The sequence below is a fragment of the Marmota monax genome, unplaced genomic scaffold (assembly GCF_021218885.2).
Source record: "Marmota monax isolate L192 unplaced genomic scaffold, Marmota_monax_Labrador192_F-V1.1 WCK01_AAM20220418_F8-fsc00327, whole genome shotgun sequence".
In the NCBI taxonomy this organism is placed as follows: Eukaryota; Metazoa; Chordata; class Mammalia; order Rodentia; family Sciuridae; genus Marmota; species Marmota monax.
The window spans coordinates 858-128,819 of record NW_026692808.1 but is presented as its reverse complement, the minus strand read 5'-3'; the positions used below and the strand labels follow the sequence as shown (position 1 = coordinate 128,819).

The 127,962-nt window shown below is 56.3% G+C and overlaps 1 protein-coding gene across 2 annotated transcripts; it reads left to right on the top strand.

Moving 5' to 3' along the window:
• Positions 1 to 21,210: 21,210 nt before the first annotated feature.
• Obscn (obscurin, cytoskeletal calmodulin and titin-interacting RhoGEF) lies at positions 21,211 to 126,846 on the top strand (the record flags this gene model as incomplete). Of its 2 annotated transcripts, XM_058580626.1 has the most annotated exon segments (86): positions 21,211 to 21,374; positions 24,380 to 25,382; positions 26,016 to 26,285; positions 26,592 to 26,852; positions 27,155 to 27,463; positions 27,876 to 28,142; positions 28,468 to 28,749; positions 29,099 to 29,374; positions 30,492 to 30,767; positions 38,190 to 38,465; positions 39,710 to 39,985; positions 45,776 to 46,051; positions 47,082 to 47,357; positions 50,245 to 50,520; positions 51,766 to 52,041; positions 53,094 to 53,369; positions 57,068 to 57,343; positions 58,353 to 58,628; positions 63,011 to 63,286; positions 67,326 to 67,601; positions 68,842 to 69,117; positions 73,117 to 73,392; positions 74,585 to 74,869; positions 74,988 to 75,254; positions 75,405 to 75,674; positions 76,430 to 76,696; positions 76,925 to 77,191; positions 77,372 to 77,484; positions 77,577 to 77,730; positions 77,915 to 78,076; positions 78,165 to 78,269; positions 78,903 to 79,169; positions 79,450 to 79,719; positions 80,252 to 80,518; positions 80,605 to 80,871; positions 80,957 to 81,223; positions 82,198 to 82,470; positions 83,081 to 83,347; positions 83,520 to 83,786; positions 85,062 to 85,334; positions 85,779 to 86,045; positions 86,591 to 86,857; positions 86,954 to 87,217; positions 87,511 to 87,774; positions 89,641 to 89,904; positions 92,763 to 93,026; positions 93,478 to 93,741; positions 94,040 to 94,303; positions 95,263 to 95,529; positions 96,145 to 96,411; positions 96,538 to 96,810; positions 97,357 to 97,629; positions 98,126 to 98,322; positions 98,507 to 98,582; positions 101,840 to 102,112; positions 103,064 to 103,330; positions 103,905 to 104,177; positions 105,023 to 105,295; positions 106,164 to 106,451; positions 106,585 to 106,866; positions 107,227 to 107,600; positions 107,995 to 108,865; positions 109,666 to 109,944; positions 111,839 to 111,917; positions 112,167 to 112,285; positions 112,554 to 112,751; positions 113,380 to 113,412; positions 113,624 to 113,722; positions 113,932 to 114,150; positions 114,578 to 114,638; positions 114,866 to 114,936; positions 115,485 to 115,607; positions 115,775 to 115,914; positions 116,450 to 116,650; positions 116,801 to 116,880; positions 117,264 to 117,437; positions 118,298 to 118,454; positions 118,834 to 118,950; positions 119,041 to 119,205; positions 119,340 to 119,498; positions 119,686 to 119,863; positions 120,326 to 120,439; positions 125,003 to 125,170; positions 125,434 to 125,536; positions 125,831 to 125,960; positions 126,735 to 126,846. In XM_058580626.1, coding segments are annotated over 85 exon segments (20,470 nt in total), but the record flags the coding sequence as incomplete, so codon positions are not given.
• Positions 126,847 to 127,962: the final 1,116 nt, after the last annotated feature.

Here is a 127,962-nt window from a genome sequence, read left to right as displayed (position 1 = left end):
GCCTGCTCCAGCTGCACATAGCCCCTGACCTTTACGATGGCCACACCAGCCTTAGGAGTGCTGATCTGTACGAAAGCTGGTGCAGACACTTGGAAAACTCTTTGCTGGCTTTCAACTCTGCTTTTTATTTATTTATTTATTTATTTATTTATTTATTTTTTGAGAGAGAATTTTAATATTTATTTTTTAGTTATCGGCGGATACAACATCTTTGTTTTGTATGTGGTGCTGAGGATCGAACCCGGGCCGCACGCATGCCAGGCAAGCACACTACCGCTTGAGCCACATCCCCAGCCCTCAACTCTGCTTTTTAGTTTGTCTTATAAAAAGTACAAAATTCTGAAAAATGTACTGCCATAATTTAAGGCAGACACAAGTGAAAACCTTTTGGAGAAAACCGTTTCTACACCAGCCTCACAGATGGACTGCTGAGAGGAGTAGGAAGTCCTACTCATCCAACTGAGCTCTGCTGAGATGTCAGTCGGGAGCTGCTGCCAGGGACAGGAGGGCTTGGGAAAACCAGGGCAGTTAATGGGCAGGCTGCAGGTGATGACTGCAGGTTCCTGGGAAGGCAAGGCAGGCATACCCTGACCCTCACTGCAGAGGGCTCCCTGTCTGGAGCTGGGGGGTATTCCTAATCGCCCACTGCAGGGAAAAGGTGGAGAAACACTGCCTCCTGGGGGTGGTTAGTGTGCACAGTAGAGGCTCCCAGGGCCTTTCCTGTAGGAGTTGTCAGGGGAGAAGGGGGCTCTCCCAGCCAGAGGGGTCTTTAAGAGGTCTTTAAGATATAACATGCAGGGGAAAGCTACACACACACACACACACAGTGATACCATGAGCAAGAGCCAGCAGAACAACAGGCAGTGGAACCAATCTGCAAGAGTAGGGTGTTAGTGTAGCCAGACACGTACAATAAGTATATCAAATTCATTTAACGAAGTAAAATAAGGGATTTAAATTTGAGAAAGTTGAAGTCCAGAGCAGAATAGTGGTCACCAGAGGCCAGGACAGTAAGGGAGAGGCCTGGGAGTCACAACCTGGAGGAGCACTGTTGCACTGGAGGTGACCAGCGCAGGTAAAGTGTGTCAGAGGTCCTGCATGGTCAGTGAGTTAAATGGGCAGCCAGGTTACCTGCCTATCCCGAGGGATCATTGGGGGGCACAGACGTACAAAAACATCACACTACCCCTAAGGAGGCACGACTATGATCAGCCTACGGGAAATAAGTTGATGTAAGAAGCAAGATGCGGGCTGGGGTATGGTTCAGCAGTAGAGTGCACGTATGAGACCCTGGGCTCGATCCTCAGCCCCACATAAAAATGAATAAGTGAAATAAAGTTGTTGTGTCCAGCTATAGCTAAAAAATAAATATTAAACAGAAAAGAAGCAAGAGGCTGTTTAAATGGTCATGTGGATTTGGAAAAGCAAGAGAATCTCCAGTGATAAAAATAGAATATGCCAGCCAGGCATGGTGGCACTTGCTTGTAATGCCAGCAATCTGACCACTCGAACCAGCAAGGGGAGGATGGGTATCTATTTCTGACAAGAAACAAGCACCACTTTCCTGGGAAGCCAGAACTACAAGGTCCTAAAAGTAAAAAACCCTCAGGCTGGGCATGGTGGCATGGCCTGTAATCCTGTTGACTCAGAGGCTGAGGCAGGAGGATGCACATCTGAGGCCAGCCTCAACAATGTAGCCATCCCCATCTCATTTAAACAATAAAAAGGGCTGGGGATGTGGCTCCATGGTAGAGCGCCCAAGGGTTTAATCACCTGTACCAAGAAAAACAAGAGTCACAAAACCCACCAAACCCAGTCCCAAGTGTTTCTGGAAGAACTGGAGACTGCAGTGTCTGAGGATCGATGGGTGTGAAGCACAGAGAAGCTCCTGGAAGACAGTCACAGGTCCAGGGAAGAAATGAGAGCTGGGCTGAGAGGTCAGGAGAGAGGTGGCTACACGTGACCTTTGGTGGCTCAAAGGCAATTCCAGGGGACAGGAAGGAGCATCTCCAAAGAAATGCTGGCTGGGAACACAGCACTGGGGGAAGCCTGCAGACCCCAACTGCACGGCTGCCTGAGGAGGCGGAGGGGAGGAACCAGCCAGCCCCGTGGCTTTGTTTGTGGACATTCAGTCTCCACTCCTCACCTGGAGGCCGGGCCTGGCCTGGCTCATAAACAATGAGGCGTTGTGAGGTCATCCTGTCCTGGCCTGCGCCTCCTGAGAGTGGGTCACCTCTCTGGTCACTCAGGCCCTTGGCCTGGGAGCAGTCACTCAGACTGGCCTCGAGGCAGTCGCAAGAGAGAGGCTGGGAGCTGCTGCTCATGGCCTGAGCACTACTGGGGATGGCCAGCACTGTGGACCTGGCGGAGACGCATCTCCCAGGCACTTGGAGGAATGGACCAGTCTCGTCTCTCGTCCCTGTGCCTCGCTGGCTGACTTTCTGCCCTCTGTGCGAACCCCATGGAGCGTTGGAAAGCTTGTAGTTCTTATTAAAGTGGATTGGTAAACAGAGCTGAAGGGACCAGAGTGTGGTATAGTGAACATACAAACAAGTAACCCCCACCACTCGTGGTGACTGTGAGCCACTGTCCGTAACTGTGGGCCACCTCTCCCACAGCCCAGCTCCCTGGTTGGTTTGCACAGTGTCTCCACAAATGCAGAAGCAACCTGCTGTCCTCAGGACGGCTGCCTCGTCACGAGGCTCTGGGACTGTCTCTGCTGTTTAATGTGGCAGGACCAGCACTGCACGTGCTGCCTGTCGGGACGAGAAGTCCTCAGGCAGTGCGCCAGTACCCTGCAGGGCTGGGCATGCCAGGCAGTGCTCTGCACTGAGGTGCACCCACTCCGGGCAGTTTTTCTGTTCTGATCGAGGTGGGTGAAGGCCTGGCTTGGTGAATGCTGAAGGGGAAGGGTGGGCCAGGGGGCCCTGGAGGCCCAGGCTGTGTTCCCGAGGTGGAACCCTGGCCTGCTGCCGGCCGTCAGGGGTCTAGGCGCCTTACCACCTCTGCAGCCCCTGCCTGAATTCCCTGATGTGCTGTCAGCCTTAGGTTGGCCCTTGGTGTTGGGGAGAACTAGTGGTTACTGAGTGTGTTTTATGTCAGAGGAAAAGGAAGGGTGGGACTGTAGGTGACAGGCGTGGAGGAGGGGGGCAGGAGGAGCAGCAGACCTGGCTGAGAGTGGCTTGTGCATTTCAGAACCCAGGAGGGGCACAGTGAAGGCCCAGTGTACAGCCGCTGGGAACTGAAGGAGCTGGGGGCAGTGGATGTGCTGGTGTCACTACCCTGAGCATGCACTCAACGGCCCTGTCCCCCATGACTGAGTGCCACTGTTACGTGCCAATCAAAAGAGGAAGCTTCCTTAGGAATCCCAGTAGCAGCAAGCACCAGAACCTTAGTGAACACTACGCCTGGAGACTGATGGGCTCTGGGTGCCTCCCGCCTCGCTGTTACCCAACTCAGGAGCGGCTATCTAAGTGCAACACACAGTGTCCACTGCAATGCAATGGAGCCGCGGAAGTGTTGTCGGAATGCATGCGCGGGAGGGCCCTGTGGCTGGCAGACCTTGTGTGTGGGAGGACCCTATGCGTGGGAGGGCCCCTGTGCGTGGGAGGGCCCCTGTGCATGGGAGGGTCCTGTGAGGGGGAGGGCCCTGTGAGGGGGAGGGCCCTGTGAGGGGAGGTGGGCCTCATGGGGGGGCACGCCCGGTGAGTGGAAGGGCCCTGTGAGTGGGAGGGCCCTGTGAGTGGGAGGGCCCTGTGAGGGGGAGGGCCCTGTGAGTGGGAGGGCCCTGTGAGTGGGAGGGTCCTGTGAGGGGGAGGGCCCTGTGAGGGGGGGGGCCCTGTGAGGGGGAGGGTCCTGTGAGGGGGAGGGTCCTGTGAGGGGGAGGGTGCTGTGAGAAGGGGGCCCTGTGAGGGGGAGGGCCCTGTGAGGGGGAAGGCCCTGTGAGGGGGAGGGTCCTGTGAGGGGGAGGGCCCTGTGAGTGGGAGGGTCCTGTGAGAGGGGGGCCCTGTGAGGGGGAGGGCCCTGTGAGGGGGAGGGTCCTGTGAATGGAGAGGGCTCAGTGAGGGCGAGGGCCCTGTGAGTGGGAGAGCCCTGTGAGTGGGAGAGCCCTGTGAGTGGAGAGGGCCTTGTGCGTGGGAGGGCCCAGTGAGGGGGAGGGCCCTGTAAGTGGGAGGGCCCTATGAGGGGGTGGGCCTCGTGGCAGAGCATGACCTGTGAGTGGAAGAGCCCTGTGAGAGGGAAGGCCCTGTGAGTGGGAGGGCCTTGTGTGTGGGAGGACCCTATGAGGGAGAGGGCCCTATGAGGGGGAGGACCCTGTGAGTGGGAAGGTCCTGTGAGAGGGGGGACTTGTGAGGGGGAGGGCCCTGTGCATGGGAGGACCCCGTGAGGGGGAGGGGCCGTGAGTGGGAGGGCCCTGTGAGAGGGGGGCCCCTGTGAGGGGGAGGGCCCTGTGAGGGGGAGGGCTCTGTGAGGGGGAGGGCCCTGTGCGTGGGGAGGGCCCTGTGCATGGGAGGACCCTGTGAGGGGGAGGGCCCTGTGAGAGGGGGGCCTGAGAGTGGGAGGGCCCTATGAGAGAGGGGCCCCTGTGAGGGGGAGGGCCCTATGAGTGGGAGGACCATGTGAGTGGGAGGGCCCTGTGGGGGGGAGGGCCCTTTGAGTGAGAGGGCCCTGTGAGTGTAGGGCCCTGTGCGTGGGGGCGCCCTATGAGGGGGAGGGCCCTGTGAGGGGGACGGCCTTGTGCGGGAGGGCCCATGGTGGGGCGGGCCCTGCGTGTGTCAGGCAGGCCCTGTGCGTTGCCAGATGTGCTCTGTCGCCCTGGGCTGTGGGCGCCATGGTTTTGCACTCAGGTACCCTCAGATGTGGGCGGGAAGACACTTGGGAGAAGGCACCAAGAAGCAGGCTCTGAAGTAGGACCTCCTCTAGGGCCGCCTTGGGGGACGCCTGGTGCTGGATTTAACTGAAGTTTTTACTGCAGTGATAGTTGTAGGGAACGACAAGGGACCCCATTGTGCTGCTTTACCTAGTTTTCCTCAAGGGGGACTCTGCAAACCACTGGCAGCATCTGGTCAAGACGTGGGATTTGATGCAAACCATGCTCCTTATCAGACACCCCCATATTTATCTGTGTTTGTTTCTATGGAATTTTAAATTTATCATTACCAGTTTTAATTTTTAATGACCCAGGGCCTGCGCATGCTATGCATGTGCTGTATGGCTGAACTAGACCCCCAGCCGTGTGCATTTTTGAAAAGTACTTAAGGATTTGTTTGTGATTGATATGTGACTGTAGGGCATGGTTCTGGAGTGCAGTGTGTGTATGGTGCTTATGATCCAATCAGCGGATGGTGCCGTAGCCAGAGGAAGGAATTCTGGTGTATTGCTGCTGGGTGGGGTTACCTGTGAGGTAAGAAGACTTCAGGACAGCTGGAGGGGAGGAGAGAATGGTGGAGTTTCATGCACTGTGCCACAAGTGGAGGCAGGTGTGTCCCCCACCAAATGCAAACCGTCCATCACCACTGGATCCTCCCAGGGGCTTTCTGCAGCTTCGTTCTCCCCCAGTCTCCAACCCCAACAGCAACTCACTTGCCCTCCTTTTCTCAAATGTTGCCTCTTCAAAAACATTGTAGGAAAGGAACCGTGGGCAGCATGGACCTGGAGAAGGTCTGCCTTTGCAAGCCCAGCATCATTCCCTGGGATCCAGCAGGGCAAGGCCCCTGGGACAGTTCCTTCCTGTTTGCTGTGGAGTGGCGTCTCCTTCAGTGCATGTACCACAGTCTGTTTAGTGCACCCATTTGATGAGGGCTGACTTCTGCCCCTAAATTCCCACAATGAAGTCCTAGCCCCAGGACCTCAGAATGAGGCTGTGTTTGAGGTGGGGCCTCCTAGGAGGGTGTTAAGGTATGGTGAGGTCACTGGGGTGGGTCCTCATCCTACAGGACCAGTGCCTGGTGAGAGGACCAGGACGCAGACCGCAGGGCGGCTGTGAGAGGGTGGAGAGGGTGGTGTCTGCAAGCCTGTCCCTACCCTGACCTTGGATTTCCAGCCCCCCCCCCGCCCCCCGTGGTCAGAGAGCACAGTTCTGTGTTCAGGCTGCTGGGTCTGTGGTATTCTGATGTGCCAGCAGAGCAAATGGAGACACCCTTGAGCATTTGGGTTGTCTGCAGGTTGGGGCTATTCCACAGAAAACTGCTAGATATCCACGTGCAGATTTGGGTGTGAACATACATTTCCAACTCTGGGATAAATGCTGGGAGTGCAGTTGCTGGTGGTCTGACCCTCACTTGTTTTATTTTATAAAACATGGTCCGGTTGCTGCCTAGGGTGGCTATCCCCTTTCACACTCAGAGATTTGCTTCTGCGTGTGGATGCTGAGACCAGAGATGCACTTTAGCTTTGGGCAAATTAAAGGAGGTTGAGGCAGAAAGAGAAGGAGTATACACATTAGGGATCGAACCTGGCAGCTCCACCACTGAGTTACACCTCCAGCCCTTTTTGAGACAGGGTCTTGCTAAGTTTCTTAGGCTGGCCTCTAACTTGTGATACTCTTCCCTCGTTCTCCCAGAGGCTGGGTTACAGATGTAACCAGGGCACCTGGCTACACATAGATTCTTGAAACATAACAGGGTGGTCAGGCCACGCCCTGTGAAAGGAGGTTGAGAAGGCTGGGCCTCTGTCAGGTTGGTCCAGACACTGCCTGGCAGCAGAGCAAGGGCCCTTCCTTCCTTCACAGCCTCCAGCGTGAGTACCTTTTCTTTGTTTCCCAGGTCTTGACACACAGGGGTCTGGACCCACGCTGACACCTCTGACCCTCTGTGTGAGTGTGTGGCAGCTGTGGCTTCAGGCAAGGCTCTCTTTTCCCACGTGGGTGTCCAGCTGCTCATCCCTGTTTGGTGGAGGCAGATATCTTCCAATGAGTGCTTGGAGCTGTGCCACAGATCAGTCCTGCGTGCGGAGGGGGCGTTCTCCAGTTCTCCATGCTGTCCTCTGGATGCGTTCGTGTGTCCTTTATGGTACCATGCTGGCTTGTAAAACTGGGAGGAAGTATACATAAAACTCATGGCCGTGACCATCTTCAAGTGCACAGTTCGGTGTCCCTTCAGGGTCACTACCCCCATCTCTGGCACGGCTCACCTTCAGATAGAGGCTCTGTCCCTGCCCCAAGTGCAGACCTGGGCCCCAACCCCCTGCATTCCACTCCGACCTGGGGGAGTGGCTAGGCTCCCTGGGCTTCCTGTGAGTGCAGCCACGTGGCTGGCGTGTTTCAGGGTGATGCCATCAGTGTAGGAGCATGTGCCACTGTGCGTCTGTGAGCACTGCTGCTTGAGCTGGTGCAGACCATGCAGACCACCTTCTCTGCACCGGCCTGTGGCAACTCAGCGTGAGTGTGGAGAACCGTCCTCCTGTCTCCGTGGTGGGCACCTGCTTCTCTCTCCCTGCCTGTGCACAAGGTCCACACCTGTCCTCGCCAGCACTGGGCATCCTCTGCCTTGTGATGGTGGCTGTGCAGATGGGCAAGAGGAGCTGTCTCACTGGTCAGGCCTTCACTCCCAATGGTCACTTGCCTGTGGGCTGTTTGAGCCTCATATTTGAGAAAGTTCTGCTCAAATCCTTTGCCCAGTTTAGTCAGGTGGTGGGTGTCCAGGTTGGTTCCACCTCTTGGCTACTGTGAACAGTGCTGCTATAGCCATGACTGGAAATCATGATGATTGGGGCTTCTGACACAGTGACAGAGTATTTGAAAAGACCCTCCATACAGTGCTATGTCATGCTGGCAGCAGAGATGGTGCACCCAGCAGTCTTCCAGGTGGGGATTCAGTGTAGACGGTGGGCTCCCCCCAGCAGGCAGCTCCAGGTGTGGAGCTCCCACAGCCCACACAGATGGGGCTTGCTCCTGCAGGCTCTTGGGTGGGTGAGAGGGGATAGGAGAGAGAGGGAGGCAGAGGGAGGGAGAGGTGGAGGGAGGGAACATGGTGGGAGGGAGGAAGCTTCTCCAAAGAGCAGCATTCATGGGTGGTCAGTGGGAATTCAGGAACATGAGAAGCCATGGATGCACTCAACGAGAGTGAGACAAGGACAGTTTTCTTTTTTCAGTGTAAGATCATTTTTTATTGTTCTGGATAGTCTCTATGGAGGAAGTGAGATTCTACTTGATCATGTGATGTCAAGCCATGGGATGACATTGAGCCACTCAGGAGCAGGTTCTGGGTTCTGATGCTGTCCCACAGGTTTGTTGGTTCCTGAGCGTGATTCTCAGTAAAGGTGCGGTACTGTCAGACAGTGTCTTGGTTTCTTGGCCCTTGCTTCTCAGTGTGCTCTTTAGAGCCAGACTTTCCAAACCTGCCCCCATGTTCATGCTCATGTGCAGTCACGTTCCCACCAGCGTTGCCTCAAATGGTGGATCACACCAGGGAGAGCTGATGTGTTTGTGTTACTGACTCTTGAATTTCATGAACATTGCCCTTCTCTCCATTTATTTAGGCCTACTTTAATTTTAAAATATCCATATTGTTCTTCTACAGTTCTTGCTACATATTAAATTTAATCATTTAAAATAATTTTGGGCTGGATGCAATGTTGCAGGCCTGTAATCACAGCAACCAGGTAGCTGAGGTAGGAGGATAGCAAGTTGAAGGCCCGTCTCAGCAACTTAGAGAGGTCCCGAGCAACTTAGTGAGAGCCTGTATTAAAATAAAAAATAAAGCACTGGGGATGTGGCTCAGTGGTTAAGTGCCCCTGGGTTTAATCCCTGGTATCTAAATAATGATAATAATAACAACAAAATAATAATGATAATAGTTTTGGGTGCTCACTTCTGTAGCACAGATACTGAAATTGGAATGATACTGAGAAGATTAGACTAGCTTTTGATTTTAATATGCATAGTTTGTTAGGTTAGAAACAGTTGTCTTTGTATGAATATAGAACGTGATCTACACAAGGAAAGAATAATTTTGGTCCTGTGGCAAATGGCATACTTGTGAAATGGTTCTTATCTATTTTTTTTCTTACTTGATTTTTTTGATACCAATGCTTATAAATAAGTTTGGTGAATTTCCAGGGACTCCTGGTAACTCTCTTGTAGCTGGTGTGGGGCTCTGCGGTGCGGGCTATGTGCCCGAGGCTCAAGCAGGTGAGTCCTGGCACCCACTCCTCCGTCCTGCCTCTGATTGGTCCTGTCAGGGAGCCGCGTATAGACATATGCCTGCGAACCCTGGAGAGGGCAAGAGCAGGTTTCACCACACTCAGGCTAGGAATTATTACAACCCTTAAACAGTTGTGCACCCCAGAGCTATGGTTTCTGTGGGATAAAGTGTCAGTATCAAAACTGAAGAAATCTGTCATCGTTTACTAATGCATTCAACTTAAATTAGTACATTTTAGGTTGATGAAAGCATACTTCTATAGAAAAATCAATATTCCCTGAAAAAATGTAGGGGGAAAACGTGACAATGGTCCTCATGAGCAGAACTCCAACACCTGCTTCATGAAAATACTGGACCCTCTGCCTTGGAGTCCTGTGGCCTCGGGAGGACTCCACACTCATGGAGGGGACATGGAGGACTCTAGAATCATCGGAGGAGATAGATAGGTACATAGAGCTCTGGTGCCTCTTAACAGGTCCCCAGGTTCTCCTGCTATGCTGTGATGGTGCTGTGAGAGTCAAAGTTCCAGGCACTGCTGTTCCTGTCTGCCTTGTGGGTTTGGGCTCTGTTCAAGATTTCATTTCAGGAAATGTTTAGACTGGCACCCATTGTGTTTTTTTGGCCACTTCTGCTCTTAGTGTAGCTGGCACCTATTATTATTTTTTTAACTGAATAGAATTTAACTATATAGTTGAACATGAAGGAAAAACTTGTTCCCATTTCCATCCTCAAAAATGTCACCACAGTCAATGTCTGCTCATTTTGGGACATGTCTCAGCATTCAGACATACATCTATACAACTCTGTGACTATATCACCTGCCTATGACTCAGGGTCCCATCTGCCGAGGCTAGGTACCTGTCAGCATGTGCCATCTGCCCGTGCACCTTAGTGACTCATGGATGGTGTTGTATCTCTCTATGTGTCTTCACATCACCCATTCCTCAACGTATCTGCCATCTGCCTGGCAGTGGTTCCTTACCTGTGGTATCCTTCTTCCACCTATCTACCCACCTTCCCCCCCGAGCCTCTGTGCTTGCTGACCCACCTTGTCCCCTCTACATGTGTCCATCACCTTGTCTCAATTCCAGCGGTCTCCGCCTTTCACGGCCCATTCGCCAACCCCGAGGCACAAGCTTCAGCACGCAGACTCCCGAGCTTTTGGCAGGTTCAGGTGCCCCGCGTGAGCTGCCAGTGTTGGAACAGTGGCCTGTGTGTTCTCTGACAGAAGAAAAAGGCCAAGAGCCCAGGTGATGGAGGGATCTCACGCACAGGGCCTGAGAATCTGGCCCACACCTCATGCAGCAGCCTCACCAGCCGTGCACACACACAGCCTCCTGGAAGACAGGCGCCCAGCCACTGTGCTCCTGCTCAGGTGGACGCCACCCTTATGGTGAGCCTGTGGCCAAGGTTTATGGGATCAGAGTGTCAGTACCCAATGGCCTCATGTCACTCCCAGGCGCTCTCTTCTCGGGAGGACTCCACACTCACAGGGTTTGCCTTGTGCAGTCCCCTGTAGTGCCCTGCTAGTCCCACCATTGACTCCTCTCTGACCGTTATGCCAGCTGTCGGTGGCCGGCAGCAGCGGCTGTTGCTTGTGTGGACAGCTTTCTCTGCACACTGATCTTGCTTGGACCTGTCCTCTCAGCTCCCCAGGGAGCGGATCTGGTCCTGGTCCCTGGAGAGCCAGCAGTGGCCACCTGGAGGTCCTGAGAGTATGTCCCAGCACAGCCGTAACACAACACAGGGGCAGGAGGGTGACAGAGCTGATGTCCAGAATGTGACAGCCGAGAGAGCACGAGTCGGTTCCTAGGGAGACCTGGGTTGCTCTGAGCCACTCTGGCAGAGCTGTGGAAGGGGAGAGGGGCCCCTTTCCAGCCACAGTGGGACTGCATTTTCCAGTTAAGTCACCCTGTTAATTGTGGCCCTTACTTCTACTCTGAGAATCTGTGCAGTCCTAATCTTAGCATTTCAAGAAGAGATGGCAGCTGTTGGGTGGAGATGTCACTCCATTCCATGGTGGCCGTAGCCCCATCATGTCTAATTTTAAATCATGACAGGCAGAGGAAGGTTCACAGCCATGCTGCTGACGTCCACCCTGGGACACGTCGGGAGGGTTTCCACCAAGAACACCAGAACCCCACAGCAGGCTGTTTGAAGCATCCCTCAGGATTTTAAATGAGGCTTAGTGATGGTTACGGATCTGGATGACATTGACAATTTTAAGTGTGTTGCCTTTGTTTCAGTGTTCTGCTGAGCATTTTAAAGGATTCTGTTTCGGTGAGAGAGAGGGTGACTTCCCCAGGGAATGGGTTCCTTACTACCTGTGCGAGAGGACTGTGGTTTTCAGAAGACTCTCTTTGATTCTCCTTGATCCCTGGTGCTCTAGGGCATGAGTTGCTCTGGCATCTCTTAGCCGTGTGTTTTGACCCAGTCCTGAGGTTGGTTCTGATCCAGGAGGCTTTTCTCACCATCTTTCTATGGTCTCTGGTGACTCAGCTGCCTGTGGTTGAGCTTGTTGATCTGGACAAAAGGAGCTTATATTTGTTTATTACTATAATAAAATAGCTGAGGCTATGCAACTTGAAAAGGAAAGATGTTTATTATGACTTGTGGCTCAAGGTTGAGGGGCTGCGTCTGCTGAGGACCTTCTTGCTGGCGAGTCCTGAGGTGGTGCCTCGAATGCCAGGAGACAGGGAGCATGCGTATGGCTCCCAGTTCTCTTTGCTCTCTCTCCCATCTCCCAAGGCCACCGGGACTCTTCCTGGAGTACCACCTTGATGACTTTACCTAAACCTGTGGCCTCCCAAAGGCTCCTTCTCTGAATACCCTTGTCATCCAGTTTCCACCTGAACACCTAAGGGCGGGGCTTGAACATTGCATTTGTTGCAACATGCTCACGACCCTTGGGGGACACACGGGCCATGTCCCACCCACTACTGTTCTCAAGAACAATAATGGGTGTGCACCTTGCCACGTGGCTTCAGATGGGACTGCTTCCTCCGGGAGAGCTTTGGCGATCTCCTTGGTCAGGTGGATCTTGAGTAGAGTTGGGTAGGCCACAGCGCCTTGCTCTCACAGCCGATAGGGTGGCAGCGTGGAGGCAGGGCGGCTCGACCTCTCAGCACTGGCCAGGAATTCAGCCTCCTCCACCTGCTGGAGGGCAAGGAATATGTGCCCTCCTGGTGAGACACCTGGGCTCTTGGTAGGGGTGTGGGAGTGGCCCACCCTCTTGGCCAGACCCACCCCAGCCAGGAGCAGAGGAGCAGAGGAGCAGCCGGCTGACCATGGCTGACCAGAGATGTGGGGTGGGCTAGGGAGCCTCAGGGTGAGTCTGCTTTCTTGAGTGAGTGTTCCTTCCTCCTTTGCAGATGGGTAATAGCCCCATAGTGGTGCGGGTGTGCCCCGAGATCCCCAGGAGGCCTGGAGTAGCAGACCGTACCAAACCCTTCTTCCCACAGCTCTTAGGGATGGTGTGCCTCTGGAAGTGGGAGCTCAACAGCCTCTTGTTCCTTGTGAGGTCAGCCTGCGTCAGGTGCTTTGTGCCATGGTGGAGGGCTGACTGGCACGGTAGTGGAGCAGGGAGCACGGTGCCCACGCGCACACCTGTACTCTACAGACAGCAGCCCTTCGGGTCTCTTTACGCCAGCATCAGGGGCGTGGCACTGTGCTATGCTGTCACGGGACCTCCTGCCACCAGCTGACTCCCGGTTCCGGGACAGCCATTGTTTCTGCTCTTCCACTAACGGAGGTGCCCTGGCTGGTGGCTGTGTTTGCAGAAGACCTGACGGTGGCTCTAAGGAGTGCCTCTTCAGAATCTACCCTCCCCCTCTCCCCGGTGGCTTTCCTCTTTGTGTGGTACACCCCTGTGCCCTCCACCTCTGGGGTGCCTGTGGGTCACATGCACAGAGGGCAGGGAGGACCTCTATCTACAGCACCTCCTGTTTTGCTGGAACTCGTTTTTGTCCTTCCCTTTTTATTTTTTGTGCTCAGCTGGGCTCAGTGGTGCACATCTGTGGTCCCAGCAACTTGGAAGGCTGAAGCAAGAGGGTCGCAAGTGTTTTTTTTTTCTGTATGAAGGTTTGAACCCAGGGGTGATCAACCACTGAGCCACATCCCCAACCCTTCTTAAACTATTTTATTTAGAGACAGGGCCTCACTAAGTTGCTGAGGCTGGCTTTGAACTTGCAGTCCTCCTGCCTCAGCCTCCCTAACCTCTGGGATTACAGGTGTGTGCCACTGTGCCTGGCTGAGGGTTGCAAGGTTAAGGCTAGCCTAGCAACCTAGTGAGAACCTAGGTTCTCAAAATAAAAAATAAAATTAAAAAAGGGTTGGGGATGCAGCTCATTGATAAAGTGCCCCTGGGTTCAACCCCTGGTACTCTCCTCTGCAAAAAAAAAAAAGAGATATGTGCTCACCATTCAAAATTCCAATACAGACCAAGCGTCCCTAATATAAAAATTCAAAATCCCAAACTTTCTGTTTGTGGTGCTGGGAATGGAACTGGGCTGTGTGCAGCCCAGGCAGGCTCTTCATCCCTGAGCCAACCCAGCTCCAGGCCGAACCTCTCTGTGGCCAGCTTCATGCCAAAGTAGACCATGCCTCGCTGGCCCATGAGATGGACTGCAGCCAACACTGCACTCAAAACTGTCCAAGCCCCCTTCAGACGTGTGTGTAAGGTGTGTGTGTGAAGCAGAAGTGGGCTTGTGTCCAGACTCCATTCGTCTCAAGGACAGCTCACTATGGCTATGCAAAGATTCTACAATATGAGGAAAACTCTGGAATATTTCTGGTCCCCAGTATTTCCAACATTACCCAACTTGTAATATACAGATCTGTCAGATCAACCCCCCACCCCACTTCTAATGATGACCCTGCTCAGGAGTCTAGTGGGCGTGTTCTGGAATGACGCAGCCAAGTGTCTCCACAAAACTGTCAGCTCCCATACTCATCGTCATTGTGAACACACACCAGTCCACTCTCTAGCAAGGGTGTGGACAATGTTGACCTCAGTCACTGCACATCAGGCTGGGGAAGAGAAAGAGACACTAACCAGAGCTTCCTGTGTGCCTTTCCACCAGTCTGGGCTGGAGGGCAACGTGGCCAAAGTGAGTTACTGCCCTCCTGCCCACTCATCTCCTTGGACGTGCCCACCATGCTCTGGCTGTATCAGGCTCCACATTCCCCTGACACTCAGTGCAGGGCTGTGGTGCTGCCCTCCTAGGCCACTGTGAACAGGCGGCAGTCGCCATGGGCATTGGGGGGTCTCTTCTACATCAACTCCCCTCCTTTAGAGGTAGGTCTGCACGTGGTGGCAGACGTGCACAGAGCCCATAGCACTGGCTCTGGCTGTCTTCCTGAGCAGTGCGGTGGCAGCTGCTCACATTGCATCAGGCCTCAGGAGTCACCTAGGTGAGAGTCTAGGCATGTCCAGGGAGTGTGGGTGCAGTAGCACAGCACCCTGCTTCCCACGTGGGCCCGGAATGTGTCCAGGGAGTATGGGGTGCAGGAACACAGCACCCTGCTTCCCTTGTGGGCCTGGAGCATTGGTAGATCCTGGTATCCGGGGGTCCTGGAATGAGTCCCTGCAGGCAGGCAGAGGGGTGTGGAGGAGGCCTTACTTTCCATAGTCTGGCCACGTCTCCTGGGTCCTGCTGCTGGCCTGCCATGTTGTCAGGGATTGCTGCTTTCTGCCTTTTGGATGAGGGTCCCTGTGGGGACACATTGTGGTGATAGGAGTCTGAAGACTGGCAGTATCAGCTGGTCCTGAGCAGAGGCTGGAGCAGCTGCAAGTGCCCAGCTCCCCTTCTGGAGCTCAGTCCTGGCTCATGTCCTGCCCTTGTGTGAACCATGGGCTCACCTGGTGGTGCCCCGGCTCCCTGCTGTTTGGCCCAGGCTGCCCCTGCTGCACCCAGGCCTCCTGTCCTTCCATAGCAGTGGGCTCTGGCCCAATGCCCCCACACTGTACCTGGGCCCTGGTGGCACATGAACGCCCTCTGGCTACTGCCCCTGAACCTGAGATACTGTGTGCACATATTCTCTGGCTCCCTTTCCTCAGCTTGGTCTGTCTCTCCCCAGGACATCTGTGCCCTGGGCTCCCTCCTCATCCCTGTGAAAGGTCATGATCCAGGAGGAACGCTCTTTGACACCTTGGCAAAACCAGAGGTGGAAGTTTCCCCAGGGAAGGCTCCGCATGCCCATCTCAGATGGGCACATTCTCAACACCTCCCAGCTCCTGCACCTCACACCCAGCAGCTCAGGAGCAGAAGTCTCTCCTTTCTTTCAGACCACAGCACTGCAGACCAGACCTCTGACAGAACACCTGCGCAGCGGTGGCCTCCACCTACGCAGACGCCAGCACTTGCCTGGGGTCTCCAAGGCCCCCAACTCTGGACCTGGCTATCTTCCTGCTGTGCCCTAAAGCCTTCTCCTGGCTTCAGCCTCCCTGGCACATGCTTAGTTTATCAAGGCCCTGCAATACTCCGCTGTTCTGAGTGACATCGTTATTCTTTGGAGAATCACGCTCTGGTTGGTATTTATGCTGACATCTCTCCCTGAACCCGCGGGGCCCAGTTTCCACCTGCAAAGAGCTGGGGGCTCAGGGATGTGTTCTCTGAGGGCTAGCAACCCAGAGCTTTTGTCCTTTCTTCATGGTCTTTCAGCCTGGACAGTGTGGCTGTCCCCTGGTGGCCAGGGTGTTTGTGGGGCCCTGCTTTCCTCCTGTTCCTGGCCATGGTTGCCTTCTGTCCTGCTTCATATGAATGACATGGAACTATGGGAACTGTGAGTAGGAGGACCCATATACATCACAGAGGAGGAGGGGGATGTAGAGCAGGAGGTCTCATAAATGGAGGAGCACAAAGGAGGTCTCACACATGGAGGAGCACAGAGGAGCAGGTGAGTTGTGGAGCAGGAGTACTCACACACTGAGGAGCACAGAGGAGGAGGTGGGTCATGGAGCAGGAGGACTCACACATGGAGGAGCACAGAGGAGGAGGTGGGCTGTGGAGCAGGAGGACTCAGCACAGAGGAGGAGGTGGGCTGTGGAGCAGGAGGGCTCACACATGGAGGAGCACAGAGGAGGAGGTGGGCTGTGGAGCAGGAGGGCTCACACATGGAGGAGCACAGAGGAGGAGTTGGACAGTGGAGCAGGAGGGCTCACACATGGAGGAGCACAGAGGAGGAGGTGGACAGTGGAGCAGGAGGGCTCACACATGGAGGAGCCTAGAGGAGCAGGTGAGTTGTGGAGCAGGAGGACTCACACATGGAGAAGCACAGAGGAGGATGTGGGTCATGGAGGAAGACTGATACATGGAGGAGCACAGAGGAGCAGGTGGGCTGTGGAGCAGGAGGGCTCACACATGGAGGAGCACAGAGGAGCAGGTGGGTCATGGAGCAGAAGGACTCAGCTCAGAGGAGGAGGTGGGCTGTGGAGCAGGAGGACTTAGCACATGAGGGAGCATAGAGGAGCAGATGTTCATGGAGCAGGAGGTCTCAGCACAGAGGAGGACGTGGGCTGTGGAGCAGGAGGACTCACACATGGAGGAGCACAGAGGAGCAGGTGGGCTGTGAAAGAGTTGGACAGGTACCCACATTCATCCTGCACCCTCATGGTCTAGATGAGCTCTCAGCACAGCCCGGGCTGGCCTGCCCCTTCTCTCCTGCCTTCTGCCTTCTCTCTCATGGGTCAGGCGTTCGTGTCACTCTCTGTGGCCCCTGCAGCTCTGTGGAGCCAGGTCTGCCTCCTGGGCATGAGGAGCAAGTGCTGAGACCTGGCCCCGCAGACTCCTCTGTCCGGTGTAGCACCTTGTGGAGCACCATCTGCACTGAAGTACACCCCGTGTATCTAGCATGCCATGCTCAAAAGCCCCTCCTCATGCATGTTTGTGAGAAGTGGCATGTAAAGGGACAGACCCACCTGTCCCTGCTTACCAGATGCGGCTGTTGTCTGGTGAAGGGGTTCCCACAAGTGTGTGGCAGGACCCTGGGTCCAGCACTGAGTGTGAGCTGAACCACATACCAGGTGGCATGGCAAGTCACACAGCTCCAGAGCTTGGGGAACAGATACCCTTCCTCCAAGAAGTATGGGGCAGACATCCTTCAATATCTACAGTTACAATAACTTTTTTTCTAAAATTCTTCACATTTTCTGTTGACTTTAAAAACGTTTTTATTAGAACATTATGATCTATATAGTAGCTGGGTTCATTTTGACAGGATTATACATGCAAGGAATTTCATTTCAATCCCCATTCCTCCCTGCTTTCCTCCCTTCCTCTCTTACCCTAGTCTCTCTTCTACTGATCTTCCTTTCGCGCCTTTATTTATTTGTCATTGGTACTTTTTGTATATACATAAAGGTGAGGTTCCCTTTCATACATTTACATTTGCATATGGCAGGATTTTGTTAAACTCATTCCATGTTTCCTCCCCTTTCCATCCTTCCTCCCTCTTGTCTCCTACTCCACTGATCTTCCTGCATCTTCATGATATCCAATCCCCTCCCCAACCACCCTTCCTTTATTTTGCTCCAGTTGTCACACTTGAAAGAAAAGAGTTGACCCTTGATTTTTCTGATTCTGGCTTATTTCACTTGGTATGATTTTCTCATTTCCCCATTTACAGGTAAATGCCATTATTTCATTCTTCTTTATGGCTGAGTTCAACTCTGTTGTCTATATATAACACCTTTTCTTGATCATCTTCACCTATTGACAGATATCTGGGTTGCTTCCATAACTTGGATATTGTGAATTGTTCTGCTGTAAGCATTAAAGTGCCTATGTCACTATAGTAAGCTGATTTTGGTTCTTTGGGATAAATACAAAGGAGTGGATAGCTGGGTCATATGGTGGTTCCATTCCTAGCTTTTTGAGCAATCTCCATACTGCTTTCCAGAGTGGTTGCACTAATTTGCAGTTTAACCAACAATGTATGAGTGCACCCTTTCCCCAATATCCTCAACAGCATTTATTATTATTCATATTCTTGATAATTGCCATTCTGACTGGAATGGAGATGAAATCTTAGTGTAGTCTTTTTGTTGTTGCTGTTTTGTGGTACCAGGGATTGAACCCAGGGGCACTTAACCACTGAGCCACATCCCCAGCCCTTTCTATATTTTATTTAGAGACAGGGTCTCTCTAAGTTGCTTAGAGCCTCGCTAAGTTGCTGAGGCTGCTTTGAACTTGCAATCTTCCTGCCTCAGCCTCCCCAGCCACTGGGGTTATAGGTGTATAACCTATAACAGTGTATACCCCAGCTCAGTGTAGTTTTGATTTGCATTTCCCCAGTTGCTAGAGATATTGAACATTTTTCATGTATTTGTTGCCCATTTGTGTTTCTTCTTTTAAAAAATTTCTGTTTAGTTCCTTTGCCCATTAATTTATTGTATGTTTTTTTTAGCATTCAGTTTTTGAGTTCTTCATATATTCTGGATGTTAATTGCCTGTTTGAGGAGCAGGTGACAAAGGTCTCATATTCTGTAGGCTCTCTCTTCATTGCTCTTAATCATATCCTTGGCCGAACAGAGTCTTTTTAATTTGATGGCGAACCACTTGCTGATTCTTGGTTTTATTTCTTGAGCTGTAGGGTCTTGTGAAGGAAGTGGTGCCTGCACCTGTATTATGGAATGTCAACTGTTTTCTTCTAGCAGTTGCAGTTTCTGGTCTAACTCCTAAGTCTTTGATCCATTTTGATTTGACTTTTGTGCCAGGTGAAAAATGGGAATCCAAATTTCATTATGGAGTTCCAGTTTTCCCAGCATTGTTTGTTAAAAGGCTATCTTTTTTTCAACGTATTTTTTGGGCCCCTTTGTCAAGTATTGGATGGCTGTATGTTGGTTTGTCTCTTGTCTTCTATTCTATTGGTCTTTTTGTCTGTTTTGATGCCAATATAATAACAGTTTTTATGTATCAGTTAAAATAAGAGTTTAAGCAAAAATAATAGGAAATTCAGGGCAGGAAATATGAAACAAAAGGAGGGGGCCTCTACATTGGAAGGGTGGTGGGGGGCAGGGCAAAAAGCCACAGGGCTGGCAATACTCCAGTGAGAGAGCTAGGAAGATGGTCAGGAGCTGAGGGTAGTTTCTGGGACTGAGACAGTTCTTTTCCTTCAGCATGGACTTCCTCTCTGGCCTCCTGTGACCCTGTGCTAGGAAGGGTGAGGCATGCTTACATGCTTGCCTCCACACACAGGTATGCCCACACACATACCCACAGGCACACACACGCATATCCACAGGCAGCTACTCATGCATGCATTAACACACACACATTCACAAAGCTATCTCTAATGCATGCATGTGCACACATACAGGTACACAGGCATGCACAGAGCACAATGTACACAGACATTCAAGCAAGCGTGTGCATGCTCGTCAGAATATGCATGCATGCCTGCAGCCATGTGCAGGCACTCACACTTAGGCTCCAGCTGTGCTTCAAGTTCTTTCCTCCCTCATTGGTGCTGTGCCCTGAAAGTCGGTACACCCTCAGATTCCTGTGCTGAGTACCTCCCTGCCAGGGGATGGTGCTAGGAGCTGGCTTTGGGTGGTGCTTGGATCGAGAGGTGGAGCCTCTTCAGTGGGACTAACAGGACCCCAGGAAGCTCTTTCTTTCCTTTTTCCCTGTGAGGACATAAGAGGCTCCTCACCAGAAGCTGAGGATGAGGACATGGGACCTTGGCACCAGCTGGGGGTGGAGGATGAAGCCTGGAGGTGTGGAGCAGCCGCACCCTGGCTCTTGGTGGCCACCCTCTTCCCTACCCCCACTCCTGCTTTGCAGGCTTTGCTCAGGAGTTTTCCTCTAGCAGCCTGAGCAGCCCCCCATACCCAGCTCTAGACCCCTGACCACCCACCCCTTCTCTGGCTCCAGCAGCTCTGCAAAGGTGTAGTATGGGCCACATGGGACCTTCCTTGGCATCTGCCCTGGGTCCCCATGTCTTCAGGTGCAGCCTGCAGGAAGAGCCCAGTCACCTTCTTCAGAACCAGGTCGAGGGGGTTCTGCTCCTTGGGGAAGGGTCAGGACTCCCACCAGGTGACCCCTCTGGCTCCTGTTGGGTGCCTTGCTGCCAGGTAAAATTCATCCTCTCCCTGTGGGGTGGGGGTGAGGGCTGCACAGTGTCCATTCTACCTTTGTCTCTGAGTTTGGGGGAGGGTGGTGGGCAGGGTCCTCCTGGGCTACGAGGCAGGGAGTTCTGTTGGCATGCACCCTGCCTCTGGAAGAGGTCCTCAGCCCTGGGCAGACTGGGTTCTTATACCACCCTCACTCCCACTGAAACATTCAGTGGGAGTGAGGGTGGTAATCAACATTCATTCAGGGTTGACCACTACTGGGTCTACTTGAAACAGGCAACTTGACAGCCAGGTTGAACACAGTAGGGAAGGATGAAAGGTGGGCTGGGTCACAGGTGTGGTCAGGGCAGGGTAGATATGACCCAGGGACCTGTGCCTAGCTCCTGGCTGCCCTGTTCCACTGCCAGGACCCCAGAATTTCAGGTGGTGAGCAACCCAGTGGTCCTGGGCTCCTTGGGGTAGTGCTGGTCCACTTGAGGTGGTCCTGGGCCCCTTGAGATGTTTCTGGGTCCCATCGTGGCAGTCCTATGTACCCCGGGGGGTAATCCTGTGTCCCCTGGGGATGGTGCTAGGTCTACTTGTGGTGGTCTTGGTCCCCTAGGGGTGGTACTGGGTCTATGGAGTATCCTGGGTCCCCATCAAGGTGGTAATGGGTCTCTCTGGTGCTCAGTGCTAGGTTTCATTCAGGGTTGACCACTTGACTCCTGGAATTGTCCTGCTGCCCAGCTCCTTCCCCCCTGGACTCTAGACACTGCTCTGAGGAGGGACTAGGCCAGCTGTGCCAACCCCAAGTCCACATCATTGCTGGAGGACACAGGCATCTTCCTGCCCCTGGCTGTGCCCCTGGCCACCTGCCCTTTGCCTCCCAGGGGCCGAGGTGGAAACTGAATCGGGGACAGTGACACCAGGCCTATTTTGGAGCTGGGCTGGGCTGGCCTCTCCATGGTGGGGGCGGGGTGGGGCGGGCCCAGTCTGCTCCAGCTGACTGCGTTTGCCTGTCCTTTCGTCCCTGTCCAGTCTGAGGGCCAGCTGGAGTGTGGGCTGCTGGGTGGGAACCACGTCGGTCCTGGGCCCTAGGAAGGAGGCAAGACCCGGCAGCCCCTGACGCACCACCTGTACCCTCCGCCTGGTGCCACCCTGAGCTCCCGTAGAGACAGGTGAGGAGAGCTGTGGTGAGGGCAGCCGCCATCCTTGGCTCCTGAGTGGAGGTCGCAGTTCTGTGCAACTGCGACTCCAGGGGTCTAGCTGGGCCAAGTCCCTCCTGAGCAGGGAGCAGAGGATTCCAGTCCCCAGTCCTCTGGTAACTCAGTGCCAGGCCCTCACAGGGGGAGAAGCAGCCTGTCTCGCTGGAGCTGGGAGGTATGGGGTCGGCAGGGTGCACCCACTGCCCCTCTGTGCTGTCTGCCCCCCAGAGCTGCCTGGGGGTCCGGCTGGCCCTGCCCCCAGCTGTACCGAGATAGATGCCTGCTGACAGCTGGGGCTATTTTGGGCCTGTTGGCTCAGTGGAGGGGACAGCCAGAGGGGCACTGACACTTGATTCCGGGAAAGAATTTCCCCTGGAGTGGGGGCAGTCAGTAGGCCCAGGGTCTAAGGTGAGGCGCAGGCTCAGGAGCTGCCCTTGGAAATACATTCTGAAAGGACACAGAGGCCACAGGTCACTGGATCTGTTTCAGTGGAGGCAGAGGGCCTGTAAGCTGGGTTCCTGGGAATGGGATGAGGTACTCTGCAGGGTCCCTGAGCCACCTCCCACTCTAGGTTCACCTGGAAATACAGGCCCAGCCCTGCAAGGAGCAGAGAATAACAAAGTTCTGTGCGAGTTCGCTCGGAGGGGTTCCCTGGGGTGGGGTGGGGTGAGGAGCATGGGTGGGCTGGGGCCAGCTACAGCGGCTCCTGGGGATAGCCCAGGTGGGAGAGGGATCCAAGAGTCCTGCAGGCTGGAGAAGCCCTCTGCAGGCTGAGGAACCCAGTGTGGTCCATAGACATCGGAGAGGAAAAATTCTGACCTCAGTTTCCCCTGCTGAGAAGCTTCTGCTGTGTTTATGAGGAAGCACATTCCTAAGACCCCAGTTCAAACCAGGCAGGAGGAAGGTGCTTCTGCACGTGTCCCTGGGTGGGTTTCTTGGGACCTCAGTTTCCTCCTCTGTTGAATGAGTGCCTGGGAAGGTGAGCAGCTGCCCTTTCCTGGAGCATGTGCATGCAGCAGCCTCTCTCTGGCCTTAGTCCTGCTGACCAATGGGGATGTCTACCTGCAGGGTGGCTGAGGTCCCCTGAAGCTGATATATTTGGATGAACCCCTGGGCACCATGGTCATTACTGGGGTAAATCACCACTCGGAACATACTGGTGGCTGGAATGTAGGTCTTGAGCAGACCACAGGGCAAGACACTGTCCCCCAGAAGCCTACAAACACTTTGGGGTGTCCACCACTGTTGCTAGGCCAGAGTCAACCTGTGTACCTGCTGAGGGCTGTGGCCAGGTCCCCTTAAACCTGTGCAGTGACTGGCTGCCTGCACAAGCTTGTTCAATCTTCTCTGGGTGGGCAGCTCAGGCTCTGGGTGTGGTGGGGGGTTGGGAACCCACAGATTGACCATATAATTTCAGGAAGCACTGTTAAGACCTAGGTGCTTAGGGTCTTTGGATGCTGATGCCAAAGTAGTACTTTCATATAAAGGTGCCTCAGCAGCTTCTACACTGGGGTCCTGGTTTGTGCTGCATGGTGACCCCCACTCCCACCCAAATCCTACCGAGGCCCAGAGAGATGGGGCCTGGCCGAGGTGGTGGAGAAACAGAGGTGCTGACTGCACAGTGAGTCAGCAGACAGCAACTGCAGCCCAGCCCTGGTCCAGGCTCAGCCTCCTGGAAGGGTATTAGGGGAGATTAGGTACCTGAATCAGAGCACTGGGAGCTGGAGGGCTGCTGGGAACATGGATCCAACTACTCCATCCTGGGCAGCCCAGCCAAGAGACTGGGGGCTCTGCAGGGTACATGGTGACGACCTCTGGGTAGTGGGGTGCTTGTGTCTGCCCAGGTGGAGAGCGTCAGTGCTTCCTCCTGTCATTCTTAGGCAAGACCCTGTGCAGGCAGGCAGTCTCCTCTCTTGTACTGGGTGCTGGCTGGGGCTCAGCCTCAGGCTGACTGAGGCTTCTGACCCCTTCCAGGCCCAGAGCTGGCAGAGCTATGACAGATCTGTGGAGTGACCAGGCCACTCACAGCCCCAGACTAGCTGGAGACCCCAGGCTGTTCCAGGGGACATTGCTGACCTTGCCAGCCCCAGCTGGCCAGGATCCTTCAGCTGTCCTTTCCAGCCATGTCACTGACTGTACACTGTCCCACTCTCGAATCTCCCTGTTCCTACTTGGGCCAGAGACTTGTATGAGGAGGGCAGGCAGCAGATGAGCACTGTGAGCCAGGGTGTTGGGTCTGGAGCAGCTGAGTGGGCTTGGAGTGCTTGTTGGCTAAGAGGAGCCTGGCCAGCTGGGGGGTTCCTTTCCTTTTCTTCTGCTGCTGAAGAATGGGGTCAAGGGGATGTGTGGAACCCCACAGAAAAGGTAAGGGATAAAGGATGTGGGCACACCTGGAGTAGGCTCAGAGCAAAGCTGGTTGTGTAGAGAACTGCCACCTGTGGTACACAATGGCATCCACAGTGGGAGTAGACAGAAAACTGGTGCCCACTGGGGGCCTCTAAGGCCCAGCCTGTCTGGCCTCCCCCTCCTACTGCCAGGGAAACATAGCCAAATTGGAGTTTTAGACCCTGGTAGCAGCAGTGTGTGGCAGGGGATGGCAGGGGATGGCAGAGTGGCCCAGGTGCACTGGGTAGGTCTGTGGGGAGAGCTATCGGAAGGAAGGAGGCCAAGTGCCAAGCTGCTGGAGAAGCAGGGCTGCCTGGCTGCTGGAGGAACCTCAACTGGGGAGACTGGAGCTGGAGGGGGAGGAAGAGGAGATGCTTTTACAGTTAAAGTGCTCTGCACTGCTGGGCCATGGTGCCATCTGGCCAGGCTTGGTGGGTGGGGTAATACGCAGGACAAGAAGAGACTCCTGGGGAGGAAGCACCCCACCTTAAACTGGGTTCTGCAGGTGGCACTGAGGAAGGGAGGGGTGTAGGTGGGGCATGGCGAGGGGCTCATCCCAACACCACTGGGACCTTCTTTCCACTCCTTCACAGGTCCCCAACATTGCCACCACCATGGATCACTCCTTCAGCGGTGCACCGCGCTTCCTGACCCGGCCCAAGGCTTTCGTCGTGTCTGTGGGCAAGGACGCCACACTGAGCTGCCAGATCGTGGGCAACCCCACGCCACACGTAAGCTGGGAGAAGGACCAGCAGCCGGTGGAGGCAGGCGCACGCTTCCGTCTGGCCCAAGACGGCGACATATACCGCCTCACTATCCTGGACCTAGCGCTTGGCGATAGCGGGCAGTATGTGTGCCGCGCACGCAACGCGATTGGCGAAGCCTTTGCGGCCGTGGGCCTGCAGGTGGACGCTGAGGCCGCGTGTGCTGAGCAGGCACCACACTTTCTGCTACGGCCTACGTCCATCCGTGTGCGCGAGGGCGCTGAGGCCACATTTAGCTGCCGCGTGAGCGGCTCGCCACGACCGGCTGTGAGCTGGTCCAAGGACGGGCGGCGCTTGGGTGCACCTGACGCCCCCCGTGTGCGCGTGGAGGAGCAAGGCGAGGCGAGCAAGCTGCGCATCCGGGCGGCGCGACCGCGGGACGGTGGCACCTACGAGGTGCGGGCAGAGAACCCGCTGGGTGCAGCCAGTGCTGCTGCCTCGCTGGTGGTAGATTCAGACACGGAAGCTGCCAGCCCACCTGGGGCCTCCACGGCAGCGCTCCTGGCTCACCTGCAGCAGCGACGTGAAGCCATGCGCGCAGAGGGCGTCCCCGCCTCACCACCCGGCGCCGGCACCCGCACCTGCACGGTGACAGAGGGCAAACACGCGCGTCTCAGCTGCTACGTGACGGGTGAGCCCAAGCCTGAGATCGTGTGGAAGAAGGATGGGCAGCTGGTTACAGAGGGACGGCGACACGTGGTGTATGAGGACGCGCAAGAGAACTTCGTGTTGAAGATTCTGTTCTGCAAGCAGTCGGACCGAGGCCTCTACACCTGCACGGCGTCCAACCTCGTGGGCCAGACCTACAGCTCCGTGTTGGTGGTGGTGCGAGGTGAGGACCATGGCGCCAGGCGGCGGTCCCAGAGAGAAGCTGCCTGCGCGCAGGCAAGGGTCCTCCCTGGTCCCTGTGCCCACCTCCTTTGGCCCTAGCCGCCGCTGCCATAGGTAGCCCAATGGCGCAAGTCGGTCGTGGAATGTAGACCAGAGTTGGAAGTCTGGGTGGCTCTCGCCTTTTACAGGTTTTGTTTCTGGTTTGCACAATGCAGGGGCTAAGATCCTCTGTCTTTGCTGATTGTAGGGACCCGCTTCCCACCACAGCAGCGCAACCCGCCAAGTCCCTGCCCCTCTCCCAACGCACTTATCCCTACCCTGCCGAGACCCCTCCAAACCTCACCATTTCCGGAACCTTAATACTTAGCCCCCTGTCTTTCACGTTTTCCTTGCCAAACCCCACTTCCCCGACATTGCCTCTTCCCCATTTCTGGTCCCCATCCCCTGGGGCCCCCTGCCACCGGCCACCCTATATCCTACACCCTTTTTACCCCTTCCCACCTCCTCCACCTTCTTCTGTCTCCGAATTCTGGTCCCCCCCCCCCTTCCCAACTCCCAGATCCCAACTCCTGCACTCTGGAGCCTCCTGTCCTCCGGTATCCTCCCGACCCCTCTCACCAGCCAGTCTCCACAGAGCCCACCGTGCCCTTCAAGAGGCGGCTGCAGGACCTGGAGGTGCGGGAGAAGGAGTCCGCCACGTTCCAGTGCGAGGTGCCGCAGCCTACCACCGAGACTGCGTGGTTCAAGGAGGAGACGCGGCTGTGGGCGAGCGCCAAGTACGGCATCGAGGCGGAGGGCACCGAGCGCAGGCTGACAGTGCGCAACGTCTCGGCTGACGACGACGCCGTGTACATCTGCGAGACCACGGAGGGCAGCCGCACCGTGGCGGAGCTCGCTGTCCAAGGCAGGCGGCGGAGGGCGGGGAGGGCAGATTGGCCTCGGAGGGTCATGGCAGGCGCGCACAAAAGGGGCGAGGATGGGGCCCGGCACGGGATAGAGCGGAGCGGGGGGGGGGGGGGACCACCTGATGGGACGGAGCCGGACTGGAGTGAAGGGGTGGGACAGTTGGGGAGGGGTGGGAGGATTGGCCTGGCGGGGGTGGGCAGGGGCAAGTCAGGGGCAGGATGGGGAAATGCGACGGCGAGCCAGTATGCTGGCCGCCGGTAGGGCTAGGGGCAAGGCTGACTAGCCTGGGCTCTTCCCATCCCAGGGAACCTGATGCGGAAACTGCCCCGGAAGACAGCGGTGCGCGAGGGGGACACCGCCATTTTTTGCGTGGAGCTGGCAGTGCCTGAGGGCCCTGTGCGCTGGCTGAGGAACCAGGAGGAGGTGGTGACTGGTGGACGAGTGGCCATCACAGCAGAAGGCACGTGCCACATGCTGACCATCTTTCAGTGCAGCTTGGAAGACATGGGCGAGGTGGTCTTTATGGCTGGAGACTCCCGCACCTCCACCCAGTTATGCGTGTCTGGTAAGGCCCTGAGTGATACTGCAATGACCTCTTCCCTAGGACCCCTGCCTCAATCCTTGGGCACATGGCCATCAGCGGCCCCTGATTCTTGATCAGGGCTGTCGCGAGGCTGGGGGGAGGTGTGGGTCACCCTCCTCCTTCCAGGTGAGGCCTCTTCCGTATCAGCCAGAGACTGCAGGTCTGGGGTAGGGTCCTGAGGCCACAGCTTCCCTGATGGCAGGTGGCCCAGTCTTTTGGAGGGCTGAGGTTCTGTGATTCTTTTTCTGGGACCCCATTAGTAACCTTGGCCCATCTCTTGCTAGCCCCCAGGAGGCCACCCCTCCACCCCCCTGTGGACCCTGTGGTGAAGGCCAGAACGGAGAGTTCTGTGACCCTTGGCTGGTATCCACCACCCCACGGGGACCGCCCTGTGACCATTGATGGCTACCTGGTGGAGAAGCGGCGGCTGGGCACCTACATCTGGAGCCGGTGCCACAAGGATGAGTGGGTGGTCACACCTGAGCTCACCGTCACAGGTGTGACTGAGGAGGGTGACTTCCAGTTCAGGGTGTCAGCTGTCAACAGCTTTGGCCAGAGTCCCTACCTGGAGTTCCCGGGGACCATCCACCTGGGTAAGTGAAGCTGCCTAGAAAGGAGTGACCCCTGGCACCGGGGGCTGCCCCGGCCAGAGCAGAGCACAGCCTCCAGCAAGGCCTTGAAGAGACTCTTTGTGAGGGTGGGGACATTGGGGCCTTCTTAGTGAGAAGGGAGGGGACCCAAGACAGGACTCAGGTCCCCTGGAGCCTGCCTGTCTCCAGTAGCCCCAGGGGATGCAGCTTCAGTGCTGCCCAACTTCAGAGGTTTGTGGGATCCTGGGGTATTGCCAGGTGGTTCTGGCTCGTTCGTTCCCTGTCTGTTGTGACTTGTGCTTATGGTTCCCTGTCTGTTGTGACTTGAGCCCAAATACCCGGCCTTTGGAGGAAGAGGAAGGGGAGGCAGGGACCTCACCTGCCCTGGTCCCCTCCTAACTTGCCTGCACCACAGCCCCCCAGCTGGCCGTGAGGACGCCCCTGAAGGCAGTGGCAGCAGTGGAGGGTGGAGAAGTCACCTTCTCTGTGGACCTCACTGTGGCCTCTGCTGGTGAATGGTTCCTGGACGGGGTGGCTCTGAAGGCCAGCCGCACGTATGTGATCCGCTGTGATCGCACCCGGCATACACTCACCATCCGAGAGGTGCCCGCCAGCCTGCATGGGGCACAGCTCAAGTTTGTGGCTGACGGCATTGAAAGCAGCATTCGGATGGAGGTCCGAGGTAGGCCTGGGTCCAGGAGCCTGTTTCCTTGAGGCGGTGTCAGCATGGGGTCCTGGGAGAGCTGCCCCTGTGGAGTTAGCCTGCAGCAGCAAGAGGAAGCAGGCCCGGGGGTGGGGCGCTGAGGCAGGCAGGCCAGGCAGGGTGTGTGTGGACAGCAGGTTCAGCTGGACCCTGCCTCTCCGCCTGCCTCCTTCCTCCACCCTCCTCTTCATCCACCCACCCCATCCTGTCCTCATTCTGACCTTGTTTTTCCTTTCCCCCGTCTCCCTCCCTTACCGCCTTCCATTGTCCTGGTCCCTTCTGTCCACCCATCCCTGGCCCCCAGCAGCTCCTGGGCTGACTGCCCACAAGCCACCAGCGGTGGCCGCTCGAGAGGTGCTGGCCCGGCTGCACGAGGAGGCTCAGCTGCTGGCCGAGCTGTCGGACCAGGCTGCAGCTGTGACGTGGCTGAAAGACGGCCGTGTGTTACCTCCTGGGCCCAAGTACGAGGAACAGGCTTCAGCTGGGCGGCGGGCACTGCTGGTGCGTGACGTGGGGCAGGACGATGCTGGCCTCTATGAGTGTGTCAGCCGCGGGAGCCGTGTTGCCTACCAATTATCTGTGCAAGGTGAGGGTCTTGGGAAGGCAAGCCAGGGCCCACGTCATTCCTGGCCCTACTGTGGTGCGGGACATGCATCCCCTGACCCCAGGCTGCAAGGGGTTCTGGGCAGCAGGGCAGCATGGGGAGGGTGGGAGGGCAGGCCCAACTCTGTAGGAGGGATAACTGTGGGTGGCCACTTGGGTGAGCAGTGAGTACCATGATTGGGACTCAGCAAGCTGGCCAGGGTGCCTCTTATCTGGGTCAGAATCAATGTTCTGTGTGGTCTGTGAGCCTGGGCCCTCCAGCCTGCAGCCTCTGTGCCAGGTGTGTGGTCAGGAGCCCTGTGGTCCCTGACCACCTCTGCTATACCCTGCAGGCCTCACGCCCTTCCTACGCAAAGACACAGTGGGCGGCTGTGTGGATGCTGAGGTGGGGGGCTCGGCGAGGTTTGAGTGTGAGACCGCGGATGCCCACATCCCCGTGTGCTGGTTTAAAGATGGCAAGGAGCTGGGTGGCTCCTGCCAGCGCTTCTCTCAGGAGGACGTGGGGACCTGGCATCGGCTGGTAGTGGCCTCGGTCAGCAGGCAGGATGAGGGCACCTACTCCTGCCGTGTGGGTGAGGACTCTGTGGACTTCCACCTACGGGTCTCTGGTAAGTGCCTTATGTATACCTGTGCCCATACCTGTGGGTGGAGAGCAGATCCTGCTGTACACAGCATAATGTGACTGACCTTCTGGACCCTTCTTTATTGAGCCAGTGGTTGGGGGCAGCTTCTTCCCTGTTTGGGAAAATAAAACAAAATGCCAAACTAATGCTTAGAAGGTTGAAGGATCCAAACATGGAAAAGAAAGTACCAGGAAGGAAATTTAGGAACAAAAGATGAACTCTATCCCAGCTTTGGGAGAGTGTTTCCTCTGCCCATTGTGCCTGCCCTGCAGGGGGCCACTCTGCAGTCCTGAAAGCCTCTTGCTTACTCTGTGCTTGTGGGCTGGGCTCTGGCTGGGAAGCTCACAGGATTTTGAAGCCCTCCTTTTCCATTTAAACCTAGGGCTGAGGGGACCCACAGATATGTGAAGTGTCTTCTGAGGTTGAGATTTAAGTCTGGTGGGTCTGGCCAAGGCCCTGACCTTCCTAGAAGCTCCCAGGGCTCAGAGATATAGACTGGGAAGTTCAAGGACAAATGCATAAGGGATTCTTAGGCCTCTGTGAGGCTGTTGGGGCAGCCCACCCCAGGAGGGCTTGCTCCAGTGTGGCCATGATGGGCTCTGGTTCCCAGCCTGGGATACCCCAGGCCGGGTGCAGCTTGTGGACCCAGGGACAGGGAGGCCCTGCAATGCCAGTCGCACACCAGCTCTAGAGGCAAGCATTGGACGCTTCACACTAGAAGTCACAACCAGCTGTCACTGCCAGGGGCTGGTTGGCTATATGCAGAGCTGAAGGCAGGTGCTGTCAGGTTTCCCTGCTGGAGCAAACTCAATCTGTGGGGAGTGTGCTACAGAGGTAGGCAGGAGTTTGGGGACAAGGAAGACGTTCTCTGGGCTTATAAGGGACATCTTGGCAATTATTGCAAGGTCTGTCCTGGGACTTTGATGTGCACACCAGGGTCTCACGGGGAGAGATGGGGCATCCCCTCCCACTTTGCTTAGGGAAATGTATCCTGAGGGATCCACATGGCAGGCCCTGTTGGCCCGGGGTCCAGAGCCTGTTAATTGGAAACCAGAGGTTTGGGTGGGGCTTACAACCAACATCACTCCCTGTGTGTCCTCAGAGCCCAAGGCTGTGTTTGCCAAGGGGCAGCTGGCACACAGTGAGGTGAAGGCTGAGGTGGGGGCGAGTGCCACTCTGAGCTGCGAGGTGGCCCAGGCCCAGACAGAGGTGACGTGGTACAAGGATGGGAAGAAGCTGAGCCAGAGCTCCCAGGTGCATGTGGAGGCCTCTGGCTGCAGGCGGCAGCTGGTGTTGCAGCAGGCGGGCAAGGAGGACGCCGGGGAGTACAGCTGCGAGGCCGGGGGCCAGAGGGTCTCCTTCCACCTGGACGTCACAGGTGAGTTGATGAAAGCACTTTGGTCACAACATGGGATGGGCGTGGAGGGATATCCTCATCATGGGCCATCCAGGGCCTGTGTGAACTCGTCCTCTCCTGCCGAGTAACTGGTCACCCTGAACCTCAGAGGCCCAGAACACCAGTTGGAGCGAAGCCATGGTGGTCACCTAGGCCTGTGGTGGCAGGTCCCCCTGGCCTAACACAGGTGCTCTCCGTTGGGCTGTGGTGGAATGGCTCGCTGCACAGGGACTTCTTCCCCCTGTGGCATGGCTGGCCGTTTCTGTGTCTGCAGCCCTGTCTCCCTCTGGTCACTGCTGCCCAGCAGCTCTCATCCTGGGTGGGGTTCTCTGTGGAGAGCCCTGGTTTCTTTCTGCCTTGGCTGGACTGACTCCAGGCTCAGGAAGAGCCACAAAGCTCATAAACTTCCACCTTCCGCAGGTCAGAATGTTACTTTGTATGGTTCTGTTGGTCAGAGAAGCTTAATGCCAGCCTAATCCCAAGGACACAGAGTAGACTGTTGGGATGGGAGAAGCATATCCCATTGTAGAGGCTGTGGACTCAGGGAGGCTAGACCCATTGGAGACGTTTTGACAGTCTATTCCAAGGACTTACATGTTAATTTTTTACCACTGTGAATTTTTTTTTTTCGGGGCAGGGGGAGGGTGGATACTTGCTGTCTTATGGTTGCAAGATGGCTTTTACAGCTCCAGCCATCACATTTAACATTAAAAGCAGAAAGAATATGGAATGAGTATGTATGAAGTTTTGTGTGTGTGTGTTTGTGTGTGTGTGTGTGCGTGCGTGATCACGTGCACACCAGTGCTGTGTAATAAATTGTCACAAACATAGTGGATTAAAATGGCATGAATTTAGTGGCACACAATTCTGTCAGTTCTGGGCATGTTGTGGCTGGGTCCTGTGCTTTGTGTCTCTGGCTGGTTCATTCTGCTGGTTCCTCTTCCAAGTTGTGGGAGGAACTTGGTTTCTTCGGTGGTGGTCTGGTCCATGGCCCTGTTTCCTTGCCAGAGGTTAGCCCAGCTGCTGTTGGAGCTGAGCTCCTGTCCCTTCCTTCCCGTCTGGCCAGGAAGAGCTCGTGGTGGTGTGAGATGTGTGTTTGGTCTCTGCAGGTTCCTGGTGTCCGCTCCTGAGGCCCTGGAGTCTCTGAGGGGCTGTGTCTTGCTCGCTGCTGAGCCCACTGCTGACTGGCAGCCCAGGGCTGGTCCCTGAAAGACCAAGGCAGGGTCAGCCTCCAGGGAAGAGAGAGGGTCTGTGGGCTGAGTGGACCCCGGGTTGCCAAGGCTTCTTGCTATCTGCCTGTTTGTCTGCCGGACAGCCTTCCCATCACTGGGTGAGAAGTGGTGTTCCTTGTGCTTCAGTGTGCATTTCCTTACTGACTAATGACACTGAGCATCTTTATTTTATTTTACGGTCCTTTTTAGTCACACACGACAGTGAGTCCATTTTGACATGAATATGAAAGGGTGGTATCCCTCTTGCTCTTCAGTCCCAGCGCCTCTCTTTCCCCTCGCACTTCTGCTCTTGATCTTTCTGCCGTTGACCTACGGTTGTTTCTAAGTCAGTTTCTTGTGGGTGACAGGAAGGTGAGACTCTCGTGTTATGTCCACACATGCACACAAGAAGGTTCGTCAGGTTCAGCCACTGTCTTGCCCCAGTTCTCCTCCCTCCCCTTCGCCCCTTGTCTACTCCACTGGGCTTCTATTCTGTTGTTTCTTAATCTCCCTCTCCTCACTTATTGTGGGTTAGCTTCCACATATCAGAGAAAAGGTCTGACTTTTGGTTTTGGGGACTGGCTTCTTTCACTTAGCATGATGTGTCTAGATCCATCCATTTACTGGCGAATATCAAGTTGTTCTTTTTTTTAAATATTTTTTAGTTGTAGATGGACACAATGCCTTTATTTATTTATCTTTATGTGATGCTGAGGATCCAACCCAGGGCCTCACAGATGCTTGGTGATCTCTCTATCACTGAGCCACAACCCCAGCCCAAGTTGTTCTTCTTTATGTCTGGGTAATACTCCATTATGTATATATGCCACATTTTCTTTCATTTGCTAATTGGCTATTTTCTTTGAAGAAAAAAATCTTCTTGAATGCTCTCTTTGCCTGTTTTTTTGTTTGTTAATTTGTTTTGAAGTGGTGCTGGGAATGGAACCCAGGGCTCTGTGCTCACTAGGCAAACTCTACCACTGAGATGCACCTTGATCTCTCTGCCTGCTTTTAAGCCAGGCTGTTGCCTTTACTGTTGTTTGTGGGGTTTTAAACCGTCTACACGGGGCCTCCCCAGGCGTGTGTCTCAGCTGGTTCCCACCTGCTTCCAGACTGCTGGGTAATGCAGAAGAGCCTCTAGGCTGGGTGGAGCTATTCCTGGTCCTGTGTGTGAAGGGTGGAAACCCGCTCCCCAGGCCCGCTGCCCAGGCGCCTGTGCCCTGGCTCCTGTGCCGCCTGTGCCCTGGCGCCTGCTGCCTGCTCAGATGGGCCATGTGGAACTTCTCGCAGTGTTTTTATAACTTCATCTTTTGTACTTTTCAAATCTATTAGTTCCTTTAAAAAGCACTTTCTTTGTGCGGATGCCCTCTGGGTGAGTCCCCCTGGGCCTTCACGTCTCTGGAGTGCTCTCGGGTGCAGCTGCTGAGTTGGGAGGGGGCCGCCCAGGCTGGGACCCTGGAGTGGTCTCCTTCAGGTCCTCCTGTGGACAGGAGCAGGACTGAGGAGGAGGGGCTCCCGGAGGTGGACTGAGGTGGGCTTCACAGCTGCCGAGGCGGGTGGGGGCCGTCCAGGGGCGATCTTGCATGGCTGCTTTCCCTGCTTCTTGGCGCATCTTGTGGGTCTGAAATGCCACGGGGTGGGGGGGAGACTCTCGAGGTCCGTAGCCCAGAGTGTGTCGGCTGCGCTTTGCTGTGAAGCCGTGTGCCCTCCCGTGTGGCTGGGCCGTGACCTGAGGCCCAGGTGCTTGGTCTTTAGGGGCCCTTGGTGCAGTCCACTCTCCCCAGGCGTGAGTGGCAGGCGTGTGGAGGTGCCTTTCAGCCGGGCCCCCTCCGGCTCTTCTGCTCCCTGTTCCCCACTGCCTCGGCCACCTAGAGTCCAGTGAACCCCCCTGGGGGCAAGGCTGCTTCCCTGGGGGACCTTGACCACGAGAGCCCTGCAAGTGGAGTTTCCAGGGCTCTGCATTCAGGCAGCAGCACAGCCACGGGTCTCCGCAGTGCCCCCACCGGCCCTGCCTGGCCCGACTGTCTCCTCCAAGCCCCTCAGAGACCGGGCAGGGGATGGCTGTCTCCAGCCTCAGCTGTCTGCCTGGAGTCACACTCCCCAGACTTCTGCAGTCCTTTGGGTAATTTTCAGAGTTCTGAAAAGGTCAATTCCAGTTGTTTTCCTCTAGTACTTTCATTGCTTTGGAGGAGGAGAGAGTTTTCAGAAGTCACTGTTTGCTGATACTGCGGAGGAGTGTTTGAATGTCCAGCCGGCCTTACGTTCCTTAGATTGTGCAATCCGGTGGCCATGCACACACTTACACACATGCATACACACACACTTCAACACACATACAGCCACATGTACACTTGCATGTGCTCCCTGACACATAGACCGACACACCCATACATGCCTGCACACACACTCACATAACACACGCGTGCCTTATCCTCACACTAGGCACATAACAGACACATGCCACACCCACACACTAGTACACAGCACATGTGAATATATGCACACATAGTATGTGCGCATTTACATAGCACATTTAAACACATATACATACTCGAACACACACGCACAGATCTACACCCTCATCCACACACTGCACAGTAACACACTCATTGATGAGGTCATGCAGGCACTTAGACACACGTGCATCCACACATTTAAAGACACACTTGTGAATAGTCATGCACGCGTGTGCGCGCACGCACACACACACACACACATACACACAGTGGTTGGGAGTTCCAGAGGGTCCGGGTTCCCCTTGAGGTCCACTGTGACTCTCCGTAAGGTGAACCTTGAACGTGAGGGAGGACGTGGGGAAGCCCTGCACTAGAGCTGTGTCTGGTTTTGGCTGTCAACCAGCAGGACGTGGCTGGTTCCAGCCTGAGACAGCATCTTGCGAGTTGGGTCTGGAGGTGTTTGTTGGAGGTGGTTGTGAAGTCACAGGAAGAGGTGACACTAGCCAGGTGCTGTACCCTGAGGGAATGCGGGGAGGTACTCAGCTGGGTCTCCATCTGGGCTCTAATGGCCAGGAAGGCAACTGCAGGGAGTGGGCCTGGGTCCAGTATGTGCAGGGGTCGCCCTCCTGCTGGCCAGAGAGGCCAGTGCTCTGAGCCAGCTGTGCCTGTGGGCATTGTGCCCTGGCTTTGAGGACAGCTTTGCTATCCTTAGGAGGGGTTTGTCCCCAGGCTCCTGAGTGTGGGAGTGGTGGGTGTGGCTGGGCACTAGGGTGTCCCTCAGGAGGGTTAGCACTGCCTCCCAGGGTGATTTTGTTTCCAGATGGGTTGTTCCTGAAGGGCGAGCCTGACCCCAGAACCTCTTTGCCTTCCTAACTTCCACACTTCCTCCATAATGTGACATAGCAAGGTGCCTCATCAGGAGTAGCCCAGTCTTGGAACTTCAACCTCCAAAGCTGTGGTAATAAGCGAAATAGAGCTCCTTTCTCCACACAGTGAAGCCTCAGGCATTTTGTTACAGAACAGAAAACACACCAACTCAGGTTTGGAACTGGAAGTACATTTGAAAGGCATGTGACCCTTCTTCCGGGGGAAACCCTGGAGCAACTGGAGAGGCCAAGAAAGGGAGTGGCCTTGTGATTCCTGGGGGGTAGGCAAGGAGGGTGACAACTTAGACTATTAACAGGGAGAAAGGCAGGAGGCTTTGCAGTGCTGCAACTTGGAAAGACCAGGTCTGAGGACAGGCAGCTATCAGGAGATGGAGAGGAACACAGGCTGCAGAGAGCTTCAGGGGTGGGGCAGAGCTGGGCTCCAGCACATGCAGAGATCAGGGGGAGAAGCTCTCCGAGGTGGACTGCAGACAGGGAGGGGTGCAGGGCAGGGTGCACCTGGGAGGGCTGTGGACAGGGGCAGGTCTGAGGAGGAGGGGCTCCCCAAGGTGGACTGCAGACAGGGTGGGGTGCAGGGCAGGGTGCACCTTGGAGTGCTGTGGACAGGGGCAGATCTGAGGAGGAGGGGCTCCCCGAGATGGACTGAAGGCTGGGCAGGGAGCACCTGGGTGGGCTGTGGATAGGGGCAGGTCGAGGTGTAGACACTCTCCCCAGTGGAGTCCAGGCTGCTCAAGGACACAGTGCAGTTTCCACCTGGCAGTGGTCAGGCCAAGAGCTGATCTCTCTGGCTGGTGCAGTATATGGAGTTTTCCTAAGGTGTGGTTCCCAGTCCTCACTGGGGACGGCCCAAACCATCCTGTCATGTCCTCATTAGGTTCCAAGTGAAAAACAAAGTGCAGTGTGGTTAGCGACCAATGCTGAGAGGGCTGCAAACAGAGAGCAGGGCTGAGGGTCCCCTGGTATCCACTGTGAGCTCGTGGTGTGCAGCTCCAATGAAGTGCGGGAACCAGGGCCCATCCCCATCTGCCTGCTGAGCCTCAAAGTTCCCCCATCCCTGTAAGTCCAAGGCCCTGCTGCGGCTCAAGGCTGCACAGAAGCCTTTGGCTGGAGGTCACAGAGCAACTGAGGCCTCCTGTGTTTCTTGGCCATGACAGAGAACTGGGCCTGTCCAGGAGCCAGCCTGGGCTGCCTGGGACCCACAGAGGCAGCTGCTGCCTGGCTGGGACCTCGTGGGCACTGGGTGGTGGGCAATGGTGGGTGGTGGGAGATGTGGGATATCAATGTAGGAAGAGGGTGATGTGAGCCGCTCTTGGGGAGCTAGGGGGTCTCACTCATGGAGGAAGATGAACAGGCAGGATTCAGAGAGCGTTGTGGGGCCAAGGAGTTCTGCCAAGGGCGAGAGGAGGGCAGCAATGCCACAGAAAATGGGCAGGCCACAGAGGCTGAAGGGAGAGCCACCTGGGTGTGGATATGTGGGCTGTGGCAGAGATCAGTGGCTGTGTGGGGACAGGTGTCTTGACCGCTCTCCTGTGGGCCTGGCTCTGAGCATGAGGGACGGAGTAGGGAGAAGAGCCAGTGGGTGGAGGCTGACTGTTGCCCCAAAAGCCCTGTCCATAACTGTGTCCTGAGTCTAAGAGGATGGTGGGGTCTCCAGCCCTTCTGTTGTGGTCCTGTCTGTCCTGGCCACCAGGTCCCCGGGGGGTGGTGGGTGAGGGATAGGAAAACAGGGCTTTCCTGCACCTTTTCTGAAGACAGGCTTGGGCATTATTTCTGTCTAGTCTTTGACACCAAAACGGTCCCTGAGGCCAGGGTGCATTTTCGTGAAGGAGGTTGTTGGCTTGTGGCTCTGGAGGTTCCAGAGGTGGTACCATGTGAGGGAAGCCTGTAAGCAGGAGGGGTCACGTCCCCAGACAGGAGCCAGAGAGGTGTGGTGGGCTCACCTCTCTGTGACACCCTCCTCCAGAGCCAAGAATCCCCCCAGGTTCCCCCAGGTCTTCCTGGGCTCTGTCCATCCCTGGGGTTCCCAGGCCAGCTCTTGGTGGGCCCTCCATCTGCCAACCCACAGGGCACATGTGACCTTGGGGATACCCTCAAATCTCAGCAGACATGACAACAGAACCATACATAAGGTGGACGTGGTTGTATTTCTTAAAAGAAAAGACTTTAAAATCCAGTCCAGGGCATTGAGAGTCTCTGCACACTTGTGTTGAGATCTCAGAGAGGCGTCCTTAAGGCAGAAGTCTCTATTAGATGACAAAGTGTGAGATGGCAGAGGTACAATCAGCCAGTCTGTGTGTCTGATCCCACCAATATGATGGACTTCTGTAGTGTGGAAACCCTCTTTTCATGAACAACAAGAGATGCTGGTGGAACTGTCACACAGGAGGCGATGTCAGCACCTGACATTGAAAGGATGGGGGTTTCCAGGTGGCGGACATGAGGAGGGGACAGTTATGTTCATTCTCTGTGGGCCTGTCGGTCCGGGAAGCTGGGTCTTCCTTACACATGTGTTCGTCAGCTTCTCCTCATTGAGAGGGAATTCCCAGCAGCAACGAGAAGCAGAGACATGATGACATTGTGTTTCAAGTTGTAAGGGTCACTGGTCAGCCGTGAGCCCCAAATCCAGCTCAACTGCATTCAAAAATGAGGTAAACGAAGAATTTTCAGAAAGCATGTTCAGAGAGCTTACCGTCCACAAGATGGCCAAAGAGTCACCAATGTGTGCATTGTATAAGGAAGAAGATCCAACTTAGGCTAATGAGTGGATCCTACAGGCACCAGAATTTGAGGACAAAAAGGTGAGCCCTCATTTATTTATACCAATTGAATTCTCCTACTCTCTGTCCCCAGAGCCCAAGGCTGTGTTTGCCAAGGGGCAGCAGGCACAAAGCAAGGTGAAGGCCAAGGCGGGGGCCAGTGCCACTCTGAGCTGTGAGGTGGCCCAGGCCCAGACAGAGGTGACGTGGTACAAGGATGGGAAGAAGCTGAGCCAGAGCTCCCAGGTGCGCGTGGAGGCCTCTGGCTGCAGGCGGCAGCTGGTGGTGCAGCAGGCGGGCAAGGCGGACGCTGGGGAGTACAGCTGCGAGGCCGGGGGCCAGAAGGTCTCCTTCCGCCTGGACGTCACAGGTGGGTGCTGCTGGGGCTGGGTGAATGGAGGGAGGGTGGTAAATCTAGGGCACCTGTGGCAGCCTAGGCTCTGTGAGGCCTATGTCCTTCCTGACCTTGGACCTAAGCATCTGTGGCCAAGCTCTGGGTGGAGTTGGGCACTGGGGTTGTTTGTGGCTGGGGAGCATGTCCTGCAGGGGCAGGGGCTCCCTCTACCTGCCTGTGCCTACTTGCTGGGCCCAGAGCTCCAGAAGCCCTTGCTTGGGTCCTTTGGAATCCTGCATGTCCATCTGTCCTTCCCCCATCTCCATCCTCTCCCCACTGTGACCTGTCCCTGAGCCTGAGAAGGGGCCACAAGGGGCTCAGAGCCTCTCTCCTGATAACCCACCTGGTGCTGTGCTCTCTCCCAATGACCTGCCTGGTGCTGGTTTTTTTTCTGATTGGCTCAGGATGATGGTTCTCTGATGATTGGTCCACACTGGCACCTGGCTGTCTGCAAATTGGTTCACACTGGCACTTGGCTTTCTGCTGATTGGTCCACAGTGGCACTTGGCTGTCTGCTGATTGGCTGGCACTGAGCTCTGTGCTAATTTGCCCCATCTGGTACTGAGCTATCTGCTGACTGGCACACACTGTTAGTGAGATCTATGCTGATTGGCTGGCACTTGACTCTCTGCTGATTGGCTTGCACAGGCTCTGAGGTCTCTGCTGATTGGCCAGCACCGGCAGTCTGGTCTCCTGCATTCCTTTGGTAGCTGTGGCCAACAAAGATGTGGGTTTCTGGTTTGGTTCGGGCAAGGCGGACGCCGGGGAGTACAGCTGTGAGGCTGGGGGCTTATGTGTCCGCCTCCCCCTGCTTTTGTGCCTCCTGCATAGTGGTAGAGCTGGGAAGCCACTGATGGGCTGGGGTCCCAGGGAGGAGAAGGGTCATGGTCTATTCCCAATGGCTGGGAGGGTGGTGGCATCAGGAGGTAGGCCTGGCTGTGGTGGCCTTGTGGGCTGTGACAGTGCAGTTACCTGCAGGATCAGGGTGGATCAGGAAGTGCTTAGGGCTCTGATGAGGACAGACTGCCCAGCTGTCCACCCACCAGCCTTGGAGTTTGCAGCTTGGGTCATGAGTAGGATAGAACTTAGGCATGGCCATGCAATGTTCTGCTCATGATGGACACTCTGCTCGGCCATCCCTGGGGTGGGCTCAGGCTATGAGACATGGCTGGGTCTGTTCTGGAGTCCCTGACCTGTGTGTCCTTTCCCTGTGTCCCCAGAGCCCAAGGCTGTATTTGCCAAGGGGCAACTGGCACACAGTGAGGTGAAGGCCCAGGCAGGGGCCAGCGCCACCCTGAGCTGTGAGGTGGCCCAGGCCCAGACAGAGGTGACGTGGTACAAGGATGGGAAGAAGCTGAGCCAGAGCTCCCAGGTGCATGTGGAGGCCTCTGACTGCAGGCGGCAGCTGGTGGTGCAGCAGGTGGGCAAGGCGGACGCTGGGGAGTACAGCTGCGAGGCAGGGGGCCAGAAGGTCTCCTTCCGCCTGGACGTCACAGGTGGGTTTCTTGAGGCTTTTCCTTGTGTTGCTTGGGATAAGTGCAGGAAGTTAGGGTGTGTGCTACTGCTGGCCCCTGTTCTCACAAGGCTTCCCTACCACTATGGCCTGCCACTGGAAATTCACCCTGAAGACCTGGAATTTGTAGACTGTTGTTTTGTCTTTTTATTGCTTGCGCTTTACAACAACTCTATGTGGAAGGATTATGATTATACCTATTTTAAGATAAGGCTCAGGTAAGCTCTATAACTGGCTAAGATTTGTCTAGTAAGGATTTGCACCATCATGGGTGTGTGTGTGCTTGAAGAACTCCGGCTTCCCTATTTATGTAGCAGGCCTGCTGTGATATAGAGTCCCCACCTTTTGCTTGTATGAAAACAAGATCTCTTTCAATGCTGAGGGATCTTTTCTCTGGGTATCAAATTATAGTTCAGCAGTTACTTTTTTTTTTTTTGAAAGAGACACTTATCATATATATTTTTTTATTTTGAAGACTTTTAATTTTTTTTATTTTGTTCTAATTAGGTATACATGACAGTAGAATGCATTTTGACACATCATATATAAATGGCGTAAAACTTCTCATTCTTTTGATTGTATGTAATCATGTATGAACAAAGGGTATTTATGTCTGATTGTTTCTACTGTCATTTCTACCTGTATACTGCCTGCTCTCCCTTCATTCCCTTCTGTCTAGTCCAAATTACCTCACCCCTCCCAACCTTATTGTGAACTAGCATCTGCATATCAGGGAAGACATTTGGCCTTTGGGTCTTTGTGATTGGCTAATTTTGCTTAGCATAAAATTTCATCCATTTACTGACAAATGACATCATTTCATTCTTCTTTAAGGTTGAGTAATATTCCATTTTGTATATATGCCATAGTTTTTTTATCCATTTATATGTTGAAGGGCACCTAGGTTGATTCCATAGTTTAGCTACTGTGAATTGAGCGTAGTAGTTACTTTTTTCCTATTTAAAGAGGCCATTCCATTGTTTTGAGGTGTGGGTCTGTTATGAGGTGGCTCCACCCTCATGAATGGATGAACACTATCTCCTGGAGGAGGGCAAGTCATGGCTTCCAATATTGTACTTTGAAATATTTTCACATCAGGTTTATTATGGTTCCTTTGAGAGTCAGGTATTTTTTTTCCTTCTATTACTTTTGACTTTTTCATTTCAATTTTGATTTTCTGCAGCATGACCTTGATGAAACTTATATGGTTTCCTTTGTATTTATCCCAGCTGGGGTTGCTGAGCATCTTGAATCTGTGGGCTTATATCTTTGATCAGCTGTGGGTGTACTTGGCCTTTGCTGTCCTGTTCCGTGTGTGTCCCCTTTCAGGACTCCTGTTTGGCTCTGTTAGACATTTGCATGTTTTTTACATGTATATCTTCTCTTTGCCTCATAATCCATTCTTCTTTCTTTGCTTTAGCCAGGATATTTTCTTTTGACCTGTTTTTCAATTTAGTAATATCATGTCCTGCTATATCTAATTGTTTGTCAGTCCCACCAAAAGTGAGTTTACTTTGAGTTATTGCATTTTATGCTTCATAATTTCCACTTCATCAATTTTTTATGGATTCTAAGGTTTGAGATTCTGTAGTGAAAGTCACCCTATAATTCCTGGGTCTTATACATGTTAAGCCCACATTCTGCCAGTGAACTCTATCTCCAGTAAGTTGCCAGATTTGATTCATTTTCTTATCTTTATTTTTTCAGTACTACTAAGCATGGTTATATGCCTGTCCAATAGCTGTAATAACTGAGATCACCTTTCCTCTAGCATGGCATTTTGTGTGTGTGTGGGGGGTGGGGGTGGGGGAGGTTTGCTAATTATTATGCCAGTTTCTGGCATGTCAAATAATTTTTAATTAACTGGCATTATATGAGAAAAGATGTTGAATATGGATGACTTTGTCTTGCTTCAGAGAGAGGATTCCTCTTTGCTCTTCTAGGAAGGTAGAGGATCACTGACCCATTTGGGCACATTCCAGAATCCTCTGACTCGAGGCTGAGTTGCAGTTTGATCAGGGTCTTTTAGCTCTGGTTTGTCCTGATCCTGGGCATAGTCCTGCATGGGTTTCTCCAAAGATTAGGGTACTGTTATGGCCCTTTCCTAGGTTACCATCAGCTGTAACCATTGTTTCTTTAGGAAAGCAAGATGCTGAAATGTTCACACTAACTGTCAGAGGCTTTCTGCTTCTCTTCTGCTGTAGTTCAGATGTGTTGTATCTCGGATGTCTGTGTGTGGGCTTGGTACCTAGTGCACTGGTGTTTTGAGGTGGTGGGTCTGTTATGAGATGGCTCCACCCTCATGAACGGATGAACACTGTCTCGTGGAGGAGGTCAGGTCATGGCTTTCAGTTTTGTGACCAGATCATTACTTACCTGCAGGTGTTGGGCAAGATGTTTGGGATGCATTGGTTCTTGTGAGAAAGGGTTGTTTTAAGAATCCTGGTACCTCAATGACACCTCACATACTCTTGCTATTGGGATGCCATGAGGCCTCCTTAGAGCTACAGCAGTGCCACACCATAGCCTTGGACCTGCAGGTCTTAGCTACATAATCTTTTCTTTTCTAACATCTGGCCTCAGCCATATATTTTAGCAATACAAAACAAACCATGACAGCTCTGTAGCCTCCTGCCCCCATGCAGCTTCAAACTCCTCAAAGTCTGGATTGGAAATGACTCAAAAGTGGGCTTCATTCTCTACTGCTGTTTTCCTTGGGGGCTTGGCTCCTCAATCTCAGATTTATTCTATTTGTGTGAGAAGTCCCTGCATCTTTGGCTCCCTTCTTTCTCAGAGCTGCACTGCAGCTGGCCCTTTGCATGGGTTTTCACTGTTCTGTCATAGAAGCAAGGACAAACAGGGGCCCAGTGTGAGCACACCTCTGAGAATACCTCCCTCAGGACTTTGCCTCCTCATACCCAGACTCCTTGGACTGCTCTGAAGCACACTGCTAGGTGCACATGTCCACCTTCCTGCTCATGCCATGTTTGTTGCTGCAGGATGATCCTTGGCACTCACCAGGGCTGAGGGTCCCCAAATATCACTCTGACCATGGTGTTCCCTGGCTCTGCATCTGCACCACCAGTCTCCTCCTCCAATTTAGGGCACTCACTGATCTCACAGAGTGTGGGACCTCCTGCTCAGTCCCCTCCTCCAGCATGACGTCCTGACTGATGTCATGGAGAGTGTGTCCTCCTGCTCGATCCCCTCCTCCAGCATCACATCCTGACTGATCTCATGGAGAGTGTGTCCTCCTGCTCGGTCCTCTCCTCCAGCATGGCGTCCTGACTGATCTCACAGAGTGTGTCCTCCTGCTCGGTCCTCTCCTCCAGCATGGCGTCCTGACTGATCTCACAGAGTGTGTCCTCCTGCTCAGTCCCCTCCTCCAGCATGGCGTCCTGACCAGTCTCACAGAGTGTGGGACCTCCTGCTCAGTCCCCTCCTCCTTGGCCTTTGGTTCTTCATGATTGGCTAATTTTGCTTAGCATATTTGTCTTTTTACTTGCATGGTGCCCTGACTTATCTCACAGAGTGTGTGTCCTCCTGCTCAGTCCCCTCCTCCAGCATGGCGCCCTGACTGATCTCACGGAGAGTGTGTCCTGGTGTCCATGGTTTATCTGCCTTTGTCTTCCCCTTCTGAAAGTGCTGTGGGAGCACAGCCTTCTGTCTGACTGGGGCAGCATCTGCTGAGGTCTGCAGTTTTCTGTCGCTGCTGAGTTCTCCACAAATGGTAGCCGTGGAGACCAGTGAGTCAGTGAACACCACATCCACCGGGTGGACTCTCTTCAGCATATTTACATGCCGAAATGGACAGGGATGGAAACTAGTGCTGTGAGGGGGCATATGATTCAGTTGGAGTGGGACGTACACAGTTCAAGACCCTCGAGGTTGTGGGAGGTTGGAGATGGGAGCTGCCCGCACTGCTGAGAGTGCCACTTGGTGCCCTGTTTGAGAGGTCTCCTAAGGCCATGCACATCCTGTGCTGCCATGGACGTCCACAGCAGCCTTCCTCATTGTATCCCCATCCTGGAAAAAGCCCCAACAAGCCCCAAGAGTAAGGGAATCCCTCGAGGCGCTGTGCAGCACAACTCTGTCCCAGCACAGAGACCATTGCCTGTGTGGCCACATGGCGGTTCTCACAGACACTGTGCTGGAGGAAGGAGACCAACCCTAGCATGCTCAGCTGTGGGCCTGCTCTGAGAAAGGCTGTCAGTGGGGTGCCGTGAGGTCCCACGGGACCACCATGTGTGCTGCTGCTACATGTGCACAACTGACTTGGTCCTTGTACAACCAGAGGCCAGGCCCTGGCAGCATGTTACAGGGGTCAGAGCAGCGGCTGCCCCCGTTCTTCTGTGTGGGTAGCCCCTGGGTAGTTAGTTGGTGTGTTCTGGTTGGGTGGAAATGGGAACACCTGAGGTTGTGGAGCCAACACCTTGATGTGGGCTCACACTGAAGTGAAAGGCACAATTGGTTTGTAGAGGACAAAGGTGTGTCAGCCTGGAGTGTGATAATGAACAGCCAGGACCTGCCAATGCAGCCACTGTCCCGAGGCAGACAGTGAACCAGGGACCGGGAGTTGATGGTCCAGCCTCTTCCCTCCAGCTTCAGATCGTGCTTGGCTCAGGACATGGCCAACACGAGAAGTTGACCTCTGAGACAGGAAATGCTCTGTGAACACAAGCCTGATGGGAGTGGACACATGATGTCTCTTCGTTGAGGACCCAGTTCACGGAGCTTGAAGCTTTAGTCCTGTCAGATGGGTTGATATCAGTACTGTGTCCCTGATCTGTGCGTCCCTCCCCTCTATCCCCAGAGCCCAAGGCTGTGTTTGCCAAGGGACAGCCAGCACGCAGTGAGGTGAAGGCCCAAGCCATCAGCTGTAGCCTAGGGTTTGAATCTGGGGTGGTGGGACCCCATTCTCTGAGGTCCAGATTTCCATTTGCCTATGTGTCTCCTGCCTTACTTTGACAAATGGAGCTTTGAACATTTAACCACTTGAAAGAATTAGACCAGTAATTCACAGTTTATAGGGTAAGTTCAAGATGGGTTGGAGAATTCAGTGCAAAAGTCAAACCATAAACATCTGAGATGATGGTGTGTACTTTGTAAGGACCTGAGGAAGGAAAGCTTTCCTGCATAGAACCCAAATGCACTCACCACAAGAGCGAGGTCAATATATTTGATCACATTAGAACTAAATGCACTGACTCATCAGAAGACTCTAGGCACTGTGGAAAGATGGGAAGACGTTGACATCATAGCAGTGGTCAGATCTCAGGCATTCATTATACAAAGAAGCTGAAAGTGAAGGGAAGAGGACACTGCTACTGGGCATGGAGTGGAAACTGTGGACTGACACCCAGGATGAGTACACACTGGTGGCTAACAGGAGTGGCCCAGGCTTCAGAGGAGCTGCCAACATGCTCAGATCAGGAGGAGCTGGGCTCTGCCAGGGCCTTGCCCAGAGCTCATGCCCTGCATGGTCCTGGGGAGACTCTTCCTGGTCATTGACAGGGGGTGTAGTGTCCCTAGGGAGGAGCCTAAGCAGGAACCTGTCAGAGAGTCCCCACCTGGAACAGCCCTATGCAACAGGGGAGGGGGCTGTGTCACACACTGTGGTCCCTTGTGTTGAGGGTGATAGGACTTCTCCAGGGCATGAGCTAGTGTGGCCTGCAGAGGGTCTGTCCTTAGTTGTCCAGCCAGATGTCTTTCTCCAGGTGGCTTCCTGCCCTGGACAGAGTCCCTGACCTGTGTCCCTCCCTTCTGTACCCAGAGCCCAAGGTGGTGTTTGCCAAAGAGCAGCTGGCACGCAGCGAGGTGAAGACCGAGGCGGGGGCTAGCGCCACTCTGAGCTGCGAGGTGGCCCAGGCCCAGACAGAGGTGACATGGTACAAGGATGGGAAGAAGCTGAGCCAGAGCTCCCAGGTGCGCGTGGAGGCCTCTGGCTGCAGGCGGCAGCTGGTGGTGCAGCAGGCGGGCAAGGCGGACGCTGGGGAGTACAGCTGCGAGGCCGGGGGCCAGAAGGTCTCCTTCCACCTGGACGTCACAGGTGGGTGCTGCTGGGGTTGGGTGAATGGAGGGAGGGTGGTAACTCTAGGGCACCTGTGGCAGCCTAGGCTCTGTGAAGCCTGTGTCTTTCCTGACCTTGGGCCTCAGCATCTGTGGCCAGCTCTGGGTGGAGTTGGGCACTGGGGTTGTTTGTGGCTGGGGAGCATGTCCTGCAGGGGCAGGGGCTCCCTCTACCTGCCTGTGCCTACTTGCTGGGCCCAGAGCTCCAGAAGCCCTTGCTTGGGCCCTTTGGAATCCTGCATGTCCATCTCTCCTTCCCCCATCTCCTCCCTCTCCCCACTGTGACCTGTCCTTGAGCCTGGGAAGGGACCACATGGGGCTTACAGCCTCTCTCTTGATGGCTTACTTGGTGCTGGGCTCTCCCCCCTGCCTGGTGCAGGGTCTCTCTTGATTGGTCCACACTGGCACTGAGCTCTCTGCTGACTAGCCCATAGGGGTGCTGAGCTCTATGCTGATTGGCTTGCATAGGCTCTGAGGTCTCTGCCGACTGGCCAGCACTGGCATTCTGGTCTCCTGCATTCCTTTGGTAGCTGGGGCCAACAAAGATGTGGGTTTCTGGTTTGGTGCTCAGGTGGACTTCCCTGCTGTGTCCGCCTCTACCAGCTTGTGTTCCCTGCATGGTGGGAGAGCTGGGAAGCCACTGATGGGCTGGGGTCCCAGGGAGGAGAAGGGTCATGGTCTATTCCCAATGGCTGGGAGGGTGTTGGCATCAGGAGGTAGGCCTGGCTGTGGTGGCCTTGTGGGCTGTGACAGTGCAGTTACCTGCAGGATCAGGGTGGATCAGGAAGTGCTTAGGGCTCTAATGAGGACAGGCTGCCCAGCTGTCCACCCACCAGCCTTGGAGTTTGCAGCTTGGGTCATGTGTAGGATAGAACTTAGGTATGGCCATGCAATGTTCTGCTCATGATGGACACTCTGCTCGGCCATCCCTGGGGTGGGCTCAGGCTGTGAGACAGGGCTGGGTCTGTTCTGGAGTCCCTGACCTGTGTGTCCTTTCCCTCTGTCCCCAGAGCCCAAGGCTGTGTTTGCCAAGGGGCAGCCGACACACAGTGAGGTGAAGGCCCAGGCGGGGGCCAGCGCTACCCTGAGCTGTGAGGTGGCCCAGGCCCAGACAGAGGTGACATGGTACAAGGATGGGAAGAAGCTAAGCCAGAGCTCCCAGGTGCGCGTGGAGGCCTCTGGCTGCAGGCGGCAGCTGGTGTTGCAGCAGGCGGGCAAGGCAGACGCTGGGGATTACAGCTGCGAGGCTGGGGGCCAGAGGGTCTCCTTCCATCTGGATGTCACAGGTGAGTCCTCTGAGTTCCAAGTTAACCTGCACGAAGGTGACAATGAGTAGGGCGTTTGACCTCGGCAGATCTTTTGCCTGTGTTTGTGGCTTTCTTTTGTCTAGTTTCCCAATGTCGCCTGTCCCCAGTGCTTGCTGGGAGCCCTAGTGGGCCAGGTGGGAGAGGGCCCAGGGCTGTGCACATGGTGTCTCATGGAGTGACCCTTGGCCATGCCTCCTAGCACCCAGCATCTTCCTGGTGCTCCTTGGTGTCTGGGACTCTGGCTCTGTCTGTGCTTGGGTTCCTGAGTTCCAAGATGTCTGTCACCTGAGTGTGTGAGCTCTTCCTCTCAGGACGAGTGTCACCTGGCTCTGGTCAGAGGGAGACTTGTATATTGTGGAACTTTAATGAGGTGGAAGTTTGGCTGTAGGTCATGCTCTAAGGTGCTACAAGAGTGAGCTGTTCATGGTCGATTTCTTGGTTTGGACCCTTCCTCCCATGGGCCTGGAGCTGTTTTATCTTGTTTCCTATGTGCAGTGACATCAAGGGACCTCATTGTTGCTTGTTTCCAGAGGGACCAGGTATTGGCACTGAGGCTGATGGTGCTTATGCCAGGTGCTGTCCACAGTTTTCATTGCCATACTAGGTCAGAGCTGCCCTGCAGAAATGTAGGAACAAGAAGGAGCGAGCAGCTTCTGCCACAGTAGCAGGCTCTGCAGTGCGTTAGCGGCCGAGCAGCTGCCCACCTTCTGTGGTTGGAGTGTGCGGGCCTTGGTGGAGAAGCCTGAGAAGCTCAGTGATCTTCCTCTCTCTAGGGTCCCAGGGTGGGTGGGCTGCAGGGCCAGCTAACCTGTAGGTAGTGCCAGCTCTGGTTCCTGTGGCTTCCAGGAGTGTGCTCTCTGATGACAGATTGACAGGCTTGGTCATTTGGCTTATTCCTAGTAAACAGTGAAAATGGACATAGAAAGTACAGAAATCTGAAGTCGTCCTATGGCTTCTAGATAAATGGAATTAGTGACCAGATCTAAGCCTGATAATTTTCTGGTAAAATATATGAGATACTAATGGAAACAATTATTCCACACGTGTGGAAATTGCCGTCACGAGTGGAGCAAGGAGACGCCTCTGTGAGTCATTTTAAGCTGAGCACGGGGCAGCAGGGCCAGAACCTGACAAGGAAAGTGGGGGTCAGTGCACAGACCAGCCACCAGACTCTGGAGGATAGACGTGGAGCACTGGCCAGCCCCTTAGCAGCAGGCAGGAGGGCAGCCTGGAAGCACCAGCTCCAGCACAGCTTTCCCAGCTAAGGTGCTGGACCAAGTCGAACATTATAAATCTAGAGATCAGTGGACGCACTTAGCCTGGTTGAGTGGAGCTTTCTTCAGCTGAAGATGGGTGCAGAACACCAGGGCACCTGTCGGGGGCGCCTGGAAGGCCACCATCACTTTCACCACCTTTGTCCAGCACCTTTGTCCAGGAGCAGGGGGAAAGAAAAGTGGACAGCATAGGTGTAAGAGTGTAGAAATGAGTTCACGGGTGATGATCATCAGTTGAGGAGCCAACAGAACTGCGGGGTTGGAGGTGCCGCTGGGCACGGTCATCATATAGATGCAACGGGCAGAAAACACGTCTTTACCTACATGCACAGGTGACAGCAGAAGTGAAACTTCAGATAATTCACAACGCATCAAACCGGTCACATTCCTAGTTCTACCTCTAATAAGGATCTTAAGGTTTGGGGGCATAATTAATTTTTTTTTATGACAGTCAACAGGGCTAAATAAATGAATAGAAATTAATTTAAAAAATCAAAGACATTTACTAATAATCAAAATCTAAACAAGGGTCATGTGGGGGCAGGGCCAGTGGGAGACAAAGGACAAGTGCAGCAACCACACACTGGAGGGGACAGAAAGGCACTGAGAGGCTATGAGGTGGACAGGACATTTCCATACAGGCCAGGGGTCAAGACAGAGCCACTGCTTGGCACTCAGAACCAGGCCTGCCATTGCCAGCCCTCTCCTGTTTCTTTCTGCCTTGCGTTTGTGTGAGAGGTAGAGAAAGATGATGTTTTCATAGTGACTGGACCATTTGAATGCGTGGAAAGATGAAATGACACTGGGTATGGTCCATATGTTCCAGGGGGTCAGGGCTTCATGAGCTGAAGCCACAGACACCTTGTGTGTCGCACAGTTGATGGAGATGTCGGGGGCAGGTGCCTACCCAACTTCATCCCTAACCCTGGGGCAAGAGAAAGTTATTTGAATGAAACATAACTGAATCCATGGCTCCTAGGAAGACACCTGCGAGACAGAACAGGGCACGGAGGCCTTGAGAAATCACAAAAGAAATAAGAGCCAACTCTCTACCACCCCCACACATGAGCACCTCCAATGAAGACAGAAGGGCCGCACGATAAGTGGGCAGAAGACTTGAGCAGACACCTAAAGCACCAGTAACTGTCACAGATGCTTGGCTTTGTGCAGCCTCAGTGGGCACAGGAGCCACAGTGGCCTAGGCTCCCTGAGGAGCAGCCCACAGTTCAGAGAAGGCAGCAGTTGGGCCCTCCCAGGACCTGCCAAGAGACACACACCCAGCATGGTCCTGGGGAGACTCTTCCTGGTCACTGAGGGGCAGGTGCAGCATCAGGCCCTGAAGTTCCTCCCTGGAGGAGCCTGTGCAGGGAGCTGTCACAGTGTTCCCACCTGGAACAGCCCCATGCAGCAGGGGCAGGCTGTGTCACACACTGTGGTCCCTTGTGCTTAGGGTGCTGGGCTTCTCCAGGGCACGAGCTAGTGTGGCCTGCAGAAGGGTCTGTCCTCAACTCTCCAGCCAGATGTCCTTCCCCAGGTGGCTTCCTGCCATAGACAGAGTCCCTGACCCGTGTGTCCCTCCCCTCTGTCCCCAGAGCCCAAGGTGGTGTTTGCTAAAGAGCAGCTGGCACGCAGCGAGGTGAAGGCTGAGATGGGGGCCAGTGCCACTCTGAGTTGCGAGGTGGCCCAGGCCCAGACAGAAGTGACATGGTACAAGGATGGGAAGAAGCTGAGCCAGAGCTCCCAGGTGCGCGTGGAGGCCTCTGGCTGCAGGCGGCAGCTGGTGGTGCAGCAGGCGGGCAAGGAGGACGCTGGGGAGTACAGCTGCGAGGCCGGGGGCCAGAGAGTCTCCTTCCGCCTGGACGTCACAGGTGGGTGCTGCTGGGGTTGGGTGAATGGAGGGAGGGTGGTAAATCTAGGGCACCTGTGGCAGCCTAGGCTCTGTGAGGCCTATGTCCTTCCTGACCTTGGGCCTCAGCATCTGTGGCCAAGCTCTGGGTGGAGTTGGGCACTAGGGATTGCTTGATACTGGAGACCATGTCCTGCAGGGGCAGGGGCTCCCTCTACCTGCCTGTGTCTACTTGCTGGGCCCAGAGCTCCAGAAGCCCTTGCTTGGGTCCTTTGGAATCCTGCATATCCATCTGTCCTTCCCCCATCTCCTTCTCCTCCCCACTGTGACCTGTCCCTGAGCCTGGGAAGGGGCCACATGGGGCTCAGAGCCTCTTTCCTGATAGCCCACCTGGTGCTGGACTCTCTCCCAGTGACTTGCCTAGTGTTGGGTTTTTTCTGATTGGTTCAGGATGACAGTTCTCTGATGATTGGTCCACACTGGCACCTTGCTGTCTGTAGATTGGTTCACACTGGCACTTGGCTGTCTGCTGATTGGTCCACAGTGGCACTTGGCTGTCTGCTGATTGGCTGGCACTGAGCTCTGTGCTAATTTGCCCCATCTGGTACTGAGCTGTCTGCTGACTGGCGCACACTGTTAGTGAGCTCTGGGCTGATTGGCTGGCACTTGACTCTCTGCTGATTGGCTTGCACAGGCTCTGAGGTCTCTGCTGATTGGCCAGCACCGGCAGTCTGGTCTCCTGGCATTCCTTTGGTAGCTGTGGCCAACAAAGATGTGGGTTTCTGGTTTGGTGCGGGCAAGGCGGACACTGGGGAGAACAGCTGCGAGGCTAGGGGCTGCTGTGTCTGCCTCCTCCTGCTTTTGTGCCCCCTGCATAGTGGGAGAGCTGGGAAGCCACTGATGGGCTGGGGTCCCAGGGAGGAGAAGGGTCATGGTCTATTCCCAATGGCTGGGAGGATGGTGGCATCAGGAGATAGGCCTGGCTGTGGTGGCCTTGTGGGCTGTGACAGTGCAGTTACCTGCAGGATCAGAGTGGATCAGGAAGTGCTTAGGGCTCTAATGAGGACAGGCTGCCCAGCTGTCCACCCACCAGCCTTGGAGTTTGCAGCTTGGGTCATGCGTAGGATAGAACTTAGGCATGGCCATGCAATGTTCTGCTCATGATGGACACTCTGCTCGGCCATCCCTGGGGTGGGCTTAGGCTGTGAGACAGGGCTGGGTCTGTTCTGGAGTCCCTGACTTGTGTGTCCTTTCCCTGTGTCCCCAGAGCCCAAGGTGGTATTTGCCAAGGAGCAGCCGGCACGCAGTGAGGTGAAGGCCGAGGCGGGGGCCTGCGCCACTCTGAGCTGTGAGGTGTCCCAGGCCCAGACAGAGGTGACGTGGTATAAGGATGGGAAGAAGCTGAGCCAGAGCTCCCAGGTGCGCGTGGAGGCCTCTGGCTGCAGGCGGCAGCTGGTGGTGCAGCAGGCGGGCAAGGCGGACGCTGGGGAGTACAACTGCGAGGCTGGGGGCCAGAGGGTCTCCTTCCGCCTGGACGTCACAGGTGAGTCCTGTAGTACCTGTTTGGAGGTGATGAGACTGGCTATTGGCCTAGATGGACATTCCTGTGAGATGTTTTCCTATTAGATCTCATCTCTCCAGCTTCCATCTTCCTAACTGGAGGACAGTAGCTGGCTGGGAATGGCTCACAGGGAGAGGGCTTTTTATGAACCCCTAGTGGGGTTTCCACTCTCCAATGACCAGTCATACCACAGAGTCTACCCAGAGCCTTCTAGGTTCTCCTTGGTGTGCAGGACACTGGCTCTCCCTGTGGTCTGACGTGGACCAGATGTCATGTCTGTGCATCTTTCTGTCGGATGCTCTGGTGCCCTCATCTGCACCACGGCTAGTTCTCACTAGTAAGAGAGGTCTGAATTTCCCAACTGGGGTAATGGGTATTTCACCCATCGCAGGGTGTGTGGAATTGTTCAAGGCATATGTGCATGTTGGAGTTCTGGTGTTCTGGGGCAGCCTCCCCTCCTGTGAATGGTGTGGCCATGGTCTGTGACTCAAAGCTGGTGGGAAACCCTGACCTAATGTGGGAGGTTTTCCTCCTGTTCCATCCCACAGATAAGAACCATCCTTTGCCCAGTGTGTAGATGCTGTGTGAGGCCCTGCCCACTGGCCAGTCATCAGGTGGCGTGGTCAAGGTAGTCATAGTGTCACAGTCTGATGTTAAAGTAATGGCCCCCAAACCACAGGCTTTACTACAATGTGTTCTCGTAATTGTTTGCTTTTGTTATTAGGCACTGTTTTTAATTTCTTACTGTGCCTAATTTTAAGATAAGCTTCATCATGCTGTGTGTACGGGGAAACCCAGAAGCACACAGAGCTCTGTGGTACCAGTGTCCAGGCATCTGTTGTGGGTCCTGGGTGTGTTCTGAGCAGAGAAGGGGATGCCTCTACTGTGCTGAGGGTGCTGAGGCTTCCCCAGGGTATGAGCTGGTGTGGCCTGCAAAGGGTCTGCCCTAGCCATCCAGCCAGATGTCCTTCCCCAGGTGGCTTCCTGTCCTGGACAGAGTCTCTGACCTGTGCGTCCCTTCCCTCTGTCCCCAGAGCCTAAGGTGGTGTTTGCCAAGGGACAGCCAGCACATAGTGAGGTGAAGGCACAGGCGGGGGCGAGTGCCACTCTGAGCTGCGAGGTGGCCCAGGCCCAGACAGAGGTGAAGTGGTTCAAGGATGGGAAGAAGCTGAGCCAGAGCTCCCAGGTGCGCGTGGAGTCCTCTGGCTGCAGGCGGCAGCTGGTGGTGCAGCAGGCGGGCAAGGCGGATGCTGGGGAATACAGCTGTGAGGCCGGGGGCCAGAGGGTCTCCTTCCGCCTGAATGTCACAGGTGAGTCCTGCAGAGCACCTTGCCTTGTTTGGTGACATGCCCTGTGCTCTCCATTAGACTTCTGTGCTCAGCCGTACCCCTCCTCCCTCCCTTCTTGTTCATATGTAGCTGGGCTTGGTAGTTGTGGGGGAGGACTGCCCACCCCCTCACACTGGAGTATAACTTTGCGTGGGGTGCACTAGCACCCTGAACGCTGCCCCGCCCCTGCTGATGTTCTCTGCTGTCTGCGTTTGGCTCCCTCTGGCCTGCAACCCCTGATAGACCAGGTGTCTCCCCAGAGAATGCTGAATGTTCCTCTGCCTCCTATGATCTGGCTGCTCCTGAATGCTGTCCCCAGCACCACATGGGTAGTTGCTGGTGAGGGACATTTTAATTGATGCTGGGTAGGGTCAGAGGAAATTTTGGACACAGTCACTCTTGGTGTTATCTCAAGACTGACCTTCGGTATCTGGGATGTTCCTATGCCCTTTCTCATAGGGCAGAGATCTCCGTGCACTGCTGGGCAACCTCTAGGCCTGGGCCTTCCTGCAGTGTGTGTGGGCAGAGGGTTGGCAGCCATGTCTGGGCTGCCCCTGGAGTCAGGGTGGGCCCTCAAGGGAAAGTTTGTTTCCTTTTTGTCTTTGGTTAGCACTGTTCTATGTCAGAATTTTACTTTGGAATTTGACTTACAGATTTAGAACTGCAAAGGAATACATTAGTTGAAGCTACATCAGTTTTTGTTAAAGTTGAGTTTCTGTAGCAGGATCCACTAGCTGGTAGAGCAGAGCTGATGATGTAGAACTTCCTAGTGAGTCGTGTGTGTCTGCCTCCCTGACTGACTCACAGGGAGTCTAAGAGCCCAGTTTACTTTCCTTTCACTGTGGAGTCTTAACATCAATCAGGTGGGCTGTGGCACAGCAGACCTCCAGGTGCCCAACAGAATGGCATGGCATAGCAACAGAAGGGGTTTGTGATCATGTAAGGGTCCCCAACACCCTGTGTGTCTTTCTAAGATGTTATTTAAGGAACTCCAAGATGTTGTTTTATGATATTTTTATGGTGATAAATTTGGAAAGTCTTGACAAATTGACAGATTCTTGGGAAACAATATGAAGATGTCACACAAGAAGAAATAGACAACTCAAACTGTCCTATAACTTAAAAAAAATAAGAAATATTTTTCATAGAGAAGGGTGTAAGTCCAGGAGCTCTCCTGCTAAATGTTCTGGAAAGAACTGACTCCACCTTCCTTGAGAGTCTTCCAGAGAACAGAACAGGAAGAAACACTCTCGATCCTGTTGGACGTAGACAGCCCAGTACACCGGGAAAGTGTGGAAGACAGAGATGCATCTTCCGAGATGTCAGGCCACAACTTCAACAGCACCCAGCAAAAGTGATGGAGCAGTGGCCAGGAGGAGATGGTGCACCCCCCACCCCAGGGCAGTGTCCAGGAACTCAGCACTGGCTGAGAGTGAAACACTGGGGAACCCAAAGAGCAGCTGCGATAAGGATACAGCATCAGGCCATCCACCAGGTCCCTGACCACTACAGCAAATGGATGCGTGGATAGTAGGAAGCGCTAGCTGGCGTGCAGCGAGAGCTGGACCTTGAGGGGAAGGCACAGATGGGAAGAGGAAAATGGAATTGAAGGTACTGCAGTTGGAGTTGAGTGGAATTCTGTGGCTCTGTTCCGGAAATCCAAGGATATGTGATCAGGTGGAGTTAGTGGCTTACCAAGGTAGCCTGTGCAGATTTGAGTCCACTCTGCGGGGGGCGAGCAGCGAGCAGTGGAAAATGAAAGCTCAGAGTAGAGGATGAAGGCCTCTTATCCAGAATGTTAAGCCAGAAGTGCTTGGGTTTTAGATTTTCTTGGATTTGGGGATATTTGCATACACATAATGAGCTATCTTTGGGATGAGACCTGAGTGTAAATGTGAAATTCACTTGTTTCATACACATTCCACACATAGCTTGAAGGCGATTTTTCACAACATTTTAGGAAGATTTTGTGCATGAAATGAGGCTCCTGGTGTAGGATTTTCCACCTGGAGCAATCATATAGTCGCTCAGACAGTTTTGGATTTTGCAGCATTTTGGTTTTGGATCAGGGATTCTCACTTGTGTTTACATAAGATGCTACGTGTAAAGCAAGACATTCAAAGGCTCTTCAGGGTAAGTCAGACATTTTTGAGAGACACCAAATAACATCTAAGTAAGTGGACATAAGGGCATGGAAGAGTCAGACCATCATCAGCCTGCAGGGTCCCCATGCTGTGGAGCAGGCCCGGGTGCAGGGTGCAGAGCACGCTGGCCCTCAGGCTCTGACAGGCAAGCTGAGCGTCCCCCGTCGCTGAGAATTGACTAAAGCTACGGTAGCAGACAGCGGGTCCACGGTGTGAGACACAGGAGCCCTGCATCTAGCTGTGCCTACGGGACTCTGCATGGCCCCCACACAGGCAACACTGTATTCATTCTTGGGAATGTTTTTAGGACATGAAGCCACATGGAAACACAGCTGTCTGGTACTTCTCACCATGTACAAAAGCTAGTCAGGAGAACTAGAGATTCAGGATCCTGGGAGAGCTGCGGTGGTCTTAGATGACATCACAGATGCTTAGAGACTTCGTGCCAAGGAAAGATTTCTAACAGAACAAGACATGATCACGGTGGAGCAAGAGTGACAATCTGACTATGTTAAAACAAAGACTCAGACACGTTGGAGGCTTCTGGTTCAGTGTGCTTGGTGTTGCTGCATCTCAACAACAGGCTGGGTAACATATCTGAGAAGTTCCTGTGGCTTACAATTTTGGTGGCTGAAGGTCCAAACAGCATGGAGCCCATTTCCTGGTGAGGGTCCCAGCTGCACCACAAAGAGAAGCAGAAGGGGACTGGCCACATGCAGAGGGGGCCAGACACACCAAGATTTGTGACGGCCTGCTCTTGTGAGACCTGATCCATACCTACAGGAGCCAGCTTTCCCCACAAACCTCAATTCACACAAGAGGGTGAAGCCCTGAGCTCATCAGCTTCCACTGGGTCCCCTCCAAAGAGTCCCATGACCTCCACACTGCACACAGGAACCAGCTTAAGGCACAGGAGTGTTGGGGGACAGCACATCCAAGCCATGCAACACACAGAGGGAGTCTACAGCCATCCTGTGGGGGACAGAAAAGCTTGCACATGTAAAGAGAGCACCTAGATTAAAAGAAAAACCATCAACTTAAAATGCACATCAGGCTTGAACCTTGAAACAACAGAGGAGCACCACTGACAGCCAAAAACACGAGAAGGTCTCTACCCTCAGGACAGGACCCAGGAGCCAGAAGTGACCCATATGTCCCCAGAGGAGCTGCCAACATGCTCAGAGCAGGCAGGAGGTGGGCCCTCCCAGGTCCTGCCCAGAGCTCATGCTCTGCACAGTTCTGGGGAGACTCTTCTTGGTCACTGAGGGACAGGTGCAGCATCAGGCCCTGCAGTCCCTCCCTGGAGGAGCCTGTGCAGGGAGCTGTCACACAGTCCCCACCTGGAAGAGCTCCATGCAGCAGGCTGTGTCACACACCATGGTCCCTTGTGCTGAGGGTGCTGGGTTCTCCAGGACACAAGCTGGTGTGGCCTGCAGAAGGGTCTGTACTCAGCCACCCAGCCAGATGTCCTTCCCCAGGTGGCTTCCTGCCCTGGACAGAGTCCCTGACCCATGTGTCCCTCCCCTCTGTCCCCAGAGCCCAAGGTGGTATTTGCCAAGGAGCAGCCGGCACGCAGTGAGGTGAAGGCTGAGGCGGGGGCCTGCGCCACTCTGAGCTGTGAGGTGGCCCAGGCCCAGACAGAAGTGACGTGGTACAAGGATGGGAAGAAGCTGAGCCAGAGCTCCCGGGTGCGCGTGGAGGCCTCTGGCTGCAGGCGGCAGCTGGTGTTGCAGCAGGCGGGCAAGGCGGACGCTGGGGAATACAGCTGTGAGGCCGGGGGCCAGAGGGTCTCCTTCCGCCTAGACATCACAGGTGGGTGCTGCTAGGGCTGGGTGAATGGAGGGAGGGTGGTAACTCTAGGGCACCTGTGGCAGCCTAGGCTCTGTGAGGCCTATGTCCTTCCTGACCTTGGACCTCAGCATCTGTGGCCCAGCTCTGGGTGGAGTTGGGCATTGGGGTTGTCTGTGGCTGGGAAGCGTGTACCTGCCCGTGCCTACTTGCTGGGCCCAGAGCTCCAGAAGCCCTTGTTTGGGCCCTTTGGAATCCTGCATGTCCATCTGTCCTTCCCCCATCTCCTCCGTCTCCCCACTGTGACCTGCCCCTGAGCCTGGGAAGGGGTCACACAGTGCTTAGAGCCTCTCTCTTGATGGCTCATTTGGTGCTGGGCTCTCTTCCCTGCCTAGTGCTGAGCTCTCTCTTGGTTGGTCCACACTGGCGCTGAGCACTCTGCTGACGGGCCCATAGGGGTACTGAGCTCTATGCTGATTGGCTTGCACAGGCTCTGAGGTCTTTGCTGATTGGCCAGCACTGGCATTCTGGTCTCCTGCATTTCTTTGGTAGTTGTGGCCAACAAAGATGTGGGTTTCTGGTTTGGTGCTCAGATGGACTCCCCTGCTGTGTCCGCCTCCACCCGCTTTTGTGCCCCCTGCATGGTGGGAGAGCTGGGAAGCCACTGATGGGCTGGGGTCCCAGGGAGGAGAAGGGTCATGGTCTATTCCCAATGGCTGGGAGGGTGTTGGCATCAGGAGGTAGGCCTGGCTGTGGTGGCCTTGTGGGCTGTGACAATGCAGTTACCTGCAGAATCAGAGTGGATCAGGAAGTACTTAGGACTCTGATGAGGACAGGCTGCCCAGCCGTCTACCCACCAGCCTTGGAGTTTGCAGCTTGGGTCATGCGTAGGATAGAACTTAGTCATAGCCATGCAATGTTCTGCTCATGATGGACACTCTGCTCGGCCATTCCTGGGATGGGCTCAGGCTGTGAGACAGGACTGGGTCTGTTCTGGAGTCCCTGACCTGTGTGTCCTTCCCCTCTGTCCCAGAGCCCAAGGCTGTATTTGCCAAGGGGCAGCCGGCACACAGTGAGGTGAAGGCCCAGGCGGGGGCGAGTGCCACTCTGAGCTGCGAGGTGGCCCAGGCCCAGACAGAGGTGACGTGGTACAAGGATGGGAAGAAGCTGAGCCAGAGCTCCCAGATGCGCGTGGAGTCCTCTGGCTGCAGGCGGCAGCTGGTGTTGCAGCAGGCAGGCAAGGCGGATGCTGGGGAATACAGCTGTGAGGCCGGGGGCCAGAGGGTCTCCTTCCGCCTGGACGTCACAGGTGAGTTCTGAGTTTGCTGGTGTGTGAGGATGAGACTGATATAGCGGATGTTCCTGGGTGCTCCTGCCCTCAAACTCCATGTCTCCACGTGCCCCGTGCTCACCTGTGGTTTTCAATCCTAGTGTGAGTACCGATGGCCAATCCATGTGGACAGCTAAGTTTCTGCACCAGACTTGCCCTCCCAGGTCTAATGCTGAGGGGCGTTTCTCAGCACTTGGGAAACTATGCACTACGGGCTGTGGCTTTACCTGCTACTTGGGCTGAGGTGGTCCAGAGACCTGAGGCCATTGGGATCGTCGCCCTTTCAGTGCTCTGGGACACTCTTCCCTCTGTCCTCATGGACCTGAAAGCTCTCTGAGCAAGTTCATGGGGGAAACACAAGGACCCTAATTTTGTTGCACTGTCTGTGCAACATGAAGGGCGGGGTGATGCATTTGCTGGGAAGGTGGGAGGCCAAAAAGTCTCTTTTAATAAGACCTATTTTCATTTTGTCTCAAGTTGGAGCAGTCAGTGTCTACATTCCCTCCATGGCTTGGTTTATAAATTCAGAAATGAAAAGGAATAAACCAATGAAGTCACATCTGCATGCTTCATTAAAATTGATTTTCTACACTCTTAGCTGCTGATGGGTAGAGCATCAACGCACAGCATCCCCCTAATAAGCCGTGTGTCTGCTCTCCCTGGCTGGTTGGCAGGAAAGCCGGGAGCATCTTCATTTCCTTTGTTGAAGGAGTCTAATGTCACAGAGAGAGGACCATGGGCACAGTGCTCTGCAGTTGCATTAAAGTTTTGTGGGTGTATGTGGACACCAGGGAATCCCACTAAGTTCATTGGAAATGTCATGGTGTGAGGATAAGCCATTATTTTATACAAGGCAACAAGGCACCTTTTCTTAGTAATCAATTACTAGAAGATCATGTCAAACCTACACAAGAAAAACTAGGGAGTGGAACAGTCCTCTAATCTTCTAAAGAAGTAGGATCATAGTAATAATCTTATAGAGCCCTATCTTAGCCCAGTGGCTCTGCTAACAAATCATACCAAATATTATCCCATGTTAATAGAAATTCTAGAACACTGAGGGAGGAAGTACACTCCCTAGCTCATTTTATGTAGGTAGTACATGATCGACGCCAAAGCATACAAGGTCAGCAGGAGGCTTATATTGCCAGTGTGAAGTTCAAGCTCCTCTGCTGATGTTAGCCCAATGAGTCCAGCAAAGTGAAGGGTTTGTCTGCTCTAGGAGATGTGAAGTGCAGGAGTGAAGGCCTGGTTCACCCAGGAACATCAGGTGGTCACCAGGGCCCAGTGCTAACAGGCTTGAGGGACAGGGTATGACTCATCCTGGGCATGCAGTGACAGTATTTGATGAGTGTGACATCAGAAGTTGTGAAGATTGTTTGACACAATTCAACATGCAGTTCTTAGCAAACTCTGGATGAGATGATTCCTCCTTAGCTTAACAGAGTGGTTGTAGGAAAAGTGAGGGCAAAGGGACACCAGTGGTGCAGACTTCAGAGAGTCACCTTCAAGACCAGGAGTGGACAAGGGAGGGGTTGCTGTCGGCATTGGAAAGAGAAGGAATGGGGCTCGGACACTCGTGCTGGGGCTCACAGAGGACAGGGTTATCAGTGCAGAATGCCGGAAATATCGAATGCCGGAAATATCGTTGACTGTGTCCAGGAGGAGAGCAGGGGCAATGTCCATGCTCAGGTGTTAGTGTACAGACTCTTCTTCACCCACACGATTAAGCAAGCAGATGATGGAAGTGGAGTTTCCAAGAACTAGCGCAGAGCCAAGAGCGTGGCGTTACTGTTCCAGGTCTTCTCAGACACAGGCCCACAGACGTGGTGAAGATGCACATCACTAGACACTTGAGAGGAAGCAGAAGGGGTTTAAGTGCATGGAGGCAGTCTGTGGGAGAGCCAGAGGTTCGCAGTCACAGTCCAGGTGCCTGCTGCTTCTCTCCAGGAGTAGGAATATCGACAGGCCAAATGGGCAGAGCCACTCCTGGAGAGCAACTGGAGGGCACGGGCGACCAGAGTCAGGACATCCGCATGGCTGAAGGCAGGAGCAGACAAGAGGACAGGGGCAACTGAGCAGTTAGCTCAGAACAACTAGGTAGCTGGTGGGCTGGCCATGCCTGTAACCCCAGGGACTCGGAGAGGCTGAAGCAGGAGGAGGCAGGTTTGAGGCCAGTATCAGCAACTTAGCAAAACCCTGTCTCAAAAAATATAATTTTAAAAAGCGAATTGGGGATGTAGCTCAGTGCTAGAGTGCTTGCCTAGCATGTGCAAGATCCTGGGTTCAATGCCTAACATCATGCACACAAACACACACACACACACACACACACACACCAAAAAAAAGGAAAGAAAAGGGACACAGCTCTGAGTGTAACCAGGTCCCTCTCCTCCTTCATTACTCTGTTCTTGTGCTACCAGGAGGTATAGAGAGGGATGTTATTTTCCAAACTAGTTCTAAGACCATTAAACTTAGAAAAAAAAATTGAAAATCAGATATCCAACTCAACACAAAAGGAATCCAATACAGGCTGTACCTCAGCGTAGAGGTGAAGCAGGTCTTCAAAGTGGACCTCAGTGGAGGTGAGGCGGGCTCTTAGCAGGTGTCCTGTGTTTCTCCATGACTTCAAGTTAATTGTACTTTTCTTAGAGAGAACATAGGGCATTGGCCATTAAGCAAATGGATGTATTTACCTATGGAGAAACTGAAACTGCCCCATCAGAAGACACTCTATAGGAGGAAAGGGCAAGCCCCTCAGATGGGGCCTACTCAGGACCCATGACTGTCCACAACCTAGCAGGTAATCATATGCAGAGCTGCTAAGAAGGAATTGGAAAACACAGTGCTACTGAAAGTGGGCAGGATAGTTTAGCAGGACTAGCCCAGAGCAGCCCACAGCAGGACACAGCAGCCCAGAACAGCCCAGAGCAGCCCAGAGCAGCCTACAGAGCCCACAGTAGCCCACAGCAGCCCACAGCAGCCCAGAGCAGCCCACAGCAGGACACAGCAGCCCAGAGCAGACCATAGCAGACAACAGCAGTGCACAGCAGCCCACAGCAGCCCAGAGCAGCCCAGAGAAGCTCACAGCAGGACACAGCAGCACACAGCAGCCCACAGCAGCACACAGCAGCCCAGAGCAGGACACAGCAGCACACAGCAGCCCAGAGCAGTCCAGAGTAGGACACAGCAGAACATAGCAGCCCAGAACAGCCCAGAGCAGGACACAGCAGCCCAGAGCAGCCCACAGTAGCCCAGAGCAGCCCAAAGCAGCCCAGAGCAGCACAGAGCAGCCCAGAGCAGCCCAGAGCAGGACACAGCAGCACACAGCAGCACAGAATAGCCCATAGCAGCCCAGAGCAGGACACAGCAGCCCAGAGCAGTCCACAGCAGGACACTGCAGCCCACAGCAGCCCACAGCAGGACACAGCAGCCCAGAGCAGCACACAGCAGCACACAGCAGCCCAGAGCAGGACACAGCAGCCCACAGCAGGACACAGCAGCCCAGAGCAGGACAAGCAGCACACAGCAGCATAGAACAGCCCAGAGCAGCCCAGAGCAGCCAGCAGCAGCCCAGAGCAGCCCCCAGCAGAACACAGCAGCCCAGAGCAGCACAAAGCAGCCCCCAGCAGGACACAGCAGCCCAGAGAAGGACACAGCAGCACACAGCAGCACAGAACAGCCCAGAGCAGCCCACAGCAGCCCAGAGCAGCCCGCAGCAGCCCACAGCAGCCCAGAGCAGAACACGGCAGCCCAGAGCAGGACACAGCAGCCCACAGCAGGACACAGCAGCCCACAGCAGGACATAGCAGCCCAGAGCAGGACACAGCAGGACACAGCAGCCCCGAGTAGTCCCAAGCAGGACACAACAAACCACAGCAGGACACAGCAGCCCAGGGGAGCCCAGAGCAGGACACAGCAGCCCACAGCAGCCCAGAGCAGCACACAGCAATGCAGCAGACATCGGCAGCATCTACCTCATGGGGCTAAGGAGAGTGGGTGGGAGCCAGAGCAGTGTAGACACACCCAGAGGGATATTCGGCTGGCCCTTCCAGACCCTCCCCAGAGCTCATGCCCTGCACAGTCCTGGGGAGACTCTTCCTGGTCTCTAAGGGGTGGGTGCTGTGTCCTCAGGGAGGAGTCTGAGCTTTCACAGTGTTCCCACCTGGTACAGCCCCAAGCAGCAGGTACAGGCTGTGTCACACACTGTGCTCCTTTGTACTGAGGATGCTGGACTTCTCCAGGGCACGAGCTGGTGCGGCCTGCAGAAGGGTCTGTCCTCAGCTGTCCAGCCAGTTGTCCTTCCCCAGGTGGCTTCCTGGACAATCTCTGACCTGTGCGTCCCTCCCCTCTGTCCCCAGAGCCCAAGGCTGTGTTTGCCAAGGGGCAGCCAGCACACAGTGAGGTGAAGGCCCAGGCGGGGGCCAGCACCACCCTGAGCTGTGAGGTGGCCCAGGCCCAGACAGAGGTGACGTGGTACAAGGATGGGAAGAAGCTGAGCCAGAGCTCCCAGGTGTGCGTGGAGGCCTCAGGCTGCAGGCGGCAGCTGGTGGTGCAGCAGGCGGGTAAGGCGGACGCTGGGGAGTACAGCTGCGAGGCCGGGGGCCAGAGAGTCTCCTTCCGCCTGGACATCACAGGTGAGTTCCTATGGGACACTAAGTTGGCTTGTTTGGAGGTGATGACTGGCTGTACCCATGGCTGACCCAGTGGTCTTTCCACTTGACTTCCCCCAACTGTTTACCCCATCTTCCCCACTCCATGGTCAAGCCTAAGGCTGAGCCGGGGGTCCTGGAAGGGAAGACAGGAAGGACGAGGGCCCTCTGTGCCTCAGAGGCTTGGTCATGACTGGCACCTGCTCAGAGCTGTCCTGATATCCCTCCGGGTCCAGGACTGCGTCTCTACCAGGCTTTCAGTTCTGAGGTAGACCAGCGTCACTCTCCCGGTTGTGAGGGTTGTGACTGAGCTTGAGCTGGAGGTTCTGGCAGCTCCAGAGGCCCACATCCAGCTTCTGATTTCAGTGTCTTTGACCCTGATGAGGGGAAACCCAAGCTCTGGTCATACTAGGAGTTATCTCAGGGTTGACCCACAGGTTATCGTGTCTATGTGTCTGGCCTGCTTCCCTCCTGGCATGTGGATTCAATGTTCTCTGTGTGCCCACTGTGGCATCGTGCAAGTCCACAGTCTGTGGCAACGCCTGTGCTGCATACGCCAGGAGCAGTGATTGGTTGACACACTCCTTAGGCAAACCTCTGAGGCTTGGAGTCTTCTTTTTAGAGCAAATTTTGTTTTTCTCTTTCTTGATTATAGCACTGTGCATCAATGTGCCTCTTAGGAGTTTAATTTGTGAACATGGAAGTGGAACAAGTGTGAAGCTTATGGCACACCTGTGGGTTTTGTTGGAGCTGTGTCACTGCCACAGCAACCTGACTGGCCAGGCAGAGAGTTCTGAGCATTTCTCTGGCGATTCCTGTGTCTAGCTTCACTGCTGACCCCTGAGAGCTCTGGGAACTGGTGTAGTGCCCTGTGTCAGGGTGCACCTGGGGGGCAGGTGCCCTGAGCTGCCGTGTGATGGCTTGGTCCTGTGCCCCGTGTGAGCGGTTGTTGCCATGGGCACCAAACACAGGCTCACTGTGTGTGTTCTTGTCAAGGTATTTGTGACATTTTATGATTTCATGCAAGGAAATTTGAAAAAAATTGACAAATTAGCCAGTTCCTGGAAAAGTACATCAGAACTTACACAAGAAAAAGTAGAGAACTCAAACAATCCTATAGCTTTTTAAAGCAATGGAGTCTAATTTAAAAAATCTCTCAAAAGAGCTAAATTCATTTATCATGGGTAAATTATACCATGTATTTTTGAAATAAACTACTCTGTTCATGATCATCCTTCTAGAGAATAGAAAGGGGATATGTGCCCCCTGACTCACTTTATATAGATGGTATAATACTGACATCAAAATCTGGTGAAGAGTGCATTCAACTTTGCAATCACAGGCTCATCTCAGATGGATACCAGGGCCAAAATCCTGTGCAGAACACTGGCAAACTGCATGGGGCCCATACTGAGAGCACAGTACACACTGGGTGAAGATTGGAATCCAGGACACAAGGTTGTTTATTGATCAGAATATCAACAAATCAGTATGATTATGGCTTGAAGAGACCATGAGAGAAAAGGCATGAGTCTCCTTCAGAAGATAAGAGTGCCGGGTTTCAGTTCATGACTAAAAGGCTCAGGGGTCACTCCAGGGAAACTGGGCTGACTGGACTGCGCAAAATAACCACACAAGAGACACAAATACCTTTTTCATTGAGGTCGCTGTGACAGATCCTCTGACCTTAAGGGTCTGCAGGAAGAGAGAGAGAGAGCACATGCTGACCCCTTTTATTAAGGAGAAGCTATTCAAATGAGGCAAGGGGTCAGGTTTCAGGGGTCTGAGTCTATCTTCATGATGTCCACTGTCAGCAGGTTGACTGACACCTGGGTAGGCCACAGCCAAGGGCACAGTAAGAGAAGGGGACACACATAAGGCACTTCCATGGAAGATTCTATCCTAAACAGGGCAAGGGGTTATATTACAAAGGAACAGATGAGCATAGCTCCACCCATGGGGCTGTAGCAAGACACACCCATGCATGAGACACCGACCCTCGGACCCAAGAAGGGTGGGGAAAGCTCTGTCACATTTCTGCTACTGAGTGCCTCAGCACCCAGCTGGGGAGTATGACTCAGTCAAGTGCAAGATTGGTCTCCCACAATAGAGAATGGAGTGCTCGATAATGTTACAGAAAATATGGCACTGGAGAGAGACAAGCTATGCTTGGAGATGTAAAGAGCAAGATTCTTTCAGCTCCTGTGTGGCTCGACAGAGTCTTCTCCAAAGGCTGAGCTCTCCCCTTTGTTCTCAGCATCTTAATACAAAACAGACTCCTGGGTTTCAAGACTTCCCTCATGCAAATGGCCTTGCTCCCTCCTCGATCTCCCAGCCGCTGCCACAGCTGCTGAGCAAGTCTGATTACAGAAGCAGAGACTTGCAGACTGCAGCTGTTTACACAGAGAGACCCCTCAGGAAGGAGTTGCTGCTGCAGTAGAATTTGACTTCTCGCCTGAGAGACATAGTTTAGTTTTCTTTTGTGTTTAGACCTTCTTAGGCTGGGGTGTGGCTCCATGGTGGAGCACTTGCCTGCGTGTGGGAGGCCTATCAGGTCCCAGCACTGCAGCAAACCCCTGCCCTGGTAAGAAGAGGAGCTTCCTAAGCCCTCTGTGGAGGGCACCACAGCAGCAATCGCCACCCTTTAGCATAACTCTGAGTACTTCCCTTTTAAGGACAACAGGGCCACATGACAGTGTGTCCAGCCTCATGTGGATACTGAGGAGGAATATCAAACAGAGACTGACAGCTTGGGTAAAGTGAGCGTAGATTCCACAGAGGCGGTGGTCAACCCTTCTGTCTGTAGATGGGCTGCAGAGAGTCAGAAAGTAACAGAACTACCATAGCATCCCCAGTACCGTGGTTGTAACTGCATGCAGAGGAAGCATATTTAAGGCCTCAGAGGACAAATTAGTAAGTATGTTAGGGGGACACAGAGGTGACACGAGTCAGTGTTGAGAAACTTGTAGAAGACAGAGAGAAGTCTGCTCCTGATTATCCACAGAGTTCTTTTTCAGGGAGTGTGAAGATTGTCAAGTTGAGTCCAAAGGCCAGGTGGAGACACAGTACCATGAGCAAAGAGAGAACATTCAATCTGTCTAAACCCAGACGTACTCTTCAGCCATAGTACAGAAGACAGCTGGGCACCACAAGGGCATAGAGACAGGGTCAGGAGAACAGCACATGGAGCCCAGAGACCTGAGCATCCTCAGAGCACCTTTTACCATGGCAAGGGTGTGGGGAACAGAAAGAGGATGGCTGCCAGGTGAGTGGTGTGGAGACCTCAGCCACAGGTCTTCATGGAAGAGAATGGAAGTGACGTCTCCCTCTCTCCACACACAGTCATCAATTGGGTGCGTCAGACTCCCACCTGGAGTAGAACCAGCTCTTAGCAGGTGGTGTAGATCGTGTATGACCCCAGGGTAACAGGTTCCTACACAGGACATGATGGCGCTGCCCACAGAGGCAGATCGACATATGTCTCCTGAAAGGAAGGACTATTATTGAAATATGTAATGAGCCCCAGAACAAACATGAAGGAGAGCTCACGCTACTGACTACTGAGTACAAGTCTCAGCAGGGAGACCAAGCACCATTGGCTAGAAAAGGAAAAGCCTCAGCCACATGGGCCTCAGGATAAGGCACAGGAGTGGCCGAACATCACCAGAGGAGAAGCTGTCAGGCTCATAGCAGGCAGGAGCTGGGTGACCCAGCAGAGCTCATGCCCTGCACGGTCCTGGGAGGACTCTTCCTGGTCACTGACGGGCAGGTGCATAATCCCCAGGGAGGAGCCTGTGCAGGGAGCTGTCACAGTGTTCCCACCTGCAACAGCCCCATGCACAGGGGCAGGCTGTGTCACATACTGTGGTCCCTTGTGCTGAGGGTGCTGTGCTTCTACAGGGCACAAGCTAGTGTGGCCTGCAGAAGGGTCTGTCCCCAGCCGTCTAGCCAGATGGCTTTCCTCAGGTGGCTTCCTGCCCTGGACAGAGTCCCTGACCTGTGTGCCCCTCTCCTCTGTCCCCAGAGCCCAAAGTGGTGTTTGCTAAAGAGCAGCTGGCACGCAGCGAGGTGAAGGCCAAGGCGGGGGCGAGTGCCACTCTGAGCTGCGAGGTGGCCCAGGCCCAGACAGAAGTGACATGGTACAAGGATGGGAAGAAGCTGAGCCAGAGCTCCCAGGTGCGCGTGGAGGCCTCTGGCTGCAGGCGGCAGCTGGTGGTGCAGCAGGTGGGCAAGGCAGATGCCGGGGAGTACAGTTGCGAGGCTGGCGGCCAGAGGGTCTCTTTCCGTCTAGATGTCACAGGTGGGTGCTGCTGGGGCTGGGTGAATGGAGGGAGGGTGGTAACTCTAGGGCACCTATGGTAGCCTAGGTTCTGTGAGGCCTATGTCCTTCCTGACCTTGGACCTCAGCATCTGTGGCCCAGCTCTAGGTGGAGTTGGGCACTGGGAATTGTTTGTATCTGGGGAGTGTGTCCTGCAGGGGCAGGCTCCCTCTACCTGCCCGTTCCTATTTGCTGGGCCCAGAGCTCCAGAAGCCCTTGCTTGGGCCCTTTGGAATCCTGCATGTCTATCCCTTCTTGCTTCCTCGTCTCCTCCCCTCCCCACTGTGATCTGTCTCTCAGCCTGGGAAAGTGACACTTTTGGTTGGGAACCTTGCTCCTGATAGCCAGACTGGTGCTGGGCTCTCTCTGGATAGACAGACAGCTGTCTGCTGATTGGCCCACAGTGGCACATAGCTCCCTACAGATTTTTTCCACACTGGCATTGAGCTCTCTGCTGATTTGCTGGCAGTTGGCTGTCTGCTGATTGGTTTACACTGGCACTTGTCTTTCTGCTGATTGGCCCACAGTGGCACTTGGCTGTCTGCTGATTGGTTGGCACTGAGCTCTCTGCTAATTTGCCCCATCTGGTACTGAGCTGTCTGCTAACTGGCCCACACTGTTACTGAGCTCTATGCTGATTGGCTGGCACTTGGCTCTCTGCTGATTGACTTGCACAGGCTCTGAGGTCTCTGCTGATTGGCTAGCACTGGCAGTCTGGTCTCCTGCATTCCTTTGGTAGCTGTGGCCAACAAAGATGTGGGTTTCTGGTTTGGTGCTCAGGTGGACTTACCTTCTGTGTCTGCCTCCCCCTGCTTTTGTGCCCCCTGCATGGTGGGAGAGCTGGGAAGTCACTGATGGGCTGGGGTCCCAGGGAGGAGGAGGGTCATGGTCTATTCCCAATGGCTGGGAGGGTGGTGGCATCAGGAGGTAGGCCTGGCTGTGGTGGCCTTGTGGGCTGTGACAGTGCAGTTACCTGCAGGATCAGGGTGGATCAGGAAGTGCTTAGGGCTCTGATGAGGACAGGCTGCCCAGCTGTCCACCCACCAGCCTTGGAATTTGCAGCTTGGGTCATGCGTAGGATAGAACTTAGGCATGGCCATGCAATATTCTGCTCATGATGGACACTCTGCTCAGCCATCCCTGGGGTGGGCTCAGGCTGTGAGACAGGGCTGGGTCTCTTCTGGAGTCCCTGACCTATGTGTCCTTCCCCTCTGTCCCCAGAGCCCAAGGTGGTGTTTGCTAAAGAGCAGCTGGCACGCAGCGAGGTGAAGGCTGAGATGGGGGCCAGTGCCACCCTGAGCTGCGAGGTGGCCCAGGCCCAGACAGAGGTGACGTGGTACAAGGATGGGAAGAAGCTGAGCCAGAGCTCCCAGGTGCGCGTGGAGGCCTCTGGCTGCAGGCGGCAGCTGGTGGTGCAGCAGGCAGGCAAGGCGGATGCTGGGGAGTACAGCTGTGAGGCCAGGGGCCAGAGGGTCTCCTTCCATCTGGATGTCACAGGTGAGTTCTTGTGGTTCTACCGTCACTGAGTTTGGAGATGAAGGGGAGCCTTGCCAGTGCCCACAGTGACCTGGTGTATTTTCCATCCATGTCCATGTCTGTACGTCTCCTGAACTCACACCTGTGGCTAGGTTACTGGGTGTGAGAGGAAGTGTGTGAAGAGGCCACGGCTGTGTGCTGCACTTGGCGTGTCCACCTGTGATGTCCATCTCATATTCTCAGAACCTGTCCTGACCCAGCAGTGTTAGACTTTTCTGGACTCTGCTCTTCCCTGGTGCTCAGGGCTAAGCCGACTCTCTGGAGTATACCACAGTTCCTCCAGGACTCACCCAGCCCCCTACACGCTCTTCCTGCCAAGAGATATTTGAGTTTGTTGAACCAACCTGGGAAAATCCCAGACACTCAGCCAGATCAGGATTTGACCAATGCTGACATGGGCTCTGGAGGGTCAGTTGTGTAGGTGTTCTGGAACACTCTTCCCTTCTTTCCAAGGACTCGGACATGCTGTCTACCCCTCTGTGGACACATGCTGTGCTACTCACAGGAGAGGTTGGAATCCTGTTTTCAAAGCAATTCATGTTTTGTGTTATTTTATCTCTCTCTCTCTCTCTCTCTCTCTCTCTCTCTCTCTCTCTCTCTCTTTTTGTGGTTCTGGGGCACCTAGGGCCTTGCCTTGATAGACAAGTGCTCTACTCTGAGCTACATCCTCAGCCCCAGTTCCAATATTCTGGACCAGAATTCCCCTTGTTGTTCAACTTAGCAACTTAGAAGTAGAACGTAGTTCTAAAAAAAATGTAGTTCATCAATATAGTGCTTTGGCACAGTTGGTGAGGCCAGGTTACTATCTGGCTAGGCTGTTCTCTTTTCCTGGGGACTCTGTGTCTGGTTCCCTGCTGATTCATGGAGCCTGCTTGTTAGGAGAGTTGAGCTTCCTGTCAGTGTGGGCATAGTCCACAGGGATACCACATAGCATCCCCAACCTGCAACCCCAGATGCTCCCAAGGCAGAGGCTTTGTGCTGACATGACACCACAAGTCATGGGCTCCACATTGCACAGCTTCACTTCATATACAAAATTATTAAAAACACTATATAATCACCTTCGGGCTCAGTGTTTAAGGTCTTCATAAAACATAAATGAATTTTGTGGTTAGCATTGGGTCTCATCCCCAAGAAAGCTCAACATTTGTCTGCAAAGATCTTGAAATCTTTTTTTTTTTTTTTCAATCTGAAATCCAAAGCACTTTTGGCCCAGGCATTTTGGAAAAGGGATTCTCAACCCATATTTGGTCTACATACCAAACCCTGTAATATCTATTTTTGATACATTCTTTTAGTAAGCATATACATTATTTTATGCAACCAGATTTGAAAAGTTTTGATAAATTATCCAGTTTCTTAAAGACTAAATAAAAACTGACCCAAGAAGAAATAGAGAGCTTACATAGTTCTCAGGGCTGTTAACAGTGAAGCCAGGAGGAAAGTGGCTTTTCAAGGGGCAGTAGAAGCCAAGTGGCTCCAGTGGAGAAGTCCCCACATGTTCTGGAAGTGAACTCTCCTGTATCCAGGGAGGTTCCTGTAGAGAATAGAAAGGGGTGCACTTTTAAGTCTCACTTACAGAAGTAGTAACATTGGTACTAACACCAAACCAAAAAAATAGGAGGAATTCATATTTTAGGCCAATCTGTTGTCAGTATCAACTGAACAAAGATTTAGCAGGCTGAATTCAGTAATATATTAAAGAATCAGAATGCTAATGGAATTCTTCATCCAGGGATACATGTCTGCTTAACATTACAAATATCAGGAAATCAACATGAAGCATTATCATATCTGATTGGAAAAAATGTAGTTCACCAATATAAGTGCAGAATAAAGTATTTGATAAAAATTTGACACTGTAAATTCAGAAGAAATGTTTGACAAAATGTATCCTCAATCATGCTATAAAATTCTTTTGTCTTAAGATTTGTAAGGCAGTGCAAAAGGATGTAAGAAGAAGGTTCTTTCTCAATTTAGTAAATAGTATTGTACAAAATTCACAAAGGGAAACCCTGAGAGTGTCTCTGAGAGCAGGAACCTCCCAAGGCAGCAGCTGTCACAGGTGGAGCCGCAGTGCACAGCACGGTTAGGGAGGAGAGGAAACGAGAGGCGTGAAATCAGGAAGAAGTGGAGGTTACAGATGGTATGATTTGTCCAAAAGCTAAACCACTGGCTCAGTAAGATCTGAGACATTGCAAGTGCCATATATAAAAACAATATAAAGTAAGTGTGTCACAGCACACTAGCAATAAGTGATTTGAAAACGACCCCATGAAAGATCTGAAAGAGCTTCAAAAGTGCTGTTAGTAATTTCAAGCCTGATAAAAGACATCAGAGACCCTGTGTGCTTTTTTGAGAGATGACAAAGATATACATAAATGGACAGAAATATGTGGAAGGATCAGGGATGCTCAGTCCCAGTCAACATCTAAGCAAGTGTGTTTTGGGATGGGGTGCAGAGGTGAGCTCACACACAGACTTGTGCAGAGGTGGAGTCCCAGTACCCGGTCTGCATTACCTTTTCCCATTCTGCACACGTGTGAAGAAAGGATGGCTCTTCTGTAACACAAGGTTGTGTGAGCACGGGAGGGTTCCTGTCTCACAACCTGAGAACGAAGTATGCACATAATGCTGGGTGCGAGCTCGGTAGCAGGTTTATTAGAAGCAAGGCCAGCTCCCACAGCATGGGAGGGTCCCCAAGGGCACTGTGGGACCCTCTGTCCAGGAGTCTTCTGTCCAGGAGTCTTTATACTGCTTTGATGAGGAATTAACCTTTGACTGGAGAGTTCACTTGACTGTTGTCTTCCTATGACTCAATTCAGAGTATGCAATTTTAACTTCTTATTCCCACAATGGGATGGTGTAATGTGTTTGTTAACTTGAATGTGTCTTGTTCTCATTCTTTAAAACAGAAGAATTGCCTAGGTTCAGAGCAGCTCCTTGGCATGGACCAATGTTGAGGTCATCAAGAAACCTGGGGGAATAGCAAGAAATGTGGGTTCCAAGCACGAGTAGAGTCTTCCAGTTAGGAGCCCAAACAAAATAGAACCCAAGCCATCAGCTGTAGCCTAGGGTTTGAATCTGGGGTGGTGGGACCCCATTCTCTGAGGTCCAGATTTCTATTTGCCTATGTGTCTCCTGCCTTACTTTGACAAATGGAGCTTTGAACATTTAACCACTTGAAAGAATTAGACCAGTAATTCACAGTTTATAGGGTAAGTTCAAGATGGGTTGGAGAATTCAGTGCAAAAGTCAAACCATAAACATCTGAGATGATGGTGTGTACTTTGTAAGGACCTGAGGAAGGAAAGCTTTCCTGCATAGAACCCAAATGCACTCACCACAAGAGCGAGGTCAATATATTTGATCACATTAGAACTAAATGCACTGACTCATCAGAAGACTCTAGGCACTGTGGAAAGATGGGAAGACGTTGACATCATAGCAGTGGTCAGATCTCAGGCATTCATTATACAAAGAAGCTGAAAGTGAAGGGAAGAGGACACTGCTACTGGGCATGGAGTGGAAACTGTGGACTGACACCCAGGATGAGTACACACTGGTGGCTAACAGGAGTGGCCCAGGCTTCAGAGGAGCTGCCAACATGCTCAGATCAGGAGGAGCTGGGCTCTGCCAGGGCCTTGCCCAGAGCTCATGCCCTGCATGGTCCTGGGGAGACTCTTCCTGGTCATTGACAGGGGGTGTAGTGTCCCTAGGGAGGAGCCTAAGCAGGAACCTGTCAGAGAGTCCCCACCTGGAACAGCCCTATGCAACAGGGGAGGGGGCTGTGTCACACACTGTGGTCCCTTGTGTTGAGGGTGATAGGGCTTCTCCAGGGCATGAGCTAGTGTGGCCTGCAGAGGGTCTGTCCTTAGTTGTCCAGCCAGATGTCTTTCTCCAGGTGGCTTCCTGCCCTGGACAGAGTCCCTGACCTGTGTCCCTCCCTTCTGTACCCAGAGCCCAAGGTGGTGTTTGCCAAAGAGCAGCTGGCACGCAGCGAGGTGAAGACCGAGGCGGGGGCTAGCGCCACTCTGAGCTGCGAGGTGGCCCAGGCCCAGACCGAGGTGACATGGTACAAGGATGGGAAGAAGCTGAGCCAGAGCTCCCAGGTGCGCGTGGAGGCCTCTGGCTGCAGGCGGCAGCTGGTGTTGCAGCAGGCGGGCAAGGCGGACGCTGGGGAGTACAGCTGCGAGGCCGGGGGCCAGAAGGTCTCCTTCCACCTGGACGTCACAGGTGGGTGACGTCCTGCCAGGGCTGGTCAGGACGGATGCTTGCCTGACCAATTGGGGCAATCAGTATTTACCTGCAGGGCTCTCTGGCCTTGTGCATGTTGGGGCCCTTGAGGGACCCCTTCCTGGAGCTTCCAGGTGCTGGAAAGTCCTTGGGTCAGATCACCTAGCCATTTCCGCACATTTCTGGGTCTCCTGCCCAGGTTCCTGTACCTGTCCACCACAACCCTATCATAATTCCTGTGATTGAGGCTGGGGCACAGGAGGTACAGGAAGCTGTTAGGGCCCAGAGTTGGTGGAAAGAGCTCCTCCCCAGCTGGAGTCTCCATCCATGCTAAGGCTCCCTGCATGCTGGGATTCCAGCCTGGCTGTCAGAAGTCTTGGCCCCAATGTCCTCTGCAGATCCTGGCTCTTGTCTCGATCCTGGGGGTCCTGACAGTCCAGCTCTTCTGAGGTGGGCACTGTGGGATGGCACCCTGCCCGCTGCACCTCAGTCTCATTCGCAGCCCCCTTCCCTTTCCTCCATAGCCCCACCCACCCATATGGTCCTCTCTGCACTCTGTGGGCTTGGCATCTATTGAGCACACAGTACCTCTGTCAGAAAGGCTGGCAGGAGTGTCCCTGCAGGCTGACACCCTCCAAAAGACTGCCAGCAGTGTTGATGCAGAGCATCCCACACTAGACGTCTCACTGTGGCAGTCTCTGACCTTGACTGTGCTCCTGACCACTCGCCCACCAGCCACCGACTCTGCAGCCAGTGCTCTATCCAAGTGCTCCAAGGGCAGGATGGGAGGGCCTTCTTGGCCTCCCTGGCCTCCACTGGCCCTCTCCCTTCTGGGGCTCTCTCTGTGTCTCCCAGTGCCTACCTGTCAGTCTCTGCTCTTGGGTTCTGACACCCACACAGTTTCTTTGGGCTGCCTTTGAGGATGCCACCCTCCCTGCAGGTGGGGGAGGCCTGATCTGGACTGCTAGCTGCCCTTTCTCCCTGTGGTATCTGTTTGTGGGTGGATTTCTCTCTGAAGGGCAGGACCTTGGGTACAGAGCTGGTGGCCCCCAACCTGGTAGCAACTCCTTCTGGCCATCCTGTATGACCCTGGGGACCCTAAATGGTGGCCCTTAGGTGCTGGCCCAACAGAGGAAGTGGTTAGGGCTAGTGTGGAGAGTCCTACACCTTCATGTCAACTGACCTCCCCCAGAGCCAGCACCTGAGTCCCAAGCCCTGGAGAGATCTGGCCGCAGGGAGCCTCTGGTGATCAGGGAACATGAGGACATCGTCCTGACAGCCACGCTGGCCACACCCTCTGTGGCGGCAGTGACTTGGCTCAAGGATGGTGTGGAGATTCGGCGCAGCAAGCGGCACCAGGCCACCAGCCTGGGGGACAGGCACACCCTGACAGTCAGAGGAGCCCAGGTGCTTGACAGTGCAGTCTACAGTTGCCGGGTAGGCACGGAGAGTCAGGACTTCCCAGTGCAGGTGGAAGGTGAGCTCCTCCAGGACCACTGGGCCTGCTGCACCCACCTGGTGCAGCCACCCATAGCAGAGCCCCGTGGAGCTCGGGGTACACAAGGTACCTGACGGACATCCCCTTGTGCTTGCAGAGGTGGTTGCCAAGTTCTCTAGGCCTCTGGAGTCCATCACGGGGGATCTGGGTGGCACGGTGACCCTGGCCTGTGAGCTGAGCCCACCACAGGCGGAGGTGCTGTGGTACTGTGGGAGCACGCAGCTGCGGGCGGGCAAGCGCTTCCAGATGGCCGCTGAGGGCACCCTCCGCTTGCTCACGGTGTCGGGCCTGCGTGAGGAAGACGCAGGAGAGTATGTGTGTGAGAGCCGTGATGACCGCACCAGCGCCCAGCTCAGTGTCCGTGGTATGCTAGGTGGGGTGGGGGGTGTAAGCTGGGGATGGTAAGGGGATGGGGCAGTGGGCCACCTTCCAGCAACTTCCCTGAGAAGGTGTGCAAGGGGTGGAGATCTTCACAGAGACACTCCTACCTCCTCAAGCAGACCTTCCCCTGCAGTGCCCCGTGTGGTCAAGTTCACATCTGGGCTGAGCGCTGTGGTTGCAGAAGAGGGCTGCGAGGCCACCTTCCAGTGTGTGGTGTCCCCCAGCGATGCAGTGGTCACGTGGCACCGGGACGGCATCCAGCTGCAGCCCAGTGAGAAGTTCCTCATATCGCAGAGTGGTGCCAGCCGCAGCCTGACCATCTCTAGTGTGGCAATGGAGGATGCAGGCCAGGTCACAGTGGAGTCTGAGGGCGCCGCCTCTTCAGCTGCCCTCCGGGTCAGAGGTGAGCTTGGGAAAGGGACCTGTGGGGCAAGCAGCTCCCTGCCACAGACTCCCCTGCAGGCTGGTTCCAAGGAGCTGTATTGTTCCTGCAGCCAGCTAGTCTGGCTGACCTCAGGGGACACAGAACCTGTCCACCAGGAGGCGGAGGTGACTTGGGTAACATGAGGAGCTGGGCGCCTTCTCCCTAGAAGGAAAGATACCATCCTGCAGATGCATCTGGTGGGGAAGGGCCAACCGAGGTTGAGGCACTCAAGGGAGACTTCCTGGAGGAGTCGGGGCCCAGCTGATCTGGTGATGGGAAGGTGAAGGGAGTGAGGCTGGCAGCTGGTAGAGGCAGAGGCAGGAGACGGGGAAAGCTTTGAGAGCCAGAACTTCACCTGAAATAAAGTGGGAGTCATGGCAGGTTCCTAAGTGGGGGAGTGATGGGGACAAATGCACTGGGGCACTCACAGAGCAGCCTGGGGTGGGGAAGCCTTCTGGAGTCTGCTTTTCATTCCTTTACACAAGCACATGTTCTTGGTTGTAGTAAAGTGCAGGGATTCTAGTGGCTCCGATGGGCACCACCCATTTGCTGGAGACCAGATACTGCTGGCCTTGGGCCACACTTGGTAGTTCCAGGCACTAGGGCATGGCACGGTTGTTCCAAGCTAGGAGGCTGGGCAACGTAGGGACCTGGTGGGGGCAGTGCGGCCATCTGGGCTATGGGTGGGCTGGCCCTGGGTGTCTAGGATGACCTTGGCTCTTGCGCCATCCCAGAGCCCCCCGTGCTGTTCAAGAAGAAGCTGGAGCCGAAGACCGTGGAGGAGCGGACCTCTGTGACGCTGGAGGTGGAGCTGACGCGTCCGTGGCCCGAGGTGAAGTGGACCCGGAACGCCGCAGTCCTGGTGCCAGGGGAGAATGTTGAGATCCAGGCGGAGGGCACACGCCACCGCCTGGTGCTGCGCAGCGTGGGCTTCACCGACCGCGGCTTTTTTGGCTGCGAGACACCAGACGACAAGACGCAGGCCAAGCTCACTGTGGAAAGTGAGTGGCGCTGTGCTGGCTGGGGCCTGGGGCGTCGGGAGGGGCTGGGCGCCACCTTCTCCCGAGGGGCAGGTCCTGGGGTGTGGGCTGCTGGCCGCTGGCCTCTGCTCACCTCTGGCACCTCCTGGGGAAGCTGGTTGTGCCTACACTGGGGTCCCAATGCTGGCTGGTGGAAGGGCAGGGCTCTGGCTACTGCGGACCACTGGCGCCTCTCCTGCATCTCCACAGTGCGCCAGGTCCGGTTGGTTCGGGGCTTACAGGCAGTGGAGGCCAGAGAACAGGGCACAGCTACTATGGAGGTGGAGCTGTCGCATGCTGAAGTGGAGGGTACCTGGACACGCGACGGACTGCGACTGCAGCCAGGGCCTAGGTGCCATGTGGCTGTGCACGGGGCCACGCACATTCTCACACTCTTGGAGCTGCAGCCACAGGACAGTGGGCTAGTGGCCTTCAAGGCAGAGGGCGTGCACACGTCTGCCCAGCTGATGGTCACTGGTGAGTGGGTGGAGGTAGCAGGACCTACTCCAGAGAGGCCTGCCTCCTTCCCCAAGGTGGCCTGGGAGGCAATGGGGACATTGAGGACCAGGATGTATGACTTGAGACAGCCAGAACTCCCTATCACCCGCCTGGGAAGCACCTTCTAGACCATTGATCACCTTCCTCCTATCTTCCCAGAGCTGCCTGTGAGCTTCAGCCGCCCACTGCAGGACATGGTGGCTACCCAGAAAGAGAAGGTGACCCTGGAGTGTGAGCTGTCCCGTCCCAACGTTGATGTGTGCTGGCTGAAGGTGCTTCTCTCCCACTCCTTTATGCCCTCCCTGCCTCTCATCAGTGGCAGCTGCCCTCCACCAGTGCCTGACCAGGCCTCTTGGTTCCACAGGATGGTGTGGAGCTACGGTCAGGCAAGACCATGGGCATAGTGGCCCAGGGTACCTGCAGAAGCCTCATCATCTACCGGTGTGAGATGGGGGACCAGGGCATCTATGTGTGTGACACTGGTGAAGCTCAGAGCTCTGCTTCTCTGAAGGTGCAAGGTGAGGCTTGGACAGGTGGAAAGGGCAGGGCCTAGGGTTGTGAGTGCCTCCTTGTGCACCTGCAGCCTGCAGCCAGGTGCTTGGCTGCCTGTGCCCTTAGCTCTCAGCAAACTGGAGCCCTGGGTGGGAGCACCAGGATGGCCACTGTACCTGCAGGCATGGCTGGGTCTTGCTCCCTCCTCAGGCCGCAGTGTCCAGATTGTGCGGCCCCTGGAGGACGTGGAGGTGATGGAGAAGGAAGGTGCCAGTTTCTCCTGTGAAGTCTCCCATGACGAGGTGCCTGGCCAGTGGTTCCGAGAGGGGATTAAGTTGCGGCCCAGTGACACTGTGCGTATTCGCCAGGAAGGTGCGTGTGGGGCAGGCTGGCTGCAGGTGGGGTGGACCCGCCCCCAGGCTGCTCCCTTCATTCCAGGGCTGGGGGCTTTTGTCCCTAGGAAAGACATACACTCTCATCTACCGGAGGGTCCTGGCAGAAGATGCAGGGGAGATCAAATTTGTAGCAGAAAATGCAGAATCGCGAGCCCACCTCCGAGTGAAAGGTGAGTGGAGTGTGGAGGGGAGGGACTGGGGTGTGGGGGTGTATGGGGTATGTGATAGCCCCGCCATCCAGACCAGACCGCTTGCTGGGACTGGGACAGTAGTGGTCAGGAGGAGGAACAGGAGTGTCACATCTTTCACAGGAAGATGTGGTCGCAGAGGGAGGAGCAACCTAGGGGGTGTGAGGACTCAGGGTCTCAGTGAACTCTCCCTCCTTGGGTTGCAGCCATCACTGGAGAGGAGGGTGTGCACTCCAGCAGGTGGCAATGCAGCCTGCCAGGGCAGGAGAGGTGGGAGGGTCTGAGGTTGTGGGTGGGGGTAAGCGCAGGGTGGGGGCATGTGGGATGGGGCTTTGGCACTGGGACTGTGGTGTGTGGAGCTGGACATGCACATTCAGGGTACACATCAGCTGTGATGTGAGAGGCGTGGTGGGGGGCACGATCACGGTGCCAGTGGTTTGTGGCACACAGCTGGTCCTAGACCAGCCTGGATGGGGACAATCTGGCCCCTGCTGCCTCAGGTGTAAGTGCACAGGCTGTTGGGGGTAGCATCCAGTCCTTCAGCAGCCCTGCTGGGGGAGCCTGTTGCCAAAGTGCTCATGGTTGGGTCCTGAACCCACTGGCTACACCCCGCAGAGTTGCCAGTGACCCTCCTCCGCCCGCTGAGGGACAAGATTGCCATGGAGAAGCACCGCGGAGTGCTCGAGTGCCAGGTGTCCAGGGCCAGTGCACAGGTGCGGTGGTTTAAGGGTGGCAAGGAGCTGCAGCCTGGATCCAAGTATGAGATGGTCAGCGATGGCCTCTACCGCAAGCTGGTCATCAACGACGTGCAGCCAGAGGACGAGGACTCTTACACATGCGATGCTGGAGATGTCAAGACCAGTGCCCAGTTCTTTGTAGAAGGTGTGTTCCAGGCCAGCGGCAGCTCTCAGGTTCTTAGGGGTGGCTGTGGTTCCCAAGATATGTACTGGAAGTCCTGGAGGTGGCCCAACTGGGGACATCCAGGCAGCTGGATGTGGACACAGGAAGTTGTGGGTGCAGAGGGAGGAGCAACCTAGGGGATGTGAAGACTCGGGGTGTCAGCGCACTGTGGGGAAGGTTTGTGTTCAGGAAGGACCTCAGAGCCTGCGGGGGTGGACAGGTCCAGCCTCCAGGTCCACCGTGACTACCTCCTCTCCCACAGAGCAGTCCATCACCATCATACGGGGCCTGCAGGATGTGACCGTGATGGAGCCTGCTCCTGCCTGGTTCGAGTGTGAGACTTCCATTCCCTCAGTGAGGCCACCCAAGTGGCTTCTGGGCAAGACTGTGCTGCAGGCGGGGGCGAACGTGGGCCTGGAGCAGGAGGGCACAGTGCACCGGCTGACCCTGCGGAGGACCTGCTCCACTATGACTGGGCCTGTGCACTTCACCATTGGCAAGTCCCGCTCCTCTGCCCGCCTGGTTGTCTCAGGTGAGCTGAGGTGGGCACGGCTCAGGCCTCCAGTGGGCCTGGCTCAGGTGGTGGGTAGTTATGGCCTGGGCTCACAAGGTGGGGTGTGTGGGGATACACAGGACAAGGTGGGCAGGATGTATGTAAGGGCTGGGCACACCATGGTGCTTGTGGTACCTGGGCCCGGGGTGGCGGGTGGACACAGCTCAGTGATTTGTTGGGGGAAGGATCAGGGCATGGGAGATTTTGGCTGGAGCTGGTGCAGGGTTGGGAACCAGTGGTCAGAGGCCTGCAGAGCAGGGTGGAAGTGCTGGGGCAGGGCAGGGCAGGATGTGTGGGGCCAGGGCATGCATGGGTAGGTGTGTGGGGTGCGGGGTATCTTGGGGACAGGGAGGGGTGTGTGGAGCAGAGTGGGGCAGGAGAGGAGGGGCAGGTCATGATGTGCAGGGCAGAACGTGGACTCAGTGGTGTGGGTAGAAGACGACAGAAGAATATAGCTCAGACCCAGGGCACCCAGTCCTGTGGCCCCACAGCCCTGCCTTATTCGCTGTAGACATCCCGGTGGTGCTGACCCGGCCACTGGAGCCCAAGGCCGGGCGTGAGCTGCAGTCGGTGGTCCTGTCCTGTGACTTCAGGCCGGCCCCTAAGGCCGTGCAGTGGTATAAGGAGGACACACCGCTGGCCCCGTCAGACAAATACAAGATGATGCTGGAGGGCCAGATGGCAGAGCTGCGCATTCTCCGGCTCACCCCTGCTGATGCTGGCACCTACCGGTGCCAGGCAGGCAATGCTCAGAGCAGTGCTGAGGTCACTGTGGAAGGTAGGACATGAGGTGGGCAGGCCATGGGAGGGCCTGGGGTGGGCTGTTGCTGTGGGCAGCACTAAGGCCCGGTGTGTGCCTTCTAGCTCGGGACGTGGCAGTGACTCAGCCGCTGCAGGATGCTGAGGCCACCGAGGAGGAGCGGGTGTGCCTCTCATGTGAGCTGTCCCGCGAGGATGAGGAGGTGGAGTGGTCGCTCAACGGCACACCCCTGTACAACGACAGCTTCCACGAGATCAGCCATGAGGGCCGCCGCCACACACTGGTGCTGAAGAGCGTCCGGCGGGCTGATGCAGGCACCGTGCGCGCCAGCTCCCCCAAGGTGTCCACTACTGCCTGCCTGGTTGTCCGAGGTGAGCTGTGCTTGTGGGGTCTTCGGGTCCCCTCCGTTCACGGACAGGTACCAGGCTTCCCTCACCAGCCCCATCTTCCCTGCAGCCAAGCCAGTGGTGTTCCTGAAAGCACTGGATGATGTGTCCGTAGAGGAGTGTGGTACGCTGGCCCTGCAGTGCGAAGTGTCAGACCCCGAGGCCCGTGTGGTTTGGCGCAAAGATGGCGTGGAACTTGGTCCCAGCAACAAGTATGACTTCCTGCACACGGCGGGCACACGGGGCCTCGTGGTGCATGACCTGAGCCACGAGGATGCTGGCCTGTACACCTGCCATGTGGGCAGTGAGGAGACCCGGGCCCGGGTCAGCGTGCATGGTGCGTGGCCAAGGGCTGGCCAAGGTGGGGTGTGGGAAGGGTCGGCACATGGTGGTCTTTCTGCATCCCAAGAGGCCCATGCTGCTCTCCAAGACCCCGGGGCTGCTTTGCAGAGCTGGGAGAAGTCGGGAGCTCCCACAGTGGCTGGTGCTTGCGGAGGTCCTGTGAGGTCCCAGAGTGGACAGGCAGGGGGATGGGAGACTCTCTGGACGTGCCTGGGGGCTGAGGTGGGCAGAGACATTGCTTTGTGCTGCAGGAGCAGGTTTCTGAGCAGAAACCAAGAATTCAGGGTCCGAGCAGGGCCTGCCTAGGAAGGGCTCCCTGGCCAAGGGCAAAGCCTGGTCATGCAGTGAGGGCAGCTGCACACAGATGACATACACTTCCCTTCTTAAGGAGCCAGACCCAACCCTGGACCCTGAACTCTTGGGTCTTTTGAGTGCATCCTTTTCAGCCAGGGTTGGGTTCCAACTGCAAGGCCAGCACCCCCTATCCAGGTTCAGCGTCTGGTCATCCTGAACTCAGTCCCTAACATATTCTGTTTCCACGGTGTGTGGTTGGCAGGCCCACTAGTTACTGATCTTGTGGCTGCTGGCCCAGGTTAGCCTTGGTGGTTTCTGATGAGACAGGAAAGGAGAGGGGGGTGGAGTGTTTGTCACAGAGTGGGGCTCACGCTGTCTGAAGACTCTTCTCCTGAGGCTCCTGTCCTTTTTCCCTTGGGGTTTGTGAGTGGTGGGAAATGTGGGTGGTCCTTGCTTCCCCTTCTTTGGAGCTCATAGCCACTGGCTACACAGGCACCAGGACATGGCCAGCCCCAGGCCAAGGGTGCATCATGATTTGGTGATCATGCCCTGCATGGGTCCTGGGCCTGGGGGCAGGGGGCCAGCCCACCTGCTGGGGCTAGCCCTGCCTGGGGTCTTTCATGGGCAGTGCTGCTGGTGTCTGGCTCTGGCCTGAGGAATCTCTGTGGCTTGCAGACCTGCACGTGGGCATCACCAAGAGGCTGAAGACAGTGGAGGTGCTGGAGGGGGACAGCTGCAGCTTCGAGTGCGTCCTGTCCCACGAGAGTGCAGGCGACCTGGCCATGTGGACTGTTGGTGGGAAGACAGTGGGCAGCTCTGGCCACTTCCGGGCAGCACGCCAGGGCCGCAAATACACCCTGACCATCCAAGAAGCTGCGCTCAGCGATGCTGGGGAAGTGGTCTTCTCTGTGCGGGGTCTCACCTCTAAGGCCTCACTTGTCGTAAAAGGTGAGTGTGATGAACCCAGCTGGGGACTTGTCACCAGAGGCCCCCAGGCTGCTGAGCCTGAGACCCTCTCCAGGTGGCCAGGAGTGGTTGAGGGACTGACCCCAGCCCTCAGTGAGCTTTCCTTTAAAGGATGTGGGGGCATAGAGGCACCTGCTGGATCTGGGAGAGATTCTGGCCCTCTGAGGGGGTCACTCTGAGCGAGTGTCCCTGGGCCAGGCCCAGGGTTCGGGTCTTAATCTGACTGCTCCCCTGGCTGGGGTTCCCAATGCACATGGCTCACCCTACCATCCCGCAACTCTTGAGCCAGGGCCACAGGGTCTATGCTTGGCTGGGAGGTTCCCAGATGTCTGGGCCTGTGCTCTTGGTGTACATGCCTGGTGCACACTGCAGGCTCAGTGTTGAGTTTCAGGAGTGGCCTGAGCACTGCTGTGCTGGGTGCTTTCCCCTGGTGGCCAGGGCTCCTGGCAAGTCAGTGTTGGAGGCTCCTGGGGCCTAGGGTCCAAGCTCTGTGGTGTTGGTCTTGAGATGGATGCTCCCAATGCCCACCCCTGCCCCTGCCTCTGGCTGAGCATGTCTGTGCTTCCTGGGTAGACACCTTTGCTCCCTTCAGAGAGGCCAGTGGACATCACGAAGCCCCTAGAAGACCAGCAGGCCACGCTGGGGGAGGATGTGGTGCTCACTTGTGAGCTGTCGAGGGCAGGCACTCCTGTGCGCTGGCTGAAGGATGGGAAGGCCATCCGTGAGAGTCAGAAGTACAAGCTGCTCCGCGAAGGCACGCAGGCTGTGCTGGTCGTCCATGGAGCCTCTCTCAAGGACTCTGGCACATACACGTGTGAGACGGACGCTTCCAAGAGCACAGCCAGACTCCGTGTGGATGGTGAGTGCCCACACGGCCCCACAGCAGCTCTCCCTTGGCATGCCCAGGACCCCTGCCTCAGAGCAGGGGAGGTCTCTCTCTCAGGGCTCTGCTTCCACGGCCGGCCGGAGGGACAAGGCTGGCTTGGGATGTATGCAAGCTTTACACTCACCTCTTCTGTCTTCTCTCCCAGAAAAGGCCAACAGGTTTACAGAGGAGCTGGTTGACCTGCAGGTGGAGGAGAAGGGCACGGCCGTGTTCGAGTGCAAGACGGAGCTCCCAGCATCCACCGTGACGTGGCGCAAGGGCCTCAAAGAGCTGCGGGCCTCGGGAAAGCACATGTTGAGCCAGGAGGGCTTGGCCCTGCGGCTCACCATCCGCACCCTGGAGAAGACGGACAGTGACACCTACACCTGTGACATTGGGCAGGCCCAGTCCCAGGCCCGGCTCCTGGTGCAAGGTGAGTGGCTGGTGCAGCCACAGTGCTCACGTGTGCCCTGGCTTTCAGCACCTCGGGGGCTCAGGTGGGCCTTATTGAAACTGACCCTAGAGGCTCTGCTTGGCCTGCCCAGCCTCTCCATCTCTGAGGTAGAGGGGATGAGCTGGGGGCCTCTGGGGTGCTCCCTGTGCCTTTCAGTGGGTGAGTCGATGGCTTCTTCCCCTGGAGCCATCCTTGCCTGCTGCACGTTCCTCCAGGGCTCAGGCGCACTCTGCTCTGGGCCTGCACACCTTTTTTCCTCTCCCTGCCCACCAGAAGGGCAACCTGACCCAGATGCTGACAGCAGGGAGCCCAGGTGTTCCCAGGGTGGAGCTGTTAGTGTGTCTGTGACAGTAGATGTCTAAACAGGTGGAGGGAGATTCTCCAAAGAATAATGATGTCACTCGGAAGAGTGGAGAGTTGCAGGGCTATGGTAAACTAAACGTGTGCCAGGGAAGCTAAGGCCAGGGGAAGGCTTTGGGGCACAGCAGGGAGATAGCCAGGTCCAGAGTTGGTGGCCTTGGAGACCCCATGCAGGTGCTGGTTTCTGCGTAGGTGGAGGCCACTGCTGTGCAGGTGTTCTGTCAGAGGTCTGGTTTGCAGTGCTGTGGTCTGAAGGAATGGAGCGACTTCTGCTCCTGAGCTGCTGGGTGTGAGGTGTAGGACTGGGAGGTGTTGAGAATGTGCCCATCTGAGATGGGCAGGCGGAGCCTTCCCTGGGGAAACTTCCACCTCTGGTTTTGCCAGGGTCTCAAGGAGCGTTTCTCCTGGATAATGGCCTTTCACAGTGGTTGTGAGGGCTTGTTTGCATCTGGTGTACTGGGTGAGAGCCACCATTTTTCTTGCTTTGCAGACAGGTAAATTGGAACTAAAAGGGTCTGTGGTGGCCTGGGGTTGCAGGATGTACCACCAGCATCAGGACAAGTGCGTCCCAGCCCTCCCGACCATCCTTCACCTGGCCCTGGCATCTTGGGCTGGCATCCAGGGCCAAGTTTGCTAGAAGTTCTTTCTGGGTCTATCTTCTGGGGATGGCAGAATGGTGTCGAGAGCCTTGCAGACCTGAGCTGGGAGATGGGACTGGGACTCAGAAGTCACCCTGAGTCAGAGTGTTCTGCACTGTTCAGCTCCCACGTGCATCCTGTTGTCAACCCTGACTGGCTAACCAGTCACTTGCTTGCTGCTGGGAGCCCTCCTTGGGTCTGGAGAGAGCCAGACTTCCCTGGGCAGCAGGCCCTGATGGCTGTCTGTGCCCTGCAGGGCAGAGGGTGCTCATCACGGAGGAACTGCAGGACATGGAAGTGCACGAGGGCTCCTCAGCCACATTCTGCTGCCGTGTTGCCCCTGCTGACCACGGGCCTGTGCGCTGGTTCCTGGACGAGACACCCTTGCATGCCAATGAGCTCAATGAAATCGTGGTCCAGCCTGGGGGGTACCATGTGCTCACCCTGCGGCAGCTGGCGCTCAAGGACTCGGGTACTATCTACTTTGAGGCGGGTGACCAGAGGACCTCGGCCACCCTGCGGGTCACTGGTAGGTTTTGTACCTCAAGGCCAGGGCCATTTGGGGTGGGGATGTCATACTGTTCATGCTGCTCAGGGTACAGCTTTGAGGAGGGTGGGCAGCAGCTCAGGTGACAGCTGGGTCATGTCTGAGCGTGGGTGCAGACTCATGGTGACGTGAGACTAGCTGTCCTCAGCATGGGGATCCTAGGAAGGCAGGTGTGTGCACTGGGGCTGTTTGGGATGAACGCCCCTCGGTAATGCTCAGAATCGTGGTCAGCATGTCTCAAGGTGACCTGCTCCCTGCCAGGGCGAGAGCCACACAAAGCCCACCCTGTCCCCTCAGCATTCCCGTCTGTGGCTGCAGCCCGAGGCAGCGGCAGACATGGACAGGATGATGACCATCTGCAGCAGGGGCCCCTCTTGCAGCAACACCACAGCCCCAGGGACCCTTGGCTCCTTTCTCTTCCCCCAGAGAAGCCGAGCATCTTTTCCCGGGAGCTCACAGATGCCACAATCACAGAAGGCGAGGACTTGACCCTCATGTGTGAGACCACTGCTCCTGACACCCCCGTGCACTGGACCAAGGATGGGAAGATGCTGCGGCCATCTGCCCGGTGCCAGCTGAGCTACAAGGGCTGCTGTGCCCAGCTGGTCATCGCAGGTGCCACTCCGCAGGATGGTGGTCGATATAAGTGTGAGGCTGGCGGGGCCTGGAGCAGCTCCATTGTCAGGGTCCAAGGTGAGCTCAGTGCCTGTGGCTCCCAGTCTACCTGGCAGGCAAGGGCTGGGGTGCATGGGTGTCCATGTTGGTGGGTGGCCTGAACTGCATGGCTGCCCTCCTGCTGCTGACCTGCCTCACTCCTGGCTCCCTGGCTTTCTGGCCCCTTGGCTGGCCTCAGATTGCTTGGGCTGCCCCATCCTGGGCAGATGGGAACCAGGACCTCACCTCCCGGCCTGGAGGCTTAGGGTCTTGAGGTCGTAGGTCGCAGGGCTGGTGCCTTCTGAAGCCACCCGCCTGCATGTTCTGTGTGTGTCTGGAATTAGGGTCCACTTCTAATTATCTGCCTCCCACACTGTGTCTGGAGGTCCTGGGTCAGGCTCCGGCGCCCGTTTCTTGGGGCATGCTGGTCTGCCGCAGGTCTGCCGTGTGCCTGTCCTGCTGGCCTGCCTCCTGTGACCCTTCAGGAGTGCGGCAGCAGGGCTGGGACCACTCCCACCCTGGCTGAGAACCTCGTGGCTGGGGGTTCCTGCTCAGGGAGGTGAGCAGAGCATGTCTCTCCGCAGCTCGGCCGGTTAGGTTCCGGGAGGCGCTGAGGGACTTGGAGCTGCCGGAGGGTGGTGCCGCCACGCTGCGCTGTGTGCTCTCCTCGGTGGCGGCGCCCGTGGAATGGCGCCACGGGGAAGATGTCCTGAGGTCCAGCAGCAAGTACAGCCTGCGCCAGGAGGGTGCTGTGCTGGAGCTGGTCATCCGGGACCTGCAGCCCCAGGACGGGGGCAAGTATTCCTGCTCCTTCGGGGACCAGACGACCTCAGCAACACTCTCTGTGAAGGGTGAGCACCTCTGCCTGTCTGCTTGCCCACATAGCCTGACTGGCTGCTTGACACTGTAGAACAAAGTGATGTTCTCTGTGTCTTTGGTCCCCTCAGCCCTGTCTGCCCAGTTCATAGGAAAACTGAGAAATAAGGAGGCCACGGAAGGGGCCACGGCCACGCTGCGCTGCGAGCTGAGCAAGGCGGCCCTTGTGGAGTGGAGGAAGGGGACAGAGCCCCTCACAGATGGGGACAGACTGAGCCTGAGGCAGGAGGGGGCTGTGTGTGAGCTGCAGATCCAGGGCCTGGCAGAAGAGGATGCTGGGGAGTATTCGTGTGTGTGTGGGCAGGAGAGGACCTCGGCCACTCTGACCGTCAGGGGTAAGGACCACTGTGGCTATGCAGGCGGGTCTTGGTACCAAGTATGGACCCACTCTCCATCAGCTTGTCCCTTTCCCTCCCGTCTGTGCCACCCTCCTCTTGTAGACCACAGGGTCCTTCCTGCTTCCTGGGCTGTCGTGAACCAGGAGACTCCAGTGGCCATGGCCAGTGTCCCTGATGTCACTGTGGCCTCCCCTGTTACCCTGCTGGCTCGTCTTGTCCTTTGTCTGGTCACGTGCTGTCTCCCAACATCACAGTGAACCTGAGGCCCTGTGTTTTCTGACCCTCCCCAGCTCTGCCCGCCCACTTCGTAGGAAGACTGAGGAGTAGGGAGGCCACGGAAGGGGCCACGGCCACGCTGCGCTGCGAGCTGAGCAAGGCGGCCCCCGTGGATTGGAGGAAGGGGACAGAGTCCCTCACAGACGGGGACAGAATGAGCCTGAGGCAGGAGGGGGCTGTGTGTGAGCTGCAGATCCAGGGCCTGGTTGAGGAGGACGGCGGAGAGTACTCGTGTGTGTGTGGGCAGGAGAGGACCTCGGCCACGCTGACCGTCAGGGGTAAGGACCATGTGTGTCCTCAGGCACTGGCTGCTGTGTGTCTGAAGACAATCTCAGGTTCCCTGTGTGCTGTGTCTGCTGTGTCCTCCGCTGCTGTGTGCTCTCAGGCTTCTCTCACACTTGCACTGTGGGGCCTGGCTCAGACCCAGAGCAGCAGAGAGTGGGCTTTTCCCGGCCCCGTGGGTCACAGCCTGAGATGGAGAATGTGGGTGAGGCCAAAGCATTAAGATGGCGCAGGAGGCCTTCAAGGGGTGCACGCTGGAGAAGGTGTGGGCGGGAGACAGAGGAGGAGCAAGTGGAGGGGACTCTTACAGGTTTCCCTCCAGCCAGGGCAGCTGCCTGCACTGGGGCCGTCTGATGGGCAGGTGAGGGCCCCAGTGTCTGTTCAGTGTGGCGGGAAGGATCTCCCTCAGCTGTGAGGGGCCTCTCACCCAGGATGCTGCTGTCTCTGCTCCCATGTCAAGAGTCAGGAAGGGACTCCTGGGGCAGTAAAGTGTATTGTGGGGCGGGGCATGGCCATCTGTTCACCTCCACCTATAGTGGAGGCCCCACTATGTGCACAGATGTTGGTGACCTCTGTGGAGAGGCCCCAGTGCCATGACATGTTGGAGCATGGACGGAACGTGTTCCTGCACAGAGGTAGACCCCGGTGTGACAGAAGCATGTGCACACCAAAGCCCACCGTGTTGCTGCAGGACGTTGGAGGGAGGCCACCGGGAAGATGCTCCCTCCCTCGACTCAGGGAGCGCTGCCTGTGGCTGGGAAGTGGGACCCTGCTGACCACCTGAGAGCTAATTCCAGAACTGGGTGTGGCCCAGGAAGGACCAGAGGTGCACAGCCCACCTGGGCCCTTCCAGAGAGTGCTTCACTTTCTAGGATGCCCCGAGGCACTGTTGCCCTGAAGCCCCTGGGGCGGACGGACCTGGGCTGGTGGCTGGAGGGCTCCAGGAGCCAAGCTGTCCTCCCTTCTCTGTGGGGGCTACCCATGTGCTGCCGTGGATGGGCCGTTGTTCAGTTGTGGGTTATCTCGTCAATTCTGCTGTGGAGGCGAGCTTGCTGGCACTGTGAACAATGGACATGGACCCTGTGGCTGTATGCTCCAGGGTGACAGTTCCAGGAGGAGAGTGGGGGCTTCTCTCCCTGGCCAGGGTGCTCCTTTTCTTGGTTTGCTCTGGAAGATGGAGTCGGGTGTGATTATGGGAGGGTTTCAGGCAGGCTGTTGATGTCTCCAGCCATCTATCAAGATCAGAGAACAGCTGTTACAGAGACCTTCAGAGAAGTTGTGGCCAGGTGTGGTTTGAATGCAGCTGCTGGCCAGGCTAGGCCCTTCAATCTGGTGCTGTACAGAATCTGAGCTGGGCCAGGCCACAGAGGACACTGTGGAGGAGCATGACCCTTTCAACCCATGTTCCTGCCCATCCGTCTGGGCCCTGTGACCTTCTGTGGGCCTGTCCTCATGCTGAGGCCCTCTTCCACATCTCACTGGCCTCCACATGAATGGACAGCCAGTCTGCTGTCCGACCCCCTGGGCTGCCTGTGTCTGGTGCTTCTATAACTGTTTCCAGGTTGTCTCCCTTGCTGAGTGCCGTGTCTTACCCCACGTGTTCTGCAGAGACCCTGGTGTTCTTTGTGGACTCCTCAGGCCAGTCCCGTTCATGCCAGGCATGAGGTCCATGGATGCTTGGAATAGACCCTGGCTGGGAAGCATGTGGGCAAGACCACGGGAAGCCTCAGCCCACAGATGGTGCTGAGCAGCCCAGCACCGGACATGTCCAGCTGGGCTCACGTCCTCTCTGTACTGTCTGTGTCCTGTCTCTTCTGTGCACTCAAAGAGCATAATTGCATCCATGTCTTTCTGGCCCCCAGCCCTGCCTGCCAGGTTCACAGAGGGTCTGAGGAATGAGGAGGCCGTGGAAGGGGCCATGGCCACTCTGCGGTGTGAGCTGAGCAAAGAAACAGCAGTGGTGTGGAGGAAAGGAACAGAGACCCTCAGGGAAGGCCACAGACACAGCCTGCGACAGGAGGGAGCCTTGTGTGAGCTGCAGATCCGGGGCCTGGTTCTGGAAGATGCTGGGGAGTACTCCTGCATGTGTGGGCAGGAGAGGACCTCGGCCATGCTGACCATCAGGGGTAAAGAATGTGTCTTCATGGGTTGTGGCTTGGCATCTTTGTGTCGTCCACTGCCACTTTCTGCTCCATTTGTAGTACTGCTCCTGCATGGTCTGTGGCCCTGTCCTCTGCCTGGGGTCCTCCTGCTCTTGTTCATGTGCTGTGTTGTCCTCCCCACTGCCCATTTCCCTCCACATCTGTACATTAGTTCACCATCCACACTGTGTGGCTATGTGTGTGGTTCTTTGTGGATCACATGTGCCTTTGGAGTCCTCCAGACTGCCCCATGTTCTCAGTGATCGCTTGGCCCTCCCCAGCCTTGCCTGCCAGATTCATAGGAGTGAGAAGCCAAGAGGCCACAGAAAGGTCCATGGCCACTCTGCGGTGTGAGCTGAGCAAGGTTGCCCCTGTGGAGTGGAGGAAGGGGTCTGAGACCCTCAGGGATGGGGACCTGTACAGGCTGAGGCAGGAGGGGGCCACGTGTGAGCTGCAGATCCAGGGCCTGACTATGGCAGTGGCTGGGGAGTACTCGTGCATGTGAGGGCAGGAGAGGACCTCGGCCACGCTGACCGTGAAGGGTCATGGCCACTGTGGCTTCCCCGTGCCTCCTGTCTCCTGTCTCCTTATCAGGTGGTCTGTGTCTTCCCTGTGTCTCTTGATGATGTCCTCTGATTCCCTGCCAGCCTTCTGGGTGGTCCCTCCCAGGTGTGCACCAGGGATGTCCTGGGCCAGAGTCAGAGTGGACTCCAGGGGTGCCGGGCAGAGACCCGGGGAGCAGTAGTGAAGGGCTGGTGCCTTGGTCCACTCAGGCTGCTCTAAGGAGGTGCCACAGACTGGGTGGCTCAGAGGACAGGGTCATGTCTCTCCCAGCTCTGGAGGCCATCATCCATCACAGCTTCTCAGCAGGGCTGGTCCCTCCTGAGGCCACTCCAGGGCTTGCAGATGCCATCTTTCCCCCTGTGTCCTCATCTCTTCCTCTATGGGTATTGGTCACCCTGGATTTGGGCCACCTGATGACCTTCTTCCTCCTTGAACAGTCATGTTCTGAGATGCCAGGTTAGGATTCCAACCTGTGGCACCCACCAGTGACCCTAGGGTTCAGGTCCTTCTCACATGCAAAATACACTGAGTTAGCCCCACCCAGCATCAGACCTTGTCTAGTCTCGTCTGAATGTCCCCAGGTTGAGACTGGATTCCAGCTCACCTCAGGGCAGAGTTCCTCCCTGGCTGTGACTAGAGCCAGGCAAGGCACATGCTTCCAAAGTGTGGTGGGCCCAGTGTGGGACAGACCCTCAGAGGAGCAGGAACAAGGATGTGGGTCACAAGTCCAGATAGTCGGGAACAGTAGAACCAAGCTCCCTGGATTTCAAGGCTGGACAGCACTCTGCTTTGACTTGGTGCTCTGTCCTGCAAACCTACCAAGGTTGAAGTCTGCCCCCAGCCTGAGTGGAGCTGGCTGGTCCTCTGAAACCGAGCAGGGGACAGCCTCGTGCTCTTCCAGGCATGTGGCAGTGGTACTCCTGCCACTCTGACCAACTTCATGGCCGTCTTTTGCTTGAGGGGAAGCCCATGTGTGTGGCTAGTGGCTGTGCTCATCCTGTGGCAGCGTCCTTCATCTCACTTGACTGCTGTCCCTGCAGTCCACGCTGCCAGCATTCCTGCTGCTATAACGTTTTCAGCCAGGCATGGTGATCCACGCCTGTAATCTGAGTGACACAGGAACCTGCGGCAGGAGGACAGAAAGTTTGAGGCCAGTCTCGGCAACTTAGTGAGGCCCTAAGCAATTTAGCAGGACCCTGTCTCATATAAAAACTCAAAAGGGCCAGGGATGTGGCGTGGTGGTAGAGCACCCTGGGTCCCATCTCCAGTCTCCAACCACGTGTGTATCTTCAGGACCTCTGTTCTGCCTCGAGGTTGGCGAGTGTCACACCTCTGGCACGCGTGTCCTGCGCAGGGCTTTACTGTTACCCTTGGCAGTCTTGGCTCCCAGGGAGGAGCTGCCTGGTCACCAGCCACCCGTGAGTCCCCTTAGCAGGTGCTCAGCCATGCCTGACGCTCTCAGGGCATCTCCCACTCTCTTCACTGTGGATCCAGGTGTTTTCTAAGTCTTCGGGGCTGGTTCCTTGTTGATGGACAGTTCTGCCTTCTCACGCTCTCCTGTGAGCCATAGGGAGACAGCAGGCCATCCCTGCCACACTTGGCTTAGCTGTCTCCCAGCTGGACATCCATCTGGTCCTGCTGTTTCCCACTGTTGCCCTCCACAGAACACTGGAGCACAATCTGGCCACTTCTGTGCCACTTCATAGCCAGGATCAGCTTTCTTCCACTCCCCAGGAGTGTTTCCCTGTGTCCATCTAGTCCTGGCCAGAAGCACTGTTAGTGTCTATATTCCCTCTGTCAGGCTCTTTCTGGCCAGCTGGGCTTTTTCTAGCATATACCTCAAAAGTCTTCCAGTCTCTGGCTGCCATCCAGCTCCAAAGCTGTTTGTAGTTCTTGTGGGACCTGCTGACAGTGTGGCTGGAGCCTGCAGTGAGAATCCCACTTGTGAGGCAGGGAGGCTCACAACTGGGAGCGGCCTCCCACAGGGTCCAGGGAGAGGGGTAACCGCGTGGTACAGACGTGAGCTCACAGCTCTAGGCACCTGGTGTGCTTCCCAGCAATGAAAAGTTGTGGGTGGGCAAGATGCCCTTGAAGGAGGACCTGGAACGGAGCCCTGCTCCCAGCCACCTGCGCGTGCAGGACCTCACTCAGACCCTCACAGATCTCCCACTCCTGTGACCCTCCAGCCGTCCTGCTTTATTTTCCTTCCTTGATGTTCGGGTCTTGACCTCAGAACCTGCAGAAGGTTTGATGGCCTCTGTCCATGTGATCCTTCCTAGCCTTGCCTGCACGATTCACTGAAAATCTGAAGTCCAGGGAGGCCATGGAAGGGACCACGGCCACACTGAGGTGTGAACTCAGCAAAGAGGCCCCTGTGGAGTGGAGGAAGGGTGTGAAGACCCTCACCAGTGGGGACAGACTCCGCCTGAGGCAGGACGGGGCTGTGTGTGAGCTGCAGATCTCCGGCCTGGCCACAACTGATGCTGGGGAGTACTCGTGCGTGTGCGGGGAAGAGAAGACAGCAGCCACGTTGACCGTGAGGGGTAAAGACTACATGGCCGAGTAGATCTGTGTTCTGGTGTCCACATACTGACCTCATGTCAACTGTCCACTCAGTCCACCTCTCTTCCGGGTCTGTGACACCCTCTTACCCCTGCATGGGATTGTAGCCAGCTGGTTTGTCAGTCTGTCTCTTGTCCTCATTATTGTCATGTTCTGTCCCCTGAAGTTCCCCAGCACACCTGGGGTTCTTCATGTGTTTCAGACCCTCCCTGGCCTTGCACGTCAGGTTCACAGGGAGGCCTGCGGAGGCCACAGAGTGGGCCAGGGCCACATGTGCTCAGGCTGCATTGGGGAAAGATGAAGGCCTTGGTGCTCAGCACACCCAGCAGGGGGCTTATGTACAGTTGCATTTCATGTCCTTTCTGTTGTGCATGTCCATCCTCTCCACGTGCCTGGAGAGCATGATTGCATCCATGTCTTTCTGGCCACCAGCCCTGCCCGCCAAGTTCACAAAGGGTCTGAGGAATGAAGAGGCTGTGGAAGGGGCCACGGCAATGCTGCAGTGTGTGCTGAGCAGAGAGGCCCCTGTGGAGTGGAGGAAGGGTGTGAAGACCCTCACCAGTGGGGACAGACTTCGCCTGAGGCAGGACGGGGCTGTGTGTGAGCTGCAGATCCAGGGCCTGGCCCGGGAAGATGCCGGGGAGTACTCGTGTGTATGTGGGCAGGAGAGGACCTCGGCCACGCTGACAGTCAGGGGTAAAGACCTCGTGTGGCCATGTGAACCTCCAGCTGGTGTCTGCACCCTGTCTCCGCCTCCTACCTCCTGCATCCACACATGGCCCAGCTCCTGTGGCAGCCCCGTGGCCACCTGTCCTTTCCTCCCCTGGGCTTCTTTCATCTCTCCTTCTTGTGTCCATGTCCATCCTACTGCGTACTCTGTTCCTCTGTGTTTACTTGCTTCCTTCCTCATCTGTGCCACCACCCACCTGTCCACATCATGGTCCTCTGGCAGTGTGTGGCCCCATGTTCTCAGTGACCGCTTGGCCCTCCCCAGCCCTGCCCGCCAGATTCATAGAAGATCTGAGAAGCCAAGAGGCCACAGAAGGGTCCACGACCACTCTGCGGTGTGAACTAAGCAAGGCAGCCCCCGTGGAGTGGAGGAAGGGGTCTGAGACCCTCAGAGATGGGGACCGGTACAGGCTGAGGCAGGAGGGGGCCACGTGTGAGCTGCAGATCCAGGGCCTGACTGTGGCAGAGGCTGGGGAGTACTCGTGTGTGTGTGGGCAGGAGAGGACCTCGGCCGTGCTGACCGTCAGGGGTAAAGACCTCCCATGACTGTGGGCTTGTTTGGGTTTCTGCCTTTGCTCTGCGTCCAGCCATGGCTATGCTGCCCCTGTTGTCCAGAGGGAGGGTGCCCTTTCCCTCTGTCTCATGCTGTTTCTCTGTCCTGCTTGGATTTCTGTCATAGCACTGCCCAGTGTACTAGTGCCTTGCCAGTCTTTCCAGGGACCTCATATGGCCAGCTGTCATGGAGGGACAGAGTTCCCACCTTGTTTTCCTAATCACCTTTTGTCATTCCTCCTCAATCTCTGCATGCCACTTATAGCCCAAGATTTTCATTTGGGGGCCCTAGGGGTTCTGATGCCCAGGGAGGTTCCCCAGCCTGGGCTCTGCACCTTGTCCCTGATTGCCAGTGTGTCCATGTGAGGCAGTCAGCACCTGCTGCCCCTCAGCATCTCAGGGGCATGAGGGACAATCCTGCCTGGGGATTACTGGGACAGCCTGGCCTGCAATGGGGAATTATGGCCTTTCCCGTGGACTCAGCCATGCCCTAGGGTCTGGCCTGGGGAGGCACAAAGCCCTGCCCTGTGATCTGAAACCCGTGACCCTGTCCTGGGGTCTGGGAGGAACAGGGCCTTGTCCACAGTCTGGGAAGGATATTGCCTTGTCCTGTGGTCTTGGGGAGAATCACCCTTCTCTGGGGTCTGGTGGGAGTGGGACAAGGTCTTGTGCTGGCCAAATGACTGTATGACTGGACTTGGCTCTGCTCTGGTGGTCCAAGGGGGACACAGCCCTCTGGCAAGGCTAGAGGTCCTGAGGGGGAGGCTGCCATTAGAAAAGCCTGTGGCAGATCTCTGCTCTGCCCCCAGCTTCCTCACCTCCCTCCTTACATAGACCCGTCCTGTGGAGGTAGGCCAAGGGGCTGGGAGAAGCTGGGCTCCCCAGCTCTGGCCAGCTGTGTGCCTGATCTTGACCCTGCCTCCTCCCCATCTGCAGTTCCACAGGCTGTGTTCCGGGAGCCCCTGCAGTGCCTGCAGGCCGAGGAGGGCTCCACAGCCAGGTTGCAGTGCGAGCTGTCCCTTCCCAATGCCACTGTGGTCTGGAGCAAGAACGGCCTGGAGCTGCAGGCTGATGGGCGCCGGGAGTTGCAGCAGCGAGGCTGCACCGCCGAGCTGGTGCTGCGGGACCTGCGCCGTGAGGACGCGGGCGAGTACAGTTGTGCTTTCGGCTCCCAGGCTACCAGTGCCACCCTCACGGTAACAGGTGGGCGACCAAGACAGGGCGAAGCCTAGCGTGGGTGCAGAGTCCGCGCTGACCCTCAAGGCTGCAACCTGGGGGGTCCCAGCAGAGAGGACCCGGCTCAGTGGGGCAGAGCGGACCTGCCCTAATAACTTTGCTTGCTCCTCCCACCTCGTGGTTCTGACCGCCCAGTTCCTCCCTGCGCCCCAAAACCACAGGACAAGGCTGTGGACAAGGTCCTTCCTCCCAGACCCCAGGACAGGGAGCACCACCTAACCTTTCCTCTTTCTCTCTCCCTTACCCGTTGGGCGCCTCTTCCTGTGCAGTCCCCCAATTCCTCCTGGTGGCTGTGATCCCGCCCCCTCCCCGTAGTGCGGGGGTCCTGCCCCTGTGCGAAGCAGCTCGCGTGTGCTCCGCTTCTCTATATCGGCTCCAGGACCTCGCTTCCCTGGGTCTCTCCCTTTCTGGTAGCTTTGCTGGCCGGTATTGCCTCTGCCCCATGCAGTTCCCCAGTTGTTTCCCAAGGGTATGCCTTGTGGGTCCGACTCAGGATTTGTCCTGATGTGGTTCTCCACCTATAGGGTTCTGGGTCTTAAATGCTCAGAGTCTCGCTGTCATGTTCTCTTTCCTGCCCCGCAGCTGCGCCCGTGCGGTTCCTCCGGGAGCTGCAGGCCTTAGAGGTGGATGAGGGAGCTACAGCGCACCTGCGCTGCGAGCTGAGCCAGGCGGGAGCGAGCGTGGAGTGGCGCAAGGGCTCCCTGCAGCTCTTCCCCTGCGCCAAGTACCAGATTGTACAGGAGGGCTCGGCCACCGAGCTGCTGGTGCGCGGGGCGGAGCAGGAAGATGAGGGAGACTACACCTGCGATGCGGGTCAGGCGCAGACCACAGCCTCTCTTTCCATCCGCTGTGAGCTGCCCACTGGCCCCTGTGCTTCCCCAGCAGCCTCATACCTCAGGGGTGGGCAGGCACCTTGCTCAAGGCGAACATGAGGTGGGAACCCGCAGTCTTAAGCTTTCCTTTCTTGTCCCTCAGCCCCCAAGCCCAAGTTCAAGACCCGGCTGCAGAGTGTGGAGCAGGAGGCAGGCGGTGTGGCTCGGCTCTGTTGCCAGCTGAGCGAGGCTGAGCCAGGGGCCCCTGTGCAGTGGCTAAAGGAGGGCGTGGAGCTGCCTGTGGGCCCCAAATATGAGATGCGGTGCCAAGGGGCCACGTGCGAGCTGTTGGTCCACGGGCTGGAGGCCAAGGACACAGGAGAGTATGCCTGTGTGGTGGGTGGCCAGAAAACCTTGGCCTCCCTCAGGGTCAGAGGTGAGCCAACCAGGACCTCATGCCACACCGTCTTCCTGACAGCTCCCCTGGGGGCATACCTGGCTGTGACAAGTGCAGCTCACAGGGTGGTGGAGGTCCCTCAGGTTATAGGCTCTCTTCTTCCTACACCACCCCCATTCTGATCCTCCAAGAGAAGGGCTTTATGGGGGTAGGCACGAAGCCTGCAGCACTGAAGGCTGTGCTCCCTCCTGCCCCCCAGCTGGCAGCAGACTGGCCTGAGCTGGCCTGGTGGCCCTTTCTGGCACCTACCTGCTCTTCCTGAAGGTCTTACTTTCCTGGTGACCTGGCCAGGACTGGGCCTGCAGCAATGTTGGAGCCAAACAGGGCATCTATCCACTGTCCTGCAACCAGAGCTGTACCCTTGGCCTTGGGGAGACAGCCGCCCCAGCTATTACTAGACTCATTGAGTGAAGCAGCTGGCAAATGCCACACAAGGCAGAGGAGTGTTAGGTGGCCAGGAAGGCTTTCTAGAGGGGCACTGGGGCTGGCCCAGCCTGAAAAGGGACCCTTCTTACCACCCACTAGAGCCTGAGGTGACCATCGTGAGGGGCCTGGTTGATGCCGAGGTGCAGGCTGACGAGGATGTGGAGTTCAGCTGTGAGGTGTCACGGGCTGGGGCCACAGATGTGCAGTGGCGCCTCCAGGGCCTGCCACTGCAGAGCAACGAGGTGACAGAGGTGGCTGTTCGGGATGGCTGCATCCACACACTCCAGCTGAAGGGTGTGACACTTGAGGACGCTGGCACCGTGTCCTTCCATGTGGGCAGCCATGCATCTTCTGCTCAGCTCACTGTCAGAGGTAGCCAGCTCTGGGTGGGCCTGCCCTATCACTGCCCCTGGGAGGCTGTCCCGGCCCAGCCTCTGTTTGGGCCAGAAGTGGACAGCAAGGGTCCCTGCTTTTGGGAACCTTGGGTGTTAGTAGAGAGAGGGACTATGAACTGGCCATTTCTTAGTAGCTCCAGTCAGGACGGAATGATTCTGGGCTGAAGACTGAGTCATGCTGGTGAGCAGGCAGTGGTGGGCTTCCCAGAGCTTACCAGTTTTAAAGCTCCAGTTTCCCTCTCCTGATTTTCATGAGGGGTCACTGCAGACTGGCCGCCCCAGCCTTCAGCCATCTTGGCATTTCCCTTTGGTCAGAGCCCTGGCTAGAGGAAGGACTGATAACACACCCCCATGTACTGTCTTCAGGAATTGGGGTGGGGTCACCAGGGAGGACCCCCAGGATATGGAAGCTATGCTAAAGAAGGGAGCATCCTGGACACAGAGGCTGACACCCATGCCTACCCTGTGTCTAGTCCCAGAGGTGACCATCCTGGAGCCCCTGCAAGACATGCAGCTGAATGAAGGCCAGGATGCCCACTTCCGGTGCCGGCTGTCCAGAGCTGCAAGCCAGGAAGCCCGCTGGGCTTTGGGAGGGGTACCTCTGCAGGCCAACGAGATGAATGACATCACCGTGGAGCAGGGCACACTTCACTTGCTCACCCTGCACAAGGTGGGGCTCTGGGACTTGTTCCACTTGGACAGGGATGGTTCCAGCTCCATTCAGAAAGACCCTCCGCTAGGGGGTCGGGTTAGGGAGGTGATGAGCCCCATCACTGGGGGCTGGCTAGATGGACCAGTCCTTCCTGTCAGGATGAATTGGCCAGGGCTGAGCATCTTCCTCCCTGTGTCCTCAGGTGACTCCTGAAGATGCGGGAACCATCAGTTTCCAAGTGGGCTCATGCAGCTCAGAAGCCCAGCTGAAAGTCACAGGTGGGCAGCTCTCTCCCATACCTAGGTCCTGGCCTGTGGATGCCTGTTTTCTGGGCACCACAGCGTCTTGCCTAGTGGCAGCTGGTGTGTGTGTGTGTGTGTGTGTGTGTGTGTGTGTGTGTGTTGGTGTGGGGAAGAAACCCTAGACTTAGCAATTTTCCAGTCCTTGATCCCTCAAGTCATGGAGTGGGGTAGGCTGGTGAAGATCTTGAGGAATGCCGTGTATGGGGGGAACACAGGCCAGGATTGGTATTCTCTGTAGGAGAGCCTTGCTGCCTTGGACCCTGAGGTGGAGACAGGGTCTTCTGGACATCATCTTCCAATGCCTGTCCTTCTGATATGGTCCATGTGGGCCCACACACATCCATGTTGAAACACTCTTGCATACCACACAAGCTCAAAGGTGTGGATGCAACAGCTCATGCGTGACACCTGTGTGGACTCAGGCATGGTGCACATGGCCCCAGAATGCAAACAGGACTTTAGGAATCTTCAACTTGGATTGTACCTTGACTCCACAGGTCACTCTTGAGTGCATTCCCTTGCTGCCCTATTCCTGGTTCTCAGACTGGTCCCATCAGTCCACACCAATCATCCATTCATCCATCCACCCCTTAACCACCTCTCCATCCACCCTCCCATCCATCCATCTCTATCCATACATTTATTTATCAACCATCCATCCATCTACCATTCATTCATTTACTACCACCATCTGTCCACTGTCCACTCATGCACCCATTATCCATCTGTCTATCCCTCCACTTTCCACTCATCTATTACCTATCTTCCATATCTAGCTATCCACATACCTTTCCACTCATCCTCTGTCCATCCATTTATCACACATTCCTTCATCTACCACCAGTTCATTATCATTCTGTCCATCCACTAACCCATTAACTATCCATCCATCCACCCATCAACCATCTACCAGCCACTATCAAACCACTTATCTACTCACCATTGCGGAAGCCCCTACCATGGTCAAGTCCTGGACCTTGAGGTCCAAAGGTAGCTTTGCCCTCAGGGATTCCCCGTCTGCTTGGAGGATCTGGACATGGAGACAGTGTATGTTTGAATCTCATGCTCTCCTCCCCAAAAACCTAAAGAATGGACAGATATGGTCAGCTCTGTGGCCTGGGGGCTGGGAAAGGCTACTTAGTGCCTTAGGTTGAGTGATGAAGATGAAGTGTCATGGGTTTCCTGAATGGGAGCAGTGCAGGAAGGGCCTTGTGTGTTCCTGGGGCGATGACTATGTGGGGGTGACATGGCTCTGTGTCCCTTGCCTGGGAAAGATGGCTCATTATGCATACCTCACTGTGATCTCAGGGGGAGGGCCCTGGGCCTAGGTGTGTGAATGGATGTCCAGGTAGGGGTGTGATAGGCAGACCTGGGAACTGGTGCTGGAGGCAAGACCCAGGAGCTGGCAGAGCAGGAGAAGGAGGTGCAGATGTACGCTTGGGGAAGGCAGGTGCTGGTGGGTTGCATCAACGGGGAGGAGTGTGGAGAGGCTCCTGAGGGAGGGCTTGCTGGGGTGGGCATGGGGGCTCTGGTGTCTGCCAGTGACTCCCACCTGTCCCATGTGGCCCGCCTCATGGGGTAAAGGCATCTAGGCCTTACCAAGCTGAACAGTGTCTCTGTCTTCACAAGGAGGCCCCAGGATGGCCCGTGGAAAGTGCTCAGAGAAGCATAGGGTGGGGGTGACATCCTCCCTGCCTGGCCCCAGGCAGCAGGTGGTGGAAGAAGTCTCTGTCTGGTCCTACTGGCTGTCCTGTGGGGGATGGGAGGATTAGACGTGGATGCTGGTATCCTCTCCCTCCAACCACCCTGAGTGTCCATCAGGAGGTAGACAGGATGGAGACTGTATGGAGGACACAGGAGGGCAGCCATGATTCATCTGGGAAGGCCCTGAGCTCGGACCTTCTGTGTGACAGGGACAGGAATATTTGGATCCAGCATCAGGGCCCTGAACCCTGGGGCTGAGGGACTTCAGAGGACAACTGGATGAGGTGCCCTCTTGGTATTGGAGGTGCCCCCAAGGACAGAGAGGTCCCCTTCTGAGGCCAGCCACCACCCCCTGGGGAGAAGCAGGTGCTGGGGCCTCTGCTTCCTGCCCTAACCTGGGTCAGACGAGGCATCTGCACTAGAAGGAGCCCCAGTCATGGGGCTTGGGGCTTGTCTGCTCTCCTGATGATCAGGGTACCATGCATGGCATGGCCTCCTCTGGGTGAAACCTGTAGTGTTCTGATGGGGTGTGAGCTGGGCTCACCGTGGTGGCCTCTGTGCCTCCCTCTGTGATGAGGGTGGATTTCTAGACCCCAGGGCTCAGGTCATCCTTTTGGTCTGGATGGTGCCAGCAGGCCCCAGGGTGGCCCCACACCAGTGAATCTCAGAACTAGGCCAGCACATCCCATTTCCGACATCTGTTCTAGAGAACGGTCACTATTCTCTTCCTGTCATACTTCCTCAACCTAGAACATTTGACCAGACACTCCCAACAGACATAAGCAGTTCTCCAGTGGACACCCACTGGGTGTCTTGTGATTCAGTTCTGACACTATCTACCCAGATTTAGCACAGACCCTGCAAGCTAAGGGCTCAGTCCATAGGCTTCCCCGGCTTCAGATATCAATGGCAAATCTCAGGTTGCTACCCAAACTTCTGAGTGGCTTCAAGTGAGGGCTCCCACTGTCCTCTCCTCATGCTTGACCAGTTTGCTAGGACAACTCACAGAAGTCAGGGACACACTCACCTTGGATAGCTTGTTGCAGAGGATCCCGCTCAGGGACAGCCAGGTGAAAGACAAGAATGGGAAAGGACACAGATTCCATGTCCTTTCCACGCTGCCCTCCCAGCCTGTGTTCAGCACTGTGGAAGCTCATCTGGTCTTGTTAAGAGTTTGTCTTATGGAGATTGATGTCCAACCACCCTGCTTTCTCAGAGGATGGGGCTGAGCCTTGTAACCCTGTAATCACTTGATCTTCTTGGTGACCAGTCCTTTCCTGAAGCTATCTCAGGGCTGGGCCTGAGTCACCTCATTAACATAATCTCAGGTGTGATTAAAAGAAAAAAAGAGCCTGTTATGTATAACGAAGGGACTTGCAGCATTTTCAGGAGATTCTGCTGGGTTAGGAGCTCTGGGCCAGGAACTGGGCATAAAGATAAAACCTGCTATCATAGGACACACCTGCACCAGTAGCCCCAGGTGGCCTCTAAGTGATGGACCCAGCCCTCCTTCTTGCCCTCTTATGCAGAGGCTGCACTGTGCCTGGTCCGTGGCCTGCAGAGTGTGGACGTCTTCGCAGGGGAGGTGGCCACGTTCTCCTGTGAGGTGTCTCGTGCGGGTGGGCCAGAGGCCCGCTGGTGGCTGGATGGCACCTTGCTACAGGACAGCCCCCAAAGTGCCATCACTGTGCGTGATGGGACCTTTCATTCCCTCACACTCTCGGGCCTAGGGGTGGCCGACTCAGGCACCGTCACCTTCCGCACAGGGCCCCTGGTCTCCACAGCCAAGTTGTTGGTCAAAGGTATTGACCACTGGGGATTTCCCCATGCTGGTGCTTCTGCTCCCGCTGCCACATGCTTCCTGCGGGCTCCTGGGGAAAGGGGGAGGATGGGCACTGAGGGTGGGGACTGTCCCCAGAGCCAGAGGCTGGGCATCACTCTACATGTGCCACCTACCCTGGGCACCCCAGGAGGCACAGTGAGCAGCTCTTACTTTTGAATGGGAGATCTAGCTGGAGGCTAGGTCCACTGCCACCTTCCAGGTAGGGCCAGTGCATTGCCACCTGCTTGGCCACCAGTCACCTAGTTAGCTGCACATCCCCAGCCACGGGGGCCAGTCCCTTCAGGGGCCTTTTTGGGCTTCTGAGGAGAGGCCCATGCCCTTGGCCCTGGCCTACCTATCCCTGCTCACATCTGCTCCTCTGCTGTGAGCTCAGCTGAGATCCGTGCCCTTCTGGGGAGGAGCTGGCCAGACAGGGAGAGTAGCAGCTGCCAGGGTCTCCCTAGCCCCTTCCCAACAGCTCTGCCTGGTGCCTGCTGTGTGCTGTCATGTAAAATGTGTTGAGATTTCAACAAATGGAGATGGAATGGGGGCCCTGGGTGGGCAGCAAGGCCCCTGGAGAGGAGCAAGCAGGGCAGGGGCTCTGGGTTCTGGGGCAGGCCCTAGGGCATCCAGAGGAGCCTTTCCAGTGGCGTATGTTTCTGGGGGCCAGCAGGTATGTGGGGCCAGAGGAGCTCTGCCTGGACAGAGGTGAAGCCTAGGCACTATGCTCATGGGTGAGGTGTGTCTGGTGGAGGGCTCTGGGCTGCGGTGTGGGTTCCCTTCCTAGCCACATGCCAGGCAGCTCCTGCTAAACTGTCACCATGAAGCTCCATGCTTGCAGCCGCTGAAGCCACTAACACTGAGTGGGGTGGGTGGGCCATGGTGGTGCTGTTTCTCAGGGCTGATGCGTGTCCGGCGTGTTGGCCGACAGATCCTACGGTGGAGGTGGTCAGTGCCATGCAGGACCTGGCAGTGGAGGAGGGTGGCTCTGCCGAACTCCTCTGCCAATACTCACGGCCGGTGCAGGCCACGTGGAAGATGGACGAGCGGGAGGTACACGCAGATGGGCACCGTGTCATCATAGAGCAGGACTGGACTGTGGCCAGGCTGACCTTCAGGCCGGCCCTGCCCTGTGACAGTGGCATCTATTCTTGTGAGGCCGCAGGCACTCGCGTGGTGGCACTGCTACAAGTGCAAGGTGAGGCCACCTGGCGGGCAGCCCAGGTCCAGCACGGCTTTGGCGTGGCTCTGGCCATGCAGCAATGGTGGAGTGGCAGGCAGCAACAGCCAGCTCCGCACTGCAGGGGACCTACATAGTGGGAACAGGCCGGGGAGGTGGCAGGCAACCTGCCCTGGGCCTGCACTGCTGCCGGATCAGGGCATGCTGCTGCTGAGCTTGTGCTTCTGGGAGGAACCATGGCCAAGAGAACCTGAAAAGGAGGGGGGGACAGGGGCCGAGGACCAGGGAGGCCTCCATCAGCAGGGCTATGGGGGGAGTGTACCTGAGCAGTAGCAGGGCCAGGAGTGCTTTTGGGACACGAGGACAGGGTTGTGTCCATGCCTGTGACTGAGCTGGCTGGGTGGTGTGAGTCTGCGGTCTGTGAACACCTGTGAGTTTCCTATGGTCAGGAGACCACTGTTGATGTGAGGGGCCCAAAGGGTGGGCAGGGTGTGGAGGGAACCCTACAGGCCTGGGTGCCGCCCTCCTGAAGCTGCTGGCTCTCCCAAGGGACAGTGAGGTCAGCAGTCCCTGAGCCTTGCTCTCCCTACAGCCAAGAACACCGTGGTCCGGGGCCTGGAGAATGTGGATGTGCCTGAGGGCGGGGAGGCCTTGTTTGAGTGCCAGCTGTCCCGGCCTGAGGTGGCTGCCCACACCTGGCTGTTGGACGATGAGCCCGTGCACACCTCGGAGAACGCGGAGGTGGTATATTTCGAGAACGGCCTGCGACACCTACTGCTGCTCAAAAACCTGAGGCCACAGGACAGTTGTCGGGTGACTTTCCTGGCTGGGGACATGGTCACCTCTGCTTTCCTCACCGTCAGAGGTAATGGCAATGAGAGCTGGCGGGGCGGAGGTGGGTGAGACCCCTCCTACAGGAGGTTGGGCCACTTTCTGGGCAGCCCAAGGTGGCTTCCAGGACTCTCCCACCAGAAGGGAAGTTGCTCCTTGGGAACTCCCACCCTACCTCCAAAAAGAGTTGTCTGGGCTGCTCACTCAGGGGGATGGAGGATGGGGCCTGGGACAGGAGCAGCTTGCAAGAGAGTCCTCCACCTGGGCTGGTGGCCTCTGGGAGAGTACTGGGGCCCTGCACCGCTGCTGGATCAGGGCATGCTGCTGCTGAGCTTGTGCTTCTGGGGGAACCATGGCCAAGAGAACCCGAGAGGGAGTGGGGACAGGGGCCGAGGACCGGGGAGGCCTCCATCAGCAGGGCCATGGGGGGAGTGTACCTGCGCAGCAGCAGGGCCAGGCATGCTATTGGGACACGAGGACAGGTTTTGTCTATGCCTGTGACTGAGCCGGCTGGGTGGTGTGAGTCTGCCGTCTGTGAACACCTGGGAGAGGGCAGGGCCTGGAGAGTTGCCTGGAGGCAGGACATCAGTCTTTGAGATAAGCCCTGCGGCTAGGGAATGGAGTGAGATGTGGGGAGCCCGAAGGGGGTCTCCAAGACTCCTCCAGGGGCTGGGCAGCGCTCCCAGGACTGGAGTGCAGCTTCCAATGCAGGGCGTGTGTCTCCCAGGCCCCTCCAGTGTGGGGCTCTGCAGGTAGGGAGAGCTGGTGGAGATGGGGTCTCTGTCCACTCCCACTCAGTGGGAGACCCAGTGGGCCATGCTAGGCTTGCCCTCTCTGGACCCTCCTACACACCCGCATTCATTCCACCCCTGACTGCAGGCTGGCGCCTAGAAGTCCTGGAGGCCCCCAAGGATGTGGTGGTGCGAGCTGGCGCACAGGCTCACTTCACCTGCGTGCTCAGCGAGGCCCTGCCGGTGGGCGAAGCCACCTGGTACATCAACGGAACTGCGGTACAGCCTGACGACGACTGGACCATCACAGCTGACGGCAGCCACCACACCCTGCTGCTACGCAATGCACAGCTACACCACGCTGGGGAGGTCACCTTTGCTGCCCGAGACGCAGTGACCTCAGCTCGACTTTCGGTGTTGGGTGGGTGGTTGACTGTGTCCCTTCTCTGCAGATTGGGTCACACTCCTGACACCAGGGTGGATGACCATCCTGGGCTGGGTCCTGCTATGAATCTGTCCCACCCTCAGAGTCTTAGGATGCTCCCTCCATTCCTAGGTGGCTTCTCCTGCAGGTGTGTGGGCCAGGTCACTAAAGTCTCAGGGCTGCTGTTGATCAGATGAGTCCTGGCTCAACCCTGAGTACCCCCTGAGGCCATGGTCCCCAGATCACTGCCGCAGTCCGGCTGCAGCAAACTAACCGGGGAGGGGTGACGAATAATTTGTGTACGTTGATACAGCAGGAGTAGGAGCCGTTTATTACAGGACAGGAGCAGTATTTGTACATTCCACACAGCTTATCTAATTAGCATAAACTAGATACATCAGTCAACCAATAAGGAATCTCCACACTTAATGGCTTGCTTTTGTTACTTCTCAAACCACGCCCTCTGGCATTTTGCCAGGCACCATCCAGACTTGTTTACCAACTCTAACATTCCCCTGGCAAAATGCCAGGTGTTATTTTGACTTGTTTACAGACTCTAACAGATCACCACCTACCTTCCCCTGCTTTGTACCTAGGAGAGGTCCAAGCTGGGCCCTGGAGGGGTGGGCAGGAGGAGCAAGGTTGCCAATCCATACGTGCTGGGGGCTCTCACTGGCCCCCCACTCAGAGTGGGCTCTGGGTATGGTCTCACGATGGTAGAGAAACGTATCAGCATCCCTTGCTACCAGAGCTCAGGGAGGTGATCTGCCCAGTGCCTACACTGTGTCCAAACCGGACCTCAGGGGTTGCTGGAGGGGGCCCGCAAGTCCCAGTGAATACACTGACCTACTCTTCTTCCATGCAGGCCTCCCTGATCCCCCAGAGGATGCCGAAGTGGTGGGTCGCAGTGGCCACTCCGTGACGCTGTCCTGGGTGGCTCCCACAAGCGATGGTGGAGGGGGTCTGTGTGGCTATCGGGTAGAGATGAAGGAGGGGTCCAAGGGCCAGTGGCGTTTGTGCCACGAGCTAGTGCCTGGGCCTGAGTGTGTGGTGGATGGACTGACTCCTGGGGAGACCTACCGTTTCCGAGTGGCTGCTGTGGGCCCTGCAGGTGCTGGGGAGCCTGTGCACCTGCCCCAGATGGTCAGGCTGGGTGAGTAGCCATCTTGGTCCTGGATAATGCCCAGCTTCTCCAAAGTGGAGGGAAGAGTTGGCAGGGTGAGGTCTGCACCCTGGAATGCCCCCACACCTGATGTGGCCTGTCCTCCGTGGACACTGTTCCCCAGCAGAACCAGTGGAGCCTGTACCTCCCTCGCCCCCTACCCCTGTGAGCCGGCAGGTGGTGGCCGGAGAGGATGTCTGTCTGGAGGTGGAGGTGGCAGCTGAGGCTGGCGAGGTCGTCTGGCACAAGGGGACGGAGTGCATCCAACCCAGTGGGCACTTTGAGGTCCTTTCCCGGGGTCGGCAGCAGACACTGGTGATCAAGGGCTTCAGGGCAGAAGACCAGGGCGAGTACCGCTGTGGCCCTGCCCACGCCCTGGCCTCCATGGAGGCTGCCACCTTCCAGGGTGAGTACTAGGTTTTGGGCTGGGAAACCTTGAATGTGGAAGGAGGTGGCCTGTCCTTCCCCATCACTTTCTCCCGGGAGGCTGTCAGTGCCCCACCTCTGAGCCTGATCCAGGTGCATTCCCTGTGCATGTGTCCCACCCCTGCAGTGTGGGCCTGTGATTCTAGGCCCAGGCTCACTGTGCAGAGCCATTTTCTGTTCTGGTCACCACATTGTCTATGCAGGAGGTGAACTGACATAGGGAGGGAAGACTGAGGCTCGGTGCTTCTAGACCTGGTAAAACCAGGTGCCAAGTGGGGAACAGAGGTCCAGTGATGGGCTTGGGGTCAAAGCTCTGGTGATACCCTCCTGCTCTCCTCAGTGGTGCTGACCCCTGGCTCTGGGGACGAGGCTCCCACACAGCCCAGCCTGCCCCCTGAGGCAGCCCAGGAGGGTGACCTGCACCTGCTGTGGGAGGCCCTGGCCAGGAAGCGTCGCATGAGCCGTGAACCCACGCTGGACTCCATCAGTGAGCTTCCAGAGGAGGATGGCCGCGTGCATCACCTACGGCAGGAGGTGGAGGAGGTGGCCCCTGACCTCTCTGAGGGCTACTCCACAGCTGATGAGCTGGCACGCACTGGAGAGGCTGACCTCTCGCACACCAGCTCTGACGACGAGTCCCGGGCAGGCACACCTTCCCTGGTTACTTACCTCAAGAAGGCTGGACGGCCTGGGGTCTCACCCCTGGTCAGCAAGGTGAGCCTCTGCTTGGCTTGCAAGGGGAGGCCCAGTGTTTTACCCTTGCCACTACCACCCACGTGCTTGTCCCTCCTTCCACAGATTTCTCCACCCGTGCATCATCCATCTACTGCTAAACCCTTTTCCTATAAAGCTGGGGCCAGTCTCTCTGGTGTTCCTTGTTACCCATCAGTCCCCACTAGGGACTGTATAGAGTGATTTCAGGGAGTTGGGCTTGCTTTGTGATAGCAACAAGAGCCAGCAGGTACCTCATACTCCATGAGGCTGGCACAGTTGCCAGGGCCTGAGAGGCAGAATGGATAGCCGTCCGGAGATCAGTGCTGGGCCCTGGTCTTATGTGTCTGGCCTCGGGGCCCCTGTCTCACTGTGATACTGTGCTCTGTGCCCACAGGCCAGGGCCCCAGCACCCTCCTCTGTGGAACCACAGAAGAAGCAGGAGCACCCAGCCCAGGTGCACCCACCACCGATAGGTCTGAGTGCTGAGGATCTGGGCGACCCCTCCATGGACAAGGCAGCAGTGAAGATTCAGGCTGCCTTTAAGGGCTACAAGGTCCGGAAGGAGATGAAGCAGCAGGAAGGACCCGTATTCTCCCACACATTTGGGGACACTGAGGCCCAGGTGGGGGATGCCCTGAGGCTGGAGTGTGTGGTAGCCAGCAAGGCTGATGTGCGAGCATGCTGGCTGAAAGACGGCGTAGAGCTCACTGACGGGCGGCACCACCACATCGACCAGCTCGCGGATGGGACGTGCACCCTTCTGGTCACTGGCCTGGGCCGTGCCGACACTGGTCGCTACACCTGTCAGGTGAGCAACAAGTTTGGCTGTGTGAGCCATAGCGCCTGTGTGGTGGTCAGTGGCACCGAGAGTGAGGCCGAGAGCTCCTCCGGGGGCGAGCTGGACGACGCCTTCCACCGCGCTGCCCGGCGTCTGCACCGGCTCTTCCGCACCAAAGGCCCAGCGGAGGTTTCTGACGAAGAGCTGTTTCTCAGCGCTGACGAGGGTCCCGGGGAGCCAGAGCAGCCTGCGGACTGGCAGACCTACCGCGAGGATGAGAATTTTGTCTGCATCCGTTTCGAGGCCCTGGCCGAAGCTCACAGGGCAGTCACCTGCTTCCGAGAGATGTTCACCACCATGGGCATCGGGGTGGAGATCAGCCTGGTGGAGCAGGGGCCCAGGGGGGTGGAGATGCGCATTGGCAAGGTGGCCCCTGCCCCTGCAGCACCTCCGGAGCCAGTGTCCACTCAGCTGACTTCTGATGCCGGTGAGTCCAACTGCTCCACAGAGTTGGGTCGGGAGCTGGAGTCCAAGGGGGTAGAGGAGGAGTGAGGCCAGCAGTGGCCAGCACCAGCTGAGAGGTCCAGGGGTTACCTGGGCTCCAGCACTCTGCAAGTGCAGCCTCTGAGGTGTAAAAAGTCCCGACTTATTGAACAGAGCTGAATTTGAATCTCAGCTCTGCCTCTTATTAGCTGTGTGCACTTAGGGAAGCCACATAGTCTGTCAGAGCCTCGGCTTTCATGTGGGCAAAATGGGAATGTGAATACTTACTTTCTGGAGAGTTTTATTTATTTTTTCCCAAGGAGTCTTGGAGATATAACCCGTATAGGACAGGCACCCACTTCCACAAGGCACTCCACTTCCATTTCACCCACTGAGTTACTTATCAGCCATGCCACTGTGCCTGAATCTCTGCAGGGACAGGAGGTAGCTGGGATCAGTTACCCTGGCATGCCCAGAAGTTGCTCTCCTACACTCCAGATCCCTACCAGCCCTCAGCCTTCCGCAGTTACTGCTCTTCCCATCCCTGTCTAGCGCTTCATCCCTCTTGCCTCCTGGTGGCCTGGGCAGCAGGAGAGGCTTTTAGAGAGCTGGGGAGAGGGCTAAGCCTAGCAGGGAAGCTTCAGGGTCTGTGTCACGTCAGGTCTGCAGGTGCTCCCACATGGCCTGTTGCCGGGCAGCTCACGCATGTCAGACCACCCAGCTGGTGTGATCGGTGTGTTTGTAGCCACAGGTGTGAGTGGCATGCCCAGGCTAACATGCTACATGCCCCACCTGCTGTTCTAGCCCCCGTGTTCCTGACGGAGCTGCAGAACCAGGAGGTGCAGGATGGGTACCCCGTGAGCTTCGACTGCGTGGTGACGGGCCAACCTGTGCCCAGTGTTCGCTGGTTCAAGGACGGGAAGTTGCTGGAGGAGGATGATCACTACATGATCAATGAGGACCAGCAGGGTGGCCACCAGCTCATCATCACTGCTGTGGTGCCCGCAGACATGGGCGTCTACCGCTGTCTGGCAGAGAACAGCGTGGGCGTCTCCTCCACCAAGGCTGAGCTCCGAGTGGAGCGTGAGTGCACTCTGGGGGTCTGTGTTACCAGGGTGGGGATGAGAGTCTCCTGAGCAGGGCTGGAAGAGTGATCCAGGGCTCTGGTCTCAGACCAGACAGGAGTTAGGGCCTTCAGGTCTTAAGCTGATGGAGACTTCCCTGGAGCCAAGCTCAAGGCCACAGTTCCCCCGGGAGCCCAATGGTGGAGGGTGGAGGTCTCTTGTGTCTGCTGAAGGCGTCCAGGCTGGGGAGACCAGGAAGGTGTGGAAGAGGAGCCAGGGGAGCCCAGCTGCTCAGCCATTGCCTTGGGGCTACTCTGGAGCCCTGGCTATTGTTGCAGGAGCCCTCAGGAGACGCTTGGGCGTGCTGGTAGCTGCTGCCACTGAGTATCAGGACACTTGCTCTTTGTTTAGATTCCTGATGGTGCTCATGGGCCTGGGATCTCCTGGGTGTTGAGGGTTTCTGTTGTTCTAATGAGGTGACTCTTGCAGGGTCCCTGTAGCCTTGGTGGGCAGGCCGGCCAGGAAGACCAAGCTTTGACAGGAAGCCTGGAAAGGGCCCCACCCCATCCACTGGGGATGGCGTGTGACACAGCTGGAGTAGGGTGCCCAGGCTGTGGGCCTCAGGGAACTTCGGCCTGATGGAAACAGAGGTGCTGGCAGGGGCTGTGCCCACCACACCTTGCCCGACATGATCTCACATCTGGCTGCTCCTGAGGTGTCCTTAAGACACCTTCAGCCTAGGCAACAGGACCCTTGGTTGGCTTCTATGAGCTGCCATGGCAGGTTACTCCTGCCCCAGGGAGGCCATGGGTCCTGATTTATAGCCATTGGGTCCACCCCAGCGAGGAGCCTGGGCTTCTGACTGGCCTCTGAAGCAGGTTGTCTTGGGGCCTGACCTCGCCCCAGGCAAACAGGGTCAGAGCTGAGCTGGGCTAGAGGACATGCAGCTGGCGGGTGCCCTGGCCGCAGAGCTGCTGCTGGTGTGTGTGGGGTCGTGGTGGAGGTTCCCCTGCACACAGGCATGCTTGGAGCCGTGGCATAGTGTGCGCTGATGGCTGGTCTCCTTCCAGAGCTGAAAGAGCTCTTCACGTGTTCCTGATTCCGGGCTGCATCAGAGGCATGACCTCGGTCTTTCCCTTTCTTGAGGGCACCGTGTCTGGCCTGATGAAGGCTAGGGTCTCTGCTCTTTCTTGCCTGCTTGGGCTTCGCCACACTTATGCAAGTGCTGCCTGAATGTGAGACATAAAGACCCACATGTGTGCTTTCTTCTGGAAACTTTGTGGTAGCTCTTAAGTTGAGGTCTTTGGTTCCCTTGGAGGGAATTTGTGAGTGTGAGGTAAGGCTCCAAGTTCACTCTTGCTCAACACCATTTGTAAAAGACTATTTTCTTCCATTTTATTATCTAAGAAATCTTGTAAAGTCCCCCAATTTTACCTGAATGTCACTGAGAACGTGGCAAGAAGGGCCAGGGATCTCAGGTCCTTGGCTGAGGCGCAGCTGCCATTCAGCTCCCACTGGCCCCAGGCCCAGGGCCACACCTCCCAACCATCCTGCTGGGGTAGCGTCTCAGCATGGGCACTCTGGGGACTCTTGCTTGGCCCACAGTGGTGGAAGTCCAGCTTGTTGCCCCTTCTTGGCCAGAAATCCAAGTCTCTTTCTCTTGGTTTTGAGGCTTGTGTCTCCAACCTCTCGTGCCCTGGTGGGATGGAACCAGAAGGTTCTGCCACTGTCCCTGTCTGCTGTTCCTGGAGACTCAGGTCATATGACATTTTGTGCTGGGCCTAAGAGGCTTGCAGTTAGTTATGGGTGTGGAAGAATGAGGCTGGGAACAGCAGGAGTGGGCAGGCCCAGGAGGGCGCGTCCCCCTGAAATCCCAGAGTCCTGAGCCTCCTCCACTCACTTTTCCTCCCCAGTGACCAGCACAGACTACGACACTGCCGCAGACGCCACGGAGACCTCATCCTACTTCAGTGCCCAGGGATACCTGTCTAGGTGGGGCCACACAGACAGCAGCCCAGGGCCTCCCGGGAAGTGGTGATCTGGGCTGGGTGGCTTAGATTGACTGTCCCAAGCCTGCAGCTTTCAGTCAGACCCTGGCCGTTTCTGTCCCTCTGCCCCTCCACTCAGCAGACAGGGAACCTCAAACCCATCCGCCTCTGATCTTCACCCCGTGGGCCCTCCCGCCTGGCCCCTCAGCCTGCTCCACTTTATGGCTACCCTCTTATTTGTCTTTTTTGCCAGCCGGGAGCAAGAGGGAACCGAATCAGATGAGGGGCAGCTGCCCCAGGTGGTGGAGGAGCTGAAGGACCTCCAGGTGACCCCTGGTACACGCCTGGCCAAATTTCAGCTCAAGGTGAAAGGTGAGGTGCTGGGGAGTGGGCACCGTAGCTGGAGGGAGGCCAGGAGCTGTCTCCCGTTGGTCACACGTGGGAAGGGCCTGACCAGTGGAGGTCAGGAGGTCATGTGTGCCTGCTGCTGGGCAACAGGAGGCTGCCACCCCATTCCCCACACCAGAGGCTCGCTGGCCTCTGAGCAACCTCTTTTCTGGGCCTTTGTCTGTCTCCCATCGAAAGAGTATAGTGACCATTGAGAATGGTCCTGTGCTGACCACTCTCCTCCATGGGGTAGGCTACCCAGTCCCCAGATTGTACTGGTTCAAAGATGGCCAGCCCCTGTCTGCATCTGCCCACATTCGCATGGCTGACAAGAAGACACTGCACACCCTGGAGATCGTCTCTGTCACCCGGGAGGATGCTGGCCAGTATGCTGCCTATATCAGCAATGCTGTTGGTGCTGCCTACTCATCTGCCCGGCTGCTGGTCCGAGGTGTGTGCCCTGAAGGAGTGAGCAGTGCCACATGTACTGCATGCCAGGCCCCATCAGGCCGGGGCCCAGCCCATTGCCCCTGTGCACAGTGGCACAGATGGCAGAATTGCCCCACAGGAGCGGGTGCCCAGTGGGGCTTGGATGCCCTGAGTGATGGGCAGGCTCTTGGGGGAAGCGGACGAACACTGGGCCCAGCAGACCTGCACAAAGCCCCAGTGGCAGCTCTGACAAGAAAACTCCTGTGTCCTTATTTTCCCAAACGTTCTGAGCACTGAGAGCTGACTCCCAGTTTCACCCACACTGGTCCTGCAGAGAGACTGTTGCTGGGTCCTCCTCTTGCCTCTCAGGGTGCAGCCCCAGCTGCCATCTCCCAGTGCCCGTGTGGTTCCAGGTGGGGCCCCAGACTCCCAGTGGGCACAGGGAGGGTGGGGATGTCACATGGATGTACACTGGAGTGTGAGTTCCTTGGCCTCCCAGCCAAGGTTTCAGGCAGGGTAATGGACCTTTGACCATGGGTGGGGCCATGCCCAGGTCCCCCCACTGGGCAGTAGGACCGGGACCTTCCCACGTGTAGGGAAGCAGGGGAATCTATGCGTGCTGCACATCTGACTCCCTCTGCACTTTTCAGGCCCCGATGAACCAGAAGAGAAGTCTGCATCAGGTGAGATGGCCCTGTGGGCAGATAGAGACTGGGTGGATTGTGGGCGTGAGGCCAGAGTGGACCAGCCCTAGGCCTGGTAGTGGTGGAGGTGCAGGAAGAGGGCTCTCTGGGGCCACAGAGAACTACCTGGGGTTCCCAGAACAAGGACATCAGGACGTGGGAGCTGAAGGAGGGGTGCCAGGTGTCCCCATGGCTGTCCTTGCTCTCCCAGATGTGTGTGAGCAATTGGTGCCACCCCGCATCCTGGAGAGGTTCACCCCCAAGAAAGTGAAGAGGGGCTCCAGCATCACGTTCTCGGTGAAGGTGGAAGGTGGGCATCCTCACTCCCCAGAGAAAGAGCACCCCCAGGGCCCCCATGCCACCCTCCCATGGGTCGCCCATGTCACCCTCCCACAGGCCACCCATGCCACCCTGCATGGCCTCCTGCTCCAACCCTCATATCACTCAGGCCAAGCACCCTCTTCTGGAGGCCCATAGCCAGTGGGGCTGTGTACCCACTGAGCCCTCTCCTGCCCACAGGATGCCCGGCCCCCACCATACACTGGCTCAAAGAGGAGGCCGAGAGAGGCGTGCTGTGGATTGGCCCTAACACCCCAGGCTACACTATGGCCAGCTCTGCCCAGCAGCACAGCCTGGTCCTGCTAGATGTGGGCCGGCAACACCAGGGCACCTACACGTGCATTGCCACCAACGCTGCTGGCCAGGCTCTCTGCTCTGCCAGCCTGCAAGTCTCAGGCCGTGAGTAGGGAGCCTGGGTGTGCTGAGGGACCAGCTTGGGATGTATGGCCTTCACCCACCTGTGATCCTTCTCCTGCAGAACCCAAGAGCAGTCTGGGCCCAGTGGTGCAGGCCAGTTTGGCCTGGAACCTCAGACCTGCCCAGATGGTACACAGATGGCCTGCGGGCCCTGCCCAGAGCCCTCTGTTCAGCCCCTCTGAGGGATGGTGCTTGGAGGGCAAGCCTGTCCCCCAACCCCATGGGTGACCAAGCACTGAGAATGGACAGGGAGGTGGGCTTAGGCACAGACCCTTGCCAGGGCTTCTTAGGGACAGTGCAGGCAGGGCCCCCAGGGTGGTCTAGATGTCCTGGGTAGAGGTCACAGCCCAGGACTCAAGGTGTCGGAGTGCAGGACTGGTCCTGACAGCTCCCCTGGCTCTCTGGACAGTGCCCAAGGAGGAGGAGCAGGAGAAGATGAAGGAGGCTCTCATTTCTACCTTCCTACAGGGGTAAGTGGGCACCCTGACTGACTTACCCAGTGGGCTAGGGTGGTGTAGCCCTGTGGGTGGTCACCCCCTTCCCTGTGCAGCTTTTCCACACTATAAAATGAAGTTTTTATGGACCCCTTCTGGTGTGGAGCCCCTGATTGTGGTGTCCTGGCCCCTAGGCCCCCCTCTATGGGGAGCAGAGTGGTGGGGTCCAAGCTGGGCTTGCAGGACACCCCTCCTCCCCTCAGGACCACCCAAGCCATCTCAGCACAGATGTCAGAGTCTGCTGGTCTCATCGGCCTTGCTGGGCAGAGGAAAGGTATGCCTGGGTTGGGTGCAGGGGAGGCCGCCCTTTGAACCTGAGCAGCCTGGGTTCTGGGCAGGTCCCTGCCCTCTCATGGCTAGCTCCCAGCTCTGGTTGTAGTCAGAGCTGTTTCTAACCTCTGTGGTCAGGGGGCCCATGCCCAGTGGGCTATGTGGAGGTTTGGGTTCCAGATGTTAAGAAGAGCCACAAAGTCACCTCAGCCCCAACAGCCCCAATCCCACCTCAAGCCTGATGCCAGGCTGGATCCTGCCCAGCCCTGTCCTCAGCTCCCTCACCATCTGCCTGCAGCCCTGCCTGCCACCTGCTGCCCCTTAGCTGTGCTTGCCGTTCTCTGGCCACTTGCTGCCTCTTCTGTTCAAACTTGTTCCCTTCATTCTCATCCCTGCTCTGCATCCTGCTGACCCCACTGGTCTCTTCCTGCTGGCACCACCTCATGGTCTCCCTGCCAGGGCCTGGTCTCCTGCTCACCATCATCCCCTAGGGGAATTGCGGTGAACTTTTGGGGGAAGCATGACCACACAGTGTTGTGTTTGCTCCTCCAGGGGAGGCCCTGGTGGCTGAGGAGGCCCACGGCCGCCTGTCCCTCGCTGAGGTGGGCACGGAGGAATTCCTACAGAAACTCACCTCCCAGATCACTGAGATGGTGTCGGCCAAGATCACACAGGGTGAGGGGGCCAGGATGGGCATCCAGGGTCCCCAGGGGAGGCTGGGACCCTGTGTCCTCACATGGGGCCTGGCCAGGACTCTGTGCCTGGGAGCCCTGGAGACTGGCTGGTGGTAGGCAGTAGGGGGACAGCCTTCCAGGGACATCACAACCCTTGTGTTCGCCCAGCCAAGCTGCAGGTGCCTGGAGGTGACAGTGATGAGGAGTCCAAGACTCCGTCCGCCTCCCCCCGGCATGGCCGGTCGCGGCCCTCCTCCAGCGTCCAGGAGTCATCCTCGGAGTCAGAGGACGGGGACTCCCGAGGAGAGGTGAGTTGGCTGGAACCCTTGGGAGCAGGGCTTGGGGCCTAACCTGCTGAAGAGACAATGTGGGGCTGCAAGGGCCGGGTGCCACCAAGGGAGGGGCATCACCCCCAGAGACACCAAGGGACACCAGAGGTTGGAGCAGAGGGCAGGGTCTCTGCACGTGGGTTCCTGCAGAGCACTACCTCTGATGTCACTCTCACTGCCATCTGTGGAGAGTGTGCCTCTGTCTCCAGAGCCCCACCACCTCTTGGGTTGCAGGGGGCAGTGGGCAGCAAGGCGCTGTGAGCAACCACAGTCTAGGCGCCCATCCACGTGGGCAGGAGCCAGCACCTGTGCAGAGTGACCCTGGGGGCTCCTCCCCTGTGGCCCTGGATTGGGTACCTCCTCGGCCCCTGGACTCAGCACCCTCCCCTCTGTGCTCTTGGGGGTTTTAGGGGATTGGGAGAACCTCTCCCTCCTCAGAGGTGGGGGGCCATGGGGGGCCTTGGCAGGCCTCGCCCCTCTGGCCCCGGGACTTAGGCCCCTTTCTCTTTATCAGATCTTTGATATCTACGTGGCCACGGCCGACTACCTGCCCCTGGGGGCCGAGCAGGATGCCATCACACTGCGGGAAGGCCAGTATGTGGAGGTCTTGGACTCAGCCCACCCGCTGCGCTGGCTTGTGCGCACCAAGCCCACCAAGTCCAGCCCCTCCAGGCAAGGCTGGGTGTCACCAGCCTACCTGGACAAGAGGCTCAAGGTATGGTAGTCTGGAGCTGGGGGAGGGTGCCAAGGCCCTGGGATCCTGGCCCTTGGCCAGAGAACCCTGGCAGTAAGGGACAGGAGCCCGGTGGCCACAGAGGAGGTGGAACAAACTGGTGCCCTGGGACAAACTCCTGTCTCTCAACAGCTGTCTCCTGAGTGGGGGCCCAGTGAGGCCCCCGAATTCCCCGAGGCCGTGTCCGAGGATGAGTACAAGACCAGGCTGAGGTATGTATTGGGGAGGGCCGAGGGTGGAGCCACAGCTGGCTGCTGGGCCTCAAGGGCCAGCTGGGGTTCTGCCCTCCTTCTTCATGGGGGACCTGTGCTTGCTGAAGCTGTGTGAGCCTCCTTAGGTCACGGTCCTGCCCCTGGTTTCTGCAGCTGTGCCCTCCCAGAGTCTCGTGCGGGAGGACTTCTTGGGGAAGAGGTGGTACCCTTGCTCTACCACCTACCCTTTCTGAAGCTGGGTGACAGGCTTCTGATCACAGGCACCCCGTTTAACTGCAGTGCGAGGGAGCAAGCTCTCCATGTGTCCCTAATCCCCATGTGGAGAGTAGGGACAGTGGGAGCAGGGCAGCTGCTGGGCCCCCCTGATGCCACCCTTCTGCCAGCTCTGTCATCCAGGAGCTGCTGAGCTCAGAGCAGACCTTCGTGGGTGAGCTTCAGTTCCTCCAAAGCCACTACATACAACAACTGGACCGTGCTCCCCGAGCGCCAGCAGCCGTAGCCAGCCAGAAGGCAGTCATTTTTCGCAATGTGCAGGACATCAGTCGCTTCCACAGCAGGTAGGCAAGGCCACACACATGCATGTGAGGTGCATGCACAGCTGTGGGTCAGGCCTCGTGGAGGGTGACACGCAGCAGCTGGGGTAGGAGCTCGATTTACCCATGGGCACATCCCACTTGTGTGATGCCCCAGTGACAGATGCTCGCCATATGGATTGAAGGCTGCAGAATTCCTGCCACCCATGAGCACTAACACAGGCCCATGTGCATGCACATGAATGCACACGGGCACACAGGAAGTCCCATGTGCACACCACATATGCTCACGCACCCAGCCTCAAATGTGCATGCACATGTGCTTGATATGCATGTGCACATAGTGTACATGTGTGCACACATACATATGTGAATCCTGTACAAAAAATATGCATACATGCTGGATACACATAGATATATGCACTCACAAGCATGCTGATCTCTATGCATGTGCACTCTTTCACACTCACACAGGCATTTGAGTGCACGTGTGTGCCATATGGACATCCACACACACACATTCAGGCAAACACATGCACACATACTATACACACATGCCACACATGCATGGCTACATCTGCACACTTGTGTATACATGCACAGTCACATGAATGCACACATGCACCCACACACATGCACATGTACATGCATGTACCCACGTACACATGCACACATACTACACATCTGCACACTCGTGGGCAAGTGTACATACCCATGCACTTCTGTACGTGCCCACGTGTCTGCACACCCAGCTTAGTATACTCAATCTCACAGGCCCAGAACCCACTCCTGGGCAAGAACCATAGCCTCTCAAGGAGAGGGCCCAGGACTGGGCTGTGAGCTGTGCCTGACCCTGTCCCTGACCCTGTCCCTCTCTGTGGCAGCTTCTTGCAGGACCTGCAGCGCTGTGACACAGATGATGATGTGGCCATGTGCTTCATCAAGAACCAGGAAGCCTTTGAGAAGTACCTGGAGTTCCTGGTGGGCCGTGTGCAGGCAGAGTCCGTGGTTGTCAGCATGCCCGTCCAGGAGTTCTACAAGGTGCCCGTGCCTGGTTCCATGGCGTTGGCCACCGGGCCCCTCCCTGGCTGCTCCCAGGCCTAGTGCTAGCCTTGACTCCCACCAGAAAACTCACTGACCTGAAAGTCCCCTGAGGCTTAGCCCTTAGCTCATGGCCTTAGTTCATATTCCCTTATCTCTCCCCTCAGTCCCCAGGGCCCCTTGAGCCTTGTAGCTCTGTGCTCCTGGGCTGGCCACTTCACTGCCCAAGTCCTGTGCTTGCCACCAGCTAGATGGTAACACAGCCATTACCCAGGTTCAGGGCCAGGTGTGAGAGTACCCCTGGGATGTCCTATACTGTCAGGATGCCCTCACTGGGGCTGTGCCTTCTTGCCCGAAACCCGCCCTGCGGTGCCTACAGAAATGCGCTGAGGAGATGCTGTCTGCTGGGGACCCCTCGCAGCCACCCCCACCCCCACTGCAGCACTACCTGGAGCAGCCGGTGGAGCGGGTGCAGAAGTACCAGGCTCTGCTCAAGGTGGGCAGCCCTGTCCTGCCCCAGCCCTGAATGTCCAGGCCGGGCCTCGGGGCTGAAGCGGTCTGGGTCCTGACCCTTGGTCCATCTCAGGAGCTGATCCGCAACAAGGCCCGGAACCGGCAGAACTGCGCCCTTCTGGAGCAGGCCTACGCAGTCGTGTCGGCGCTGCCCCAGCGTGCCGAGAACAAGCTGCACGTGTCCCTCATGGAGAACTACCCTGGCACCCTGGAGGCCCTGGGGGAGCCCATCCGCCAGGTGGGGGGACTTGCGTCTGCTGCCATGTGGTTGGGTGTGGCTTTGGTGGATGCTGGGCTCATAGATGACCCTGGGGTCTGCGCCCAGGGATGGGCCAGGCAACCACAGTCCAACCGCATCTACTCACACCCCAGGGCCACTTCATTGTGTGGGAGGGCGCACCAGGGGCCCGCATGCCTTGGAAGGGCCACAATCGCCACGTCTTCCTGTTCCGGAACCACCTGGTGATCTGCAAGCCCCGACGAGACTCGCGCACCGACACCTTCAGCTATGTGTTCCGGAATATGATGAAGGTCTGTGGTGCCAGGAGCTGGGGGTGTCATGCAGGCCGGTAGAGGTTTCCCTGTTCCTGGGCTCCAGGGTGGCCACTGGAGCAGAACTTGCCATTGTTCTGGGGTGACCTGGGCATGGTCCTACTGGACCCTGTCTGTCTGGGGATGCTTAGCTCTGTCCTCCCACTAATGTTGCACCCCTCAACAGCTAAGCAGCATCGACCTGAATGACCAGGTGGAAGGGGACGACCGTGCCTTCGAGGTGTGGCATGAACGGGAGGACTCTGTGCGCAAGTACCTGCTGCAGGCGCGCACAGTCATCATCAAGCACTCCTGGGTGAAGGAGATCAGCGGCATCCAACAGCGCCTGGCCCTGCCTGTGTGGCGTGAGTGTCCCTGGTGCTGTGCTGGGGTGGGGACCTGAACATCACTTAGATGCCCAGCTGGCTGCACCCATGCCAGGCACGTGGGCATGGGTTGCTTTCTGCACTGGTGTCTTGGTTCTCCCCTTGGTCAGATCTAGCTGAGGGAGCGGTGGCTTTGGCCTCCCAGGGAGCCCCAGAGCAGGAGTTGAGCTGACCCTGACCCAAATGGGGGACACAAAGGGATGTAGTGGGGACACGGCATAGCTCCAGACTTGGGGCATCTGACCAGGTCATGTTTGGGTGTGATGGTCTTGCACCCTGGTCTGTCCCTGCCTCGTGCAGCCACACCCAGCTTAGCCAGTAACCAGGCCCTTGGATATGGGGCCACTGCTGTTGTTGGGGGCAACTTGTCAGGATGCACCCAGGGGACATAGGCCTGACATCCCACCCTCAGAGTCCTCAGACCCCCACGTGTGTCCTCAGGTCCACCGGAATTTGAAGAGGAACTGGCTGACTGCACGGCTGAGCTGGGGGAAACAGTAAAGCTGGCTTGCCGCGTGACTGGCACACCAAAACCCACTGTCAGCTGGTACAAAGGTACCTGCCAGGGCCTACAGACTGACCCTTCACAGGAACCCCCACCAGGGGTGGGCTGCACAGGGGCTGAGGACAGCATGGGGTCTGGTCAGTGGGCTGGGCATGGGGAACAAGAGACAATCCAGGCCTGTTCAAGGGCAAACATCCTGGGGATGGACAGTGAACAGGTAAGTCAGGTGGTGCCATGGCCACCCGGGGGAATGAGCAGGGTGAGGAGTCAGCACAGGGCCGAGACAGACGTGCCTGAGGGCAGCCGAGAGAGCACCAGGACCACAGAGGAGGCCACAAGCAGGCACCTGGGTGCAGGAGAGGCCTGTGAGCTTAATGGGCCAGGAAGGGTGCTTATCACACTGCACCTTCAGGGTCACGGAGCACAGGCCTTACGTGGCTCAGGGATGGGAGCTGCCAAGGTCAAGGGAGGTCAGGTGTCTCCCAGGCCCGTCTCACTTGACACTGCCACAGGCTTGGGGTCCCAAGACCACTCTCACTTCTGACGTCCAGTTCACTGGTCCCCAAGGTTACCTTCAGGTTCAGTGATTCACCAGAAGGTTTTGGAGTTCAGAGCTATTATGCTCAGGGTTAGGGTTTACTTCAGCATAAAGACAAGACTGCAGCCCCTGAGAAAAAAGAAGAGCACTTTGGGAGGGTCCAGTGTCACTACTTATGAGCTGCCAGCCGTCCGCTCCCAATGCAGCGAGGAAGAGCATCTTCTCCTCCCAGTGACACCTGAGAACACAAACAGACCTATGCCAACCAGGAGGCTTAATGAGACTTGACATCAGCATTTGTCACTGGGACTCTGTCAGACCTGCATGGCTGACCGCTCATGTAGCTGACCTCAGGCTCTAGTCCTCCTGAAGTCAAGATGAATGGCCTGAAGCCCACTATGAATCTCACGTTAGCATAGAAGACAGCATGGAGCTCCACTAGGAAGCTCATTGTTAGTGTAGACGCCAGTGTGGCCTGGGTCATCCATCAGGAATCTCCTCATTGGTGTAGATGCCAGTGTGGCCCAGGAATCCCGTTGTTGCCATAGACACCAGCGTGGCCCTAGTCATCCACTGGGAATCTCATCAAAGGTGTAGACACCAGCATGGCCCAGGTCACCCACAGGAATTTTGTCATTGGCGTAGATGCCAGCATGGCCTGGGTCACCTACTAGGAATCATGTTGGCGTAGATGCTGGCTTGGCCTAGAGCATTCATCGGGAATCTCATTATTGTTAGAGATGCCAGCATTGCCCTGGTCACCCACCAGGAATCTCATCATTGGCATAGATGCCATCGTGGCCTGGAGCATCCTCCAGGAATCTGTTCATTGGTGTAGACACAGCATGGCCTGGGTCACCTACTAGGAATCTCGTCGTTGGCATAGACACTGGCATGGCCTGGGTCACCTACTAGAAATCTCCTCAATGACATAGACACAGAATGGCCTGAGAATCCCCCCAGGAATCTCATTGTTGGCATAGATGCCAGTGTGGCCCAGGTCACCTACTAAGAATCTCCTCATTGACATAGATGCCAGCGTGGCCCGGGTCACCCACCAGGAATCTGCCAGTTGGTGTAGAGGCTAGCATGGCCCAGAGCCTTCTCTATGAATGCCATTGTAAAATAGAGTGTCCAGTCTGGCCCTGAGCCACAAACCTGTAGGCTAGCTGATCTGTTGTGGCCCAAGGTTCCAGAAAATCCGAGGCTCTTCCCTGGCAGACTGTTCTCGGGTCCTGAGGCACCTTGCTGGTGCTAGGGATCAACATGATTCCTTTGGGCAGCATGGAGCGTTGACTACATGGAAACCCCATGGTGTTGTGAGCAGCAGGGGGCATAGTTCAGATCTGTCATCTGTCACCTTGGGTGTAAGTGCCAAGGGCCTGCTTAGGGACATGGCATCATGTTGGTGGTGGCCATGGTTGCATCCTGGATGCATTTTGAAGGCAGAGCCAGCCAGATTTGCTGATGGGTTGCATGGGGTGTGTGGAAGAGAGATGGGATCCAGGAAGCAGCACAGGGGGTTGTGGACAGCAGAGGCCACTGGTCCTATTCACAGAGGTGGAGCAGACCCACAGGGAGGCAGGCCGGTACATTCTGAGCTGGGCAGGGAGGAAAGAAACCCAGATTTGTGAGGTTTTGAAGAATCCAGGTGCCCATAGGGCTCCAGGTGGTTATGGAGGGGATAGCTTGAGAATAAATCTAGAGCTTAGGAGAGATGTCTGGCTGGAGGTGAGAGATGGCAGGCGGGTCCTTGGCATACAGTGTGTCTGAAACTATAGGTCAGATCTAGTGCACAGCCCCCAAAACAATCCCAGCAGCTCAGGAGACTGAGGCAGGAGGATGCAAGTTCAAAGCAGCCTCAGAAACCTAGCGAGGCCCTAAGCAACTTAGTAAGACCCTGTCTCTAAATAAAATGTAGAAAGGGCTGGGGATGTGATTCAGGCCCTTGGGTTCAATCCCTGGTGCCAGAGAGAGAGAGAGACTGAGACTGTAGTCAGTTTGAATGTGGAATGAGCGTGAAGAGATGAGGTTCCGGCTTCAAGGCTTGGGATCTGGGATTCACAGAGTCAGAGAGGTGAGGAACATAAGTGAAGAGCCGGCGAGCCAGAGAGATGGGAGGGATCCCAGGAAGCCAGCAAGGAAGGGCAGCCAGGCAGAGAGGGCCCAGGAGTGCCCAGAGCTCTGGCCAGCCCCCAAAACAATGAATGAGTCCAGCTTCCCTTTCCTGGGTGATGAGGCTGGCGAGCTGCCGTGTCAGTGTCAGTTTAGCTAGACCATGCAAACCCAAGCCCATGAGTGGAGACCCCTGGACCCAGATTCTCATGGAGTCAGCTGCCTTGCATCAGGGAGTGGAGTCGAGAGTGGAGCCCACCCTGCCTTTGGGGGACGTTCACTCATTCACAAAGCTCTCTTCCTTTTGATGAATGCGGCTGGGAAGCCCTTATCTCTTGTTCCTCAGGGAGTCCAATTGGCCTATCCCTGAGTGGAAGATCACAAGGCCTCACTGGATTGGGCATCTTGTTTCCTCCAAAGCCCCACTGCATGCTGATTTTCAAAAGTGGTGTCTGACAGCCATGTCTGGAAGGGGATAAGTCCCAGACCCAGGGGACGCCTCACTCATCAAGGACTCTAGCCTCAAAACCGTCTGTCTCAGGAACGTGCGACATGTCTTGGTTCATTTCCTGAGGTGGCCAACAAGACACCTGAGTCTGGGTTACTTATAAAGTGAAGAGATTGTTTGCAGATTGAAAGTCCAAAGGGCATGGTGCCATCTGGTGGGGTTCCCCTTGGTGGCCTCATGACTTCTTGGGAGTCTTGCTAGGGGGAAGGAGCAGTTGCAGTGACAGAGAGGGGCTCAGGACCAGGCTGGCTTTTATAGCAGCTTGCTGACCTCTGGAGACCAGCACCCATGCCTTCCCAAGTCAGTGCCCTCAGTGACTGAATTCACTTCTGCTGGGCCCCACCTTTCAGGAGGGGAGCGCTCCCAGGGCACCCCATTCGGAGCCACCCCATCCGGAGCTGCTGGGCTTGCACGACCTATGTATGTGCCTACCACCTGGGGCCATGGGGGCAGCAAGTGGATAGAGCTGGTGGTGATCACTCTAGCGGCCAGCTCCCTTTGGCCATTTCTGCTGGCCATACAAGGACATCAAGTGGCGATTCATCTTCTCATTACCTTGGCTGCCTCTGTGCTATACCAAGGCCTGGCACTTCCTCTGCCAGCCACACAAAGGCTGGGAAGTTGGTGTGTGGTGTCCACGCTCTACTGCCAGGTCTTTGCGTGGATCTGTCCCAGCTTAGCTGGTTAACTGTCAAACTAAATGGCCATGCCACTTGCAGCAGCCCCTGGGTCAACAAGGGCACATTGCACTAGCCAGAAGAGTGGCCTCAGGAAGACCAGCAGGATGCCTGGCTCCCCCTGAGCAGAAGGCTGGTGCTAAGGGTCCACCATGTGTGAACTCAGAGTCACACGCAGTTTCAGGCCAGAGTTCAGATGCAGACATTATCGCCATGGCACCCAGAGGTCCCTGTCCACAACTGGGTGTCCTGGTGCCTGTGTCCAGCAGAGCCATGGAAATCTGAGTTCCTTCTCAAAGCCCCCTGCAGATTGGATGGGTAGAAGGGCCCTCCATCCCTCTGCACGCTGTGATGAGGGACCAGGTGTGGGTGGGAGGGAAGGGGTGTTAGGCAGTGGATTATGTAGCTGTAGGCTTGGTGGGATTGAGTGAGGATGGGCCCATAGCCAGGGAGCTGGGCATGATCAGCACATGGGAGGTCTGCAGGGAGTCACACTGGGGCGGTGGGGCGACCACGGACTTAGCTGTCCATGTGGATGTCTTCTGTCAGGTTCAGGTCTCTCCACCTGGCCCTGCATCTAGCTAATGTCCAAGGTGGACATAGAGACACAGAGACAGAGGTCTGGGCCACACCCTCTGTGGAGAGAGGGGAGAGAGAGAAAGAAAGAGAAACAGAGACAGACCCAGAGAGGTGCAGGCCAGCCCCAGCCTCTCATCCACCAGGGCAGGCTTACAAGGTCCCTGCCCCGACGACAGCCCTCACGCCTCCTTTCTAGATGGGAAGCCAGTGGAAGTGGATCCTCACCACATCCTCATCGAAGACCCAGATGGCTCCTGCACCCTTATCCTGGACAACCTGACTGGGGTCGACTCTGGCCAGTACATGTGCTTTGCGGCCAGCGCCGCTGGCAGTGCCAGCACCCTGGGAAAGATCCTGGTGCAAGGTGAGCCTGGAGGCCTGTGGGGCAGGGAGACACCCTGACCAAGCCCACCACGTGGCTCTGGTGGATGGGTGGAAGGGCCCTCCATCCATCTGCTTGCTGTGATGAGGGACTGGGTGTGAGTGGGAGGGAAGGGCAGGCAGGCAGGCATGTGGAGGTGGAAGCCCTATGTGGTCATGGGCTCACTTAGGGCTCAGGAAGGAACGTGGGGACTCGGACACCCCCAGCTCCATCAGAGTGGCTCCCTGTCTCTCTCCACCCTGCAGTCCCCCCACGGTTTGTGAACAAGGTCCGGGCCTCGCCCTTTGTGGAGGGAGAGGATGCCCAGCTCACCTGCACCATCGAAGGCGCCCCACACCCTCAGATCAGGTGGGCCAGCACATGGTGGGGCACCAGGGGAGGGGCTTCAGGCTCCTGTCTGCAATACAAGGGTTGTGCAGCTTATGGGGCTGGGCACAGTGACTGTCTGATCACTGAAGAGTGGGCATTGTGGGGCTGAGACCCAATGGGCATGGGGCCTCTGCCACAAGAAAGCATGGCCAAGCTGGATGTGGGCATCCAGAGGGTGGGTTCACCAAGGACTGTAGAATCTGGGCCAGGGCAGCAGGTCTGCAGTACAGGAATGTCACACCCTGCCTCATGGACTCTTGGGATGGGTTCTAGGTGGTACAAAGATGGGGCCCTGCTGACTGCGGGCAACAAGTACCAGATGCTGAGTGAGCCCCGCAGCGGCCTGCTGGTGCTTGTGGTCAGAGCAGCTGGCAAGGATGACCTGGGACACTATGAATGCGAGGTAAGATGGGTGGGCAAGGGGCCTCATGGCCAGCTGTCCACTGGGGCTTGACAAGGGAAGGGCCTGGGCCCTTGGCACAGGCCCGGGGACACCAGGCCACTGTCACCCATCATCCCCAACCCACCACACCGTGCCTGGCCTTGCTTCTCTTCCACAGGAGGCTGAGCCCTGCCACCTGACATTGTTCCCACCCTCTCAAAGAAGCCCTTTGTTTTTTGCCTTTCTAGGGAACCCAGTGCTGACCTCAACTTTCATCCATTTATGTAAAAAGTAGTGTTAGTTTCTACCTTTGCCTGGTGTCACATAGGTGGGACCCTACAAAGGGAAGAGCTGCCCTGTCCCTGTTCACTGTCCAGAGGCCCAAGGCTGGGGCTCCTGAAGGCAAGGCCCAGTCTGAGCCTCTGGTCTTCAGGGCCTGTCCTGGCACACAGTGACATTGAGCAGGTGTGTGTCCGCTACAGGGCCCCTGAGAGCCCCAGGCTCCAGTCTCTGGCTCTTGTCTAGAGGCCAGCCTCCTGCATGTGGGCCCCACATGCAAGTTCCAGGAGGCAGGGAGACCCAGCCAGCTCTGCACTTCAGGGGCTCAGAGCCACACACGGCCAGCAGCCATCTGCACAGTGCAAGATGCCTGGGCAAGGCCCTGGCTGGGAGCCCTGTCCCCTTTGGGGGACACAGTCTCAGTGGGGACCTGAAACTAAAGACCACCAGAGTGGACGAGAGACAGCTAGGTCCCTTGAGGATAGGGGTCCTGAGTGGTTTCTGTCCATCTTGCAGCTGGTGAACCGGCTTGGCTCCACTCGTGGTGGTGGGGAGCTATACATGCAGAGCCCTGTGCTGCCGGCCCGGGAGCAGCGCCACAGGGAGCAGACTGTGGCTGCCGTAGAAGGTAGGTGCCACCAAGCCTGTTGCCCATGCTGCCTAGGTGGGTCCTCAGGCTTGAGCCTTTTGTCACAGCTGCACAGCCAGCCAGGACTGGGGGCAGCAGACCTACCATGTCTCAGAGCAGGTGCACTTCCTGCGGGGGTGGCTGGGCAGGCATCTTGGGCGGATGACCTGGCGAGAAGAGGAGGCTGTGGGGAGGAGCCCAGAGGCTGCAGGCCACCTGGTCTCAGCACCTGTGGGGCAGGTGGAGGTGGCCAAGAACCCGGAGTGAGCGCTGGAGAGGCTGCTCTGTGGTGGGGAAGTGTGAGCCCTGCCCCTGGCCTGCAGGAAAACCCACGGAGTCACCTCTGACCCAGGGGAGCCTGCCTGGCAGTGGTCACACAGGCCTCCTGCAGGCAGCAGCTGGGATGGGCTGTACTTCTAGAGAAGGGGGTTTTCCCCTGAGGGCAGAGGGCAGGACAGTAGGACATCTGGAGAAGAGTGTATACACTGAGGGCAGAGGGCAGGACAGTAGGACATCTGGAGAAGAGTGTATACACTGAGGGCAGAGGGCAGGACAGTAGGACGTCTGGGGAAGGGGTGTCTCCACTGAGGACAGAGGGCAGGACAGTAGGACATCTGGAGAAGAGTGTATACACTGAGGGCAGAGGGCAGGACAGTAGGACATCTGGAGAAGAGTGTATACACTGAGGGCAGAGGGCAGGACAGTAGGACGTCTGGGGAAGGGGTGTCTCCACTGAGGACAGAGGGCAGGACAGTAGGACATCTGGGGAAGGGCGTCTCCACTGAGGGCAGAGGGCAGGACAGTAGGACGTCTGGGGAAGGGGCGTCTCCACTGAGGACAGAGGGCAGAACAGTAGGACATCTGGGGAAGGGCGTCTCCACTGAGGGCAGAGGGCAGGACAGTAGGACGTCTGGGGAAGGGCATCTACACTGAGGGCAGAGGGCAGGACAGTAGGACGTCTGGGGAAGGGCATCTACACTGAGGGCAGAGGCAGGACAGTAGGATGTCTGGGGAAGGGTGTCTCCACTGAGGGCAGAGGCAGGACAGTAGGATGTCTGGGGAAGGGCGTCTACACTGAGGGCAGAGGGCAGGACAGTAGGATGTCTGGGGATGGGG